The 144,179-nt window shown below is 38.6% G+C and overlaps 1 protein-coding gene across 2 annotated transcripts; it reads right to left on the reverse strand.

Moving 5' to 3' along the window:
- Nucleotides 1-7,155: 7,155 nt before the first annotated feature.
- On the reverse strand, nt 7,156-121,087 carry KCNK2 (potassium two pore domain channel subfamily K member 2). 2 transcript variants are annotated; one of them, XM_021547591.2, is made up of 9 exons: nt 120,776-121,087; nt 115,715-115,789; nt 114,870-115,051; nt 84,362-84,672; nt 70,884-71,001; nt 37,531-37,691; nt 34,935-35,121; nt 26,534-26,673; nt 7,156-12,419 (listed from the first exon to the last, which is right to left on the reverse strand). In XM_021547591.2, the coding sequence occupies exons 3-9, from the start codon at nt 114,901-114,903 to the stop codon at nt 12,102-12,104; spliced, it is 1,269 nt and encodes a 422-aa protein (XP_021403266.1). In that variant the 5' UTR covers nt 114,904-115,051; nt 115,715-115,789; nt 120,776-121,087; the 3' UTR covers nt 7,156-12,101. The 2 variants fall into 2 exon arrangements, with proteins under 2 accessions (XP_021403266.1, XP_021403268.1); XM_021547593.2 differs by lacking the exons at nt 114,870-115,051; nt 115,715-115,789; nt 120,776-121,087 and adding an exon at nt 86,387-86,937.
- Between the last annotated feature and the right edge of the window lie 23,092 nt (nt 121,088-144,179).

The following is a 144,179-nucleotide window of genomic DNA, read 5'->3' on the forward strand; positions in this document are numbered from 1 at the left end:
GAAATAAATCATCCACTCTAGCTGATGGAGTTCAATCTCCCAGAGAGCTCCAGGGTACGACCTATTGTGTAAAAGGACACAGTAGCAAAACCCACTTCAGCCTTCTTCGACTGCACAGTAAAAAGTCCTGGCAAATGCTCTGAGGGGGTAAAATCCTCAGTAATACATTAGTTCAAGGACTGTGAAGAAGCATGTCCTAGCATCCTCAGACGCACCTTGAAAATAAGGCTTCCTTCCTCTTCCTTGGTATTTCTGTTGTTTAAACCAGGTCTAGACATGGGGATTCAATGGGGAGCTAAAGGAGATGGCAATTTAGCAAACCCTGGTGCTTCTTATCAGACTTCAGGGGAGCTGAGCTGCTGCTTAGCCACCCCTCCCTGCCACATCCCCACATCATCAGTCGAGTCACGTTTAGCCTGGCTAATTGTGGCCAGGCTGAGGGCACCAAGATTAGCCCCCATCTGATGATCTGAGAAATTTCCTTGGCTGCTCTGTTGCTCTAGGGCCTCAATAATATGCACAAGGTTCTGGGTCCCTATCTGGGGACCAAATGATGGAAAATTAGGTTCTGTATTTACTATTTTTAGGTACATAAATTCTTTATTGGACCTAAACCTCAGAGCTATACTGAATGAAGGCATCAATTATTAAGTCTCGCTTCAGTAATTAGTCTTTCATGTTAGCTGAAAAGCTTAGCATTCCCTCATTTGATCAGAGGTCTCTGTCTCTGCCATTTCAGATTTATTTATGTCAAGCTTGATCTTTTAAACTTGAGGACTTATGAATTGGAAGGAAAATGTTCTTTAATATAATAAAAGTGAGGGTTAAAAGTTATTCTAATGTATGCTAATTAACTGTATATTTTATTCCAAACCCCAAACCAGTATTTGACAGGTGCTTTTATATACTGTAAGAATTCAGCTGCACAGAGGTCACTCAAAAATGGGGCAAGACTAAATAGATCAGTCCCACCACATGATATTCCAGCCTCATCTCTTGTGCTCGTCATCTCCATGTGACTTACAAAGCAAAATTTAGACATACTGTGTCCTTTCCTTTATGAGTCTTAGATACATAAAGATTGCCTTCGAAAGTGTTTTCTCAGGGTGGGTGTTTTATTTTTTTCTTTTAGTCAAGTGATACCAAGACCTTTTTTTCTCTCTAAGGCCTTGAAGTCTTTGACAAGATTTTCAGGTGGCATGAGGAAAGACATTGGAGAAAGATGAAGATAAAGCTGAGTTCCTCCCCTCCATCCACTTCCTTTTCCTAACTTAATTTATTTAAAAAAAAACCCAGAAAACCAAAACTCTCACCTGTCAGCCTATATATCCTCCTACATATGTAATAAACCAAGAGTGATAAAGATGGGACAGGCAATTCCTTGTGTGGAAAAAGCATCTTTAGTTGGTTTGGCTGCTCTGCAGAATGGAGAACCCCAAAAAGAACATTGAGGGAGCTGTTCCCTCACCTCCAGGCAGTTCAGGGCACTCACTGTCACTCATTCAGAAATTTGCCACTTGAACCAGCAAATCTCCCAGAAGCTCAGGTGATTGGAGGTGCCACAATAGGTGACTATTCTGCTCCCGGCCTGAATTCATGTTTGTCACTGTGATACACAGGGTGCATCTTTCCAGGACAGAGCCAGCAGAAGAGGTTGCACAGCTAAGGACAGTTCCAGTTCAGTGCCCCTCGTCACCACAGGCATCAGCTGCAAGATGCCCACGGCAGCTTTTGGACCTTCTGCCACTCAGCTACAGGGACAGTGAGCTGAGGTGGCTGCAGGTCTCCCACAGACCTGAAAGTGACTTGGGTTTGCAGATTTGATTGCCAAGCTGAATGAACATTTGAGCGGATTAGTGATGTCATTACACTTAATTGCACGGATATTAAGCTCCCACTCATTGCATAAATCGTGCTTTTGCAATTATTGAGCCTTGGTGTTGGTTTAGAGCAAAGCCTTTCGCGCAATGTCCTCACTCTCCCACTTTCTTCTGAAGACAATATCTCTCTGTGGGTTATTGGAGCAGAAGCAGTTGTGATATTTATATCCAAGGCTCGATTGCACAAACAAGTGAGAAGAAACTGCAAGAAAATACTTTTGTTGGTATTGCCCTTATTCAGAAACTACACAATAGCATAATTTCAAAAAGAGGATCAAAGAAAATAGTTAGAAAGACATTTTAACAGCACTTTTCATCCAAATTTTAGAACCCTGGAGAGGCACACAGCATTGAAATTCTCTCTACAATCATTGTGTTCCTATTTTTTTGCATAATCTTTCAGTTCCTTTGGGTAGTAACCACCCTGTTTTACCCCACTCCAGGAGGAGACTGGAGGACAGAATTAGTCAAGGAGGTATAGACATGAGAATGTGGCCTCATATTCTGCCCAGATGGAAAGACATCCATTTAAAGAACTACTTCCTGTGACAAGGCTCTCATGTTGCCTTTAGTGACAGCTTATTTGACATGAAAACAGGACTCTGCCTCCTGGGCTTTTGATTCTTGGAGGCAACACTTGAAGCAAGACTCTTATAGTTTCTCTTGTATATTTTTTATTTCATGTACCTGCCAATGGACTCAGATTCTTCACCCCTGAAGCACTCTACCAATCTGGCTACCTCATGTATCAAAGCAAATTGATGTCCAGCTTTTAACTGAAATTTTTCAGCATAGCTTTTAGTAAATTAATAATTGCTGTCATCTCCCATGAAAGGGAGTATGGAGGTAACCATTGCTCCAGCCTAAAGAATGGGTCCACAGTCTATTCCCCTTCATGCACTTTTCAAGAGTCTGTACTCAAAGGTTTGCCTATTCTGAAGAAAAATTAGGATATTTAACAAGTGCTGGTTTCCAGCCTAACACTAGGAAATTGCAGTGAGCCAGCAGTTCTACTCGGAGGAAAAATCCAAATCCCAAGTGCTGGTTTTAATTTTACATGCCTGTCAAAACGATGACTAGACAGATGTTTAGAGTGCTCTCAAATAAACCTTACAAACAAAATTTACATACTTATCTGTGGTTCCCATACTTCTCATCACTATTTATTTATTACAGAGGCACAAATCATTCCCAGTAAACTGCATTACTTAAGAATTATAGCATCATCCTAATTCCATGAACCAAAGCAGTTTTTAACATCCTCATTCAAAAAGATTTCTTCTATAAGCAATTTTCATTTTTTCAGAGTCACCCTGCACTTCACTAGATGTCCAAGGCAATAAACAAACCAAGGAATCAAGGGAATATGAGAAGTTCCTGGGAGTCTGCATGGTGGGGGTATTCAAGATGACTCACTTGCCTTGCCACAAGAGAGAAATGAGACACTTTGGTATCTAGGCCAGTGAAAAGATAACAGCAGTATGATCATGTCCTGAATCTGCATTTCTACAATATGAAAGAGCCATGAACAAAGAACCTCTTTGGGCAGGACAGAGAATAGAGCAGAGAGCAAATCTCCAAATCTCAGGACAAGAAAAGGATACAGAGGGATATGGAATATCTCAGAAAAATAGAAATAAAACAAAATGAGTGACCACAACAAATTTGCTCTGGGCAAGCCAGCAGCCATAAAGGACTCTGTCATTTTAGCACTGTAAAAGAGAATTTTTTTGAGACTGAAGAAAAGGGGATAAAATACTTGTAGAGAGTTTCTCTCAAGCATAAAGGGAAGAATGTGCTGGAACTCATACCCTGAGATCAGCTCACTAGACCATGCTGCTAATAACACACACAGTAGTGGGGTCAATCCCCAGATGGAACACCCACTTAGGAGATGGCCTTAGTGATACTTTGTGGGTCCCTTCCAATTCAGAATATTCTGTCATTCTGTATTCTGCAACAATAAAAAGAAAACAAAAAAGCAAATCCAGAATGCTTTCCATGTTAGGTTTTTTGCTTGGTTGGTTGTTTGTTTTTTTGGGTTTTTTTTTAAAGAGACATCCCAATGCAATTGTTACCTGTGCTAAAGAAGTTTATCTTTCTGCTCCCTGAGTAAGCCTCAAACTGGAATAGAGTACACAAACCAACTCTCAAACTCTTCTCTGACTGCTCAACAACACAAGAAATGTAAAATAAAATGGAAAAAAGAGAAAGATGGAAAAAGTCCATTATGGCTGGGGATATTGCTGAAAAATACTGAGTAAAGAATGAATTTGCCAAACTGTGTTTTGGTTTGAGGTTTTGTTGTTCAGGGATTTTTGTAAGAAATTTTCAGGCTGGCGATTTTTAATTCTGGTTTTTATCATTATCTGTAAGATGTCAAAGGAATATAAAGTCAGGTGTAAAGGACCTGACTTTAGAGTACTCTGACTTTTCATGCCAATTTTTAATAATCCCTTACCTCAGGTATAGCTCAAATACAGACAGACCATCAAAAGCCCCCAAGATAATAATGGTCTCAAAATAATTGCTCTTATTTCTTTGAAATCATTTTAGTTTCTTTATTTCTGAGTTAGTGGGGGCTTACAGACAGTTTCAAACCCAAGCTATATATCTGCAGAGATGAGACAGCACTTCAATTGTCAGGGTATGTCTCTCACACAGCTCCCAAATAGAACAGGTGGAGAAAAGGACACTTGAGAACTTGATATAATCACCACAGCTGTCCCCATTGTTCAGGTTAGTATCCCCTGTCTCCCTCTTCTTCTAACTGCTTCAAAGAAGGGTTTTTTTGCTGCTGAATTATCAAACTGACAGGCAGACAAGCTGCAAGAGGTAGGAAAGGAGTGTTATTCTTGCTGCACGCAATTCCAGCAGCTCCCTCGGGTACTGCGAGGCAGGGCAGCCCCGTGCTGATCTGCACATGATCGTGTCCTCCTCAAGCATCATGTCATGCCATGGTCTCCACAACAACATACCTTTTTTTCAAAATTGCTGCCATATTAACTGGGAAAACACTAGTCAGATGCTTGTTCCTTCTTAACCATTTCTCACGCATGTTTTTCACAAATAGACCTTTTTTACCTTCACTGGAGAGTGTTTTTTAACTTCTAATAGGACCAAAATGTGCAAACCAGAGGCAAACAGCACATAAATTTGCTTACATTTAATATGCAAGATGTCCCATTAAAATGTATGAAGTCTTTTAACTCTAGCCCACAGACATAAATAGAAACAACAAGAAAAAAGAATGAAAGGAAAATATCCTGACTTATCTTTATAGCTAGTGGTGCATTTCTGCTTTTTCTGTACAGAAAACTGTCTTTGGATTTTTCTTTGTAATTTGTAAAGGAAGAAAGGTTTATGGTGTGCTCTGTAGTAAAGAGCTTTATATGTTCTTCATTGTAATCCTTGGCTTTTGGAGCAGGCAGTTTTGTTCAAGGACAGTAAGTATGGAGCAATGTGCAAATACAGCCCCTCTGTACTGACAAAATAAGAGTTTCTTTTCTAAACCTGATTCTATGATCACCAACCAACAGCTTGAATCTGGAGGAATATTTTCGTTTCTAACTCTCAAGGAATGGTTTTCTTGTCATTTCTGCCTACACAAGCAGAAACCACTTCCAGTGCTAATGCTGTGCTAGTCTTGCTCATTTAGAGACAAACCAAGCTCAAAAGCAGCATGCAGCTGCAGTGATAAAACAAAACTGCAGTCTCTGCTCTGATCTTGTTGAGCAAATAGGAATCCATTTTTCCAAAAACATCTCTACATAAAACAGTTTTAAGGACTTCATATTAGCCAGAGTGAAATTGGTCCAGCATTCAGGTGTGTCCTGCCTCTTTCCAAAGGACAAGAAGTTATTCCTACAACAGCCCAAACCATCTCTTCTTACTCCACCTGTGCAAGAGAAAGTGAACCCTTGTGAAGTTACCACTGCCAGCCAAGTGGCACTCAGACAGGTACAGTGCCTCTACAGCTGGGGCACGTTCAGAGCTTGCAATAGAGCAAGAGCACAGTGATATAATGCAGGCTACACTCTTGACTCTTTCCTGACAGTCCCTGAGGACACTGAGAAATGAAAAGGTCTTTGTGTCTGTACCACCTCCACTTTATGAAGTAGAATGGTACATGACACGTTACTCCCACTTTCACTTCTCACAGCAGAGCCTAATTTTTTTCTCCTTTTTGCTACAAGCCACTGTGGTAGTCTCTATTAAAAAGACATTCAGACTTTGTGACTTATCAGTCTGCAGTTTAGAAGGGCCTAGCCTGCATCTCTTGGACTATTATTCTGTCCAAATGTGCAAATCTGTTAATTCTTTCTCTTCTTCAGAGCAAGCAAGGTGACAAATGGTTCTGAATGCCAATACATTACAGAGAAGGGCATGCTAACTACAGCTGGGATAGTTAAAGCAGAACCTCTCTATCACATTTCATACCAGATCTAGTGGGCTTTGCATGCTTGAGTGCATGAATACTGAATACTGTAATTTTGCAGAAAAAGCAAAATCCACATGAAGCAGACCTGTCACTGTATAAAAGCCAAAATCAGCAGTACAGTGATGTATCTTCTCATGTTCCCAGAAGAAAGTTTTCAACATATAAGTTCTAGCCACTCAGCAAGGTTAGTCTCAGTATCCCCTGAGCAAAACAAGACTAAAATACATCTTTCACAGCAAGTGTATTGCTCAGCAAAACTTCTCAGAACACCCTGTTTAATTTGAAGGATCAAATCAATAGTGAAAGGAAAAGAAATGGAGTTAACACTATACTGCTGTTTAAGGACTCATCTCAGGCTGTTGATTATTTTCTGAAGAATATTGTTATTTAGCTAAAGACAAATAGTACATTCCCATCAGGATCTCTATTGTATGTCTGTTATATGCCTTTCTCTGGAGGATGAAGATCTGGCTGCATATACTTAGTATTGAGAATTAGCTATTATTTACAATTGAATTAACACAGTGAATCCTTCTAAAGGAGTTTCTCACTAAGTACATTTGTTTGCCAAAGTCAAACTAGAGATGTCTGTATAAACACTCTTGTGACATTCCCAGAAAAATCAGGGCACCCAGAGAATTTAATGAATGTTACTACTGATAATTGGTAACAGTGCAGGCAGAACAGAATACTTTAGCTTTAACCACTAAGAATTCTAATACCAGCAGCCCAATCATAGTGTATTGATCACAAACCATGAAGATGAGTTGGTTTCTTCATCATTATCTGACTTCAGCAACTATGGTAGGAAAACAGCTAATATTCAGAAATAACTAAAACAGGCAATCAATAAGGTATTATTTATTACATCACCAGTGCTGATAAATTGTTATAATTCATAAAAAGTTGTGAAGTTTATTGATTTTCTAAGATACTGACTTAAAATTGAGCAATATTTTCAAATCACTGAGTTTACATGAAACTAGACTCATTATACCAAAGTGGGTTTTTTAGACAATTTAAGATACAACAACGTCAATACCTATTAAAGGCACAAATATATCTGGTCCAGAACATAAAGCTGCATGTGCTACTATATTAGTTGTTATGCATGAAGAGGACTTATTGTTCTACAGTAAGTAATGTACCTGTTTACAAGCCTATTCAATATATTCCTCTGAAACGTCATAAAAGCATGATAAACAATGGCCTAAAATTGAAAAACTCAGGTTTTCTAAGTGCAATAAAACTATACCTATTGATTCTCACAAAAGCTCTTTACAACTGTAGCAATAATTTGGCAAAGCAGAGAATACTTGCTCAAATGAAAACCCTGACATTTTAAATTTCCATGTAGCTCAACAGCTTGTTATTTCCAATAACAGCAAATTAGCATCTTGTCTACTTTTCCCAAAAGAAACACTTTATTCACTATAAAATTACGTTGTTCATTTAAATCTGCAGGGCAACAGAAAAAAAATACAAAAAAAAAACCAAACAAAAAAAATTAAGTGACGAAATAATTAACACCGGAAGTCATGCAAAATGCATATTTCTCCATACATATAAAATCCTTTCCTTTCAAACAGTACTGCAGGGTAGGAAAGAAAAGTTAATTATCACATAACTGTATGACAGGAATTTATTAGAAGCATTACTGCTGTATTTCAACACTGTAGGTAGTTTCCCTGACAGGAAAATCTCCTTCCCAGGAATTAGTTATAAATGTGCATCCACTTTTGATGTGCATGTAGCTTTGATTTTGAAAGTAGTGCAGCCTCCTTTCTTCTTCTGCAGGGTGTGTTGTGTTCCTCTTTAGAGGTCCTTGGTGTAGGAATAATGCTGGAGGAGCAAGAACTCCAAAGAGACGTACAGATCTCCCATCTGCCATCATGGTCTCACAGTGTGACCTAAGGAAGGTGTGTTTCAGGTCAAGAGTGAAAACTTTAGAGGTTTAGCTTTCCTGTGGATTTCTGTTAGCCTCAAGCTTTCCTTCTATGAATCAGGAAGAGGTGGAGAGGGAGAGACATGGCTGGGATGCTCATGAGATTCAGCAAGCTTCTGGGTTTGATCCTTCCATGCTTTTCACTGCACCTCAAAGCTCCCAAAATATTACACCAAAAGGGGAGAGGCAGCTTGGGGCTACAAAGCACATGGAGGGGATGCCAAAGTTCTTGTCTGGTACTCAAGCAAGAATGGGGTACGGTACAAATTCTCTGCAACTTGATCTCCCTGGCTCTCATACCAAAAATTGAAGGTTTCATCAACATAGATACTCTATCAGGTACAACACACCAAAGAATACAAAGGAAAAAAAAAAAGGCAAGAGTATCACAGCCAAGAGTAAACAATAGAGATCACCTCTAGCTACCCCTTTAAGATATTTCAAATTGTTTTTTTTAATGAAGTGCTTACTGTAGTACTGAGAAATAAATTGTTCTGTTAGGTGGCATATGTCTTTATAGATTCTTATATGCCACAATTTGTCTCTCATCCAGAAGGCATCTTTCCAATGCCTTTTTTTGTTGTTTTCAATGTAAAAGAAAACAGCCTCTTACCATTTTTCACAAGCTTGCTTAAGTACCAAGCATATTAGTAATCTGAAATGCATCCAGGTATGGGTGACAGAAAAGAAGGTACAAATGGATCCTAATTCATGCTTAGGTAGCTCCATATTTGGAAGGGAAAACAAGCTATGCAAAATTTCCTGAGGCAAGAAAGATAGGTTTTTAATACCAAAATAAATTCTTCTAGGAATAAAGAGAAAAATCTTTGAGTTCATCAGGTATTATAAATTGACTGAGAGATCCTCAGACTTTGTGGTCTATCACTGTATGTGGAGAGGGAAGAAAAAAATTTCTAGTAACTTTAATGACACTGGACATGTTTGGATCATAATAACTCTACATATTTATACCATCTGAACTGTGGCATCTTTTTTCCTTCAATTATTAAACCTTCAAATAAAGGATTTTTTTTATTATTTATACTTTGTTCCCTACAGGTAAATCTATTTTGATAAGGGGGTATAATATAAATCTGTCACAAAAGTGAAAAAATAAATATATATATCAATTGACAGAGATATTTTTTTTTCCCAGAGATCATATTCAAAAAAAGCAAACAAAAACTGAATGGGTTTAAGTATCCATACTTACATTTCAAACATTGCCACAGGATCTCTAAAAATATGCTCTTTTCAATAAGTCCTGAGACTCTTTAAAATGAAAGAAACCACAAAGCCCAGCACTTCTGTGGGTTGGTAACAGGAAACAAGGCTTTAACCTAAGATAGCTCAGGGAATCAAGGACAATAAATTTTGAACATTACCTGTCATTTTCTGAAAAATCAGATCCAAAAGAACTAAAACACACCCCACATACATAAGATTGAAACAATACAAAACCCGTAGTCTTCCTCACCACCAGGCTCCTGTGGGCTCTCATTCCCTTGGCCAAGACCTAATTAAAGAGGTTGCTGTAAAATATTCACCATAGAAAAAACTGCTGCAGTATGGAAGGTACTGTGCTTCGAGGTGCTTGTTCACACACTCTGCAGGCAGAAAGGCACCAGCAACCACAGGAGTACCAGCAGCACAGAGCCCCCTGCACCTCCCCCAGGCCAAGGATGGAGAAACTGCCTGAAGCTCTGTAGCCTACAATGGAAGAAACTGAATCCTGATGAGTTTTTGAAAAACAAAATGGCAAGAAACACAATTTAAGGTATGACAACTAAAGAGCATAGTTTTTACTATCAAGGAAAAAAAATAGTAATTTCTGTGCTGGGTAAATCAAGCCTTTATTGCTAAACCAGCTTAAATTAAAGCAGGTGGCAAACTGCTATACTCTGTAACCAATGAAAGCATAAAAATCAGTTTCACAAATTATTTCTTAGCATTCCAGTTGTAGCAAGCAGGAGATTCAGGGAAACTTATTTTAATTAAAAACTTTATTTTTCATTACAATTCACAGTTTATACATGGCAAGAACCCTTGCCATGTGGACATTCAGAACACTGTGCTGGGGAGACAAGGGTCTTTGTTATAAGAGCATTGCTCGGTGATGTGTCATGGAACTTTCTTAGTTTTAAAAGCGTACTCTCTGTAAATGTTAATTGACTGATATTTACACTGAATGTACATATTAACTTATATTTATTAGAAAACAAGCTAAGCATCCAAAAAACATGAACATTCATATCTTGCATGTTATCTAATGGTCAGAGATGCTGTAAGATTTGCCACTTGAATCATGCCCAATCAGCAAAGTCCCATTCTTTTTTTAATTTACAGAGCCTAAATTTTTCTTTTAAGGCCTGTTCTATTCATTTTATGTACAGCCAGGTTACAATAGACTAACATAAGGAAAAAATGCAAAATCATCCATTCCATCCTGCATTTCTTCTGAATCTCAAATATATACCTATAAGCAAAACAGAAGGTACAAAATTAATGTGTTTTCTTAAAACCAATAAAGAAAACCCAAAGTCTGGTTTAGATCTGCTTCTTGTCAGCCTATCCTGTCTGAACAATCATTGGTATTCAGATTGTGCTATTTATCAGCTTTTCTTCATGCCTGCATTGCTATTCAGAGCCATCTCTATTTGAAATGTAGAAATCACAGTGATACCAGTTTCAATTGCATTCCCACGTTAGCCACAGCTCTGACACAGGCAGCCCATGTGACATTCAGGAAAGCACTCCACCAGGATTCCTGGGTAAAATATCATGTAGCCTCTGGGGTGACTTGGCTTAAAAAGGAAATTAAGAATCCTTTTCATACCAAATATCTGGCAGAAGGTTTATGTTTATTAAAAATAGCTGTATTCATCTGCATTGTTTTTTTGGATGTGATTATTAGAACACAGCAATTTAAAGCCTCCCCCTGCCTCTCATCAAAACAGTAATTTTTACTTGCTCTTGTCATCTACCAAATAATTTAGTGATAGATAAGCTGCAGATTTTTTTGGTACATCTGATGCAGAGAAAAACAACTGCTGAACACTGCTTGGAAAAATAAGACCTGAAAAGGGTCTGCAAATCCTACAAGTCAGCATGAATAAGTATCAGCTGGACCTGAGTAAAACAAAATGTTTCTGGGGGACAGGTTTGCAACTTTTGAAACTGCAGTGCCTTTAAATTTGGAGCTAACAACATCAATTGATGATTGTTGAGTTTTGGCATTCATTCATGCTGGTTGGTATCTTCACAACAGACACCTTTGAAACACCACCATTTCAAGAACGAAAGGCTTAAATGAAATACACTTCTCATGCAAAAAACCCAAACAAACAGAAGTTGTACAGGAACTGTAGAGGTTCTGGTTCTTCAAAAGATAAGGCACTGACCAAAATTTCTTAGGTAAAAGGCTGCATAAGAATTTCTTGCCATTTACAAATGTGTTGTAGTCCAGAAATGGTCCATTCCTAGGCTCAGTAAGGTAGACCCTGAAATTTTAAGGACTGATCCCTCAAAGCTACATTGTTACCATAAACAAGTGAGATTCATTCGTGAGGCCATATGGCACATTAGAAGTGAAAAACAGTCTGGGCAGATAAAGGCAGAAAACATTGCTTGCTCCAGCATCTTTTGGAAACAGCAGTGCCATTCATCTATGTGTCTCTGAAGAGATGCGATGGTAACTCGGGACTGTAGGTTTTCTGTGGTACTCATGCACACATATAAAATGCTGCTAGCACTGGTCATCGACAGGGTGGAAAAAAAAAGGTGTATGGCTAGTCTAAGCCAAGAGCTTCCCAAGGACTGGGATCCAAAGTCATGGCTACTTAATGTTCTCGATCACAGCTATCTCTTCTGCTGCACAGTGCGGCGTCAAACCATTCATGTAAATGCTGTCCGTCTTTGTCAGAGCTGGCAAGAGGTCCTTCTCGCTGGTCAGGTGGTTCACTGACAGTGTTCTCTTGCAGGGGGTCAGGTCTTGGTTGTGGTTGACGGCGAGTTCTGCAGAGAGTTTCCTTTTGATGGAGGTGGCCCGCTGGAACTTGTCGTAGATCTCCACGCTCAGGCGCCTTCGCGTCTCCTTGAACTCGGCGGTGACGTTGGCTGTCCACTCTGCAGCGTGGGCTCTGAACTCCCCAACCTGCAGCAAAAATCAGGAATGAAAAGGAAGAATTATGGCACCAAGGATTACAGACATTGTTTATCTTCAGGAACACGGAGAGAGTGCAGGGCTGCCAAAGAGCTACCACTGCCACAGGCACAAATTTCTCATGCCAGACTCACTCTTTTATTGGCAGTAGCTAAAGAAGAAATGTTGCACTAGTAAGAGTTAACAACAATTCCAAAACCACAAAATTTTTTTCTGCTGATTTATTTTTTTATTGTTATCATAGGCAGTCAGCAATACATGGAAGCTGCAGAGGCTTGACAGCTGTGCAATACCCAGCTGGTCAGGGGATGTTGAAATCCCAACAATCCAGGCTGTGTTATGCATTGTTACTAGAGTGAGGGGTTATTTATGAGCACTTTCACTGTCTCTGGAAAGATCCTTGGGAGACTTGGCAAAGAATTCTGTAAATTCAGATGGAAAATCTTTTTCAAAGGAAACCATCAGCTGTTTGCATCCTCATTCCTGTGCTTGCTCAAACATAGCACCAACACAGCAACAGTTAAAAGTCACCTCAGTGGTATGTCTGCTTCCCAGCCTGAATCCCAAATCATCCTTACTTTTCCTCAGATATGGCATAAGGTAGACTGAGCAGATCTAGTCCGAGGTAAACTGTGGCCTGTCACTTATTTGCTATTGATATTTTTGCACTTGTATTTCAGTCAAATCACTGTTACAGTAAGTGAGTTATGTAGGTAACTAAAGGAGGTGCCTTTTGTTCATATCTCATTGTAACTCAAAAGGAAATAGATTGTTTCTCTTTAAATCTCTTCTCCCTCAATAGCTTAATACTGGGAAGATACAGCACAGGGAATATAGACTACTCATAAATATAACTCCAAAGTGAAGCATTCCAGGAGAATTTAACCCACATAAATTAGCCTAATTGGTACTGTTTGGTCCAGAATTTCAATCACTGGCAAACAAACGTTGACTTGGTAAGCACAGAAATTAAAAAAGAATTTACACAGAGAAATATTAGAGGCAAACCATCAAAGAAAAAGCCACAAGATTATTCATGCTTTGCAGTGCAGTGAAAAACAGGAATATAATGAAGGTAAAAATTCATCAGCTCATGCAGGAGTGACAGAGTTTCAGGAAAACTTTTCCCCCTCCAGAAACAAAACAAGAAGATGTCTTTACCCAAGGGTCATTTTATTACTTTTATCTCCACTTCAGTGAATTGGACAGATGACAAATGTGGACAAAGTTCTGTTTTCTAAAACAAGAGCATTTATCTGCAATAAACAGCAGACTCACCTAGCTGAATGATTGTTAGTATTTAGTTTGTGCAGCTAGGATCAGACACACTAAACTTCAGATCTGAAAATAATGAAATCTGCAATGCTGAAATATCTCAGCTGCTCCAATAATTTACTTGTAGCAAACAAGTAATAAAAATATGATAAATAGTATCAGTACACACCCTGGGGCAGTTTTTTTTCCCTTTTCCTAAGCCTTACTAAAGGCAAGTTGCCCAGATCCTGGAAAATGGTTCTGTCTAGGAGAGCAAAGAGCCAGTAAACAGGTTTCTATTTTACCCTATACATTTTATATATACCCCTCACCAGTTGTGTAAGCATTTAACAAACCAGGTCTTTTGCTCAGGCACACATCTCTGGCATTGCATATGGTCACATTCAAGAGATGCTATCAGGGTTGTCTCAGCAACTTACTGGAAGATACGACCACCTTGAACTGTCTTCCCACAATATTTCAATTTTTTTTTTTTTTTTTTTTTTTTTTTTTAAGTTCCCACGTGATTTCATGTTTGTTCAGGGGAGATAATGAACTGGCCCTCTAGGACAGGCTCAAAATGTTCCTGGTGGTGGACCTGTCTTGCACAGGGCAAGCTATTCTTGGGCATTCAAGTTTTTTAGGAGAATCTTAAAACTGTAGTTGTTGGGATATCTGATGTCTGAATTATAGTGAGATTTCTTTGGGGAAGCAAGTTTATGCAGCCAGCTGAAGAACATCAATAAATGTGCCTTTGACTCATTCTAATTAAGGTGGTGTGGAACACAATTCTACCTGCCCATACACCAAAGTTGTGTTGTTGGTTTATATTAAAATCACAGGAGAAAAATACAAATTGAAACATGCTGTTATTAATGCTATTGCTAAGTAGAATCAAGATGCATTAGTAGAAAAACAGAAGGAATTGGAACACATTAGGAACCAGGAGTTCAGTGCTGTTTGAACTATGAGTGCCCCAAATCACTGCTTTTGGCCCCTATTTTCACATGAACTGAAATGCATTCAAAAATGTTATCTCTTTGAAACAAAACTCTTAATTCCATAGCACTTACAGACTCAAGCAGGGTTGTAAGAAAATGGTTATAAGAAAAGAAAAGTGACATTTTAACTACCAGTGCACATCAGTATCTTCCTTATGTAATTTGCTCTCTCCTTGATCCATAGGGACATAGCTGTAATATGTTCAGGTTCTTTCTGTCCTTAGGTTATGACATTTCAATACACTGCATTACAGCTCCTCTTCATCTGAGCTCTGGCAACCAAAAAATGTCTCATGCAGAGCAACTGAAATGCCAGTTGCCTGTGCTGCTCAAAAGAAATTAAATTCTTGGCATACCTACCTACTGTAACAACAATTTACTTTTTTCCATGTCTCTTGCCTCATTACAGCACAGCTCTGTAGACTCTGCAGCTGTCATAGTTGGGGGCAGTGTGACATGAGGACAAGGCCTCTTAGTCACAGAAATTATTGACAACTACATACTTAACATAAGGCTGAATGTCACAGAATATTTCAGAAGCAATAGGAAAAACATGTCACAGTGATAGCACCTGACTCAGCCATACAAGAAACAGCACTAATTTGGTGATGTTTCTCACTTTAACCTTCAGGGAAGAGAAATGTTACTAGTAACTACATGGTCCCTATCCCAGCTCCTGAATTGACTTCTTTCACATCAAATCCAAATAAGGCTGCAAGGTGTTAGACATATTTCACAAGGAGTATCAACCTAGCTATGCTGAACATCAACAGCAAGTAACTGTATTATGTATTTAGGAAGCAGGAAGCAGCACCCTACTGCCTTATGATTTCAGGGAAGACAAGTCTCAATAACAAGTTCTCGAGAATTATGGTATATAGTAACACAACTAAGTATTCCACACAGCATACTTCACTGTAAAATAAAACAAAAATAAAAATAAAAAGACACCAAAAAACCAAAACAACCCCCAAAAACCAACACCCACAACTTTTCCAAACAAATGAACAGCATTGACCCAACTCTTTCCCAGCCTAGGTCACCTGACCTCCAGCTACCACTGCCAGGGCATCCCATGAGATTTGCACCATATCCAATAACCTTATGAGGATGTCTCAAATACCACAGGTCATCTCCAGTAACACCTCCAAATGTCTCTGCCAATTTATGTGTCTACCTGTGGTGGAAACGTCACATTTACTCTTTCAGGATATAATGAGAAACTGCCTCTGAACTATCTGTAGAGAGTGTTCTACTCATTCTTATTAAAGTCACTATTGGGTTTTTTGGGTGGTTTTTGCAGTGAAAAACAAACAGACATCAATAAAGTACTGCATGAACTTCCTGAATCACCAAACAGTTCCCAGGCTGCCCACATACACAATCACCAATATAACTTCAAGACAGATACACTGAATTTGACAGAACTAGGAAAAAAACATGGACATTAAACCACCATTCCTTCACCTACTCCTGCCAAAATCCATCTAAATGAATAATGTCCTAGAACTGGCTCTCAGTCAATATCTCTAGGAGGATCAAAATTTCCTATGCAGTTTCATTGCTCCTGTGCTTTAGCTTTCTGTCCAGCCAAGCTCCACACTTGGGTAAAGGCCAACAGCATAAAACAGAATGTACAAGGGGATGCTACTGTTGAAACTGAAAAAACATTTGAACATACTGAAGTACCTGCTTCACCCTTCAGTACATTTGCTCTAATTCCTTGTCAAGAGTTTGAGAAGCTTTCTGGACACTCGCAAAATTATCCAAATACTAATGCACACAAAACTTCCCACCATTCAGGAAGTCCACTCATCCTATTAAGTATCTGGAAAACACAAGCCATATAGCCACACACAAGTAATCTGTATTTCGAATTAAGTCACATCTGTGCTGTAGCAGGAAAACAAACAATCAAAAGCATAATTAAGGATATCCTTAAATATACCAAGACAAATGCACTTGCCTAACTTAACTTTGCCTTAGTTTTGCTCCTCTGTCACAGGGATATTCTTGAAAAACCCCAGCATCACAGTAAAATCAGTTAATCTACTTCTGCTTACAGAGAGGGAAGAAATATATCCTGCTTGGATGGAGCTCAGATATATGACATGAAAGCTATGATATACTCAGGAGGAAGTATACCACTGAGTAGAAAATAAGAAAAAAATAGCATTATATATATGTCATACAAGAAAATGAAAACATATATTTCTAAGTAATGTGTGCAGCTTTTTCTGTCATAGCTGAGCATTATGTTGTTTCCCCTTGGCATACAGGACTCATATATTTTATGATGAGCATGTTAGTGCAAGGCAAAAAAATTGAATTTAAAAAGCAAGTAGATGAGTTGGAGGTATCCATTTGACTTCATTTTAGGGTGAAAAAAGGGTGCCCTTCCTTACAGATATTCTTAACAGTAAGGATTTTGCCCTGTTTCTTGAATCTATCCCTAAGGCATTCTCTGAATGTTCATAGTTTCATTTTTCCTCTTCAGTGTACTTTATCCTACTACTTAAAAATAACACATCTAATTAACCTATGATATCCTACTCATACAAAACTGAAAGTGCATTACATGCAGGCAGCAGAATATAGAACATAACATTTTGTCTTAGCTCTCAGGAAATTCAGCCAGTGTTCACAGAAATTATTCACAAAGTTCCTTTAAAAAGAAGAAATGTAGGTATAGAGAGGGGTGATGGGTTTAACAACTCAGCTGATAGCTGGGTTTATCCCTGAGTGCATCAGAGGGGTTTCCTACCTGCCATCTCACTTTCCTGCAGTTCTGGGCAAGCATGTGCTGCTTTTCCCATGCAAGTTGCTGCTGGGCACAAATTTCTATTCACCACCTCAGTTTCTATAGGCTACAAAAGACCAGAGTGCATAAGAGGAAAAAGAGAAGCTTCACAAAAAATTTTAGTGAAACCTGTGTATTTGCTGCACATGAAGCAAATCTCAATTATAATCCACCTAAAATTCCCAACCCAATGATCTGGCTTTCAGTATTTCTGCTATTATAGTGTTACTAGGACATACCAAAAATACCTGTGGACAAGTATTTAGAAAAGAGTGTGCTCAGCTTGTCTTTAAATGGAAACAGCCACAAAATGCAAGGAACACTACAGGCATTAATGAGATACCTGTGCTGAGATTTCCCAGATCCACCTTGTTCTATGATGAACCACAACCTTCTATGCCTTCACCCTGTCAGAACCTCAGCTCTGTAGCAGGGAGCTCTCCTTCACCAGGTCTTTATGGTGCTAGACTTTGATTTCAAGATGAATGGCACACACAAAGTAAGTGTTGCCTTTTTTGGTTCCAATCACTGGTATACACATCCCTCTGTTTTTCAAATAAATATCAGATGGGAAAAGACCCTCTTTTGTGAAATTGTCATCTTCTGGGGTAAGGCTTCAATTACATAGACAATTGTATTTTTGTAGCCACGGCGGTCAGAATTTTTTGTGAACAATGGTCTCCTGATAGAAACTGGATTGTTGAGTCCTGTAATAAGCAATGATTGTGAGTTCATTCTGGTGAGCAATGATTGTTTGGTTTCACCCACATAACTTCCATGAACACATCTGATGCCTTGGATGAAATAAACCACATTCTCCAATGGCAATGCAGAGAGCCCATGAATTTTGATTATTTTTATTTGTGGAGGAACATTTATGGTGGCAGCTGTGGGAATATGTTTTCTGGAGATGTAACAGATGGCAGATGCAAGAAATGGCCTTTTCCTCTATCATGGCTTGATTCAAAAAAATAAAAACAGCCTAAAAAAATCATGCCTACAAAACAGAAGCACATATACTAAGAGTCAACATGGTTATTTTGTTTTACCTTTTGGTTTTTTCCATAAATATGAAGACTACTATGCTAGGTATTTCCTCAGAACTATTGAATATTGCCCATAAGATATGTCTTTTTATAGATCTGCATGTGTGTAGTCTCAGTAGTGTAGACAAGTTATGGGCCTGATTATCTCACTCTCTGTTGTTCCACTATATTTTTAACTTCCAATTATAAAGATTAAAAAAAATAGATACTGAAATTTTCCTTTAAAAATCAGTTCTGTTTAGTGGTTTCAGCTGCCTCAGAGAGCCATCCAGCTCCTCTTTCATCCTGGTGAGAGTGAATGCACCTGTATTAGCCACAAGAAACTACTTAGGTTTGCATAAAGCTCTACCAGCTGAGCCTAAGGTGATTCAGGGGAACAGTGTGTATCCTCTGCCTGTGCTGTACAGCCAACAGCTTGGCTGCAGCCAGGAATAGCAAACATTTTAAGAACTGTACTAGAAGCATAATGAAACCCAAGCCACAGGCAGTTGAAAGACTGCCTAAACTTTCTCCCGGAGGAAAGAGACAACAATTGTTTCCTAAACTCACTGGATGTTTTTTAGCTTATAAAGATATGCTAAAAAAGAACAAACATAAAAAAGGACTTTTAATTTTTACTTGGTAGTAAAGAATGATTATAGTATCTACTTGGTCAAGTCCCAGAAAGAACTGTTTATTCCTTAACTTTCTAGTGTCAATATCTGGAGTGATATTTGTGTGAAATATTAAAGCTCCACTTTGGCTGTTCAACACTGGTACTACAACTGCATGTATCCTTGTGAAAGGCAGTATTCTATAGCTTTTTTGGTCTCTTTTATCTGAAATTGCAAAGCATTTTCCTCCATGTCAACACACCTACTTGCAAGGGCATTCTGCTGAACTTGCTTTGTCTGGGGACTCATCCTCAAGACAGCTATCACATTCATACACTCAGCATTAGTAACATGTTCTGGAGTCTTTTTCCTAACAATATCCAAGCACTGAGATTATCCTAAAAAAAAAAAAAAAGTAAGGTTTTCAGGAATGTTAATCATGTCAGTGATATTTAGCCTGGAATATTTTCAGCCCACAATAAAGTAACCACAGATACATTTATTACTGTAGCAAAGGATCAATTACACCTCCAAAAATTAAGATTTCTCAATGTAGACCATCATAATATACATTCTGGGAATCTTCATGGGTAATTAACCTCAAGAAATGTCATTGCTATAACTAAACTCTTTTTAATCAATTTCTCTTATTATGAAGTATAAGTCTCTTGCTCTAGTTTTATTTTTGCAAATTCAATAGCCCCTGCCTTCAGAACCTTGCTGCATGCAGCCTTCACTGGAGTAATTCTTCCCTGAACGCTGTGGGAGAGCAGGGCCAGGCGCAGGGGCTGGCATGAGAGATCCTGACAGTGTCCCCATGCCCTGGGCTGTGCTGCTCCTCATGGAAGAGTCCTTGGCAGCACATCTCTTGTAATCAGCACCCCAGCAGGACCTGGTACTCAATATGCAGTAACAAAACAGCAGTTCCTAAATGCCTGGTATGCCCATCTAAGAGGCATGATACATATATAAATATAACCAGAGCAAAACTGTGGAGATGTTATCTGTGTGTGTGCTGAATCTAAAGTGAAGCAAGCATCACATGTCCAAAGTACACAAAACTACGAGGAAAGATCTCAAAAAAGTGTCAAAAGCCATCAGCTGTTTAGTTTTCCTGGAATTCTCAGAACAAGATGTTCTTTCCTATTCATTATTGCACACATCGCCACAGCAGACTTTTAAAAGACTGATCAATATAGAAACTCAGTACTACAGACTGCTGCTAGGGCAGGTTCAGGAATATCACCAGTATAACCTAAACTCATAGAAAGGAAGAGAACAAATTGCATTTAGAACCAGGTCAGTCATTTCAATCTCCTCTTTACACCAAAACCACTCTTTATACATCCCTGAGACTTTGGGCTGCTCTAGAGAGACTGTACTCCCACCTTTTATTTTGTGTTTGTTTTGGTTGAATTTTTTGTCCTGTTGCTAGTCAAATTTGACTGGAAAGATGCATTTGTTTTGACTGTAAAAATATTTTATAGTTCTCCCCATTTCATAGAAATTACTAAAAACAATCACCTTTTGAACATGGATGTTCCTTTCCAAATAGACTTCTCTGCACATCTTGGATGTACTGGAAAAAAATAAACTCTTAATGCAAGAGAGATTTCTCTTCCCTTGCCATTTCTGTAGCTCTCTGCATTCTTCCTGAAGTTTAGACCACAAATATAGGGGCTGTTTTTCAGTAATATACATTTTAACTACATCTGCAGCAGTAGCACCACTTTGCTACAGAAACTCAATGATTCCCTGCTTGCACATCTTAGAATTGTTACCCTTATTAATCACTGCCTTGCAAAGTTACTGTGCATGCCATGGCTTTGACACTATTTGTCTCCCACAAATATTTCCAATTCAGTGCTTTTTAGGAACAGAATTCCATCACATCTGCCTGACCAATTCAGTGAAGTTGTGGATATAAAAGTTGCAAAACTGATGCAGTTTGATTAGGTATTTTTGGGTTTTGGAGTTTTGTTTTGTTGGGATTTTTTGGGGGGTTTGTTTGTTTGTTTGTTTTGCCTGTTTTTCTTTTATGTTTTGAATTGTTTATCTGTTTTCTTTTGCCAGGTGGTGGGAGGGTTGGTGGGTTGGGGAAGGTAGATATAAGAAAATTCCAATCAGTTGTTTTCTTCAACAGAAGTTGACCCATCTCACTTGAAACAATGCAAATGGACCAGCAAGTGACTCTGATCACCAGGATAAAGAGTTATTCTCTACCATCTTAATCTCTAACTGAGCAGATTTTGTTTCTTGAAACAGGGAGAGGTCAGGAGTTCATTGAACAACTGAACTACTTCTTCCTCCTCTTTGGTCCTACACCCTCGCTACACAGTGTCTGAAGACAATCTGTTTCCCTGGAGGGTAAAAACCCTTCAAAACTCTTTCTCACTTAGTCCACTATTTTTTTTTGTTTGTTTGTTTGTTTTTTCATGCATACAAGCCTACATCTAGGGTCTCTCTTTTGGGGCTATGAGAAATGAGCTCAAGTTCTCTTTATGCTGGGTCCCTTATGCCGGGTGAGAACCTTCAGCCTGAAGCTAATAAAAAGGCAACAAATAATACAGAGAGTTCAATAATCTCCAAAGCATCATCATGACAAGTCTAATTCTGTTTTGACAGCCTTGAGTGACAGCTCTGTCACTGGTGCCAAGAAGATTAAACTGAATGATGATTCAGATGAGTCAAATTTGTTCAATTTGTTTATAAATATCGAATATAGCAGCTGCCTCTTGAATTTCCACAAGAAGTGAATGTTCTACTTCTCATGAAATTTTAGGCTTGGTCTTTAAAGCTGGGTGCATGTTTCTCAGTTCAGAAACAGACAGGAAGCATGAAAAAAGTCATTTGTCCAAACTGAGCCAATGTCTAACATAAGTCTGTCACCTGGACTCCTGATACACAGTGAAGAGAACAGGCTCCTCCAGGATCTATAGCCCAAATGCCTAAGATTGTTGGTTGGGTAGGCATTTTTGCTGAACATTCTGGAATTCAGAAGCTGCTGCATACAGAAATAAAAGGAAATATATGACACAGAAAAAAATCCTGCTGAAAATTTACCTTTCAAAGAGACTAAAATCAGAAGACTTTAAAAGTGCTCTGAGTAATCAGAGTATAGAGAATAATGAAGAGGAGGTAGTTTCAGGCAAGCTAGCATAGCTGAGGCTGAACTTCAGAGACAGATCGCCTACTTAAAGCAGATTACAGCATACAGCATGTTCCAGTGACTTTCTGACATTTCATCTATCTTACTGTATGAGCTGCTTCCAGATCTATCCTTCTAAAACTCCCACTTCTGTCTCTACTTGTCTTTCATTTCCCTCCCCATTTGATGCATTCAAAGTTCTCCAGAGTGTTTCAGGAGACAAAAAACACCTGAGCAACTGACTGACATACTGGTTATCTGGATTTTAATATCAAAATATAGCCGTTCTTTGCATTAGTTCATTTCTGATCCGATTTTTTTAAATCTCAGATCCACTTGCATATGCCAGACTTTCCTGGTAACATCCTGAAAAGAATATAGATGTTTTATTTTGTTGAAACAGTGAAATGCATTATTACCTCAAAGTCTTATGTCAACTGCTTCTAATAACAACACCACTACATTAATAGAACTACAGATTTTAGGTGGTACCCATTAACAGCATGGCTCCTCCCTGGAATAAGGACTTCCCTTCATGCCCTAAATATGCTGATATTTATTGATACTTTTTACTTTAGACTACAGGAAAAGGCAACAAAGAGATTACATCTGTCTACCAAAATATATATACCTCTGAGGTTACGTAGTTTTGGGAGGAAGTAAAGAACAACTCTTGCAACCTCTCTGTCTCACTCTGGACTCAGGTAACATTCTCTAGATTTTGTTGCTTAAGCTGCTGAAACCAGCACAACTGATCACTACTGAATGATCTGCTCCTGTATCTAAAACATGTTAGACTTCTGTTTTGTTCATGGAAAGTAGGATACAAGTCCTATACAAGACCTTGTTTATTTGTTGATACCCATAACAATCCCCATAATTTTCAGGAAGATTTTCAGCATCCTATTTCCCAGGATATACACCAAACTGTTTCCATTTTCAGAGTGCATTGATCACAGTTCTGTAGACTTCTTCATGACCTCCCTATCTCAGTAGGTTTTAATATATAACATTTTTTCCCACTTCAAAGGCTACTTTTTGGTATAAGGGGCTATTTCGCCAAGGACTGACAACGCTTCTCCAAGACAGTTTAAAAAATGCACTCCATACTTTGAACTAGGTTTTTTCATTGTACTTGTGGATATATTGGAACTCTAGAGAGGTTCCTCTACTATAATCTGCATCCATAGAAGCTGGAACAGTCCACTGTAAATTTAGATTTAACTGGAAAAAGGGACAAGAAATTCAGTCTCATCTGGCTTCTGCTGGCAGAAAAGACTTGATAACTATATTTCCACTAAACTCCTTCAGCATCTTCACTCAGATTTTCCCCAGATAGCAAGGCAGCAAGAATGAGCTAAGAGCAGCAATTTTCATAATAAAATGAAACCTTTATAAAAGTAAATATTTATAAAATGCTTATAGCTACTCTTATAACAAAATTCAATATATTTATATTACTTTCTTCCTACCAAGTTCCATCAGGATAGAAGACAGAGGGTTTTTTTTTGTATTTTCTAACTACCACACAAGGTATATCTCATAATTCAATTCTCAAACTGGTCTCTGCCATTCTTAAAACTATAGAATTTTAAACTGCTAAAGCATTTTATTCCTGCTATGAATTCTCACACATGCCTAAGGAATGGGTTAAGAAGTAGGGAGGGAGATTTTCTGACCATCAGAGATATGATTAATTGAACTAATGGCACCAATTATGTTATGTCTGTCTTTAATCTAACCTAAAACACATGAAACTTGTATACAGCAGAATTCCCAATACCTGCTTCAGCCAAGAGAACTCTGATATATCTGAAGAGTGAAGTTTTCCTTGCTGTAGACAAAATGAATATGCTTGTTTAGGCTATAAAGGTGAGAAAGAATGAAAAGATGGACTAGGTTACACATTCCCAGTGCCTGAGAAAAGAAAGCTCAGCACTGTGCTGCATAACCTGGCAAACAGTTTTCCCTGATAAAAATAGGAATGCTTTTGATGTGTTAGAGTTATTCTTGGGTTTCTTCAGTTTACGTGTCTTTAAATCCTTTCCAGAGTTAGTCTATATTGAAATAGCTTCACAAAGAGCTAGAAATTTCAAACATTCTTTATATATTATCATCATTATAAGATTAAAACCTCTGTGTGTTATATAGTCAACTACATAGTCAAGATGCTAAGATTTCTGGATAAGATGCTGCCTGGATAACAGAAAAGAATATGAGAAAACTGAGGTTAAAGATCAGATTAATTCTGGGAAGTAGTGTGAAGAACTGAAATGTGTCAACCATGTCTGAGAAAATACAGCAAAAACAAGCCTGGAGAATATTTATGCAGTCTGAAGTCATAGTGCCTCAGTCACATCATATTTTTTTCCAAAACATCCAGACACAAGTAACCCAGGGAAACTAAAGACAATTTAGGAAATGCCCCAAGTTGCAAAGAGACTGCCCACAGGAAACACCACTCTTAGAATCATAGAATATCCTGAGTCGGAAGGGACACACAAGGATAATTGAAATCGAACTCTTGGTCCTGCACAAAAATTCCAATGTGTGCCTGAGAGCATTGTCCAAATGCTTTGTGAACTCTGGCAAGCTTAGTGCTGTGACTTCTTCCCTGGAGAGCCTGTGCCAGTGTTCTACTTCTTCCTATTGCAGGAGGGAAAATGGGCAAGAACAACCTGATTCTGAAGTGCAAAATAACCAAATACAAATGCACGCAGGTCACTGGCTTTTGAGGTGATTTCCCTGCAGCCAGAGTAAGCCATGTCAGGCTGGTTATTAAAGGCACCCTCCAGTGCTTTCCTAGAAAACAGAACTGGGATCCTGCCAGCTCTTGAACCTGCAAATGGGAACACTCAGATGATACCTGCTGCTCCCTGTCTGTGGAGTTCATTGTGGAAGGGAAGTCATAAATACCTTTTCAAATTTACAGCATGTGGCAAAAGATGGGACTCTTGAACTGAAAGTGTTTGAATAAATATTTTCCTCTGCATCAGGGCTAAGTGGTTATGAATTGCCTGCTAAAAGTGCACTTAGAGCAGACCTGTCACAATGCTGTATCTAACCATGAGCACAGCAAGGGCAATGGGAAAGGGCTTTCCAATCCCACATTCCTTACAAAATCAGCTTAATCCTGCCCAAGATTCCAGCTCCCACCCTCCTGCCTGCTGCCAGCAGCATCCCTGCTCCTGCTCAGAGGGTGGCAGGCACCCTGAGGGGCTGCAGCCAGTGAAAGCATGTAGGGGTAAGCTACCCTTCAGAGCAAAGGCTTTGGGAGCTCCAGGATTGCCAGGAATACATCTAGGCATTGATGCCATGCCCTACAGCTAGGAAAACTATTCAAAACAATGTAAGTAGCAGGCCACAGCACAGTAGCCAACATATTCATTCCATCAAAAACAAATTAGAGTTTTTATGTTTGCGTAGCATAAATCAACTGAAGCGTGCAAGAGAACTCAAGCTAAATTAGAGGGAAATAATATGTTACTTCAAACAAAATACATTTCTCAGACTTCCAGTAAAACCTGAACTATGCACGCTACAATTGAAGGAAATTTTATTTACCCTCAAACATTTTCAAAACCGGGACATTTTCTTAAATGACAAAACGTAAAACTTTGTATCATTCGGATTATAAATACAAGTGAAAACAAGAGAAAGCAGGTGAAATTTGAAAGTGAAAACAAGAGAAAACAAGTGAAATTTACAAGTGAAAACATATTTCAGTTCGAAGCAATATATTTGACTACAAGTACTGAACAATTATGTAGAAGATATTACGGTAAAATGTGCCCAGGGATAGTTAAATAATTCATCCCAATACCTTGCATGATATGAAAAATTTATTTTCTTACCACTATAAAGTGTGGTATCGCAAATATAACCACTTAAGTACTTTCTTTACATACCTGTATCACTTATAGAACAAAACAGAATTGGTTTTGCCTTAAAAATTATGGCCTATATTCTACTACCTAGAACAGTCGATTAGGATTTTTTCCCCATAAATCAAGTGTAACTATTCATGTACACTTAATTTAATAATGCATTTAATTTAATTTTCTATGCAGATGTGTGAAAATAAAACACTAAGTTTGAATGGATTGCTACCAAGTTCCCTACAGTTTTTCCTGCAGATTTACAGTTCACACACAAACAGCTTTGACCTATGCACCCTAAGAGCAAAAGCAACTATAAGGTCTCCTGGCTTCTATTCAAAGTTTTTAAAAAGAAATATTTCTTCCCTTTTCAAAGTATTCTTACCTCTTCCTTTGTCTTTTTTGATATGACCCTTAGCCAGTCTCCAATCATGCTGAGGACAGCTGCAAAGTAAGCAAGCCCAACAAGGATCCAGAACCACACCACTGGCTTATAAAAATCTAGGTATTCAATATCTGATCCCCCTGAAAAACAATACAGTAAAAATTAATTCATACTTAATAGCTATAGGTGCAAAGACGTTTTTAAATTAACTTTCCTAGGAAAAAAAAATTAAGTTTCTTACACATTCTGTATTTTTACCCATGCACAATATTTTTTTTAATTTGAACAAATTATATAAATTAGTTCACTCTTAAAAGTAACGTCTGTAGTTTGCAAATTTTAGACAAAGATTGTTAAAAATTCATAATAATTATTGAATGAACACAAACTGATTCAACTTCTGATGCACTATTATTTAACATAGAGGTCACTGAAGACAGCTTGAATGAAATTACTTGCCACCTGCTCCAAAAAATGATTCTGTACCAGAGTTTTAGGTATTGTTCCAAAGAATGCAATGCGTTCATATCCCGAGAAATCTGTTTTTGCAAGAACTTTAAAACATCTCAATACTTATATAAAAGCTTTACCCTCAGTAAAGACAGAGCAGCACCTGCATTAACAAGTGTCCCTGGTGGGTAGGCAAACATTATCATCTCCATTCTGCAGAAGGAAACCAGAGTGCAGGGACTCGAGTTGGACTGATCATACCCTCGCCAAAAAAAAGGTGGATAAAAGAAGCCTGCTGAAGGCAATTTTTTTGAATCCCACTGTCATAAGCACTAGTCACTTCTTTTCAGTGTTAAAGTATAAAAAAGTATGCATTTCAGAGGTGCTTGTAATAGAGCTTTGAGGTATAATACAGCTATAAGGAACAGATGTCTTATTTCCACACAAAAATAAGTTATGTTCATCCAGAGCTCTTGACAGCACCAAATTGCTCACATTTCACATCTTGCCATGCAATAAAACAGAAGCCATAAACTTGTAATTCGGCTGTGTGCAACAAATAAAACCAGACTTCTAGTTTGGGCTGCTGCAAGAAGTTTGATGTGTGTATCTGCCCATGATTGAAGAGACTCTACAGCAAAACCTTCTCAGGCACATTAAAGTAGCTTGTGCAGGTACATAATACTTTGTTTTATGTATCTGCATCCTATACTGAAGTAAATCAAAGGAAAACTGGCCCCAAAATATCAAGCACCTTGTTAAGGTACTGAGATTGACCCTCATAGAGAATAATGATTTTATTTATTATCAGTAAGATTTACATACAAATAACAAAGAATTTTGCTGATGGCTAGCTTTGTATGGAACCCCTCCCAGACAGAAATTTTATTTTCATGTCAATTACACCTTTTCATTAAAAAAAAAAAAAACAACCACAAAATGAAAACATAAAACCACCATTGAGCTGCAATGGTTTGCTCAGCTATCCAAGAGATGAATCCACATTGTGAAAGTAGATATCCTTTGATGCCTTTGCATTCCCAAGCAGAGGTAGAAGTCAGGGCTCTGTTTGGAACAGAAGACATTCAGCCACCAAAGGGGCTGAGTTTGTCATACTACAAGACAAACAAAACACCAAATCATTTGTTAACAACATCCATCTCATGTCAATCTAGTAAAACAGTATTTTAGGTATGATTCACCCAAAATTTGTTGTAATTCAAAAAATGGCTGATGACCTCCATGTCTTTGCTATAGTGATGGGCCACTCTTGGTGGTTCATGCTCTTCTTCAGCTGTTCATACAATACACAAGGAAGTTTCATAGAAAGCATCCACATGGCTGGTTTTTAATTTTTGGCATATTTCATTTATTAACTGAAACTGGAACCTTACTCTGCCAGTCTGCAGAAAGCACTTCCTTCACAACTTATAATTGTTTTATTTACAGCAAAATTAATCACTAGGGCAGGAGTTGAACATATTCATGTTCAACCAAGTTTTTGGTGCTGTCTGGCCAGGAGATGGCTCCATCTAACCATGCCCAAGGAAGCTCAGCTCTCCTGAAGCTGAAGGGACAACAGGTATCCAAAGAAATACTCTAGGATAAGACTTCAAAGCTAGAACCTTTATTATCTCTTGAGCTTCTGAATTTCAAGGACTCTTTGGATGATTTTGCAATTTAATCAAATCTCAAGGGAGAGAGAGAGAGACATACCTGAGGGTGTTTGTCCTGACATAACTATCTCTTGTGATGCTCAAGCTGCCATAATGAAGTTACCTGGGAATGTCATTAAACAGGATTTCATAGAGAAATGTGATCACAACTCAACTGTACTGAATACAAACTACAAAAATTCACTAACAACTGAATTCACTGAAGCGGGAATGAATGCATTTGGGTGTGAGTACGCATACCTAAATGTATTTGAACTGAAATATATGAGATCATCTAATGATTTTATGGGCAGCACTGTAAAAAGCATATCAATGTGATACACTATCAAGTTTCTTTTGCAAAGCAAATTGGATCATGCAGCCCTCTAGGAAGCAAAATGCTAAGAAGGCAGAAGGTGAAGTTTGTTGCTTGTTTGGCAAATCCAGTTTTGTGGGCTGAGGGACAAAGCTTTTCCCAGCTTTCTTTAGTCTCTACCCAAAATAGGTTAAAACCACAATGAAGAAGAAATCTAGCTGTCTCACTGCTATAATCTGTTACCATGAGCAGACAGTTTATTCCCAAGATGTTTTCTGGTAAAGATTTGATCTAAAGTTGCTTGAAAACTCTGAGAAATCAAAAGTTTCTCACCCATCGTCATCACAGGGTATTGTATTGCTGCTGCCATCATTCTTACATCTGCCAAATAAATTTTATTTGAGCTTTTCAACACTTTGGAAAACATAAGTTGTTCTATGGCCCAAACATATTCCTTACTAAGGTCAAGAACTCTGTTTCAGTAAAGAAAGGCATTAGTGAATATCTGGGGCATGCTTTAGAATAGATTCTGCTTCTCAGGTAAGAGATCAGGGTTACAAATATATTTTTTTTTACTTAATTATTTATGTAAAACTGGCCCCTTTGAAAGTAAATAATTGTCTTCATTTTTACCACTCTTTTTTCTCATTTTTTCTAAAGTAACTGGCTCAAAATAGAAATATGTAATTATTTCTATAATGTTGGTTGGCTTTGCATTTTTACTTCAAAATTAGAAAGAGAGAATAGAAAGTGCTGTCAACATCGAGTATCTTAATTCCATACCAGCAAAAATTTCTGGGTTATTCAAAAGTTGGCACTGCAAACAAGGAAATGTCTATAATTTTTTATCAGCAGTAAAAATTACTCTGGATATAGAAAAATTATATAATCCAGTTTTAATTGCAGAATAACAAGCAGCTGTCCACCACCCCTGTTGTGACAAACCTAACATGTTTGATCTAGAAATTCAATTCATCCCACTCCAGAGAAATATGGAGGTTCAGCCCTGCAGCTTGAAAGCAATTACCTCCGGGGACTGCAAAAAAAGTGGGGGACAGAGTAGGAGTAGCTCGTGTGGCAATGTGGAAATGCAGAATGCTGGGGTCAAAATAGCATTGCCCTGTCAGAGATGGAATGTAAGTAGGCCAGAGAAGCTACCTGATGCCACTCAGTGGAAAATGGAGAGCTACTTCAGAAAACAAAGCACAGATCTAAAACAATCCTCACAGGCTGTCCTGCACAGACATCCAGCAAGTCAGTGCTCCATCTTCAGCTTAAAGCACAGCTCACAGCAGAGAGCCCCTATTACAGACACTGAGTCCTGAGGGGGCAAAGAGCTCTTCCAAATATCAAAAAAGGTCTCAGAGTCTGTGGCAGGGCACAGAGCTCTCCTCCAGGATGCTGGACACACCTCTGGCTCAGCACGACAGCGATTTTTCTCTGCTGGTGCGTGGTATCACACAGTGACAGCAGATCAACTGGGCTGCCGTGACCACCAGTCAAGTGCCCCAGTTGGGTGACATTAAATGAGACTAAAATATCTCATTTCTCTACAAACTGGGTCTCAGGCCAAGCAACAGAGTGCAGAGCTAGGTACGTGTATCACAGCAGTGATAACAGAATGAAATAGTGAAAAAGCATTAAGTTAAAAATCAGTGTTTGGACATGGAAAGTAAACCAACCCAAAAAAAAAAAAAACTCACACAAAAGTAACAAGAGTTAGAATGCATTTTTAAAGTAACACTTTCAGAATTCTGTGATCCAGCTTAGCAAACCAGTTGAGACAACCTTACATCATCATCATGTCCCACTGTGAAACAGACAACTGATATGTTATTTCTATTATTGCCTTCTTCTTAATTTAGTCAAGTTTTGGATGTGTCACCTTATTTAGGTTTGAAACCTGCTAGAGTAATGCCATTAGAAATATTTGAATATAGTTTCCAAACTGCAAGTTAAAGAATTTATCTGTACACGTGAACAATATATTTTCAATTAGACAGATACATTCATGTGCCTCAGTGCTCACCTTAGTACCCAGAAATATATTTCATTGTACTGAAATCATGATACATTCAACATGAGGAGATTTATTTTTCATAAGATATAAATAGTTTTGGTTGGGTTTTTGCCTGTCATGTTAAAGTCAATGTTTTCTCTTGAAAACAAGAAAAGGGATGTTTGACTATGTCCTGATATTCATAAGGCAGTGCAGGCTGTAGCACAGTTTTTCTTCTTTTTTTTTTACAAAAAGCTACAATAATCTTTCTTCAAATTAAAAAAAAAAATCTCTCTGTCCAAAAAAAAAAAAAAAAAGTTAAACCATTCCAAAAGTTGAAAAAATCAAGTAATTTCATAAGATGGAGAAGCAGTCAATTTTTTTGGAATACTGTTCATATATTTTATTGGACATGAATTACAAGGGCTTTTCATCTTTTCCTTCCTTGCATCCACCAGGAGTGGTCAGTCTATTATGTTTTCCTTAAGGCTTCTCTTGCTGATGGAAACCCTAGCTGAAATTTCCACAGGCTTCAAATAACACCTTAGTCTCTGACTAGCAAAGAGAACATTTTTTAATTCTGGTTGCTGCGAATAGAGTACATGGCCTGCAGGACAAAAGAGAAAGTTCTAAAAAAAATCCTGGAGAACTAAAAGAATTTCTAATATGACAGCCTGTACTATAGTCAATGATACCATTCCTGAATCCCATGTTCAGCTATTGGCTCCCTTTAGGTACAGTATTGAGTAACACTCTGTTCTTTACCTCCTGAAAGTTCTTCAGGGCTTCTTTACAGCTCTTACTTGCAGTGGCAGCAGCAAGCAGCAAGTTTCATGTTAGTGAAAAATTATGAGTATTTCAGAAACTTTTCCCACACACCAACACATATGTTAACACAACCATGGGATTATGTGGGGCTTGTAAAATTACGGGTTTTTTCTCTGAGATGGCAGTTGCCAGAAAAAAAGATCGTAAAGTTTTCAAAAATATCAGAACTTGAGGGTTTTGAGGGAACTTTATGGGTCAAAACTGACATACATATATGGATTATCATGTGGACCTCCGGAGTGCTAAAAGAATTATCAATTTGACTTTTATTGCAAGAAGTACACTCTGATGTAATTGCAAATCAGAGCATCATTGCCCACCATTATGCTTTAAGTTTGACTATAATGCTAAGTGGAAGAAGGCAATTTTCACTGTTAGTGCTATTTAAGGAAAGAAGCCAGAAAAAATTAGTAAATTAATGCCAGTGTGAGGAGTTTTTTGAAATGTGCTGCATCTAGGCACCAAACAGACTGAAGCATCATTTTGTCTGCTGTTTTTTGCCTCACCATGGCAAACCAGAACCAAGACTAGCATGCTCTAGAATCACCATATGACCACCTCTTTTACAGTCTTATACAGAATTACAGGTCTTAACTCTTCATGTTTCTCCCTTGTTTGTGACACCCAGCTTTCCTAAACTTCAAGGAGAGTTCTCCAGACAAAGCCTACCACAAAAATATCAGTGGTCCTCAGTGTCCACTCTGTAGTTATGACTTACCTAAAAGAGAAACAAGAAATCCAAAAAATCATGAAGAAAAGGTCCTAATTTGTTGGGGTGCAAAAAATTCTGCATACTTCTTCAAAAATAATAAGGAAGCCTGGGGCTCTTAGAACAAATTCTATCAGCTTCATTGAGACTTGCAATGTCAGTTTCCTTCAAATAATTTTGTACCTGCATACACACCACTGACTGAAAACTTCCACAATACAAAGCTCAATTAATACCTTACCTATTTTTCAAAATTTTTATTTAACCAGTCAATTATGTACTTCAAAGAAAACAACTGGACATTTTTTAAAAGTCCTTCAAGTCACAGGCCAAAACTAGAGTACTTTAGTTCACCCAAAGATGATATTATCAACTTCATCCCTGTCAGAATATAGTCCCATGGGAATGTTAACCTGCCAGTTATGATGGAGACAGACATTTAACCCTGTTCTCTTGAGCATTGTCTCTGCAAGTACAAATCCCACTGCCCCTTTAAGTCAATAACATATTGCAGTTCAAATAAAAGTCTTATGCATGTTGCTCAAAGAAACTAGAAAACATTTCTGATGCTTTGAAATAATGGGCTTACAGTAGGATTTAAAATTAAATAAGGAGCATCTTTCAAGTGAACCATAAAAGGCCATCAGCTATAGAACAATATAATTCAAGGACATTCTGTAGAAAGAGAAAATGTTTCCTGGTAGAATTAAAAAGCAGACAATGTAGGGAAAAAATCATGATATCAAATGGTCTACAAATAGCAAAGTCTATGGAAATTTATAATGGGAGTAATGATGAATGTACTCAGTGTTCTAGTTAGAGTCAAGTGGGTCATTTCACAAAATGCTTTACAGTAAATATAACCAGGCCTTTATACACTATCATTTTTATTCCCTGTCATACACGTACCCTTCAGGAATGAAAGTCTAAAGCACCCAGATTCTTGACTTAGAAACAGAATAATTTTTTTTTTTTTTTTTATGTTGGTTGTTATCTGACCAGAATCACAAATTCTGAAGACAAAATGAAAATAAGAAAAAGAATACAGGAAAGAAAATGGAAAGGCGGAAGTCAAGACACATACAAAGATATTTGGAAACATCACAAATAGCTATGTAAAAGTCAAAAGAAACTTGATTTGCTATTTTACAGCTCAGTTCTATAATTTACAGGAATCTTTGGCAAGTTTGCAAGCAGTCTAAAAATGAAGGCTGCCCGAGTAGCTTAGTATCTTCAACAACTAAATTAACCCCCATTTTACCCACATAATTGATGAATATGTCAAGCAGTTCTAACATTTGTGAGGTTCTTGTTGGACCTCGCCAACCTGAAAAACTTCTGCCAGTGACAAGACCCTTTACTGCCATCAAGGCAAAACTTTAGGCAAATCTACGAGAGTTACCCCAGCTTGACACACTTGGACTCACAGAACAGCCATGGGCACAGGCAAGGCACAGAAGGAGCCCAGAGCATGTGAGAGTCTACTAAAAGCAATTCCCTGCAGCAGAGCCTCTCACTGAGACCCAGCACCAAGGGTCTTGTCAGCCACCTCTGCCTTGCACAGAGTTCAGAGGTGGGAGAGGCATTTCCTCAGAGGGATGATGGTTCTGTATCAGCAGAAGCATCAGATCAGGCCAAGGAAAACAAGTCCCAGGTTTGGAGCACAAAGCTCTGAGTTCCTCATCCTCACCTCTATGCATCACTGATTCAGATCAATGTGCTTTCTCAGCACAGACAGCATATACTTCCTCAAATTAAGAAGTGAACACCCCTGACATCTTTTCAAGAAAAAAGTTGACACAGAGAACTGGCCCGGACTTTTTTTTTTAAGCTCAGTATATCAAAGTTATTTACAACTAATTCAGCCTAATGGAACCATAAAAATTGAACACGTTATCTACGGGTTGTGCTAAAACTTCTCCTGACATTGCAAAAAGCACATGGGCAAATGTCTACTGACAAAGAGTCACAGAATAAGATGCAGCAGATCCTACAGAATACAGACATTTCAATGGCAGAAAGAGAGCTCTCAGATATTTTGAAAGTAAGGGATGCACACAAAATTTATATCACTTCACAGGGTGAGGCTGAAAAGAGATATTCAGAATAAAATGATCTATTAGTGCTTACACTCTGTAACCTGTAAGAAAAATAAAACAAGACCCTTACCTAAATGATACTGTATTTTTAATAGGATAGGAAGAGAAAAAAAAACAGTAGGCAGAGAAATGCTCCATGAATTTCACTGTCCCACCTCCTGTCTCTACACTGTCACCTCAACCAAAACGAGGACAGCCCCATCACATAAATGATGAAGGATAAAACTGGGAGAGAGGCACCACACAAGAGAGATACATCTGTCCCAAAATTAAGAAGAAAAAAATGCAGAATAAATATCCCTGTGCAAAACATTATAAGACAAAGAGTTATGAAAAAGTGCTTACCTGCAACATAGTCACCAAATCCAATGGTAGTTAAAGTGATAACCACAAAGTAAATTGCATCTAATGTGTTCCAGCCTTCTATGTGCTTGAATATAACTGCAGGAAGAGCAACAAACAGCACGCAGCCAAACAGTATGAATATTATTGTTGAAATGATGCGAATCTTTGTCTGACTCACATTCCATTTCTGGAGAGGGAAGGGGAAAGAGAGGAAACCCATTGTTAATAAAACTGCACCAGTGCACATCAGCACCCATCACCCCACAGTGTGCACTACATAGCTCTAGAGGACACGGCATTACAATTCTCAAACAAACGGGAAAATTCAAGCAGGATTTTATTCTGAAAAGGGTTTCAAAGCAAGCATGATTATCCTAGGAAACATTTGCCAGTAGTAAATGCAGAGCAGAGCTGGACTCTTTATGGGTGAGCAGGATGTATAGCATTCAGTAATGCTAACAGCTGATGATGTAAAAGTTTTGAGGGCTGTCTAGATATTCGAGTGAGTTACAAGTAGTGCATGCACCTGCAATTTCTCTGATTTCATACATCCACAATTAAGCAACTAAATAAGGTGAATTTTAATTCTACAGTTCTCTGCAAACAAATAATCAGCTAAACCAAATCCTACAAAACAGAGCTGGAAGAGATGCAAGAGAGCCAAACCTGCCCAAGGACAAAACAAATGCACCTAAGCCACTGCAAATACATGACTGGCCAGGCAACATTTGTTCATGCTCTTGTCATCTGATAATTTTCCTAATGCTTCACCTACATCTCAACTCCTTCTGTTTAAGTGTACTGTTTATGGTCTTATCCAAGACAAATACTGAAACCGTTAATTTTCTCTTTTCAGCATATTTTCACATGTGCTCTCTTTCATGTTACATGTTCTTTAAACCAAATACATTTATTTCTTCTTCTTCCCCTTCCTATTTTTCTTGCAATCCCTTGGCACTAGCAAACTAGGCCATGTTTCAGTAATTGTTGTACTCAAAGGTAGATATGAAAAAATAGCACAAAATGGAATGGAATGAGTCTTTCTTATGCTTTGCCTATTTTCCATGGTGGCAGTATAACATTAATCCACATTAACAGGTTAACTTCTAGAGTCCACAGAATATTTCCATAGAATTGCACCTAGACAGCTCTTTCCTGACAATTAGCTACATATTTTATTATTCCTTCATATATTACTTTGAATTTGTCCTGCTTAAATTTAATCCTAGTCAGAATGCTTTTCAAAAATTTTAAGATCATTTTGATCCTACAAGTTTTAGTTGTCTCCCCAGTTTGAGACCATCTGCAGATTTAATGAACCATGTCATTTAGCTTTTGTGTATGCTATTAACATTTTTTCCTAAACAGCACTAAAACTAGAACAGACCCCTGCAAAATTCCATTTTGCATGCCCAGCCAATTTGACATTTGCCATCTATCTAATGCATGTCGGTTCAACCTAAAAGAGGGGATTGTACAAGAAACTTCCACATAAATCAACTAAATATGAAATCACGTTGTTCACAATGGAGGTTTTCTTGGTTTTAAGTTTCAGTGGGAACTGTGTTTACAGTCAGCATGACCAAGGTCATGTTTTTATAACCCAAATCATAGTAATAGCTTGTGTTATGGCAACATAAAAATACCTGCTCTGGCCATAAGCACCTCCCAGTTCTTTAGGCAAGCTAATAAAGAGAATTAGAGAGTGTTCCAGACTGCAACATCTAGATCAGTGTTTTCACTCAGATATTGTCAAAAGAGGGGATGATACTGCTTTTTATCTTGGGGCATTCTTCTTGTAGTGGTACATCCAATATGAAAAAAAAAAGGAAAATTATTTTCTCTACGAGCAAATGAGAGGCACAAATTGATCTCAGAACTTCTATACCTTTAAGAAAAAAAATCAGCTATGAAAACTGAGAAATTATAAAATGTTCTTATGGAATGTTCTTGCCTTTTTCAGGCAAATCTCAATGGAAATCTATCTTATTCACCAGTACATTGTCTGGACATGAACTGATGCTTCAAAGCCAAAAATGCATGCCTTTTCTTAAAAAGCTTTCAAGCTTGTGTTTGCCTATTGCTTAAGACTACTTAGCACAGGCCCAGTTTGCTTTGCATCAAAAACAAAGCCATGTCAGACCTTTTCTATAAAGAAAAGGTGTCCTGAATACAAGGGTAGGGCTTAATGTGTAAAACCAGTCCTAACCCTTGCAGTGCAGATGCAAAAAGCAACAAAGTTGGTTACTAAGCATTCATTGCTTCAAAAATCTCAGCAAATATATTTCTTATCACAACCTATATAGAAACCTGTTAGGATAAGCATCACAGCAAGCTTATGAATAACAAGGACAGAGCAAAACCAAAATTCTTTGGGTCTTATTCCTCTTCCCAACCATTACCATGGTAGGGAATGTGTCTTCACCCAGTTCTGAGAGGTGCTCATTAGCAAGTTCAGACTGTGCCAAGTCCTTCCTACCTTTCCTGTACATCTGATTGCAACAATGAGCTATAGCTGTTTTTCAGACTTTTCATTTCTCTTGTGAGATTCATAACAAGCAGCAAAAGAACCAAACGAGGCAGTCAGCATACTCACAACAAAGGTATCTTCTACTTTGGCAATTCCTTTTCCAAAGATTGTCCCTAGTTGATCTCCAACACCAGCCAACAGAAAACCAAACAGAGGAATTCCCAATAAGGCATAGATGATACAGAATATCTTTCCACCTTGTGTGCGTGGGGAGATGTTTCCAAAGCCTAAATTACAAACAACTTGAGATGTTTAATAGGTTACACATAATACATTATAAGTTTTAAAAGAACTGTGAGAGCAGAACAGTTAAAAACAGGCTAACCAGGTTAACTATACGACACAGCAAACATAGTGAGAAATTAAATGAAAATGTAGGTCATACAATTCCCTTTGAGCTACTCTCTTATCATCTACTACATGTAGTTAATAGCAATTGGTTGATCTATGCCTTAGCCTGCCAGTGTGTCACTGGGCATTTAACAGGCTGCAGCACCTGTAAACTACACAGGTGTAAACACAACACAGCACCTGTAAATTACACAATTTTCCTTTACATGGGCCAAATTTCAGTGTGAAGCACTGAAAAACCCAGCCATTTGGATGAGCAAAACAGGGATTTCTACCTTAAATGGGTCTGCCTAGATTCTTCATTATTAAAGGTTTTGATTGCTTCAAACAAAGCTTAGAGATACAGTTCATGGCTCTGTGCATTTGAAAGTGGAAATCATTTTGTCTTCACAGGCTTGTGTAAAAGAGCACCCCAAGTTTGTGTGATGGCTCAACTGCAGCTGGTCCACTCAGAGCAGAGGAAGTGAAATACAAAGAGCACAGGGCCAGCACCTGTGCAATGCCCTCAGTGCATCTCCCAGGACCAGTCATTAATGATTTGGACAAGGTCACAAATGCAGAACCCTACAGACAAGTTTAATGAGCTTAACTCCTGAGTTTGAATTAAAACATTTTTCTCCTCCAAAGGATCAGTCATGTTTTGAGGGAACAGTAGCAGTGACACCCCAGAATTTCTGACATTATTTCACTTTTTAGCAGAACAACATGCCCTGCAAAGGAGGCAAGAGGGAAAACTTGTCATAAAAAGGTCTATCTTTAGAAATTAGACAAAAGCTTCTTTTAACATTACCTTCTTGATAGAAAAATAACTTTCAAATAAAAAGCAAAATGGTTTGGCATATAGTTGAGAAGTTTGTCTTAGTGTTTTAAATTTTTCATAAGAAAAACATTGTATGCACACAAATCTCCCAAAGAAAATCTATTTTTTTGGAAACAATCTGACAAATTTTATTTTTAAGTATTTTAACTTTTTTTTCACAACCTGACAAAATTCCTACAATATAGAGCGCATTTAATGAATGTCTTAGCTATTTATCAGCATTTGTATTTAAACATTCTGAGCATGATGGTTTAACATGTAGATTTTCTTTATGAAACCAATTATCTGAATTTCTGGTTCTGCTCTCATGTAGGTAAGCTATACCAAAGCTCTGTGGCTAAAATTACTTTTTCCTTTCAGAACACACAAGACAAAGCTGTCCCTTACTTAACTTGGAATGGATTGCTCAGAGGAGCTGTGGATGCTCCATCCCTGGAAGTGTTCAAGGCCAGGTTGGATGGGCAATGTGACCTAGTGTAAGTTGTCCCTTCCCATGGCAGGGAAGTGAGAACTGGATGATCTTTAAGATCCCTTCCAATATAGGCCATTCTATTATTCATTAAAAGAAAAATAAATCACACTGGGAATATATTTTACTCCTAGATAATTCTCTCTGAAATCAGTTTTCAGAGTGGACTTCTGTAAACAATAAATGCAATATTGATAGAATTCAGTATGAGAAAAGAAAGTTGATATTTAAATTTTCCCTAAATCTTGACTTATAAGCATTGTCAAACAAACAAACAAACAAAAAAAAAAAAAGTAACAAAATCACAGGAAATATCAATTAATGTTCCCTGCACTAGTATATGAAAGAAAGCCTGACTCAGAAAACTGGGCAAGAGTCACAGCAACTTTACACCAACCTAAAATGCTTCCCTAAACCAGACTCAGAGCTAAAATTATAATTCAGGAAATTTCAGCTCTGCTGAGTTCACTCTGTCCCTTTGTGCACCAAGGAGTAAAGTTTTAAAATAAAATTAGCTCATCACCAATCAAAAAGGGACAAACAGATCCAAGCTACTCTGTTTTCATAAACATGCCTATTTATGCATCAACAGAAGCTTGAATTGTTCCAGGTTATAATTCCTGGGAGGTCTTAATGCAATTCAGAATCAGGGGCCTGGATACACCAGATTTAGAAAACTCATGCTAGGGGATTTGGCAGTCACTTTTTATTTAGTTCTCTACAAAAGAAATGTCTCACAATGGTGACAAAATACCAGCCCAGTGGAGCACATGCCAAGCAGGCAGTTTTGCTTGGATGGCCCCATAAAACAAACAGGCACTCTGTGAGCATCCCAGAGCTCCTACAGAGGCTGCTGCTCTGCAGTGTGCTTCTCATCTGCTGCTAATTGGTATGAGGACACCAAGTTCACACTCAGCTCTGGGTGTTCTCCGAAAATCAGACTTATGTCTTCCTTAAAGGAAGGACAGTAGTTCACTTTTACACTCAAATTCTTGTTTTTCACCCTAAAAACTGTCAAATGATTTCCTTCCATAAACACAGAAAAGCTATTGTGTGATAATTGTATGATTAAATCACACATTACTGGATAAAATAACACTCCACCAGGTAGCAGTTTATTTCTGTCCAAATGCCCACTGAGCATAACACAAACCATGGGTAGGGTATATACTTTAGTGACCTGATCTACCAAGGGGTTTCCATCACACATTAATCACATTTCCTACTGTGTCATGTTTTATAACAGTCTGCTGCTGAACACCACAGCCTACTTTGAGAGTTACACAAGGTGTCCTTAAATCCTACTCTCAGCTTCTCCAGTGAAAACCTAATCCATTATTTATACAACGGGAGAGAAAACGTATTTATATTTCATATGGTTGATGTAATTCCCAAGAGGTTTGTGTCAGAAAAGAATTCTTTCTTTCTTTAAATAATTATAATAAAGACAAAAAAGAAGAATTCTGTTGCTAGGTAAAAACCAAGGAAACCTTAATTCTGGGCACTGTGCTGGGAGAAGAGAACATGGTCATAGGAATTCCACAGCATATCCCTGTGTACCACAGAGCTCCTGCATGTGGAGGGCAGGAATATCTGTAATATGTGCAGGAATATACTGCCAGTGCAGTAGCTCCATGGCATATTTTCACTTCAGAGTTCCCTTTTCCACTCAAGAGGCAGCATGAAGTCTGGCTAGGACTGCCTTGCTCCCAGAGAAACCTGAAACAGGGGAATCAGCCACATGGCAGCACTGTCTGCTGCCTTTTCCCTGCCTCAGAGCCCCTTGCTTGGATGGGATGGGGACAGGAGGGGACAGGATGTGCACACTGCACCTGCACGGGCAGCCTCAGTGCCTTGCATATTCTTCACATTTTCAGTCCCATGCAGCTCATCCCTTCCCTTGTTTCCAAGGGGGAAATTCCTAAAACTGGTCCATTCCCCACTTCAACCCAATGTACTTGGGTTTGATTGTGGAAATTAACAAGTTACTTGATTTAAACTTCTAAACTCATTGGAAGTCTTCTCTCAAAGCTTTTAATCAATGCTATCCACCATGAACAGTACTGAGTACAAAATTTAGCTTGCCAAACGGGATCCATTTCATCCAGAATACTGTCAGCATCCTTTTCAGACTGTCCTTCCCTAATGCACCCTCCCCACTTCACTTTCATAATCAGGAGGATGATTTGCCTCCTAATTTCACCAAATCCCTTTCATGTTCTGCTAAATACTTAGTATGCTTTTAATGAACAAAGAACTTGTCTCTGACAAGCAGCTGTGGACAAGAAATGCATTTTACAAGGAGTTTCCAGTAACCCTTGAGTGAATTCTGATTCTTTGATTCTGTGTGAATTAAGAATAAAAGCCCATTGTAAGTAGGTTGTAACTAATTGCTCCACTCAAAAAAGTAACATATTCCAGGGTTTCAGCTCCAAACTCCTAGGAGTCTGAGATTCAAATCAGGTTCTAAGGGAATCTGTATCCCTTTGGTCAGCTATAGATGTGGAATCAGAGGTATGCAAAATAAGAAGGCTAAAAAAATCCTAAACAACAACAACAACAACAAAAAAATAGGATTCTTTACTTTCATACAGTTTTTTTGACATATTTCTGGGAGAACGAAAACTTCTGTAGCTTTCCCATGAGAAGCAGATTCACTGATAAGCAGATATAAACAACTTTAATAACTATATATTACTAGATTATATTGCAAATATCAAAATGTTGAAATGCCATAAATTCTCATAAAATTGACGCGACACTTTTGTTTAGATGGGAAGCATCCTTGTATTCAAACCTTCATAGAAAGGAAGACTGAACACTAATTTTTTTTTTCTCTTTTAACTAGAGAGAGATTCTTTTGCTTTCTAGTTAACCAGTATATTTAGAAAACTTGTGGATACACATTTTCAAAGTGAAGTTGGAAATACAGAGACTCTAAATGAGCATGTTTTATACATAAAATTCCTAGACAAAGCAGGGCATCTACTGAAACTATCTTGCTGCAATATTGTATTTCTCATGTGAGAGATTATAGGTGCTTTTGAGAATTCTAAGACTAGATTTTACTTGCTAAATTGGAAGAGAGTGCTACCACCTATGATACATTAACTTCAAGTACCTCAGATGGGATTAAATATTCTGGGGAAGTTCTGAAAAATTTTCTTTCTATACAAAGAAATGTAAATTCAAATACAAATAAATGTTTTCTCCATGTTTATGACAAATCTCAGATTAAACAAAGCATCACTCATGAGGTATCAAAAATAAATAAAGCTAGAATTATCCCAAGTTAATGCTGTATATTTGAGGTATGAGAAACTACTCTCAGCAGTAGGTTTGGCTACACAGTCCATTGATGGGACAGCTCAATACTGAGGGATAAATGATTCAGTGAACAGGCACACCCTTAATTACACAAAATTGGATTACAGTAAGTTGACACTGAGATTTCATAGAGTCAGAGAAAAGGCAGAGCTCCTGGCTGCTGATCCCAGGAGGCTGGAGTCACGGGAAGCAGCTGCCATGGCCTTGGCCTCAGCCACCCAACTCTGAGCACCACTGGCAGTGGTGTTTGCATGGAATCACATCCACCCTGACCACCCTGCTCACAGGGATTGCCCTTTTCAAAGGGCACACGTGGGTTTTGATACTGAATGGCAAATTGATTTTAAGAGATCAAAAGATGCTTTTTGCAGGTCCTGAGGAGCTACGTCATAAAATCTTTATAAAAGGTACCTCATTGAGTTTCTAGGAGATAAAGTGCTTTTTTCCCTTTGGATCAGCACTTGGACTCGGGAGATTAGTATTAAATACATCCCCTGCCCAACAGTGCCAAAGCAGAGATTACGTACTTAATCACAGATGAATAAGATATTCCTTTTAGCATAAAAAATGGTCTAGACATTATCATTAAACAAAACGGCAGTGTTTTTATCCATACTGACTATGGGGAAATCTCTGTGTACACTGTAGAAATAGCAAAACTTCCATGTTTGTGCTCATTGTGTGGAAAAAAAATCCACATTTTAACAATGATCCCTTTTCCTTTCCTTTTCTTGACTCCTTCCTGCACTTCCAGTTCAAAATGCTTGTGTATGCCTGTGTTATATATTTGCATATTTACAACCACATATTCCATGAGGTTTTATGGCTTTGGATAGTACAAGTATGAGGGCTTTTCCAGTTCTCCAGGTGGCTTCCCTCCCAGCATCGCTGTGTAGGTAGAAAATTCCTATGCCCCTTTATACAGGTAGGTTACTGAAGCACAGAAGGAAGGAAAGTCCAAAATTCTCTGTATCAATTAGGTCCATAACTCACACCAAACCAATGGCTGAGCACTGTGCATTACACTGACCCTAAATTAGTGAAAGTTTGTCATCTGAAGCCCTCAAAGACCCTCAGGCTTGCTCAAGATAGAGATACACAGATATAGGTGTTGCCAATATCTAAAAATTCTGGACTCCCCTCCTGTCGGGCCAACACATGTGCCTGCACATACATTCCTGAACATACAGCAAGAGAATCTGAAGGCTGAACAGGTACTAGGACAACTTTATAATCTGAACCCAAATTGAATTGAACATTTTTGCTTTGAAAGTACATTTCTGTGCTATATATGCACATGAATTCTTTCACCCATGCACATACTATGTGTTACAGCCCTCACAAGCTGCTGCCTGTGGATCCCATCAAGAGTATGCAGATGGTGCTCCTCCTCCAAGTTAATTCATCAATTGCATGTACAGAAAATAATTTAACTTTTAAATTTAAGAAATTCCTGCATGAATCCCCCTGATGGAAGAGCCCTGTGCAATAACAGAGATGAAGTTCTCTCTGTTTGAGACCATGGTCTGCTAAGAAACCCAAAATCTTTGCTTTACAGAAGTTTGGCATAATTTCTTCATAAAATTGTTTAGGGTAGGAAAGACCTTTAAAGGCTGAGTCCAACCATTAACCTAACACTGCCAAGCCCACCATTAAACCATGTCCCTAGGTGCCACTTCTACACATCATTTATATGCCTCCAGGGGTGGTGACTCAACCACTTCACTCACCCACTCCAGCTCCTAGAATCCAATTCTCACAGTTTTAGTCAGTGATTTGGGAGCCATGTCACAAATTGCTGCTGTTTATTGAATGTTTGGTATTCTCTGGATCCCAAACTACAAGATTCTGATTTTTAGTGCTAACCCATAATTCTGTGCCACAAAACTGTAAATAGATTATTTAGAGGGCTATGATGTTCTATCTCAAAAATAAAATACATTAAAATTACTGATTTTAATCTGTCTGAAAAAAAAAAAAGACATTACCAATACTTCTCTTATAACGAGGAATAACAACAGGAAAGCCTAGACTGACGTTAATAAAGTGTGCAATATTCAAGAACTGACAAGACAGAGGTTGATCTCCTTTCAGTGGTTTCTTTTCATCTGTGTTCTGTGGGAGCACTAATCAAATCAATAAAACTTCTTGTAAAAGAACAGGCTATAAATATTCATAGAAAGTAAGTTTCCTTCAAGTCGAAGTGCTGAACTGGAGAGGTGAAGGAGTGTTCCAAAAAAGGTCTCTGTATGGATATGGCAGTATTCAATAGCTCACATTGAGTTGCTAAGGCAATTTCTAAAGGAGCTGGGTAATGATTGTTAAAATAGTCTTAGAAGCTTAAACATCAACTCAGATGGCTCTGCCTCCCAGCACAGATTCTGCATTTCATTCAGCTTTCACTTTGCCCAGTAAATATCTACATTTCATTGGTAGTAGAACTTCTGTGTTTTTTCAATTATTCCCTTTTTGTTGTTGCTGCTGTTATTGCTTGCATTATTTTTACCTCTAATTCTGATTCTAACAAAATTGAATCAGCACCAAAAACCAGAAATTCCCACTTGCTTATTTCCTCTGAGATTGCTTCATGTGACCAAGATGCCAGGCTAACACAGCTAGCAAAAACATGACGCACTTTGAAGTGAAAAGTTTATATTTCATTTCATGAAACTTTTACTAGCCACATATTCTTATCAAATGTAAGCACATATCAAATATGACAAAGCAACATTCACTCTCCAAAAAACTTCATTAGTAATATACTGATGTGTAAGTAAAATGCATTGTTCCAGGTGATCCACAGAAAGATAAAAATGGTGAATTTTACATGCAGTGACAAAAACAACCTGATGCTACAACTTTAATAGAAATCTGAAGTAACTTTTTTCTAGAGTTGAATGGCTTTCTTACAATCCTTTTGTTCTGTAGAAGCAACTGAAGAAACAACTTTGCATTTTTGTTTACAAATAAATTCAATTCTCAGTGAGTGCTGGGTACAAGTCTCTTGCTGGCCTCTCCATGCTAGGGGCAAAGCAATCCATATGCTTTCCTGCAGAACAGAAAACTACCCTGACTGTACATGTTTGTCTTCCCTACAAAAAATAAAATGTGGTAAGAAGCACTCACAAATCAAGCTATGCCAGACTTAGAGCAACAAACTGTAAACACTCCTTGGTGTCAAAGAAGTCACAGATTTAAAACAAGAACTGCAAATCCCACAATCCTGGGACTTGGATCAGATCATGACAAGCTGATAAAAGTGGTCAAAATGACTGCAGGTACCCTGACCTGTTAGGTAAGCTACAATCCTCTTTCTGGTTTTAAACTTTTTTTTTCCACACACCCTGTTTCACTTCAAGAGGCCTTTCCCAAGGTCAGAGCTCAAAAATGCAATTATTTTACCTCATCAGTTTTTTCCTTCCTGTATCTATTCTTCCTTGTAAGCTACATCTATATAACTATGTATCCATTGAAAAATCCTGGCAAAAACAGCAATCCAGGGGAGATGGGCAGCAACAATAGAAATCCCTATACCAGGAATATCCTGGTACAGATATCTGTACCAGGATACAAAAATTCCTGATTTGCACATATTTAAATACAGACTTGCTTAATATTTTAAGACAAATAATAAGAAGAAAGAGAATATATGTCCTCAAGAGAAAATATATACACATACATTATTTTGTGCATAATGTCAAATAGCTGAATATTTTATTACTACCAGTAAAAGTGCTTTTCTGTGCAGTCCTACCAGCAAATCATAAAACAAAAAATATTAAGGTTAAAAAAGAAGGAATACTACCAAGTTTCTAAAATAAAAGGCTCTGAAGATTTTTATTCATATAATTATTCTCTTGAAAAAGAAAAATTAATATTTTGCCAGGGAGGTTCACCAGATGCATGAAGGTGTGAAGTAGTCTCTTATTTCTTGTTATTCTCTCCTTTCCCCTCCAGTAATTTTTGGAATTAAGACTAACACAGAATCTTACAAACAGAAAAAAAATAAGAACCATGCATAAATAACTTTGACTGAATTTCCCCTTTGACTCCCATCTACTTTTGTGTTACATGCCTGATTCAGCAAAGCAAATACATGTTTAACTTTAAAAATGTTTAACTTTATCTCTATTCAGGTAACATTTAAATAACTGAGCATGAGCATATTCTTTCTTTCAGCATATATGTCTGCAAAGATGAACAAACACATACTTTGTCAAAGGAAATTCTTAGCAAATTTTAATCTGATTTTTCAACACTGCCATGATAGAAATCACACTGTCACCAGCTCTTTAATTTCACAGAATTTCACACCATATAACAAAAGATTTTTGATAAAATGTCATTATCCAAGCAATTCAAGAAAGCGCAATTACAAGACTGCAGAAATATTCTGAGGAACAAGAATTAATTTCTGCTTCCACAGCTTTCAGTTTTTAGTGACTTTAAACTATGCAGGTGTGTGGGATTTTCCTCTGCAGTGAGAGAGTGCTTCAAAAGCCAGTGGAGGATGAGCCCTCTGTGCCTCACCAGCACCCTAGCAATGCCTTTTTCACTGAGAGAAGGGTCTTGCCATGCCTGCTCCATGCCTTCATCCAAGACACTTGGTGAGCTGCCACTCTAGACATTCTCACTGATTCTTTGGAAAAGAGAGCAGTCTAAAGATAGGGATCAATATAAAAGAAGTTTCTTATAAAACTTCATGATTCTAAAAAGAAGTCTGTAACAGAGAAACAATTGAATGTAAAATTATCTCTGTGCATGTTGTAAAGCTATTTAAATTATTATTGTCAGGTAGCACAAAATAAATACCAAATTTTTTTGCTTTTAGTACACGGAAGTATTTTGTTTCAATTCCCTGCTTGCTTTTGAAAAAAGCCAGTATGATTTACAGTAGATTTACAGAAATTTCAGCGCATAGCAACTTGTGATCAATTATTACCTTCACACCTTTTTTAAGTATATAGGCTATGATTTTTATTTCACAAAGCAAGTGGAATCTTTTAGAAGTCTCTAATCACCTCACTTGCAGATATGAAAGTAGTTCAAATGGGGATAGAATGCTTCATGAAACAGAGAAAAAGGCTTTCAGCTAAAGATCTTAAATTTATAAATTCTTGTATTCCAGCTCATGAGGGAAAGAAACACTAAAACAAAAATATATAAAAGTTGCCTCCGTGTAAAGATACTTCTCAAGCATTATTCCACTTCTTTTCCTACCCTCCAAAGCCCTGAGCTGGAATACAAATATCTGAGCTAGTGTGGACTGACATCTGCCCTTACAAACACAGCTTTGGGGCTTGTTTGGACTATGGGATAGGTATCCTCTAGACAGGTGTGGAATATGCTCTCACACCAACCTAGAGTAAAAAATAAAAAATATTAAGCAAAGGTAAAATCAAAAGGAAAACAACTTGAACATCTTACCTCGGATCACCAGCTGAGGTAATGTTTTTCATCCTCATGACTGTGAGGCACAAGGTACAACCTGTCTCTTCCCTGGTCTTCCCAAAGGATCCCCAGGTATTCCCTCCAACCCCAACTTTAGATCCCAGTGGATACTATCAGCCTTCTGTCCTATTTAAATCTGAAGTCCTCGAGGGCATTTCACACCGTGCAGAGTCTGACAGCACACCTGGAAACAAATGACCCAGGGAAGACACCAGAAGCTAACAAAGTCCTGGATTGCATTACCACTGCCAAACAGTGAAGTGAAGTGAAGGCAGAAAAGGAGAAGGAATGGCCTTTGAGAAGAACATCTTGATGTCGTTCAATATAAAAGTTTTAAGTTTAATGGATGAAGGTTTGATCTAGTTCCTACTTTGAATAAATACTTATGCCAATTTTAAATCACAAAAGCCTCCATTTACTCTTTTTTCCTGCCTTTCCTTAAGTGTTAGTACATGTTCTGAAAGCCATAGCTCCCTTTTCATCAAAAGCACAATATCTCTTTGAACTGAAAGACAAGCTAAACATTTTCCTGAACATAATATTGTTTCTCTTCTGCTAAAACATGAAAGTCCGTATGGAGATACAAAGTACATATATGGAGATATGGACAGCACAGCAATTATTCAAGCTAAGGACAATAAAGCCTAATGACTTTTAAATACAATTGTCCCTGCACTGAGAAGACGTATCAATTAAAGTATACCCTATTCTCTTTTTCAGCCTTTAAAGATGGATTTAAAAAGGGAGGTAAGAACAGTAAAAAAAAAAAAAAAATATATATATATATATATATATATATATATATATATTCTAATAAGAAGAGTATGAATATCAGATAGCATATATTGGTGCTAATTTTTCTATTGTTATTATCACACTCTGAAATGTGTTTCAGAAAATAATATCTGCCAATTAGACCCACAGAAGATCACTACTACTCTATTACTACCAGAATAAGCAAATAGTAGATCAGGCTCATCCTTAATTAGAGGGGAAGTTCCATCAACATTTTAGCTGCTGTGAATTCCATATTAGGTCAGTTTGGAAAAGAAAATGAATAGAATTTTAAATATCCCCAGGATATATTTCAGGGGAAAAAATCTACATAGAAAAAGAAATCTGCACTCATTTTCTTTAAATGCATTTGTATTTTCACACAGAAGCTCTCTGCCAGAAAAAAAAAAATACTAGAAGTCATCTTCTCCCTCCAAAGATTTCCATTTTTTTAAGGAACATGTGATCCTGAAAAATCACACCAACATAAGCAAGAATGTCTGTTCTAAAGGGTTTCTAAGAAGTCAAGTGCTGCAAATTAGTTTCTTCAATTTTTATTTTGGCAAAGGGCAGCAGCTGATTTTGCAAAAGCTTCCATAACAATTGCAAACAGAGAAAACAATGCAATATATACTTCCCCAATATTACTTGCTTTATACTCAGCTTGAAGAAGGAAGTTAGAGTTCTTAACTAGTGTCCAAATATGAAAACAAAATTGTCTCCTATTTTAAATACGACTCCTAAATGGAATTAGCATGGAAAGATATTACTCAAAACATTTTGTAACTCCAGCTGCTTTTGCTTACAGGATCTCATTTTCCTCAAGCAACCAGAACAGAACCTAACTGGTATAGCTGGGAAAAAAGTTACTGTTTTAAAAATATCCCACAAAACCTACATTAATTTGTTTATGCTGCAATTGTCTGATTCTATTGGAGACTATTCATCAAGAGAATAATCCTCAGATTATAAGAATTAATTTTCCAGCAAGGAATTAAGATATCAAACTGAAGCCTATCAATTTTAACTTGCTTTAACCAGGACTTTTTTGGGGGATCCAGAAATATTTCTAAGAGCATTTTGTGTCTGTTAGGTATATCTTGCAGCTTAATCTGTCAACACAAAAACAGGGTGGAAAAAAGGTTTGTTGCCATTTTGCTTTTACAGCATGGCGCTGTGACTCTTGGCAGGAAAAGAGCCATCGAATGAATTATTTATGTTTACACACCAACAGATGGGAGTTAAATGACCAAGGAAGATGTGCCAGCAGCTCAGAAAGTCAACAGTGTCCTGGGCTGCATCAAAAGAAGTGACCAGCATCAGAGTGACCCTCCCCCTGCTCTGGTGAGACCTCACCTGGAGTGCTGCACCCAGCTCTGGGGTCTCCAAAAGGGGATGTGGAAGTGCTGGTGAAGGTCTACAGGAGGCCACAGTCAGAGGGCTGGAGCACCTCTCCGATGTAAACAGGCTGAGAGAACTGGGATTGTTCAGCCTGGAGAAGAGATGCACTGAGGAGACTTTACAGCAACTTCTGGCACCTAAAGGGTGCTAAAAGAGAGCTGGGGAGGGACTTTTTACAAGGGCATGTAGGAGCAGGACAAGGGAGAACAGGTTTAAGCTAACAGAGGGCAGGTTTAGATTGTGTATTAGGAAGATGATTTGGCTGTGAGGGTGGCGAAGCTCTGGAACGGGTTGTCCCGAGAAGCTGTGGATGTCCCATCCTTGGAAGTGTTCAAGGCCAGGTTGGATGGGACTTTGAGCAACCCGGTCTAGTGGAAAGTGTCCCTGCCCATGGTGGTGGTATTAGAAAGAATCAGATGATCTTTAAGGTCCTTTCCAACCCAGGCCATTCTATGAATCTATAAATTATACGTCTATCCATATTCTCAAAGTAGGATTCAACAGTGTAAATCTTCTGATTCCTTTAAGTGATCATGTACAAGCCTTATGGTATTTATCATCTCACATTTTAAATTTTTCCACACCAAAACCAAAATATCTTGAGGCTCTCAACTAGCTACCAAGACATTAATCAAAACCCTACTGCATCTCAGGTATTGAAGTTAAAAGATTATAAGCAGAAAATTTTTCTCCTCAAAATAAGACCACAAAGTTACTGTCATGTGTTTCTGTGGTCCAACATATGCCACCCCAATCAAAAGGATAAATCCCTAGGACCTAAAGGTTTGCCATACTGTAGTTTCTAAAAATCAATCTGAAGTACTGTTTTTGTATTCAGAACATAATGAAAGAAAGAAAATAAGGGAACATCCCATACTGTAAGAATTACAGGTGCATGAATGGCTATAACAGTTCTTCCAGAAGGGACTGCTGGTAATTTGGGTTCCTTGGTACCTGAAGCCTAGAGTACTACAGACATTAAAATTATTAACAACTAGACTAGAAATATTTTTTCCCTAAACATTTCTACTTTAATTTAATTTATACATAGGTCTACAGTTTCGAAGGATCAATATAGATAAAAAGTTTTGAACCTAAATAAATTCTTAATGAAATACCTAAAGATGGAACCTATTCTCAAAAGAAATACTGTTCTCAAATTCATCCTTCAGTAGAATAAAATGGATAAGGATGCCTTCTAGAGAAAGGCACACAAGTAAAGCTGAATGATCCAAAGCTCCCTCTAATTGAAATTGCCATTATGAGAATAAGTAGACATAGGACTCACATACAACCACACTCAGGAAACAGAGAGGACATAAAAAGATTCTACATAATAGTAGAATCATAATCATATTCCTTTCATGTCTTCAATTATACTAATGTAGCATCCACACACAAAAATTAATTAGGTGCAACAGATGTGCCTCTCCTTCTTGTTACTTGTGTCAAGAAAATTGCTCCAGAAATTAGCTCAAGCTAAATAGAAGTGTTCCAGATATACAGTAACAGTAGCTCTTATGAATCCATATTGCTGCATTTATTGAAGCAAACAAGAAATGTCCTTCTAAACAGATAGTAACTTGAGCACTCCTGGCCGCAGTATTCACTTATACAGGTTAGAAATGCATGCACAAACCAAATCACGAGTGTCCATAAAAACAGTCAGTCCCCTATCTGTTGAAGTGAAAAAGAGGAATCAAATTTAAAAATCAGGATCCTCAATAGTACATAAAACCTCTCAAAAAATCACCAACATGTACTGGAAACAGTTCTGAAAGTGAAATTTCAGGTTGCGTGTGATGATGAGATGTCTCAGATCTTCAGATCATGATATGCTGATGATTAAACACAAACCACCTTCCTTATCTTGAGAAGACTTTTGCCAATTAAAATGTGAATGAACTACCAGGATAATATAACCATTTTCATCAAGTATCTCTAGAAAAATAATCTGCCTTTGAGGTTAAATGTATTTTCCGGTAAGTACTGACCAAAAAAAAAAGAATAATTTTAATTATATATTTATCTCTTTCTAAATAGGCAATGCTTCTTCCAATTCAAGTAAAGAACACAGTGACCTGAAAATAAGTGTATGCAATTCTAGAGAGGGAGTAACTGGCTCTATATACCAAAATTATTTCCCTGCACATCTTTAAAAAGGCTACTGGATATGACTAAGCCACTTGATGCTACCTCCTCTTTCCTGAACAATAGCCTCCAGATGCTCATTTTCATATATCAGTAGAACTGGAGGGAAAAAAGTATATATAGCATAACTGTGATGTCTGCAGTGGAGAAATACAGAGGCCAGATTCAAGCTTTCCATGCAGCCCTCTTCAGCTGAAAACCCCGTGGTGTGCCTCAGCTGCCCCACTCAGCCCTGTGCTCAGAAACTCTTGGTACACACCACAGAGTCCCAATAAACAGCCAGTCTTCCCTACTGCTTCCTACTGTTAAACATCATTTTGGTCAACTCAGAATCTACAAACTACCACACAATTTAGATTAGGAAATGCAGGTTTCCACATTAAAATATCCCCAAACCCAAAGTTTTCTCTAGTCAGTATCTAATCTTTGCGCGTGGCAGCATTTAGCCAACAAAAAATTTCTTACTTGGCATTGATATTCTTGGATGCAGACTTGCCTGTAACAATGGTGCAAGACTAGGAGAAACTTTGTTCTCAAACCAGCTTGAGACAGAAGGAATTTCAAATCAATTTTTTAGGATGGAACTACAAGCTACACACTTAAGTGGCTAATGTTTCCCTTTTACTATCACTCATTTTCAATCCTACCCCTCTCAAACTGATTTAAGAGCAAATATCATCCTGCAAAGTTAATTTCATGCATGTGAAAAATACAGACCTTGAAACCGAATGTATATTCTGGCCTTTGGACTGCCATGTAATAAAATTAAGAATACAAATTATAATGTAACTTCTTCCTGTAAGAGCTCCCTGAGGAAAAAAAACAGCTATTTAAAATTTCTCCACGTTCTTTGTGACAAAAAGTAAGCCAGACATGCTGCTAACTCAATTCCTCTTTTTCAAGGAAGCCACAAGTGGTGTCCTTCTGCCCCACTGCATCTCTAAGCTGGTACAAAGGCTACATCTGCTCACTCACCATCCTCAGATGTTATTACCCACTACTGTTTCTGGCATCAGCTACCAGCTACCCTGTGCTGCTTGTTATCTTCTATAAAATGGAGGAAGAATTACATCTTTTATAGAAGTGACATGAGATGTCCCAGCTGAAGAGCCTTGAAACCTCCAAACATGATGAGCAGAGGCAAAAAGGCAGAAAATTCTTTTTCACCTACAGTTACCAAGTTAATTTTCTTTTATTTTCTCCTACACTTCTTTCGTAACACCCCCTGCAGAGAAGTCTGACAAGCTCTTGAACTCGACAGAATTTATCTCCAATAAAACTTCTCTGACCAAAACCAAGACTAAGACCCGGGGCTCAGCCAGAGGCACTGACCACAGTAGGAGTTCTCAGCGAAGTTTCTAAGCCATTATCTTCTAGAAGAATATATTGAGGTTTTCTACCAGAGATTAGACTTGCATAAACTAGATCCTTGCTAGGCCTCCCAAGACTCCTGAAAAATTCCCTCAGAGACGTTGCATAACACTGCACTGTTCTCAAAGGGATCAATTACATGCATCCAAGATCACTGCTGCTATCACTCAAAACTACAAATCAGAAACTCAAGCTTACCTGTCAGCCAAGAGCTTCAGAAGGACAAAACTGCAGAGCATGAAGTGCTTCCACCCTCCCACCACTCAGGGAAGTATCAGGGCAAAGAGAAGACCAAAATGTCACCACATCAACACCACAAGTTACAGGTCAGCACTGGTGCAGCCATTTGGCTGTGAAAACATCTGTCACCCCAGTTCAGACTGGAACCTCAGGTACCAGAGGTTCCAAATCAGTGTCTATATACATATACACCAACCAAGGGGATAATTTTTCTCTTTGCATCCCAGAGACAAGTACATTCAATAATCTCTAAGAGCAACTACAAGGTGTATCAGGTGCATGTAAACTAACACATAAAACATCGTCCAGAACATGATCTTAGGCGCAAAATACATATAAGAGAAATCTGATTTTTCACAGCTGTTCAGCCTCCCTCCTTTTTGCAGGAAAGCAATCAAATTGAAGAGAAATTTCCGTAAGAACAGAAGCTGTTAACATACACTTATTTGTCTGGAGGTGGCAACAGTAAGTGACCATTAAAAGGTAAAGCCATATATTTCTTGTAGAGATGCCAATGCACACATATATTTAAAAGACCTTGATGCAAACACATATGTGTAAACATATGTTTGTACCTTTACATACACATTATTTGTGCTGTCAGGAAATAAAGAATTTTACTGCACACAGATTGTGTCATATTGTTCTTCCTATGGCATGGCTGAGCCATGTTATTGTAGCCGAATACCAAAAGTCTTCATATTCTTACCTACAAAAAGACATTTTTCTGAAGGTTTTCCACTGTTCTAGTTAAGTAATTTCTATTCCCCATTAGCTCTGAGGAAGCTATTGGTTGGACTTGAAAAATCCCTCAGAGACATTGCATTGGACTTGAAATCTTTCTATATGAAAGGACAGATTGTCAGAGAACACTTTAGCAGCATCAAAATAAAATCATGAAAATCAAAAGTATAAACAACAGAAAACAAGAATGGCATAGAGTTGAAGAAATTAAATATATATATATATAGCCAAGAAACCTAGAAGTAGTTTCAGTAAAAGTACATTTACTTTGGACCCTAGTGGTATTCTCTAGATTGAAGGAAAAAAATATATACTATTTTTCCAGCATATTTGAATTAATTTGTATTAGTATTACCAGAGTGCCTCACAGCAAGAACAAAATGTCATGACTACAGAAAGCCATGAGAAGCATATGTCTCTACCACAGATCAAAAGAGGAGAGTGAAAAACTCTGGGGTTAGGGATCAATGAACTCATAAATACTGAATCCAGGTACACTTCCATGCACACGTTGTATTCTAGCCTCAAAATCATCCCTTTTCCACAGGAGTCTTACAAGGCTGTGACTCACAAAGAAGTCCCTCCTACCTCTCAAACCAGACATTCACACAGATGTTTGTAGGCTCAGGACCCAGCATTTTAACTACACCACATGTCACACACGCATTATTTTTAAATTTCCATGGTTGGATATGATTCTATCTGACTCATGTATAGATTTACTAGCTGCATGTATCAATACTGTCTGATGTTAAATCTGCTTTTCTCTCTGGAATGTTGAGATTATAATTTCTCTAGAAATTTCTTCGTGATTTAGTATCTAGATATATTTAATGATAGTGCCATATGCAATACATTATGTGACAGATTTATTACTAGGCACTCATCACTGGACTAGCCCAAAAAGTAAGTGATAAAAGATAAAATGAAGCATCCCCAGATGGTGGCCCTGCTGTCTCCACATCCCTTCCTCATTCAGATGTACGCTGCAGCCTTCCCTGGTAAGGTGGTTCTGTTACTTCTGTGATTATTTCCCAGGTGAGTTTGGGTGCAGGGAGTGCAGATGGGAAAGGAGCAAAGGTGGGTGTAGATGAACTCACACAAAAGTGATGTTATCAAAAGATATCAAGAGATGGGGAGAGAAGGAAAGAGGCTGGAATAAGCAGCCAGCACAGGATGATGAACATCCACTTGGGCTTCCAGATAACTCAGAGGAACATCCCAGTTTTGTACATGTATCCTTCTTTAGAATTTTTCCAGAAGCTGTATGCCAGACAGGCATAGCATCCCCAGAGACAGAACTCACTTTGCACTACTCTGTGTCCAATGATTCCTTGTCAATGAAGCATCCACCATCCCAGCTGCTTTCTCAGCTTCCCCTGCTATGAATTTTTGGTGTTAGTTAATAAGCTGATCTCTGTGGGAACATTTTCATGGAGGGCTGCAGTTGAAGTTTCCATCATCTCTCTGTGTGACGATTTAGCAACATGCTGTTCTAGCAGGCATCTGACAATCTTTCACATCTTCCAACAGCTTTCAGTACTTCCTTCTCCTGGCCCATCATTAAACAAAATATTATCCCTTGGAAAACCTTGAACTCTCTGGATGAGGGTGAGAATGAAGCAGTTCAATCCTTGCTTCCAGTGAATGAAACATCTTAGAACCACAGAGTTCTGAGAGACAGGAGCAATGCCATGAAAACACAGCACAGCACGTGTCCTCAGCAAAGAGATGCTGCTCACTGCTGCAAGCACCTCTGCTGGCAGGGAACACGCCATGCCTGAGACTGCCAGGCCACTTCCAGGGTGGAGAACTCGAGATATTCATATCCATGCACATACATTCAGATGTCTGTCAAACGTAGGGTTTACAGAGCGCTGCAGTGTAAAGCCTCCCACTGCCACCAACTCATGAGGGGTTGGCTTCTGTAAAAGTCAGATCCAGAATTTCTCAATGCTAATGAGAGCTGAATATGGCTCTCGTCCTGCCATCAGCATCTAATTTCTAGTTCTAGGGGAATGTCCCTGCATTGCTTTGGTTCCCACCTCTATTGCTCTCTCAAGGCTGCAGAGCACAGGACAGGACTTGTTCAGCCAGATAGGGCCTGGAGAGGGGATATCACTAAATAAAACCAAAGTACTATAAAATATGTTCTTGATCGACAAGTAATTATGAATGCTTCATTACTGATCATATCTCCAAATTAATTTATTCCTAATCTGATCTCTTATTTTTAGCAAATTACAGAACTGATGATTGCTTTTAATTAGTCTCCATGAGTTACCACTCAGAGAAGTATTAGACAAATAATATATAAGATTGGGGTGCTCTAAATATCAAGAATAAAGCATGGTGGGAGAAAAAAATAAGGAGCACAGATGGGTCTTTACACTTCCACTGTCAGTTCTGTACTTGCTATTTTTATGATGATGCAGTAGCATGCCATTATGGAAATCTGATTTTAAAAAATTAAGTGAGAACAATGCATGTTTTAAAATGTTTTGTTGTGAGAGTGGAGGCACAAACTTCTCAATATCTGCAAGATTTTTCAAACAATTCACTGGGAGCCCTCTTATTATCAGGATGGCAGAAGAACATAAGTGGAGTAAAATGACAGGAAAGCAAAGTGTCTTTGAGTAGAACATTGGATACAATTAGAAAAAACAACAGTATTTTGTGTAAATTAGGCCATCCTCAGCCAAGCCCAAAAAGCTTATTTTTTCTTCCAGCTATTTTGAGTGGGTCTAGTAAAAGATAGTCCTTTTTTCCTACAAATCTTACCTCTTCTGACAAAATAATTACCTGTTAGTGAATTCAAGTCATATTACAGCCATTTTTCTCAATCATAATTTGCTATGGATTTTATCAGTATGTAGCAAGACTTGCTCGTAAAAGAACAAATCCCTAAAAAACACATTCTTCCAAACCCTTAATACATCACAGAGTAATAGTGATCTATCTTACCCTACTGCAACCTACTCCTGCATACAACCATTCCCATACTTATGAACTGCCCTCACTGGACTTGGCTGAGAAATCTTTTAAAGATAATTTTTAAATTAATTTTAAATTAATTTTAAATTAATTTTTTTAAATTAACAATTTCTTCCCTGTCTATCTCTCCTTTCCTATTGTTGTCATTGATCTCCAATGTTGTTTAAAACTCTGTAAATCTCTCTTCTGTACAGGATTGAATATTCTCCATAATAAATTATCATGCAGGTTCATCAAACTCACTACCAGTGGGGCAACTGCCCAGGCTGGTTAACCTGAAGGGTGGGAGAACACAAGATAAAATACAGAGCACAATCCTTGGTCTCTGATGATCTTTCATACAAAAAAAACCTTTCTGCACCAAGGTCCAGACAAACTGACAGTGTACATTGGACATAAAAGAAATCCAGCTTTCTCACCACAGCAGTGGGGTACTCTATGCAAACATTGCTCTCTCCTAAAATAAATCAAAGAAAGTGAAAAGAAAGAAGAAAAAGTTGGTATCTTATCCTGTACCCTAACCCCAAAATCAACAGGGATGCCAGCATGTTTTTCCTATTTATATGAGATCTACCAAAACCACTCTGCAGCTTCATTCAGAGTGAATTTATGTATTTAACAAGACACCTAGCAATGGAATCTTTAATTCTTGCATTTCAGTATCTTCCCTCCCATCTGACACTGTCATGATCTTAATATTCTACTTGCAGCAATTGCTCAGTTATAATGTGTATGCATTTCTGATAGCACTGACTCATTTCTTCTCTAATTACTGCTGCAGAACCACACTGGCTACTGCTCCTTTTACCCCAGTCATAGCTACAGCGCAGCTTGAAAATTGCAAGCTAAAACCACAGACCAAAGAGTACCAAACAACAACCTCTCCAAGTCTTCACTGACCTATAGTGGACAAAGGGTCTATGGGTTTAGTTGAACAATCAAATTTACCTTTCATATTTGGCTGTAGATGTGAAAATTCTGAACAATTTAATAGCAATGCCTAATTAGCAGTCAAAAGTTTAGACAAGAGCATGGAATGCTTGCAAGTACAGATTTGAAAGCTATTTACTAAGGTGAAAAATATATTCATCATAAGTCATTACAAATTTATAGAAGTCTCTTCACACAGATGATCTACAAAGCATCTCATAGCAAAACATTTTAGGCAAGTGCAAACCTAAATTACATTTTTATGTAGCCTAAGAAAACATCACTTCAGGGCTCAAATGAAGCTCAATAAATCCCATAATGAGACAAAAAAATTAAAAATTTCTCAGTCTGGATGGTCTATAATGGAGCAGCAAATCAGATAATGGACTCTTGTTCTGGTAAGAACATTTTCTCTGGCTAGTTTTCAACTAGACAGCAGACAGATATATGGTCAGAGAAGTTCTTTCTCAGGCTGTTGAATGTCACTTTCCAATTGTACTGTCCAAAGCACAGAGCAAAGTTTATAGCCCCTAATACATGTCCTCTCCTACCTACCATTCTTTCTTCCAACCAGGAAAAACCAGAGCAAGCCAGAGAGAGAAAGTCTGGACCTTCACAAGGCTCACTGCCACGACTCTTAGTGCCCTAACACACGCCAAATTCCAGGAAATGTATTTGCATGCACCCAATCCTCCAGGCAGCAGCCATGGTTGTTCAACAAGCTCAAATGCTGGATTTTCTGCAAGTAATCTGTGTTTTTCTGACCAGAGGGAATTTATCAACCTGTGGTGCAATAAATGCATGAATCGGTATCTGCAGGCCAGTCTGAAGAGAAGTTTAAGCCAGCAATGATGCTGGCAGATTTCTAAAATCATTTGATGATATCAGCATTTGATGATTTCAGCATATTCCAGTCAAGAACTGGAACAGGCTACCCAAGGGAATTACTGTCCCTGGAAGTGTTTAAAAAACATGTAAATGTGGCACTTGAGGACATGGTTTAGTTGGTTAACACTTGAACTACAATTTTTCCAACCTTAACTGTTCTACAATTGTATGAATCTGTATTTATGTCCAAATCTAAGACTACATTCAGACTGCCAACAGAACTTTAGAGTGGGTGCCAAAAATGTATAATCAAAGACTTTTTCAAGTAATTAAAATTAACAGAATTCTTGCCTGTAGAGGATGTTACGTACTTATAAATTGAAATTAGAAGCTTTAATAGCCCCTGACATTACTTTATCTTATTTAACTAAAAGATTATAGACTAAGAGTGAAAGATTTACCATTACAGTGAAAAAAAAAAAAGTTCTAGTCTTTAAGTTAGTTTGTTGTGGAATTTTTAAAATAGTATTCAAATATCACAAAAATAATTATGAAAATTAAAAGTAATACAGCTTCTTAATCTGAGAGAACTTTGATGCCAAAACATTTTTTTTTTTTTTTTTTTTTTTTTTTTTGCAGGGCTAGGAGATAAAAATTAGCAGTTTTAACTGTAAAATACAAGATACCTCTCTAACATGTCATCAGTAAAACTGAGTAGTACAGACACTTGGGATGCTTGGCTGTGTTGTCACCTTTATGACCCAAAAAAATTGTTTCCAAGAGTTTGTTTTCTGTCTTGTTTCTTTTGATAACAACAGCACAGAGACCACCACAGCAGATGGCAATCCCCATGCATCACACAGCAAGAAAGCCTCAAGGACCTGCAAGCCAAAGTCATTCATCCATCCACGTTTTCCCTAGTACCAATTTGGTGCCATGCTCTCCAAATAATTCAGCTAAACTGAGCAAGTCCCCACTACAACATGATCCAATAATATGATTTCAATATCAAAGTCTACAAAATTCACAGGTGAATGAATAATCCTCACTCTGCCTAATGATGGTGGTTGAGAAGTTAAAAAAGACAACCAAAATATTCTGAATTAGGAAAAGTAGAAAAGAGGAGAGAATTTCCTTCCTATGCAGCCTCTTCAGACAGAAGAAGTTTTCACATGTTGACAAAATGCCAACAAATACTAAAAGAAATGTGATCCTTCAAGTATCTATCTTTACCAAAAAGAAAAATCCTGCCTGAACTAAAACAAGCTGCACAACTAATGCCAGTGACAGAGAGTTTATTAGTTAGGCCCACAAGTAGCAAGTGTTGCCAATCTATTCTGGAGAAGTATTTAATTCAGATTATAAACCTGGAGAAAGGAAGTGAGATGAAAAATCTATACAGCAACACAGGATGACAGCAAGGAAGCAATTATTCAGAAGTCACAGTTGGAACCTGGCTATCAGAAACAAGGAAGAGCTTAGCCAACATATGTAGTTATTTCTTTTAGTTACAACCTGAGAAATCCTCATTACATTCTAGCAGGTACAAAATATCACCAGTGTTTTCAAATCAGATCATACTTAACCAGATAAAGGTTTAAAACTGAATACTAGAACTTAAACCTCACAATTTATAAAAACCAAGTTCTATGGAATAGAAACAGTGCTTACATTCAAAACATCAAAAGCCACCTCAGCATAGCTGGATTTTGTAAAGCATTTAAATTTTCAAGATTGCAGTTCTTTTTCCTGCTCACACTGATAAATACTTTCACTATTATCCCTCTAAATATTAGAGTGGTACTCCCATATCCACAGTATCTGAGCATATTGAAATACTGATTTCAGATAGACAACTGGTTTTGAGTAAGGATCCCTGCAGGTAAGGTAGAGTAACTGAAAACATGAACAAATTTCTGTCTGGGGAGACCTGAATTCACACAGTTTGTGTTGTTGCTGTGAAACAACCACAGCAAAGATGTCCAAATGAAGTAGTGTCTTGTCTTTAATTGCACATGGCTTTCTCCATGCTCTGGTTACTGGTTCAGCAAAACTCCTCAGAATCCCACACAAATGCAGGAAAGGGAGGAAATCACATCTCCAGTGAAGCCATGAAGGAGAAACAATCTGCAGATTTGTCCCCACAGAACCAAAAATCAAAATACTTCAGATACTAATTTCTTACAAACATCAAAGAGCATTTCTAACTGCTTTAAAAAACCCAACCAAACATAAACAAAACCCAACCAAACAAAACCAAATTATTTTAAAATTAGAAACTGTCTCATCTAGAAGAGGATGATTTTCACAAAGTAAATTATCTAGCAGTACAATGATGTTCTCCCCAGTCCTGCTAAATTTTAAGACTAAAGACTAAAATTTTAATCAGTAATATTCAATATAAGACACTTTGAGCAAGACAGTAACTCATCATATGTTTTACAGGCTAATGGATGTACTACCACACAATTTATTTGCTTTTAGATGGTATATAGTAGACAATTATCCTCCCTTTAGCTTACACTGCATTTTTTCACACCTGGAAAAACATTTATACATTGGTAAAATCCAGCATGACCAGAAGGTAGGCAAGCATATACAGGACTTTTCTACACCATCACCTAAATTATGCACCCCTCAAATCTTCCTTGCTACCTAGCTTACTTTTAATTTGCAATTAACATGTCTTCTGTAACCATCTGGTTCTGCCAAATGAAAAATTGGAGTCATTAGACTGTAATGTTGTACTAAAGAAATATATTTGCACTAGCAGTTCAAATCAGATAAATCAAAACTTATCAATTTTTATCCTCTTGCTCCTGTGATATATCTGCATATGCAATGCTTATTGCTTTAGAAATTAACTTTTAATCTTGAAAAAATATGGATTTTTAACACACACTGAGATGCAAACTACAACTTTGCTTGCAGTCATACCAACTCGTACAGCTCTTGCAAAAGGATGACACCAGAGAGTGAGATTCTCCAAAGCACCAGAGGATTCAATACAGACAAAAATCACTGAAAAAAGTTAATGGATTTTGTTAATTTCCCCTTTGCCTGTACTTCTACCCAGCTTCCTTTCTGGTTTTCAGGGGTTTTTTTAATGGAATCACACTGCTGGCAGTAATGAGAAATCTATAAAATATAGAAAGCTCTCATTGTATAAAAAGGAAACATTTTCCTGTAATGCTAATGGATACTCCCATTTGCTGTAGTGATACTTGAATGATATTTTACTCCATAATGCTGTTGGCTCAAGGCAGAAGATTTTATACTAGTGGCAGCTCACTTAAAGAAATCTTTAAGGTCTTTTACACTATCAGTACTCCATCCTTTCTATATTCTTGGGTGGGGGGGGAGGAAGTTATCTTTCTGAATCATTAAAATAGAATCATCTGGTAACCCTGACCAGATGTTGGGAACAGTACAGCCAAGTTTGCATGAAAATATTTGGGTGAATATGTGTTAAAGGGTCTATCTAGACCCTTCCTTAAGCAGATCTTAGCTCTCAGTTCTGGAATATCCAGGCCCAGCACTAGTGCCTACCCTGCTCTGACCAGCCAGAATGCCAAAAGACATTCCTAGCACTTGGGAATTGCACAGGTGATGTGTACATCAACCAAAGCCTCAATACAACACAAACAACCTTCTTCAGATCTTAATTAAAAAAAAAAATAAACCACCTCATCTTACACTCAGATTAACACAATAGACAAACAGAGTGTGATTTATATCAGGCAGGTGCTTACCAGGTATAAAAAGCACATAAATTCAGCCAGATCTCCAAAAACTGCTCAACATCCAGAACTCACACTAGAATTACCGAAAAAGTGTCTGCTTTCCATGGTGATCAGTAGGCAGAAACTCCAGCCTACAGTGAACTTTTCTTTCAAAAGAATTTACATATCCCCATGCTAGTCTTATATCATGAGTCCCTACCCCCCAAAAAAAAACAAACCAAAAAAAACCCCACCAAAAAACCCCAAAAAACCAACGAACAAATCTGTGATGGATTACAGCTGCCTTTCCCTCTTTAAAAGCTGCTTCTGCTTAGCAGCTCAATTAAACAAACTGGAAACAGCTGGGAATGAAGCAGCACATAAAGATAAACAGCTTAACATGGTCAAAATTTACCAACAGACCATCCTGAGAGGCTACACACTGTGAACAGGTGCTTTTATCTTGGCCTCTAAACCTTACCCACTCAGTGATCCCAATGTAGAAGCAAAGCCCAAAACATTTGCTTTTTTTCAGTGTTTTTCCAAAATCCTGTACCACTGTTTGCTTATAGGATTTGAAGTTCTCATGGTTGGTTGACCACTCCTTATCCAGTTACAAAAATAAACAAAAAGGGAGCAGGAAATAATCCCATTCATCCTAGCATTCTGCACACAGTGTAACCCTACTTGGCAATTCTGCCTCACATCCTTTCCTTTATTCATAGAAACAAGTTTTGTAACCTGGGAATGGAAATGGACATGATCAGGAGGCTCAGAAAGCCTTTTCTAATCAGCCAGTGATGAGAAATCTGAATAAAGAAAACAAAATTCAGTTTCATTAGCACACTGGAATTAACAGACCAAGCTGTGAAAACTTCACTGCTCATTTGCAGTGTAAATTGGGGACTGTCACAACTGACAAATTGACATTTTCACTCCACAACATGACTTGAAGTTCTAAGCAGAATTGCTTTAAGCATAGCCTGTTGTTTAAGAGATTACCAAAGGTAATAGAGTGATGAAAAGCTGCAAGCCTAGGAATTTGTTTTAACACAACTATTTTCAGGTTTTGAGGAAAAAAAAAGGAAGATAAAAGCTCAAAAAGTGCAAACTGCAAAAATGGTACATCTTCCTTCTTGTTTGGCAAGGTCCAGCAATAAATAGACACCACAGCAAAACAAAACTGTCAGTGCTGCCTAGCAGGAAGCTTATCAAAGATATTTAAAAAGCTTTTTGTATGAAAAACTAATTTTAATGAAGTCACATCAGTGTAGAAGGCCACTCCAGGTGGTCAGAAAAAATATTCCAGAAACTCAGTGTTACAAGCAAAGAAAGTAGTTAGCAGACCTCTGAATCTAAATTCCAAAATAATAAAAAGTGTGTAAAAAGAAAGATCAGGCCAAAAACTATATGAAATGTCACTGATGCCACCATCTTCCCTAAAGAGACAGCATCCCTTCATATCATCCAGTGCCAAATTTCTTGTCCAGAATTCAGAACTCACCAGATAAAAAACCTCCCTTGTACATTCACATAACTAAGAGGCTACATCACCTTAACCTAGTCTAATATAAGTGATAACTTAAAATAACAAGATCACCAGAAATATCAGACCATGAATATGGCCCACAGAATATGCAAATGTTTGCACATCAGATTCCTGTGTATCAAATCAAACCAGGTAGAAAAAAAAAAACCACTTCTCTGTATAATTAAAGCTGTGTATTATTCCATAAATTTGCACTTTTTCCATTTCAGAGCTACCCTTGGCAATATTGAGTATTTTCTTAGTCCCAGTCATTTTGGTCAATGAGGCTCAATTTGTTTTCTGTGATTTGCTCGTTCAATTTAATTCAATTTTTCTGATATACAAGCCCTCAATGTCTCTAACTGAGCTCTTCATCTAATATAATTTCCTTTCAGCTCTTCAACTTCATCCTTTCTCCACCACTGTCCCAGCTTCCCTAGCTCTCAGCAGTCTTATCCTAATTATTGCTCCTGTATCTTGTACAGTCCACGTATTATTTCTTTGGCATTCAAGTCAGATAAGGCCTCTTTACCACTGCCTGAGCAAATGCAGGAGAAAATTGAGGGCATAGTTGTATTAAACTTTCTAGTCACTCTTCCTGGGAGAAATAATTACAGAGGAAATTTTGTTTAGTCACTACTGCCCTGAGAGAGAGTATGCTCAGTTCAGATGAAATATTTGGAGGATTGCGTTGCCAAATCCTAACAGGTCTCTCCAGAGCACAACTGAAGCACTGTCAATAACTGGGTCAAATTCAGACACTTGTTCAAAAGTACAACAAAAGAAGCAAAGGAAATAAATTAGAATGGAGCAAAGAGAGACTAAAAACCTAATTTAGTTCCAACAACTATTAAGGACAGCAGCACAGGGACGGGAAGGTAAGCACTAACCTGGAGGAAAAAATGACTTCTGAAGAGATCTCAGGGGGATTTTTTTTAAACCTAAAAATTCTTTCTGTTGACATGTTATCAGGTGAGATATACATGTTTAACACACTTTGAGAGTCAACGTGCCTCTCAGGAGAGCAGCAGGAGTTCTCAGTGAAGTCCTCTGCAGAGTAAGAGATGGAAGGAGCATTTCCACTTCATTCCCCAATGACCTCTGTAGCATGTCTCTTACTACCACATTTTCACAGACCATAAATTTTAACCACTTTTTTTTCTGCATTGCTCTGCAGCTGATCTTATAAGCTGGTTATATTCAGCTTTGCCACACACAAACTCCTACAAGAAGCTCTGTGGAGTCTGGACCTGTGCAGCCAGGCTATCAGCAGAGATTGACATTCCTGATCTTGCTTTAATGAAGATTATTTCTAGTAGAGGAGCCCTGAAAATAAAGGTCCTTGGAAGCCCTATACTCCAGTGTCCACCAAGAGTTAAGTTCACTTAAGTGATGGACACAAGTGCAGATTTAATTACTGATATGATTAAGAAAAATCACATATAAGAATATTTTTCAGACGAATGTATTTTATATTTTTTTTAATTTCAGGAGTTTTTCTTCAGTCCCCTACCCAATCACCTCAGCATTTGCACTTCACTTTCTTTTGCTTGCTTCTTCTCTCTTCCCTTACAGATACATAAACAGAAATTGAAGTATTTACACTCTGAAGAGCTGCAATATTGTAAAATGAAGATTCTATGCTCATCCTCAAAATCCTTGTTTCTTCTTTGATGGCACAAAGAAATAAAAAAGTAATATGCTCTAAGATAAGCATGTGATGTTTCTTATTTTTCTGAACTAGAAGATATTTTTCAATGTCATTTACACATTTTTAGCTTTATGATTATCTGACATAATAGGTAACACATCTCATTATGAACAATATTTGTCTTTTTGTAACGTCAAAAGTGTTTTGTATATTTTAGTTGTCAGCACATTATTCTGTTACCTTGTGTTTCAAAAATGCAGTGGAATGGTGCCAGAAGGGACAGTTTTAGCAGCAGGATTTTATTATTGTTTCAAATCAACAAGCAGTGTAATAAGACTTTCTAAAATACCCTGCCTTCACAAGCAAACCTTTTGTCCAGCCAGTGGGAAAATGACAGAAGGAATGATTCCTTAAAGTGAAATTGCATTCGAAGCTACATAGCTAATTGCAGCTTTAAAAATGACGAATCAGGTTGAAATTTCTTGTTAAAACCATAAATCTATTTTTCAGTATCTAATCACAATTTCTACACTTTTGAACCCCAAAACACCAGATTCCCAAAACACCCCAGAACCCCAGATTCCCCATCTTCATGAACCTAAATCAAAGACATTAGATATGAATAAACTTCTCAAGAGGTTCAGTTTCCATTGAACACCAGGTGTTGGATTCGAAAATCAAGAGCTGGTGGCAACGAAAGTGGAAAAGGACAAGAAGAAATGATGTGTTCTCCCTTTTTGGATTTGTTGGACTCAGTTTTTAGCAGCTGTTGGATTTGGACATCAATGGGGCTGTGATGCATCCTCGAGTGCTAAGGCAGGAAAGGAGCTCTGTTTGAAAGGATGCACTCCAGCAAACCTCAGCTACCAGTGAGGCTGCTGGCACTGCCTCCATGCCCTCACCTACCATCCCAGACACTCCATCTTCCAGGAGGCTGAATAAACTCTCTTCCCACTTGTCTACCTTGCAGTGCTTGAAAAAATCATGACAGACTGTCTGGAATAAGAGTGGAAATTCTTTTAGATGAAGATCCATAGCAGGCTGGTAGAGGTTCTCGGGATGCAGTTTCTTGTATTACAGAGGACACTACATTTTTTATGTGCTGAGACACCAGACATCTGGGAAAACCACTTGCTGAGCTCAAGGCCTTGGAATATCTTTTTATTTTCATTTTACTAGACATGGGTCTCAAGCTTCAAAATGACTGTTTTTTTACCCTGCTGCCAATATAAAATTTCCCCACTCCAAAAACATAAATCTGGGGGAAATTGGGGTGTGTACAGGTTGTATCTCTATGCCCATTTCTGATTTCAGCTACCTATTGAAAGAAATGAACCAGAGGTTACAAACCATGAACAGTGCCAGCAGTGAACTCTCAGAATAAAACCAGAGGTTAAAAAAAAAGGCATAAAGGTTATTTTCCCTTCCTCCTCAGCACTATCTCCAGTTTTATGATTGTTACCATTTTTCTTGCTTTTCTCCTCAGCCTTCTTTTTTTTTTCTTTGGTCATATGGTCTTGGAGCAGGACTGACTGGATAATGACATTTTCAGGTAGACAAAAAGAGGTTCTTTTGTACTTTGCAGCATGCACGGTATCCCAGGGAACAATGCAACAACATTTTTCATAGATAATTTCATATTCCTCTTTCCCTCTGTTACCTTTTCCCTCTAAGAGACTGTCTGAAACCATTCCATATGCACAGACTAATAATCATGCAATTTCACATCTCTTTGTTGAGATGAGCTTTATTTTTTCTGGAAACATAATCACAAGCAAGAACACCTAACTAAGCCAGCCAAAGCTATAACCCTTCCTGAAACGAGTTCTGTGCTGCAGCACAGTAGTAAATGCAAAGCTAAAGCCAACAACCTGTTCTAAAGAAAACCTTGTGAAACTGTTTGATTATGAGTCTCAACTAAATCCACTTTTTAGAAAAGATCTAGTAGCAGTATCACATCATATTCTATTCAAACTGATTTTGCTAATTTTATATTAGGCGCTGTAACATTTACTGAGTCGCATGAAGGATTATAGCAGATTTCAAAGAATGTTACATAAATACTAAGCCACGTTTTCTGAAGTGTTGTCTCTGTTTCCATGAGCTGGCTTTGGAACTCTATAGACATAATGGCACCAGAAGAGTGCCTTTCAGAAACCTACAGGAGGTCCAGAAGATGCTTCTACTCTGCTCCAGCAGCCCCAAAACAGACCGCCAATATTTTTCATGTCAGTGTTCATTACTGGGCTACAAGAACAGTAACTGCAAAACAGTCATTTATTGCTTAGGCAGATGCTAAAGGCTTTATTTATTATCCTCTCCCCAGAAACCAAATATTTGTGGGATGCAAGTGCTACTGCCAGTAAGGAAAGGCTTTACTTTCATTAAAGGAAGGTTTGAGAAATTCTATTCATAGACTACTGGTTCCATTTGAATGTCTTAGATTCTTACATACCACCAGGAAGAGTGTGGGCTAAGTGATATGGTAAAATTATAGTAATAAGTGGTTTGGAAAGCTACAAAATCTGCAGCAACACTGGAAAGTTATCATTGTCTCTAAATGTTAATCCCTTTTCTCATCTGCAAGTACTTCTTAAGGTATACAGACTAAAGAATGTAATATTTACAAATTTTCTTCATATTCATCAAACCACATTTACAAATTATTTCTGTAAAGTTATTCCATGAATTTACACAGTCCTGTCTTTGTCCACAGAGAATATCTTTAGTGTTTCTCTGAAACCTATGGCAGCTCTCTGGAGATGCTCATAAACCACATTTTGACTCTCTTGAGAAATTGAGTTATTATTACTGTATGCCCTCTAGCTGGAAGGAACGCCTTCATTTTCAAAAAGTTACTCAATATACTCATAGGTACTGTTCTGAACAGAAAATCACTTGCTGGCACGTAATAACACAAAGATTAAGGGAAAGGACACCCAGTTCTTCTGCTCACCACCATTTTCCCAGGTAATTCACATTTCCAAGTGCTTTTCACCACAGCGGCACCTTCTGTCACACCACAAGCCCTGGGAGACATGGCCAAGGTGGTTCACAGCATTAAGGCAACACCAACCACACTACAGCTTCCATTTAATCTTGCTTCCCTTGGATCCTGAGAAAAGCTCAAAGGTGCAACTGGATGGGGGCTTCCCACCAGAAAGGGTCCATGATGAAAGAAACCCAGCTACTCCAAAGCCAAAATACTTTATGGAACATCTTTTCCCCCCATTTTTTTCTCAGGCTGCTAAGACAAACCTCTTAGTCTGACCTGCTTCTGACAACTCTGGTCTGCAGACACAACCTGAAATATTAATTTTCAAACTTATTTCCTATTGAGTTATCCTGCTTCTTGAGAACAGTGGATCAGAGCCTTGGATGCCTTTGCAGATCCCTGCTCTCTGCCAAGCTGGACTTACACTGGCTTGGTAGAATCAAGTCAGTAAATTAAATGAAAAAGCATTTTGATTTAGAAAAGTCTTAGTTCTACTTTGAAAAAAAGACGGTGAGACAAAATGTTCCACTGCTTTAAAATAACTTTTGAATTTTTAATTCCTTGAACATTTTTCATATGTTAACTTTTATCCTTATTACGAAGTGAAACAACTATTATGCATTTTCTGTAGGACCAGGGATGCTTACAACATAAAGTTTAGTGCTGCCCAAAGAGGATAAGACTGATCACAAACATGTACTTTCAAATTTCTTGCCTTTTTTGGTTATAACCTTTAATTTTAATTAGATTTTAATTAGATTTTTCAATACTTGAGGGTTTTTATCACCATGAGGAGGTGCTACTATAAAATCAGTAAGTTTTCTGCAAATCAAGGAGGTAAGAATTTCTGTCTTCACTAAACTCTAAATGTAGAAAAATATCACATAGGCACAATATTCATATTCTCATTATTCATAAATGTCAACATGTTTATACTTAAACACACAAAAAATATAGTACTTATGCACTTCTACACAAAGATAAAAGGTCCAGACAACACTTGAAAAGAACATCCCCTTCCACCACAATATGCATATAAATGTTATGTAGTGATAATTATTGCAAATATACTACATTCCCTTATATATTACTCTCAATTTTTTTCTCATGATTTCATCTTCAAATTTCCATCTATCTTTGTAAATGCCCTTTTGTGAGCTATGAGCTACATCAAATTTTTTAACTCCAGACCATGTGTACAATATTGTAGTCAAAGGGAAGAAATTAGAATACCAAACACTGTTTCTTTCTACACCTGCACAGAGGGACAGTGACTCTTTCAGAATTTAGATAAAATAACAATATTGGATGGGGGAACACAGGCTTTTAATTCCATATATCTCAGTCATGGTTTAATGCACATGTGCTTTAAATCATGCCCTAGTTAACACTTGTGACTGTACAGTTGACCACATTTTCCCCAGAAAATATTTCCACAACCTCTTCTAGTCACTTGAGAGAAATATACAGCAATATATTTTTTTTCCACAGAAAAATCACTCAGGTAGGGCCTCTTTTACAGACAGGTATTATTTCTGCCCCTGCAGCTAGAAAATAACTCTCTACTTAAAACAGAAGATTTGGAAGATTTACCATTAACAAATATATGCACACACTGGAAATCAAGAGTTTCAGCTCATTGACTATAAAAAGATAATAATCTGTGTCCTACCTATGGTGGTAATAACAGTGCCAGCAAAGAAGAAGGAACTTCCCAAGTCCCAGTGACTGATCTGAGCAGATGTGTTTCCTAAAGGTATGATTCCTGCATTTATTGCTGCCACTACTTGCTGCAAGTTTAAAAAGATTTTGTCAATATCCATGAAACAATTGTATTCTTATATATATATATTATACAGTAAATTGATTAATTCATTTATTTCATCCAAGCACTAAACCAGAAAATATCTGTGTTGCTTTGCTTGAACATTATCACTCCATCAAGCTACAATTTATTCTTCAGCAACCACTCCAGGCAATTCAGAAGAGCTGTAAAGTCCAGACCATTGGAGAGAATGCAAAATCTGTGATATTACTATCTTAGTTAGAAGGCAAACACAATTATTTTTACTGCTGCAACTATTTGGTGAAAAAAAAACATGCATTAGACAAAATTTATAATGAGAGTTTCCCACAATGTTCCTGTGTTTTGTTAGGCAAGCAAATGGACTTCTTAAAAACAGTCATTTTAAAACACCAAGAAAAAATGCCCATGCATTTTTCTGTAGCAAATTAATTCCAAAGAAAGAAAACACTTTTTTAAAACAGACAATTCGATAATTAAAGCAATTACGCATACAATTATAAAACTTTCACTATTGCAGAAAAAAATCAGTCAAACATGTCAAAACATTAAACATGTATCTCTATACAACTATATACTTCAGAAATGTTCTTGAAAAATTCAGTTCTAGTAAATGAAACAACAAGCTTGCCACTAGTGACGTCTTCATAGTATCAAGAAACAGGAAACTTTTCTTCTTTCAGCAGTATCAACTACTGTAAATTCTTATTACAAAATGTATTCCTGTTATGTTATATCACAATTGCAGATATATACTAGTATTTGAGTTCAAGAAAAAGTATTTTAAAACTTGTGACAAATATTTAAAAAAAAATATAATTTTTATTTAACTCTTAAACTTTAAAACAGGATTTATTTCTAATTATGATACTTGTGATAATTGATGTCTAACAAAAGAAAAACAGAGGAAGCCATACCACATGAAAATGATAATTTCAACTGACTAATAGGTCCTTCTTGGCAAGATGTACAACAATAATTAGGTACATAAATACATTCAGTGAAAGGACAGACCAGAACCATCTTGCCTTTGGGCAGTCTGTTGCAGAGGAACAGTGTTGTACAGTAGTAATCATTTTTTCAGTCCCAAAATACATTGATTATTTGGAAATTAAAACATTTCTGTCATTAAACTATCCCTGCATAAGTCACTTGATCTGGGCAGAGCTTATGAAGTAACAATGCAGGAGTAACTAGGACATCTATTTTTTTTTTTTTAATGGGACGTAAATCCAACATGAAATCCAGCTTAAATCCAACATTTCCAGTTTGCCATTTTCAAAGCTCAGATGCACAAAAGTTACCATTGTGAAATCCACTGCTGCACCTCTGCAGCCACACAGATCTTGCTGCCAAACCTAAACAATTTCCACCATCCAGGACTGTCAACAGAAAACCAGCTGGGGTATCTTTACACATTTTTTTTTTTTTTTAAATTTGTTTTTTTTTTTAAAAAAGCAGAAAGGCAGACATCAAAGAAGTGGAATTTTCAGTCCTACTGAGGAAGGAGAAAGGATGGGGAAAGTGAGGGGGAAGAGAGTTTAATTTTTCTTGGTTTTGGAAGGAAAAATCTTCTACATTAGTACAGGATGTACAGCTTGGCAGGAGCAAATACAGCAGCACTGATACCGACAGGTGTTTCCATCCATGTAGGAAGGGACACACCAGACTAAGAGGCTTGTGCAAACCATCCATTGAACTGGTTTTATAATTTAGACAATACAGCTATTCCTTTGATTTACAAGGCAGTGTAAATCAGTGTGCTGCATTACACAGGGCCCACTGAGTGCTGTTACATTTCAGGGGACTAAGAACTGCCATCACAAGTCCTGGTATCTGCACATGGGAGCACACTCTCCAGCGAGGACATTCTATGATACAGCACTGGATCAATGTAATTCTTTGAATCATTCTTGTTTCTTGCACTGGATGAAGGTGCTACCCAGAGCAATGCACCTGTTTAGACAGTCTAGCAAGACCAAGTTTTATACAAATCCAGATGCAGAATGGATTTGTAAAATCCAGGGCTTTTATCATCACTGCACATTTTTGAAGCCATATGTACCTCAAGGCCTTTTATATGAAAGGTGTTCCAATCTAAATCTGCTCAAGGATCCACTACAGCCATGCATTTCCTGACTTCATCTGCCACACCTACATTTTTCCTGGAAAAAAAAGGTACAGCTTAACCCAAAACTGCCCAAGGCACGACAGATGGCTACAAAAGACAATTAGCCACTATTATTATGTCTCTGATTTTATCCAACTGCTAAGCAGGAAAATAATCAGGGCTTCTTTCAGAGATGCTTCCTTTTTGTACAGCCTCCTAAGTTCTGACTACACACACTTTTAGAGACTTTCTGAGTAGGAGGCTGCATCTGCATCGTGGTGTTCAGATTGGCTTGGGTGAATTGCTTTGCCATTTATTTATCTAATTACTTTTGGAGCTCACTTGTATTTTGGGAGCCAAGTCGTTCTGTGGCAGTAAGATCTTCAAATTACTTGTGGATCATTTAAAGCATATTTCCCTTTTGAGAGTTTGTATGCACTTCAAAATAATTTTTTAAGTTCTTATGTTATGAGGAACACTTGAATAGCAATTTCTGATTTGTCTCCTTCAAGAAATTAATGATCTTACAGACCACTCAGCTTCCTCTTTCTTTCCAAACTGAGGACTTTTTCTTATTAAATAATATACTCACTTATTTAAACAAATCTGTTGTATATCACATATAAGTGTTTTTTAAATAAGTGTTTTTTTACTGCCAGTATTTCTCATTGATTTTCTTTGTACATTTACTGATTCACATTTGTAAATTTGTTGACTGTTTTAAGCAGTTTTAGTCATGAAGGGCCAGATGATGCCTTCATCATCACTGGGCTGTTGTTTCCAAACACACAATGTTATGCTTTCTTCTGGGCTGTGACCGTGTTTGGGAGAAGTTAGACTAGATAAAGCTGCCACATTTAATTCTTTCAGAGACATCTGTAAGAGTCTTCCTGGCTCACAAGGGTGACAGGTGGGTAAGGTTACTGGTTTACTGAGGTCAGCTGTCTCATCAAGTCTTTGAATGTTGCCTGCAGATTTTTCAGGAAGGATGACTGCATTTTCAACTTTTTGGGTCAGAGGATGACTTTTCTTCTTAGTCTGGTCAGCAATCATGAGAAGATCATCATCTAAGACTATTCCCAAGAAAAATTTAAGAAGAAAATAATATATTGCATAACTCCTTGTACATTTCAGGGCAATAATTTCAGGGTAGCATCTTCGTGACATGTTCACCACACAAACTTATTTGGAGGATTGGATATTAACACTTCTCTAGCCCTGAATAAAAACTCAGGCTCCACTAACTTCACTAAGGGCCAGGATCTCAGCCTTAGTCTTCAAATAACAGGCTTATTATTTGCTGTCAGAGCTGTCTGCCACCTTAATTCATGGTCTTTAAGCCTATTTTTTGACTGATGCCTTACTACTAACTATTACTGCAAACTTGATTTGTCATGAGTTTGATTTCCTTCCTTCCTTCCTTCCTTCCTTCCTTCCTTCCTTCCTTCCTTCCTTCCTTCCTTCCTTCCTTCCTTCATCTGTTCCTCCCTCCCTCAATTCTTGCTGTCACTTGAGACCTTTGATTTATCTTAACTCAAACAGTAGTGAAAGTAACTGTACATTTTGAATCTAAAAGCAGAATAATGAAAACTCTATAATCTGTACAGTCATCATATGCTGCAGCCTTTAAACACTGTGTAATTTTAACATGGGAACTTTCTGATTTATAAAAATTATTTTCCTTTATTAAAGTTAACTGACCTCTTCAGCGGCAATTTTTATAGTATTTTATTCCATATACAAAATAAATTGTTCTAAAAATCAGTTTTGTTTCAACACTACAGAATCGGTCAGCATTAGAACAGGGATGTGGACAGATTAAATTCTTAAAATATGCAGACTATTTCACTTGACTTGCCTTATTCCAGAGTCTTTGCCTAGTCCTTGTTTCAAATGAGTTGACTGAGCACAGGGTGGGTCACCCAGCACATGGCACCCAATAAAGGCCTCTATGCAGAATGATTTTAAAAATAATAGTATGTAAATTACACTTACAGTAATATGTTTTTCTTCTTTAATTATCTTTATAATGGTGGCAAAAACAGGCTTTTTTTTTTTTAATAGTGAAGTGAATTGAGAAAAAATTTTGACACATTAAAAATTTTAGAAAATTCCCATTTTTTGAGTTAGGTCAATTCTTAGGCTGCCTCTGCACTGTATCTTAGGATAGGCATGAAGTGTGTCTGAAATCAAGTCCTCACTTGCACTACACCTACACATCCCAACTAGTTGGCTTTGCAGCCACATTTGGGAACAAGCTTTAGTAGAGCATCAGAGAAAAGAGGCAGAGATGATTGAGCCCAGAATGGACAGGCCAGGCATGACCAGAGCTCCAAAAGCACATAAGTATTGCTTTCACACCACACATTCTTTGCTTGAGATCAGAACACTGGGAAAAGGAGCATGAGAACACAAACCCCATTTTAATTCAATGTCAGTATTTCATTTTCTATATAATTTAGAAACAGTTTCTGGTAAATACAGTGTGCAGTTTTGTGTTATTCCTGTGTTCATGCAGGCATTTCTCTGTAGAGGCCATGCTGAACTTTGCTTTGCAGATTAAGACATAGGATACTGTGACTTTTCTTCTGTCAAAGGAAGAAATAAAACAATCTTTTGAACAGCACAGTCATTTTCTGAAAATAGAAGACAATTCTAGATGAGGGATTTCATCTTCTGGTGCTCTGACCCTGCAAGGAGTCAATGGCATTGACTGACAAAAGGCAGCCTGCTGGCCAGGAGCTACATCCACTAAGTGGGTCTGCAGAGACACAGCAAAATAAGGAGAGTTTATAAAGTATGAAGGCTGGCCTCTGGTAGTCAGCTGTTGTCTCACATGGAAACCAGGCAGAAATAAGTATGTGTCACACCAGTCACTCCAATGCTCATCTCCTTGTTCCACACCAGGCTCTGAATACATGTTTTTCTACCATCTTCCAGTCACTTCACTTCTATGAAATGATGTAACACAACAGTTCATTACTCTCAGCTCTTCTACTGAAAGATTAAAATAGAAACACCTCAAATTATGCTTCTGATAAGACCCAGAGTGTGCTTTCTTTCGTTACCCAGCTTGTCAGGAGTTAGTTTGTGCTTCCTGGCAGTCACTTGGCAAGTGATGTCAAAAAGTCAGGTGTGCCTCAAAGTTTCTGAAAACCATTTCTCACCCTGGATTTTTTCCTTCCCTGCTATAGTTCTACTGCCATTTGACAAGGGCACCCTCCCTTTACAGTATAAAGATACATCTCATATGGCCCAGCTACTGCACAAGTCCTGTGTTTTTATTTCAGCTTTGGTTTACAAGGAATGGAAATCCTGGTTCTCAGTTCAAAGGCACACCAGGATGCTTTTAACACTTAACAAACAACTCTCCAGCCTCAAAACACATGGGTTTGGGCCTTGATGTTGAAAGAGATTGCAATAATATTTGTATTATAATTCTGTGACTCTTTGTTTTTCTTTTTTGTTTGTATAACATATGAGTGTGTTCTACACTGGAGACTAGTACATCCCATGCTGAAGAACTGAAGGATTCTTTTCACCCTCTTTCACAGCTACTTAAACTAAAAACATGCAGAAACATAACAACATTTCTATTTCTAAATATGTATTACAAACCCCATGGGTTTCTATGTGTGCATATTCTCTGTGTTTATACATACACATATATATGCATGTATATACACATGCACATTCAGGGAAGAAGGCTTTTCTTTGCTCCTTGAGATTACAGACTGGAAGAATTATGCAAACAGCTGTTCTGCAGAACTGACTTACTAATGAGTCATATCTGCCACCCTTTCTAAGACAAAAGCTGGCATTCAGATGCAATCAGGCTAAGCTAAGTTCTAGGTCCATAAAACTGTTCATCTGAAGGAAATGTAACCTTTACAGGTCTCAACATCGGAAGCAGCAATAAAAGTTTGAGACCAATCTCATTGAACAAAGAAGTGACAAGGGCAGTAAGAATTTATTTGTTATTCTCCTCCCAAATAATGCTCGTGAAGGATAAAAACTTCTTTTAAAAATCCTTTTGGTTTAAGCAGTGTGTAGAAAACTACTACAGAAAAGGGAGCTGTCCTGTCCCTGGAGGAAATGCTCCCAGGCAAGAGAAAGTTTGACAAAAAAAAAAATCCCTATTTCCAGGAGCTGAGTACAAAGCCAGAAGAGGGAGATGAGCAGGAGCCCAAGCAAGGAGTGCACACAGTCCAGGGGCTGCTGCAACCCATCCACACCCAGCCACAGCAGGTGGGTGCCTGTGAAGCACAGGTGTGGGTAAGGGTGTGGTCAAAGGTCTTTCACAGACATCTTTCATTTAATAAATATTTCTCTGATCTGGAGATTCAGGTAGAACTGGTGAGGGGGGGCAGGTTGTGAAAGGAGACAACTGCATTTGAACACTTATTTGTGACAGAGTGAAGCAGAAAGGAGACACAGACACAGCCAGAGGAAAAAGAAATATGAGATGTTACTGTACAAGTGAGGACTGCCAGGACACTTGGAGTTCATAAAGCCCAAGTGCTCTGATGGGCAGCATCTTGCCAAGGACAGACACATGCACAGGCCAAAAACTCAAACTACAGCTCCTGTGCTTTGTGTTTTAACTGCTTTGAAAGCCTCTCATTTCTTCTTTCATTGCTTTGAAAACATCAACAGGCAGATCTACTACTGATATTTGACTGATACTTGCAATTTTTCATAAGCTTCATAACTGAAATGCAGATGGCAGATTAAAACAACTGATGCAATCGTATTTTGGATCCTCAAATAAAATAGAGTGCAGCCTCAATTTCTTCTATGCTGGTCTATCAGTCTTTTCAAGGCTTTAAGTTTTACAAAGCATAAATACTGCTTTCAGGCTAGGATCCTGACATGACATAGTTTCTGATTTGGAGAGTCTTGAAGGAATTGCAAAAGGAGAGACTAAGAGTATTTAGGGTTTAAAATGGTACATTCAAACTAGCTCAAAAATTTCCTGCTTCAAGTACCTGTAAGCTACAGCTTACATGTCTACAAATGCTGTGATTCAAAGAATTAATAAAATTTGTTTCAATAGGTTTAGCTAATATATTTTAGTCTTGTCTAAAAAATAAATGTTGTATTGGTCTGAAAACAAGACCTTTGCATCTCTGTGTTTTCCTATCTTAAAAAATATAAAGCATACTCAAATATTTTGCAATCTCTTGGAGAGAAAGGATTTACACTTCTTTATTTTAGCATAATCAGGGCTCAAGGACCGTATCTGACTGAAATTAAATATATTCCTAAAAAACTGTTTTCAGGCAAAAATAATTTTCTTATTACTACAATGCAAATTGTAAAGAAGCCTGTGAATGAGACAAAAGCAGTTACTGATGGAGGTGCAACTTAATGAAGTTACCTCCCTTCAGCTATAAAAATGAAACCACAGCAAATGCATACTTTTAAGTACAATATTTTTACAAGAAATTAATCACAGCAGAAGCCATGACGACTTTCTGGTGATGCCAGTTTGAAGAATGAAACACTGCTCCCATGTCATTCATAATCATGTCAGGCTTCCCTCAAGAGAGAGATAGAGGGAAAAAAAGCATTTATCCTCAAGGGAGATTAAAAAAAAATATCCCCATTTTGGTCTCATTCATAATCCAAGAGATGAATGGAAAGAAAAGGGGCAGTGCAGCTGACACAAATGTGAGATGAAAACAGGAATGGCACACAGCTCTGGATCCCTGCACGGAGAGGTGTTCTCCCCACGTTAGCCAAAAACCTGCACAGAACCCAGGGAGATCAACTGGTGGGATCCACATCAGTTCAGCTAATCCTAGTGGCTCATTAATTCTTTTGGTTGGTTTGTTTACTTTAAATGCAAGCACAATTTTGTGGGCATTCAGTTTTCAGAAGAAGCCACATACCCTGAAAGGAGCTGGATTTGAAACTCTACAAAAGTATTACTGCTGAGACAGCTTGGTATAGCACCCTGCAAACTTGTTCAGATTTCAAAATGAAGGCTTTATAAGACAAGAATTACCATCCATAACACTTGGAACACATGAAAAGATTGTGCTTTTTAGTGTAAGACTATTTTTTTCCACTTGTTAGGGTTTCAGAATAAATATATTTGAAGGATCTTTCTAAAGGAACAGGAAATTAACTATGTTCTATTATTAACTTATGTTCCATTGTACATTTACTTGGAAACACTTTATTAATTTTCAGAATTAACTCACTAAAATAACTATAATAATTCACACCAGCTTGCTGGGAGATTTTAGATATTTAAAATAATATAACTAAAATTTTTCTTATTTCTCTTTTTTGTATGCAAAAATAATGCATTAAACAACTTGCTTGGATATTAAAAGGATTTTTTTTCCCATTTTGGTTTAAAAAGGTCAACATTAACAAATAACTACTTAGGTGGTATTTACATAAAAAGTTCTTCTCTTTTTTTTTTTTTTTCTAATCATCTTTTTCTTTGGCAGGGGGACAGGCTGTTACTTCTAATTGCCAAGACATCCCACAACACAAAATATTGGCCACATCCCTACGTCCTAGGAACAGCATGAGTTCTGGGCAAGGAGAAAGCAAATTCACTGTTTCTTCATGCACCTTATTTCCTCCATAGGATCTTTGGGATCCTCTAGAGCTAATGAGGTGTATAAAACGACAGTAATGACAATTTAATGACATTGCTGAATATCAAATTCAGCCAGGATCACCTGTTCCCAGAGACAACCCCAGGAGATGCCATGAAGGAAGACACAAGTATCTCGTGGCTGCACAGCACTCCATGAGGACATGAGTGGCACCTGAACATTAGCAGTGTAACCTAAGGTCTCTTTACATTTGCTACCATTCACAGGTGCATAAATATAGCAGGAAATTTTTCCAAGTTCTTGGCAATACATTTTGTGCATCTGAGTTTGGAGAATGTCTCTAACATTTTAAATGTTTAGTGGCAAGCTTGCTATAGGAAACAGTCAACAAACTAAAAAAAAAAATTAGAATTAGATTGAAATAATTAGATACAAGAGCTCCAGTTAGAGAATTATTTCATTCTTTAATGCTTATTGTTATTTGTGTGTATAGCTGGATTACTCCCAGGTTTCTATCAGCTTCTACCAACAAAAAGCTCAGTGGAGAGAGAAAAATTGTTGGACACAAGACATAAAAAATCCTTTGAGCAAATGAAGATCAGCTTTATACACTTTGTCACACATTCATTAAATCCACACAGTCTGAACTACATTTACTCTTTTATTCTGTCACCTGACAGTTACTTTGCATTGCATGGCAGGGCCAAGTTGTGAGCAGGCACAGACAGAGTTTATGATGAATTGTAGAGTGTTCTTCTCCAAAAGAAGGAATATTAGGAAAGAAACTGGCCACGTTCCTTTCTGCAGCTTTATAATGTATTAGATATCACAAATAGCCTTTACCTAATCAATGTTTTCTCATCTGTTACCAAATGAGACCCTTACAAGATCTTCCAACTGAAACTTTTTAAAAGTGAAGTTTAACATCAGACCATGCACAGCTTGCTGCTCTGTTGTATTCTTATTGTATATTGTATATTCTGTTCTATATATTCAGATAGTGTTTGTACTTTTACAAGCCTCCCTCCTGGGGTATTTCTCTAGTTTCAAATTTAGATAAACCACCACTGAGTGCTGTGCACCTCAGCATCACTGAGGACAGCATCCACTGATCCCCTTAATGCTGTTGTTAATGCTGGCTTCAGGCAACAGCAAAGGACTTGAAATTGCCTGGAAAAAAACTGGTCTCTTGGGTGTACAGATATGCTCTGCATGATTTGTGCACATTTTTAATATGGTACTAAATGGAAGTGCTCACAAAATATCAAATTATGTACCTGGATATACCTCTCAGGGTCATGCATTGCTGTTGTTCATCTCAGATATATTCTGTGACTGTGAGGCAACAAGTAACTGATGTGCTTTAGACTGAAAGATTTGCAATATTGGACCATGGGAGTCAGAGACAGAAGAAGTCATGAAGACCATGTCTTTTTTTTTTTTTTTTGTCAGCACAGGAACACTGCTGGACGGGGCTGAAAATTTATGAGGAAAACACAGGTCCTTTTTCTGAGGCAGCTGAATTTACCTCACTGCCATCCTCAAAGCACTCTGTTCCATTACCTTTGTACATTTTCTAGGCTGCATAGCAGCTCTCTGTTGCCCCATATTTTACATCTGTATAAAATATATGATGTCTGTAAAAGTATAATTCTCACCTAGTATACCCAGAGGAGCCACACAATCAATGTGACAATACAAAGTTTCAGTAATTCAAAACCCAGGGAATAAACCTGCGCCTGCTGAAGAGTTGGCAACAGTATATATTGTTGCACCAGGACAGGTTCTGAGGACTGGTGAGATAAAATAAGGACGGAGAAGACAGACAGGAAAAAATCCCTATCCTCTATGTATATATAGAAACACACAACACTGTTTTAAAAAGCTTTGTGACAAAGGAAGATTTCAGCCAAGGTGCTGGAAACTCCATGGCTCCTGGGTGCTGGAAACTGGACTGTCATTCCACTTGTGCTTTCTTTCTAGCTGAATTTGTTCTCTCCAGCTAGTCTCTCTGATGTGCTCACCTGAATAAACTACCACATCTGTACTGCCTGTGGACAGTCTTCGTTCAGCCAAGCCTGCTTCAGAGTAAGGATTAAACTGCAGAGCAGAAGTTTGTGAAGACTGAAAAAGCCTGGTATGGTAAGCACCTTGTGCAATGACTAGCATGAAAGAGCCAAAACAGTATCTGGATTCCCAGAACATAAAGTTCAAAAAGAAAAGTTGCAATGAATTTCATTACAGTTTGACTCAAGGTAAATACTTGATTAAAGAAGACATGACAGTCTGTAAGCTCTGTAATTTTCTTCACACAAACTCATCATTCCAGCTCCCTTCTACTCTAGTACATATTAATTTTTAGTTTTATAGCTTTCAGTGAATTCTTAAATAACATTTACTTTTTCCTTGCACGCACTGTTTATTTTTATTCATACAGACATCCAACAAAAGCTGAATAAATTCTGCATTTTATTGCAATAGCAGTCAGACATAATCCTTGGGAGACAAAATGTATTTCACTAATTTAGTTTTTGTGGCAAATTGGCAACTAGGGAAGAAATACGACCTCAGTGAGTAAGACAGTAGCCTAGACCTGGAAAAATGAATTTGAGACTCTCTTTTACCATTGCCTTTCCATTTTACTTTGGGAAAGCAAAATTTCCCAACCCTTAATGTCATTGGCTTGATGTCACTGACTAACACTTATTCTGCATAAAGCAAGGCACCCAAACAGGCTCCCTGTGCCCCAGCTCTGCTCCTGTGAAAGGATGTAACAGTACATTCCTACCTCCACATTGTGGTGCTCTTTACAGAGAAGCAGAAGGGATCGAGGGCAAATTCAGTTTTCCATTTACCCCAACAGCAACCAGGACAAACTCTTTCCACAATTCTCTCTCATTAATCTGCTGTGGGAGGTTGTGTCACCTCCCCATGCTTCACACGCCTGTGTTTTTCTGGCTGTGGCAAGATCATTAGTGGAGATGGAAGCTAATGCTGATATGGTTATCTGTTTTCTGATGGCTGTACTGAAACTCATTTATTTTACACAGAACATCAAATGGGCGTTGAATGATGATGAAGTGGTTTTTTATTATCAATCTGTGCTTCTGGGCAGAGAATCATAAATGCTAAAATATCTAAGTACTCCAAGCAAACTTCAACAGTTTTTGCCTTAAGGTCCATCTCACAGATGATGTAAGATAATATTGCTTCAAAATTTCTTTTTTTATCTCACAAGTACAGTATCTGACCTAAAAATTTCATAGGAGGATATTTATAGTAGCTACAAGAGTTATTTTTCATCAGAATGTGCTTGTATATTTCTCTGAAGGATTATCTCACATTCTGCTGGTCAAACCACTGGAACACAGTTATTACACAGCATCTAAATCACTATTGGCAGCATCTCCTCAGGCATGCGTGCCTGGACTCATGGAGAGAAGAGATGACAGGCATTTTAAGGGTAGCAGTTTTGGAATATGTTTCAGCAACAAGGCAGGGGAGAAATCACAAAATACAAGACATTTTCCCAGCTTACCTTTAAAATTCAGAAGTAGTGTACCATAAAAATAACTCAGCACATCAGAACTCTATATTTACTGAAAAAAGAAAACACATCCATGCTGATGCTCAAGGCAGATTGATCTAGAGAGGTAAAATCAGCTTCTAAACTCCCAGCCATATTTGCTGACAAAAAACACTTCCTGAAATTTTTTCTGCCCATGCATCTGGCATGTTCCAGAGTTCCTGCTCGCCATAGTCTGGGTGCCCAACATCCTCTCCTGCTCTCCCTGTCCCATCTTGGGCTCTGTAGACCCAGATAGCCACATGGCCACTGTTCAGAAAGCAGTCAATCCTTGCCAACTCTTGACTGTTCACTCGAGTCTCCCATTTCATTGTCCCATGTCCAGAACTGATGTGACTTGGCAGCCCTCTGTTATTCCCTCCAGTGCCACCAGATATTCATAAGGACATGGGATTTAAGTTGGAAGGGGATCTATAAGGCTCCGGACCTAGTTCTGTGCTACTGCAAATAAATATCTCCCATGGTACTGAGGCAGGTGACCTGCAAAGGTAAAGTCATGTTAGTAGGAACACACCAATGTACATAATTTGTGGATGTGCCTTTAAGAAGCAGAGAAAATTGAGATTTAAGATCAAAGTCGGAAGTCCACGGTGCTTTCCTGTACTTAAAACAAAATCAATATAAAGAAACATACAGCTGGAAGGAATGCTAGCTTGATAAAATCACAGTAAATTAGGAGTCCTTTAAGGCAATGGATGGTGTAGCTTCTTCCTCAGAATTAGGCACTTCAAATATTGACAGAACTTGTAAAGCACAATCAATATACCAATTCCTTTGTGAACTATTAATTATATATATTGCTGATGAATAATCATTTAATTAGCATAATGGGAGGCTTCAGTGAAAAGGCCCTCTACCAGGCATACTGGACCTAAAAATAGCAATAGCTTTTCAACCATGACGCTTTGCATGAAAATGCAAATGCTCAGCTTCTGTTCTTAACACTTGTTACATCGCTCGCTCGGCCAACACAAAGCTCTGCTTATAGAGGTTGTGCCCCTTATCACTGCAGTGCTGCCATGTATCATTGGTTCCTCTAAGGCAAGGTGATGAGGGGTTTGGTATGGATTACCTGGATCAGTTCATCAAGCTCTGTTGCATTCACACAGGAATGCTGAGATACAAACGTCTGCTTCTGAATCACAATGGTGGTTCTCTGGGAGGTCTCATGAGGCTGCTCCAGGGCTTTAAATACTGTTGCTCCAATTATTAAATACACGACTACCACCAGAAAAATTGTTGAGACTGTCTTCCATTTCATAACATTAATGGCCGAATCACTTTCCTCCCTTGAAGCAAGCACGGTAGGCTTGGTGGAAAATGATAATCTTGGTTTGGAGTTCTGAGTGGCCGATTTGGGATCCAGCAAGTCAGGTGCCGCCACTGGCAAAAATAGAAAAAGAAAGTTAATGTTTACAGTGCCACTCAGATTTTGCTAGCTAAACTTCTTGCCAAGAGATTACATTAATTCTCTTGCTTCTAAAGGGAATTCCTAAACTGCTTAATCTTTCTCTTAATCCCATGACACCTTACAACATATCTGTTGCTCTGAGTGGTAGTGTCCATGCATAAGCACATTTGCAACGTTTTCTATGTCTGTCCCCACGATATTGAATCATTTCCAAAAGCAGATTTCCCCTACATCCTTGCATTCCATTAAATTATTCTAAGGTAGTATTTTGCTGCAGAGATTCTTCATGTCCACTGTTCTCTCAAGCACTGCTAAGCAGCTTTCCAGCTGTGTTCTACCTCAGCATTACAGAAATATCTGGAAAATACAAAACCTCATCTCTTTCACCTATTTTGTCCCATGCTCCGACAAATGCTCTCGGAGAGCAGTTGTGTGATCATTTCTAAACTCCCCAGACACAACCGTAAAAATAAGACATTGCTCATCATACTGATCTTAACAGGCTAATTGTTTATTGATTACACCTTTCAGAAAACAGTGGTACAACACATGTGTGCTTACTGGAAGAGTCATGCATTTGTTAGAGCAGGTATTTCTATTTACAGCTACAAAAACTCCACCGGGCTAGGAAAAGAGTGGCTGGGTGTGTTAATCAAGTACTTGGATAACTCATGTGACTACCAGTAACTACATGGGCACTAAAAAAAATCCTCCACATCAAGCGCAGATAAAGGTCTCCTGTGGGAAGATGGTCATGGCAGTGACCACACAAGCTATATTTAAATTGTTTTGAATAACCAGTACATTTTAAATGGCCAAGACAGCTCTTCCAACCGCTGGTAGGAAAAGCTCAGGTCTAAATCTAGAGGAAAGTCTCCCACAGGACAGCAGAGATGGGATGCATCCCTGCAGGGAAGGCGGCGGTACTTGGCAGAGTCACCGCCTGGGAACCCGCCGGGCTCCGGCACACGCCGCTGCTCCGGGAGAAGGGCTCGGGGGGGAGAGTGGCAGCCCCAGCCCGGGCCCAGCGAGACCCGGGGCACCTCTTACAGCCCGCGGGGTGGGCGCCGGGCACTCCACGCGCAACGCGGTCACGCCTCCCACAGCTCCGGCCCCCGCCCCACGGACAGCGGCGGGTCGGGCACAGCCCCCCCGTCCCGCACCTTGGCGGGGGGAGCCCCTTTCCCGCTGCCTCCTTCTCTCCCGTGGCAGCCCCCGAGCCCTTCCGATCCCCCAGGGCCGGTGCCGGGGAGCGCTCCCAGCGCGGCCGGGGCCGCCGAGCCCGCCCGGAGCGGCGCCGACCCGCCGCGGCCGCCGGCGGCGAACAAAGGAGCGGGCACCGGGCACCGCCGCTCCGCCGCCGGCCCCGCCGCCCCCTCCCGCGGCGGTGCAATGAGCCGGGGGACGCCCGCCGCCCCCGCGAGGTGCAGCCCCGGTAGCCCCCGGGAAGCCGCCGCCGGCTGGGATGCTCCGCCGCGGGGAGCGGCGCGGGGGCGAGGCGGCCGGCGGCGGAGCCGGGGCGCGGCGAGCGGGGCCGGGAAGGGAGGGGAAAGGAGCCAGGCAGGGTACAAAGGAGCCCCGGGCCGCCGCGGCGAGCATCCCGGGGTCCGGTGCGGGGGAAGCAGGGGCGCATGCAGCATCCGCAGGGCTGGGAGCGGGGAGGCACGCCATTGTGCTCGTACTCACTTCTTATTTACCGACCCGGTGCCCTCTCCTCGCTCCACGGGCAGGCATTTTTTCTATGCTTGGATAGATACAGTTAGAGCAAATTTAAAAAAAAAAAAAATTAAATAAAAAATGGAAAAGGAAAGAAAGGCAGGAGCAGACGGAGAGGAAGAGGCTGATGGATGGGTCTGGAGGAGAGGGAGCGGCAGGGGCGGGCGGGCTGGCAGCGCGGATCCCGCCGGCTCTCCCCGGCCCCGCGGCGTGCGATGTGCCTCACGTCGCGCATCGCGCATCGCACATCGCGGCGCTCCCGTGTGTGCGAGTGCGTGCGAGTGAGTGCCCGTGTGCGAGTGAGAGCCCGTGCGTGTGTGTGTGTGCGAGTGAGAGCCCGTGTGTGTGTGTGTGTGTGTGTGTGAGAGAGCCCGTGTGTGCGCGAGTGACTGCCCGTGCGTGTGTGAGTGCCCTTGCGCGCTCCGGGCGTGCGGAGCAGCCCGAGCCCGGCGGTGCCTTTTGTGGGGCGGCGAGCAGCCGCACCGCTGCTCGCCCCCCCCGCCCTTCCGCGCCCCCTTCCGCGCCCCCCGCCGGCGGGGGGGCAGCCGCTCCGCGCCGCTCCCGGCCCGCCGGGGGTGCGCACCCTCCGCGCAGGCTGCCCGGCGGGGCGGCCGCAGATGCTGCAGGGGCGCCGGGGGAGGATGGAAGGGGAGCCGGGGGGAGGCAGAGCGGTACCTGCGGAGAGCAAGGTCTCGCCTGGAAACAAGCGGGGAGAGAGGAGGGAGAGAGGGAGGAGGAGAAGGCACCGGCCAACCCCGCCGGCGAGGCTGGACCTGCCGGCGGTCCCCGCTCCGGCCCCACACCCTGCCGCCTCGCCAGAGCCTCTCCGTGAACTTTTGAACTGTCCGAAATGTCACCGAATTAGCAGGAGACAGGGGACAAGAGGGGACACCTCGGCCCTCGCCGGAGAACGGCGCGGGGCTATAGGGCCAGGCTGTTCTGTCCTTCCCGGCTCGGCCTGATTTTAACCCGGTGCTCGGCAGCCCTGGTGTGTTGCTGCAAGGAGTTAACTAGGTGGGATCTGGGAGTCAGGGATGGTAGCTGCTCTCCTATCGCACGCGCCGCCTGCGCACCGCCTTCTTCCATTTCTGTCTGATAGATACATCAGAAATGCTGCTTCAACTGTGCTTTCTGCCACTAAAAAGCCTGAAATTATCCTTGCTATCTTTGCCGTGGGCTAACTCCCCTATTTCCCAGTCATCTGTCACCTGTGACACTATCCATGGGTCAGTTGTTCACACTGAGGTGAAAAGCATGAAGACAAATCCTAAAAGAGGATTTACCAAGAGAAACCAAAAACTGCTCCCACAGCCACTCTCTAAAAAGTCTAAAAAATTACTCACAGTAACAAATGGGTATAAGTCTCAAGCATTTAAAGCCAGAGGCTGTATCTGTAAAATGGCCAAAGACAGTCATACATCGGGTGTTTAATGGGCTATAATCCCGCTTAAATCAGCAGCACCATCAGCAAACACTTTAGAAGTCACTTATTTTAACGCTTCTCCGTATCAATGTGACATAATACAAATGAGTGTAATATTGAGTTCCTCAGGACTCCAATTTCAGCAACATCAATCACACCACTCTCACCCTGTGTGTCCACAAGTCTGCACAAGATGCAGCACAGGGCAGGAAGCTGCCCCTGCTATTTCAGGGTGAGCTGTAGCTTATTGCTGCCCATCCCTGGGAACCAGCAGAGCACTTGTCAAGTAATGAAAGCCTCTGGGCCCAATCCAACCACCCCTTGCAAGGTGATCTTCAGTCACAGGGTTGGCTTCATCAACACAATACTCAATACTCAAACACAAGAGAAATGCCTGCTTCTGACTACTGATACTCCGTCATTCAAGGAATTCTCAAAGATGTAAGATTCTCATACCTGAATATTTTTAATATAAAATACTCTCCCCAAAAAAATCATCATATTTTCTCCTTTCCTTCCAGCAGATTTCTTAATCATTAGCCTATGTAAACACTGGCTGTTCCTATCTCATGGAAAAGAATTTTGCAGGATTTCTTTGAACGTCCTATGGAAAAACAGGCGTGAACATTTTCCTCCATGCTGACCTGTGTCTCCATAAAATACTGTGGAAAATACTACATGCCTTTCTTTAGCAATCTAAATATTTGGAATGAGATTTTGTTTTTCTTTGAGTGAAGGAATTATTATTAAAAGCTTAAAAAGGCTCATATTTATTGCCTACAAATTGAAATCCATGGGAAGCCTTCCAATAGCTTCAGGAGGGTTTGGAGCAGGCCTTAAATTTAGGGATTCCACCCAATGGGAAGAAAACCTTTTGAGATCTGCTCCAGGAATTACTGCATTGGTGCCTTAACCTTAAGACCTGAAGAGCTATCTCTGGGAAAGCAGTTATTTCCATTAAATACTTAGTAAACATCTCCAATGTCTACTATCAGTTGACTGCTATTTTCCACCTATTGTGATCCCAGATGCAATCCTCAGCTGGATCCTCATCTTACCACTTACTCTGAGTGGACTTGAGCTGTGCATTCTCATTTCTAGCAGGGATAGAAACACTCCACATACAGCATTGATCTTCAAATTCGGCAAGAAAACCAGTAATCCTTTTTGTGTCTACAATAAAAACTATTGTGTACAGCAGCTCTTATTTTCTGGAGGCCTTTTACAGCACTAGCCTTTACTCTATGGAGTCATGCCCATCAGTATTTTTCTTTCTTGCAAGGTACACCACACATTGTTTGAATATTGTGTGTGACCATTTTGCCCTCAAATTTGGAACTGACATTCGACCAGCTTGACGCATCAGGCCTGAGCTTTGCTAAACAAACACACTAAATACAATGCTGACAAAACTTCCCACTAACCAATATAGACAAAATTAAGCAATAAAAGGGGCTAAAACACAGAGCTCCAGCCTTGCAAGCAAATGGATTTGCTGCTGAGCCAAGGAGATTTATCTGAACAAACTGTAAAAACCTTTTTCTAAGATTAAGTATAAGCAGGCTTGTGTATTTCATGCTAGCATGAGAAAAACTCACAAAGTACAGGACTGTCAAATGCTGTCTAAAAATGTATTGGCATGAGTTTGGGATGGCCACAATACTCACAGACGGTGGGTGCTGGAAGCTGCTCAACTCTTTGAAATGTTAAAAGTAAGCTCAGCCAAGAGAGACAGGCATGCAGCATGCAGAAGAAGTCAAAGCTGCATGATAAACACAGCAATCCCATATTCATGGAAATAACAGCTGCAGATGATTGAAAGCTTTGATAGGACAGGAGGTCACTTGCAGCGAGATAGTTATTCCAGAGAAGTATTACCCTATGAGGACCAATTTAAAATCTCAAGTAAAAAGTACTCTTACCTGGCATTAACACTTTATTTTCCTCTTCCTAATTCAGGAGCCATCCCCTCCCTGGGAGGTCATGAAGAACACTTGTTTTGTGCCCAGAACAAGAGGCTTCTGCTAGCCCCCACCTCTGTGAGCAATATATGCTCTTCTCCTTTAACCCGCTGTGTAATGGGAGGCACCACAGGTTCCAGCCTTCTTCAATCTTATTTAGCTGCTGAGAATTTCTACATTCCCAAGGGATTGCTATGACAAGGGTTCCAGTGAGGGCATTTGCCACCCTGACTTCAACAGCAGCTTATTCACATGGGGACCTGTTCAATTTACCACAGGAACCTGTGCCTCTTATCAAACAGCGTATTGCTATAGGCTTTAGGACCTCCTAAACACAGCAGCCCCTCTTCCTCATCACAAAATAACAGGAAACCTCTGCCTCTCTTCAGAATTTGGCCAAACTATACACCCAGTTAAAGTCAAGGATAAGCCTCTGCTACGGCTAGATTTTATTACCAGAAAGCTTTGCAGAAACACTTCCAGACTTACATAGCAAGTTAATTTTAAGGTTCATTTTACTTATACAGCAGGACTCACAAATTACTTGTCTCTTGACTTCTTTGGAGACATTAAAAGATCTCTGTCAGTTCTTTATGGATAATTATGACATTAAGGCCATGCCATGCCTCTGTATTTCACCATAAACCATTAGTTGTATCCTGCTATGGGAATTTAAACTAAATGAGGGACTAATGGCACACAGCCTACTTCTATTTGGAGCAAAGGGGAAGGCAGACCATGTTGCTCATAGGCAGCAAGGATGCCAGGCTGCTCCGAGTGACCGTGCTGAAAACACACCCTCCCAGCACTGGGGAGAAGGCAGTAGGCAGGAAACACTTGCAGCTGAGTGGTACTCAGCCTTCCTCTTCCTCTGAAATTGGTAAAACCCTAAAATAGACCCATTGCAAAATTTGTGATCTCATCTAATTCACATTTTGAAATTACTTAAGCATACATAGTGCAACTAGAATATGTACTGCAGAACCACAGAATCATAGAATGTTTAGGGTTGGCAGCGACCCTAAAGACCATCTGGTCCCAACCCACCTGCAGGGACACCTTCTACTAGACCAGATTGCTCAAAGCTGTGTCCAACCTGGCCTTACACAGCTCCAGGGCCTGGGCATCCATAACCTCTCCGGGCCACCTGTTCCAGTACCTCACCACCTCCACAGTAAAGGATTTCTTTCTAATATCTAAAGTAAAATTCCCCTCTTTCTGTTATACCCATTCCCTCTTGTCCTATCACAGCAGTTCCTGACAAAGAGACCTTCTCCTGCTTCCCTGTAGGGCCCCTTCAGATACTGGAAGGCTGCTATGAGTTCTTCATGCAGCCTTCTCTTCTCTGAGCTGAACTGCCCCAATTTTTTCAGCCTGCCTTTTTAGTGCAGGTTCTCCAGTCCTGTTATCAACTTCATTACCTCTCTGGACTTGCTCCAACAGTTCCCTGTCCTTCCTTATATTGGGGTCCCCAGATCTGGATGCAGCACTGCGGGTGAGAACCCACCAGAGCAGAGTAGAGGGGGAGAATCATCTCCTTTGACCTGCTGGCCTTGCTCCTTTGGATGCAGCCCAGGATTTGGTTTGCTTTCTGGGCTGTGAGTGCACATTGCCAGCTCATGTTGAGTGACACCTCCCAAGCATGTCAAGGACCCTCTGGATGGCATCCCTTCCCTCCAGCGTGTCGACACACGATATTGCGCACAGCGCAATATTAATGAGTTCTACCTCTCTAGCAAGTTATTACACCTACCAGGAGCATCTGTCCTACAGTGTGACAAATTATTTATTCAGCAGAAAAGCCATTGTTTCTCACCTCATCAATTACTAAAAAAAATATTTACATGTGCTCATCTATTTTTATACAGCTCAGTTGTCAGTCTTAATTATGTTCTAATTCTTTCCATTGCTAGTAAGCCTTATCTATTTATCCACTTGCAGCAAGAGGGAAGTTGTTTTAGAACCTGTAAAGCACTGACTGTTGTAATTAATATTGTGAATGTGTATTTTTCTTTACTGACTTGCAAATCTCCCAGTGGGTTTCTTCCCTGCCTGTGTCATACTATCAGACCTAATGGGATTTATTTATCACAGGTTCTGCCACTGTTTTTTTCATATTTGTTTCCACGAATCTATTATGCTTGGAGAGCTTCAGAAGCAATGATTATAACTAACTTTCAGTGCCATTCTCATCAATGATAAATGTGAATTGCTGTATGTCACCATTATTATGGATTATTTATGCACAGAAAAAACTTACGACTACTTTGAATTACTGATGTCCTTGATGGACAGCTAGTAGTGCTTTGGGATGATTACAAAATGCTTTTCTGTAATCACCAAAATGTTCTAGAAAATTGCTGGTTTGTAATTTGTTTTCCATTTTTGCCATTGTGGTCTCTTCAAAACAGGAGGCTGACAATGGGAATATCAAGATTTCGTATCTGTCTGTCCACACCCAATAGTACCAACCTTGCAACTGATTCTCATGGTGCTACTGGATCAGATGAGATGGAAACCTAATCTCCTTATTGTCTTTGCAGACTGGAAAAGAGCAGGGAATATTTGGGAAAAAAAAACCAAAAACATACATATGACTGCACACTTCAGGCCTGATGAGAATTGCCAGTTTACGCTGACTCTAAAGGGAGTTTTCCTTAAGGCATTAAGCTTACTTTTAAACCATGTCTTGAGGAGCTGAGGACTTTTTGTAATGTACTATATCCACATTTTAGGGAAATCTGGAATTAGTGACACAGACCTATGACACAGCAATCTGAAAATAAAATAAAATCAGACACAGAGGACACTGGAAATCACCTAAAATAGCATTAGTGCTTTTCTTTTTGAGTAATCCACAAATCCGACTTGGAAGAAACAAAATAAAACAAGACAAAACAGACAAAGAGAAAACAAGAGAAAATAGCCCTGGCACTACTAAACAAGTATCATGCGGGACTAATGAAAGAACTTGCTAGCAGAAATAAAGAATACAAATGAGGTGATGAAAAAGGAGAACATTAAGTATCATCTATGTTTTAAAAACACCAGACTCTACTCTACCTGGCTTTAGCCATAAAAATGTAATGAAATCTATGAATTATTTTCAAATATGCACAAGAGACTATTTTCTGGCAAACTCTATGTTCAGCTACATAGAGATTTGTCTGGAAAGGATGTTACAGATTTTTCTAAAGAAAGATAACATTTAGTAGTTTTTTGTGGGTTTTTTTAATTCAGTAGATTGTTCAAGTTCTTGTTCTTTCTGCTTTGACAAACATGCCACTAACACCATGCAGGCAGAAAGCTGGATGAGCAGAGCCCAGATTTCATAAGGTATTTGGGCACCAAGAAACATAAATTCCTGCCATTCAGATGCATCATGCATTAGCATTGCTCAGCACTTCCATCCTTGAAGGCACTTCCTTCTATTTTCTTTAAAGTGTGATCTTGAAATTCTGGGCTTGGTGGTTTAATCTTGACTGGCAGCTATGGACTGTGTTGGCAGGAGAACAGGCTACTCATACTCATCTCTGCAGCTTTGAAGTGGCTTTTAATCTATATACTGTTGCTGAAAGAAAGGTCTTTCAGTTGTGTCCTGCCACTGATGTTAAGCATGCAAGGAAAGTCAGCCATGGGCTTGTATAGTTTTATGTTTTATTTTCTCTTGGTAGAAGGAACATTAAAAGCTGCACTCTGTCTCCAAGGAAAATATAGGTAGAAAATACAGGGCAAGATTGGCCCATATTTTCCTCTTTGCACAGCAAATATAAATATACCCCAGATGTAATACCCCAGGCACCAAATAGAAACAGATGCACTTAGGGCTGTTACTGGTGAGAAAGTTATTTTGTATGATCCCTTCACATAAAATGGCTAAAATTAATACTATGAAATTTCCATTACATTTTAGAAGCCCGGGTATAAAAGCTGTTCTATTTCTAAAATTCTCAGCAGATTAATATTTTTGTGATCATTTTCTCAAAAAGATTAATTGCCCCATCACAAAAAAGGGTGAGTAAAATTATAGAAAAATATTATGTCAGTGTAAAAGGTGCTGCTCTTCAATAAAAAGAATTATTTTTCTAAATTATTTATATTGGCAACAAATATAGCATAAGTGACCCCCTATAACAATTTATGTAAACTTTCTGTGATTTTCTGTGTGTTGTGTGTTAAGAAGTGTAGTATACCAAATTAATGAGCATGATTGCCAGGAAAAAGTTAATAGAAAATCCATAAAGAAACCAATTTCTGAAATTATTGCTTTCTTAGCTTTTCATGTTCTCTCTCATAACAACTTCAGATATTAAGGGGGATTATGACTCGAAAAATTTACCTAAGGCTTTATCCAGTAAGAGTATCTCAATGAAAGTCATACAACAAAAGCAGCAAGTAAAAAAGCCTCAGGCTGAATATTTGCACCAGATTCTTGGGGACTTATTGGCAATTTCTTTATTTTAGAGAGAAGATCTGGTGATTTTACTAACTCATAAAAATTGCCTAGAATATTTTGAAAAGTCAGCTCTGATTACAATATTATAACTAGTAAAGTAGATTTATGGGGGAAAAAGCCCTATCCCTTATTTCTAATTTACAGGGTCACAGGTCCTTCATCCTGCTAGCAAATCCACATAAATACATGCAGCCCAGATGTGATGGATGTCAGATATCTTGGATATATCTGTTGTACATCACAGCAGAACCCCACACAAGGAGCTGTGTGGGAATTCAGAGGCAGCTGCTGCATGCAAACGATTGTGCAGCATAACAAAAAAGTATTTCCAGTTTCTGAAGGCAGGGCAGGTGTGATCTTCCCAGCAGTACACTCCAGCTGGGAACCCTGACCCCTCAGCATGGCAAACTTCCTTAATTATGGTACTTCCATAGCATGTAAATGTTGCCTCCAATTCTGGAGTTACCTTTTTGTCAGCTACTTTGGGAGGTTTTATATCATTTTGCAGGTGAAAGATGTAACAACTGATGTGGACAGAGGTGTCTAGAAGAAAAATAGTGATCCCCAAAGAAAGCAATCAATTTTAATTTCTGTGTGGCTGCATTTTCACCACTGGTGTTCTTGAACAAGCTTTCTGTTCCTGGACATAAACATGCTTCCCACCGTGCTGCTCAGCATTATGCCCAATTCTTATGCCCAATTGATCCAGAAAATAGCCCTTCACTTGGCTTGTTTGGAAGGCTAGCAGAACAAACTTCATGTAAACAGTAGATATGATTACTGCTTTCTTTGAAAAGATAAATAAAAGAAAAGCCTCCAGATTTTACATAATAGTGCAATGATTGCAAGACTTTCTCAGGATAAGCAAAAAGGACTCTAATTATTTCTTCTGCATAAAGGCATTTCTTCTGTATAAAGGCATTTAAATCCACATCTTTAACCTTCCTGGAAAGAGCCTATCACTCCAGTGTTCAAGTAAGCTCAGTTCAAGCAAGTCACACTCTGAGATTACTGATCCTAGCACTTTACTGGACTCCAGGACACTGCCCTGGGATTTTATCTGATCTCTAGGAAATATTACTGAGCTATATTTGTTGCTCTCACTTACATCTTTGTGCACAAGAGGTTTTACACCTGAGTTTTATAAATAGCAATATACTCACATGCGTGCTTAGCAATTTCACCCCCCTTGCCATTAGCATAAAGAATTCCACTGAAAACAGGTAAATTACCTGTTTACCCCCAGAGCAAGTACTGAGCTTGTCAGAATGTTTTGCCTTCCTCCTGCATAAAGGATTTCTTCAGAGTCAATTAGCTGCTGACTTCCAGCTGAGCTGCAGTGTCACAGAAGGGCACTCCAAAGGCATCTTTATAGCTCAGACACTAACCTGTATCAGGCAGGATGCAGGAGAACTGCATCCCAGCACCAAAGAGCTGTGGTAAGTATTTTGGAAATTATTTTGGCTCAAGCCCCTACTAGCTACATGGGAAAGACAAATCAGTTTGAAGCTTAGCTGGACTAAGATGTACCTACAACATGTTTTATTGTTTAATTTCTCATACCTCTTTCCAGAAATACTCACTGATAAATTTTTAAATAATGACACTTTAGCACAATAAATTAATTTTCTTTTTGACTGAAAGCAAGATAGAGCAAAGACATTTCAGGATAGCTCACAAACCTGAAGCAGCTGTGTCCTTGGTATGTGGCAAATCCTTCAGTGTATGTCAGTCTATTTGTAATTCCCAAGCACTCCAAATAGCTCCTCTAGCTCATAAGATTCAGTTTGGTAACCAGAAAAAAATGGATTCCAGGTAAGAGGTTAGTCCTGCACTATTAATGTTAATCTGAACCTTCCCAGCTGGCATCATGAATAAGGAGATGGCATAAAACTTGGGGGAACACCCTAGGTTTATGACAATCTCATAGTCCAGCAGGTGTTAAAGAACTCTAATGGAATCCCAGTTCTTCCTATAGAATTAAAGATTCATGAGGTATGAAATGGACAGAGGGAGAAAAAGAGAAAATATTCCTACCTCAGTGATTATGCATTTCCTTGGCAGAAGAATTCATGAGTTCCTGCCCCAAGGACTGTTTATGTATTTTAAACAATGACAGTCTCAGTAAAAAGTCAAAGTACAGAAACAAATTACATCTGATCATTTCTACAGATATTTATCACTGATAGTCATTATCAGTCTAAGTCAGCAAACACTAGATTGACATCATGTGCTTTCACATTCTTTACCAAGTTTTCTTGTTTGGCATGCAAGGAGGCAAACCATCAAGGATGCTGCAACACGCAGAAAATTCCTGCTAACTCAGTTCAAACAGAGTAATTAACAGAATTAATCAATTTCAATTGAATGAGATCAAAGAAATCTCCTATCAGTTGACTGTTTAGAATAACTCAGGGAAGATTAATTTCTATCCTAGTGTTCTCTTGATCCCAATAGGTTGTTGATGACAGGAGTGTAGGAAGCAAGCTTTTTATCATCAATCACTTTCGTTATTACTTGGCTACCTGCTGTGTACAAGGATCCACACATTCTTCTATTTTTAAACAAGAAAGCAACCCGTCAATAAGTGCTGAACCACTTGCCATTCAAAATGACCACTTAGGGAAGAACCTAACCATAGTGGCTGCTGTGTAGAATATTTAACAGGAAGCTATATATGGAAAACCACAACTTATACTTCAAGCATCCCAGCTAGCCATGTTTCACTCAAGGTAACATTGAAGTTGTATGTAACAATTACTGATTAATTAACTGCAATGCATGCTCAATATACCACTTGCACATACAAGACATCTGTTTTATCTACATATTTATCTACATATAATTGCACTTACACCCTAGATATAAGCTCTGATTATTACTTATACAGAATGTATAATGTCAGGCTGGAGGGTCACCAGCTTGTGAAAGGAATTACATGGTCTAGTTGCCTTCAATAAGGGAGGACAAGGGTAACTGACCCTGTCTTCCTTCCAGTCCAGACTCACATCTCATCAGTTACTGTGCATTGATGCAGTACATTTTATTTACATCACTAAAATAAAATCAGCCATCATTATCTCTTTCTTATGGTCATTAACTCTTGTGATTCCACTTCAGTTCTTCTGGGCTTTGGGCTGAATCAACACAGTAATTTAAGATTCACCATGCTCTGCACTGATGCGTTTAGTTTTAGTTAAACGCAGCAGATGCAGACTAAAGTTCCTGAGTTCCTGTGTTCCATGTGTGGGGAAAGTCAGTCACCCACGAGAGGAACTCACAGTGATCTTCCAGGAACTGCTAGCAGCAAGGCACTGAGCAACATCAAGGAAAGGAATTGCACTAAAGCCCATCAGGCTCCGGGATTTAAACCTCTCAAGGGAGGAAACTTCCACACTTCAGATTCCAGGTGCTGTTTTGGTGGGCTTTTTTCAAGTACTTAACAAGGACAGAGTAAAAAATGGAAATGAATGGAGGAAAAAGGGAGACAACAAAGTCACCACTTAGTGCAAGTCAGTGGCTGAAACATTCACCGAGGAGACAGGCGAGGAGATCTGCGCTCACATCTTCTATCTCCCTGTGAACGTTCTAACCAGCAAGCCGTTGGGTGGAGTATTCTTAAGCTCCAAATATTTAGCAAGATGCTTATGATTTCAGCAATGAAGCATTTTCTATTGACACCCATGTCCTAACAGGCCAAAACCGAACACTTCCATTCCATTTCCATGTGTACCTTACTCAGGCAAATTCCCATCGACTTCAAAGGAAGCCTGGAAACGCGGAGCAGTCGGTTCTCACATTCTGTGTGTCAGTCACTCCCCTGCGTGCCTCAGCACGCCCCAGGGTCCTGCTGCACTGATCCTGCTGCACGGATCCTGCTGCACTGATCCTGCTGCATGGATCCTGCTGCACTGATCCTGCTGCACGGATCCTGCTGCACTGATCCTGCTGCACGGATCCTGCTGCACTGATCCTGCTGCACGGATCCTGCTGCACGGATCCTGCAGACCAACGCCCGGCTGCAGCCTGATGTGCCTCATCTCCCACCTGGGCTTGGCCTTCCCTTGCCATGGCAGCTGGGTCTGCAGGATTCAGGGACAAAGGATTGCTGCACACCTGGGTCTTGCCCCAGCACAGCAGTGACAGCCAGGCTGCACCTTCTGAGCTCCAAGAAATGGGAAGCACTCACGCATACCATGGCACAGGAGTAGCCTGCCCACTTAAGGAGTTGCCATGGGTGTTCAGCAGAGCACAGGTCTTAGAAAATACTCACTGCAGGAAAGCACAAAAGGCAAACACTACTACAAACTGTGCCTGAAAAAAGTGTATGCATCTTGGGTTTGGATAAAGCAGAACTATGACAGAAACCACTTATCCTTCATATTTAAAATCAGTGTATGAATCAAGCCAAAACACAGTCACATATTAATTTAGAATGCCAGTTATTGAAATTGAGTTATTCATTTATTCTTTAACATAAATTTTCCCTCTAATACAGACTACCAAGTTTAGGTAGTAAGATGTCTGCACTGGCCTCATTACAATAGCTTATATATGCTAAACATTGTGAAGTGCTCTCAGTTTCAGGAATTTTTTGATGGGGAAAAGTACTGTTATATCCATTTTTATCAAGGGGATCTAGAAAATAGTGACTTGAGAACACAATATAAGGAATTTCCTTTGACAGGTTGGGGTTTATCTCTTTGTGTGGTAAATGCGCACTAAGAGAACTGGGCCGTTTTTTTCCTTTGTTACTGACATTTGTTTCTAAAATCTCCAAAACATATAAAGGATATCATGATCATAGATAAAAAGTTTCTTTTATCATGCAGATCTTTAAATATATGTGATTTCCATTCTACATTTTTCTCAGTGTTCTTTTGCAACCATAATGTTTAATTTCTTTTTTTTTTTTTTTTTTTTTTTTTTTGTGTGTGTATGGGAAGTTTCCCTCCTATTTTTTCCTTTGCTGCCTATATAGTAATTTAGTTAATTCTATCACCAGATTCCTCTAGCCTTCTAACTTACACATTCTCCCTAGGAGAAGAAGCACCACATGGATTTCCAGCTTCTATCTTTCTCAATAATAAGTAAAATTCTGTTTTCAAGGCCTTGAAATTACATTTACTTTGTATACAGCTGTTATTGAACTGACTTTGCCACTGTACAACCTGGGGTTTTTTCCTGGTATCTGAATTGATTTAAAGTTTCATATTGATCTGAGTATCAATATCCAGTTTGTAAGCAACAATACCACTCATGTTCAAGGGCACATTTCAGTCATCTCAAATAGGGCTCAATCTGAGCAATCACCATGGAAAAAGCTTCTTTGCTGTGCAGAATACTTGTTTTCCTTTTAGCTACGCTTTCCTATAGATAGCTTTGTTTGTTGCAAAATAGTAGCTCAATCAAAGACCAGGCATTGCTTTGTTCCCATTTGTTCTTACAAGTTGAAACTTTCACATTACTTCTTATAAATCTGATTCACATGTGAAGTTATTAATTGAAGGGGTTTTTAATTATTTTGTCAACCTTTTTTTTTCTAGGATTTGTTTGTCAGCCCAATCTTCTGTAGCATCACTTCTTTTCTCTCTAAACTTGCACTCTCATGCAAACGTGTTCTCCAGACTGGCACACTAACACAGCTGCTTCTAAATGTGAGTCAGAATCTCATTCCATATTTCTCTCTCAATTTTGATCTCTCTACTGCAATCTGATCTCAAAATTAAGTTCCCATAAACAGCAAAATTCAGGTTGTGTTTTTTTTTTTTGTTTTTTTTTACAATATTAAATAGATTTCTCTTTGGGGTATTTCATTTGCAATTAATCCTCTCAGAATATCATTCTTTCAAAGAGTGTGATTCTCTTGACATTTTTTTTATCACAAACTGGTAATTAGACTGCTCTTCTTTAATTGTAGGTTATTAAATTACATCCACTGCCTCTGGCCTGAGGTTAATGGAAAAAGAAGAGTAGCAACTTTTGCCCACCTCACTCTTTAGAAACTTTTCTTTTTGAAGGGAAATAAACACTTCTTTAATCCCTCTGTCTGATCAATTTCGTAAGAAGCCCAGATGCAATAGCTGTAGTCCTTACCTGCTATTCCAACTCCTTTATCCCTCACATCTTCTTTTGCTCTTCTGACACTAAATGTATGTTATTTTTCCTATTTCTTCTTCAGATACCATAGAATGCTCTTAATGCAGTGGTAATTATTGCAAGTGTCTGGGTTGGATCTTATAACCCTGATGGATCTTTCTAATGGCTAACAGGTAAACTAACAAATATTTAGCAGGGATATTTGACACTGGAGCTTGGAAGAAAGGGAAGCTGATGCTTATTTTCTTCCTCTTTGTGTTATCTGTTCTGATTCAAAGCAACACATCGCACATGAAATGTAACACTTCTGACTTAGACTATTCAGGGTCCAACTGGGCTTAAATCCTTGCTTCAGCCTGAGTCTAAGATAATCTTTGTGGCCACAGGTGACAGGAAAGAAATTTTTACAAGCAGTAAATAAGTGGATGGGTAGACAATACATTATGAATAGAACCCAAAGTGGCCAGCTCTTTGAGCAGAAAGCCACCAAACATCACACGTTTGTGGCACTGATCCTTTCAGATGACCTACAAATAGCACTACCCATGTGGGCCACTGTGTCTTGGTTCCTGATCCTCTTGCTGCCACTGTATAAAAATATGCCACATAATAATCTCAGCCCTTGTAGTCTGATTTAACCAAATTTATTAGAGGTTGTGTTAAATCCACCATTTTGCTCATACTGATTATTTTTGTTAGTATCAACAGTACATCAGAGGTGAGGTTTGGTGAGCAAATGCCATCAGAGTGCTGTGTGCCAACCCTAGTAAAGTGTCAGAGGGAAAAGTGCACTTAGTTCTAATCATCAGCAATCCACAAAAACTAATCCAAAGAGGAACAGTAAAGATTTCTAGATGAATCATGTCCAAAGAAAGTGGAAGAGCTCAGCTCACTTAGTCTGGTAAAATGAACGCTGAGAAGACTCTGATTGCTTTGCGTAGCTCAATCAAAGAGTCTTTTTTGAGCTAAGGAACCATGTTGGCAACAAAACCAGAATTTATTCTGTGAATAAATTTTGGCTGGGAATCACAAAAAAGCAAGAGAAGAGCCAAGTTTTGGAGCAATCTCTCAATAAGGAGGATTAGAATGAAAACTTAACATTGTAAAATAGAGGGTGGCCAATTTATAGAAAAAATATTTATCTGACATGCTGCCTGCAAAAACAGGAGTTTGGTCTCAGAGGAAAGATGGTCAACTTTCTTGAACCCATAAATCACATTCCCCAGTCATCACAGAGCCACACAGACGTCAGAGAGCTGTGGGGAGAGTAAGCAAGCCCCAGATCTTTTAGTGTTCCCTGGTGGGTGTGGGCTGGATGGCTCCTGTTCCCCAGCAGCCTCCAAACCAATGCAGCCCAGCGCTACACGAGGGCTGTAACCCCAGCGAGGGAGTTCATCTGGCACACTGCTCAAAAAAAGCCCCAAGTCCTTCATCCCAAACCCTGCCAGCCACACTTGGAGATGTAACATTCTTCCAACCCACAGCTCTCAGGTACCAGACTGTCTCTTCTCCAGGCTGAGAAGAAAAATCATCTGGAAGAATATTTTTCAGAGTAAGATTTTTTCATAAGTAATTTTTCTCTGATCTCCTGCAATTTTAGCAACAGTAGCATTAAGAACTACAGTGAAGACTGCACATTTTTATGCTAAATTATTATCATCAGGGTTAAATGCTGTACTGATAATTTAAGAAGATTTGAGATTTAAGATGCAATAACAGTGTCCTGAACTACATGTTCTACCAAAGCCGAAACATTCACAGCAAGTAAGTGTCAAAGCCAAGGGTATGTGCCATTTATTAATAGAAGATGAAGCTATTGCTGAGTTAAGAAGTAGCCTCAAGTTACTAGTATAATTAAAAACTGTGATTAAATATTAAGATGAATGAAATAATTTAAATTGTGAGCTGTCAAGGTGCCAAGTAAATAATTTAAAGACAGATTTAAAAAGCAGTGGGAACACCCTTTTTCTGCTTTTGCTACTTCTTCATATCACTAAACCTTTTTTACCCTTTCTAATCTAATCCTCACATTCCTCTCTGCTATTTGCATATGTTAGCAAGGTTACTTTCTGCTACAATATATTTCTGTTTATAGTATGTGCTTGTAAACTGCAGAAGAGATTGTGCATTGTCCTATGTGAAAATGAAAAAAAAAATATCATTGGGAATAGGAGGACAGACCTTTCTGGGGCAGTCATAAGGAAAAAAATAGATGCTTATGGATAGAGCAAGGAAAATGAATCAGGAAAGTGGGTATAGGCTGACTGTGTGTTGCTTGGTTATCTAAATATTTTCTTTTCAGGTCTTTTCCATCTCCATTTTTTCTGCTGTTAAGAGTTATTTTTCTCACTTTGGATAAATAATACCCTTCTCTTCTTTCATCAAAAGGCATCAGAGGCCAATGCTGATGAAGAGGTAAAAAAACAAAGGCAACTGCTGGCACTGAAGTAAGAAGGAAGTGTGTGCCCTGACTGCATGGGTAGCCTGGTGGTCAGAAGATGGATTACTGCAGGTCAGGGCCCTCACCTGGAATATTGAACAGTCAAGAGACAGTTTTACTCTGTTTGATCCAACACATAAGCTAGCCTGCCAGCATCAAGTTGCTGCCCTATTATCTCCATGGTGGAGCTGAAATGCAGGTTCCCATGGGAAGCTTCAATTAGGCCAGTGCTTTTCTGTGAGCAAAGTTTTTTTTCTTGAAGAACTGGCTTCTGTCATCAAAGATATTTTAATACACCTCAAAAGAATTTCTCACCATCTCCAACTCATGGCAGCAAAGTATAGAAACAGAGCCTTGTTCCCACTCTGCCAGATGTGCATTCCTGGTGCCTTACTCTGTCTGCCACCAGCCTGGATGAGGGCATTGGTCTTTCATGAGTGTTGTAAATCCCTAGGTGCTCTCTCAGCAGAGATGCAAATAGACACCCATAGCTAAAATACAGGGTATAATTACACCCATGCAGAAAAAAATGTGCATGTCTAAGGCACTCTGAAAGGTTGAATAAGCTCAGTAAAAGCAAAGCTCCCATCCTATCATTTTTCCCACAGATTATAGGAAATAGATTTCTGATGCCCATTTTAATGTTAGCTGAAAAGTTCATAATGCCCAACAGATAGTAAATACATTTTTGGGAAGCCAAAACAGAGGTTTCCAGATAACAGCCTACCTAGCTGTAGTATTTTGAAAGAATGCTTGAAAGTTGAGAAAACAATAGACTTTTCCCCAATTCTTAACCTGTGCAAGGAAGGTTAAGTTCTCTGCTGAAGAGCTGGTGAATTTTTGCCTAGAGATCTGTCAGGAGGCTGCTTTACAACACACTCTCCAGTCATACAGCTGGAGGCAACCACAGTTCTGCCTGCCTATACCTTTGAATACCCTTGAGTTTTTATGGAGAAGCTGTTCTGGGGAGTTTTTACCAGGAATCCCAAATACTTTAGCAAAGCTTGCTGATAAGAATCTTTCCCAGAAATAGAAGCATTTTTCTTTCCTGACATTAAATCTCTATTGAGATGGCTTTTACATCCACCTATTTTAAATATGATCTTTTAAGCCAACCTACTCTGTGCCTTTACACGTGTGAAGAGGATGTTCTCATCCTTGCACAAGGGCTCAAATTTCTGTGGAAGCACTAGCATCTGTGACTTGTACAAGACTTCTATGCAGGACTTCATTCCTCATCTGTAGGCCTTCTTTTTACCACACAATAGCAGTCTGGGTGAGCTTTTCATGGGGCTGTCCCCTTCTGCTGGATACTTACCTCAGTTGAATAGAAACCTGAAATAGATTCTTGAATACAAGTATCCCAGTCTCCTTACAGTCTGCATAAAGGACCAAAGATGCATATTTTGCAAGGTGGGTAACACATGGTTTCTTCTCACTGAGGATTTTACATAAGTAAAGTTTACATAAGTAAATCAGGTACTTCCATGGCATGTAAATGTTGCCTCCAATTCTGGAGTTACCTTTTTGTCAGCTACTTTGGGAGGTTTTATATCATTTTGCAGGTGAAAGATGTAACAACTGATGTGGACAGAGGTGTCTAGAAGAAAAATAGTGATCCCCAAAGAAAGCAATCAATTTTAATTTCTGTGTGGCTGCATTTTCACCACTGGTGTTCTTGAACAAGCTTTCTGTTCCTGGACTTATGCTTAAAGAGTTTTTTCTTCTCATTCATATAAAGAATAGGATTTTCAGATTTTTTTTAATATATTGCGTATTGTTGATGAACAGCAAAAATATACCAATTGCTACAAATTCCTTTTTCGTTAAATTAATCTTTTATTACCTTTGGCAGAAAGGCAGAGGTTATATATCACCTTCTTTTGGATTTTTAATATCAGGCTGGATTCAATCAGCAAAAGGACCAATGCTCTTGCAGCAGTTGTAAGCAAGATTTCCAGAACACTTGCTGTACAGGCAAATGGCATGACAATTCATGTGCAGGGCCCTGGACTGTCTTGTTAACATCTGCAGTGAAATACTGGTTTCGCTAAGCTGCAGCACTGATCTTAACTGAGTTTTACAATTAATTTTGCTTTTCTATCATATACTTTGGTAAAGGTAATAATTCTACCCCACCTTGAAAAGGATAAGTACTGTAACTTTCTCCTTTGGTTTTGGGACCTTTGTTTCACAGGCTGAGAGTGGCCCTTTCTCAGTAACTCAAGAACCACTGTAAAACCACAGCTGTCCCTTCAGGTAGCAAAATTCAGGTTTTGCTAACACAAAAGAGGTTAACACAAAACACAGCACAGGTTCAAAAAGGACTCTACTACAATCAGCACATACAAAGAGCAAGGGAAGCAGTAGCACATGTACAAATCTGAACAGTTTGCCCTTGTTTGCTGATGGTGTGAAGATACCTGATTGTGGCAAAAGTGAGAATACTTATCATTTTTCTTCACATTATTTCAATATGTATCTTTCTACTTCAGATTATATATGTAACTGTGGTTTTTTTACACTCTTCACGACAGATGATTTTCAAAACTCCTTAAAATTATTACAATGACTTTTGAAAGTAGTCAATGTCTTATCTGAAGCACCAGAGCATCCTACAAAAGGCCTCAGGAAAAGTTTAGTAGTAGTAGATATCACTTAATAGAATCATAGAATGGTTTGCTGGAAGGGTCCTTAAAGACCAGGTAGTTCCAACCCCACTGCCATGGGCAGGGACACTTTCCACTAGACCAGGCTGCTCAGAGCTCCATCCAGCCTGGCCTTGAACAATTCCAGGGATGGGGCATCCACAGCTTCTCTGGGCAACCTGTGCCAGTGCCTCACCACCCTCACAGTAAAGAATTTCTTTCTATCATCTCAACCTATTCTCTCTCAATTTGAAGCCATTCCTCCTTCTCCTGTCTCTACATGGCCCTGTAAAGAGACTCTGTCCATCTTTCTTGTGGGTTCTCTTCAGGTGCAAGTCACTCCAAAGCCTTTTCCAGGCTGAAAAATCCAAATTCTCTCAGACTTTCCTTGCAGGATAGGTGCCCCATCCCTCTTATCACCTTGGTGGCCTCCTCTGGACTTGCTCCAACAGGTCCATGTCCTTCCTGTGCTGGGGACCCCAGAGCTGGATGCAACACTCCAGGTGAGGTCTCAGCTGAGAGTAGCAGAGGGGCAGAATCCCCTCTAAATCTGCAAACTCTATTTTCTTCTTTGCAATAGCCAAGGTTACTCTGGAAGTACATCTTTACAAAAAGTTTGTAATAGAAGTTAACAATGATTTTCAAAATATTGCACTCAGCTCCAGCGTTTGATTTCTGCCTCCCTAGACTTCTTCAGAATCAAATATTTATTCTGGGAGAGATCAGACTGGGTACAGAAGGCTCAGCCAGTAACATGCATGTTGCAGATGGACCCTGCTGATCTGTCTGCCTTTCTTCTGGAGAGCTGGCCACAGGCAAATATAATAACCAAATATAATCTCATACAAATATGTAACCATATTTTTGTTAAGAGTGGGAACAAATAAAGGAGATATTAGATAGAGCAGAGGAAATCCAAGTAGACATCCTTAACTCGACCAATCAAGAATCCAGCACACATCTAAAGCCAAGTCATTGGGAATTTTGCCTTATTCATGAATGCTACAGTCCCAAGCACCCTTAATTATAACATTATTCATTTTATAAATCATACTACAACCCATATATTATCTCTGGTCATGCAATGTGCTTTCTATTTAAAATTAAGTTATTAATTTCACCAGTTTGCAAGAGATTTGACCTTTCTCTATTGCCTACCAACATACCTTTTAGACAGTGATACATTTCTGGTTTGGAACATGAAGAAAATTAAAAGAGAACAACACAACAGCAAGCATTTTTCAGTGACATAAAGGGTAATAAAACTGGAGATTCTGTGATTACTCTGCAACTCAATGAATTTTCAAATGAACAGTTCAGCTACCAAGACTCCATTATTCAAATAATGGTTAAGAAACATTTTTTTCTGGTATTAACAGACACTCATTTTATAATATGGTAAACCATGTATTAGTCCAAATATATGAGGGAGAGAATGAGACAAAATAATATTTCTCTTTAATAACCTACACATACCATTTTTTAGAACAAACATACAAAATTAATGTATGAGCTTCCCCAAGCTGTTTTCCAGCTGATCTATTTCTGTCCAATACATTGTCCCAGTACAACAACAACTACTAGAACTACCAATTCATTTTGTGGAAAAAATGTGTTTCTCTGGTCTTCTCACCACATACTGTCAGTAAAAAACATTATATTTTAATCTGAATTCTGACTCCAAAGTAAATAAAATAGTTTCCTAGTTTAGCCATCAAGCTTTTAAATAAGTGACTGTTTTAACTTGTGAAGCACCCAAGACTAAGACAAAGTCTTAATCAAGATGCAAAGAGATGTTAAGATATAATTGGGGCTTTTAAATTTCTTCATATCCATGCCCAAAATTAAAGGGAAATAATGGGGGATTTGTTACATGTAACCAGCAATAGGCATTCTTCATCTAACAGAGTCAGGTTAATGTTTAAACAAGTAGTAGGAGCTACTGATCTCCCAGAAAATCCCTTTACCAAAGACACTCCAAATGATGGTAATAGCCTTTAATTTAACCCCAAACCCAAACCAATAAGTTTTGATAACATTTTACTAATATATATCTAATTTCCAGGGATCAAAATTCTTTTGGGTATTGTTTCAAATAACAAATACCCTATAGCAATGAAACCAACCTTTGATTCTTTGTGACAAATTTTAACACATTTCAAAGGAGTTTCCATTCAGCAGGAAAGCGATGTTTGTGGGCCTATAAATGAATTACATAATTTGTTTAAAATCAAAACTTAAAATATCCTAATTTTTCCTGAAAACAGGCAAAGCATATGAACCAGATCTACATGGACACACTTTTGCTATTTACATTTTCTGGTGTTAGACATTTACCAGCCCTGTGGCCTCACATTTGAGCACAGCCCTATATAAAGGGCACACTTCTAGAGCACAGCCATACATAGACAACATATTTCCAGAGCACATTTCCTGTCTGCTGGAAGCAGACTGCAAAACAGACTTTTGCCATTGTCACTCGTTTGTAAATCCATTATTTCCTAAACCAGAATTGAAGCTGTGACTCCCCACTTAAAACAAGCTGCATAGAAGTGCAACTTTGTGGCCCCTGGCCACAAAATGTGAAGTTGTCTGTTACAAAGAGACTATTCTTTCAGGAAAATAAAGCAGCTCTGCAGTGTTATCATTAATTCAAGAAAAAAAAAAAAATAGGTACTCCTTGTACCTTGGAATTTATTATGTATGCTAGATAGGGGTAAAAACATCTTCCTTTTAAGTTTAACATTAGTTAAAGCATTTTTAGGAGTTGTGGAGCAAAAGAGTGATGTTCTTTTTCTTTTTAAAAACATATTTGGGATTTTTTTTCAACTCGTTTTAACTTGAAATTTGCAAAATTTGATCCTTCAAGCTCATTAGTTGGCAATTTAATGTTTTTTCTGCTTTGTGCATACAGAGTTTTCTTTTTAGTTGCATATTTTTCCTGAAGTAAATGTAGTCCTGAAAATGGATTTCTGCTTGAAATGTTATTGACTGATAAAGGAATTTTGCTTTTATGTCTAAGAACAACCTGTCTTTATTGTTCAGAGTCCAGATTCTAGCTGGATATGTGTTAAAGCATATTTTAGACTGCAATTATTAAAATCTCTTTCAGTGTTACATAACATAGAACACAAAAATGTGTTTTATTTTCTTCAAAAAAATAAAATAAAAACCATTGATTACTTAGATTGCACTGTCCCTGCAATGCAATGGATTTATTTTGAGAATTAAAATACAGTCTTCCTTTTGGAATGCTGTTTTAAAAAAACAGAAACCTTATTAAAGAAAAGGAAACCTTAATAAAGAAAATAATAAAAACCATAATAAAGAAAAAAGCTTACTGCTAATGATGCTCTGTAAATTATCAGCATTTCAGCACAAAAGATTAAAGGAAAAAGCCAGAAAAATATTAAAGTAAAAAATCCAGATATTTTCTGCCACAATTTTCTCTTATTTTACTGGAGTTGCTTTACCTTAAGCACAGAGAGTATACAGGAGTCAAAAGTTAGAGAGTTGTACAAAGGTCGATTTGGTGTAGTTTGACAGAGGCAGGAGTTTAAAAGCTCCCTGCAGAAAGCTCTGTCTCTTTTTGACAACCCAGATTAGTTTGCCTAGATAAGTACTTGGTTCTTCTCTCTTTTTCTCCAAACTATACAGGCTGAGCTCTAAATGTCACAGCCTTGTCACCACTGGTTCTGGGCCACTCACCTTGTGGAAAGAACCAGAAATAAGTGTATTTTGGGTCAAACCTTCTGACTGTTGTGTCAGGAAATATGTAATGGAAGGAGGGGGTCCCACAGAGGTGGTGCAACCCTGCCCTGAGACTGCTCATCCTGGGACCTTTGCTCAATCCACCCCCCTCAGCTCCCTTCCTGGAGGAGGGCTCGAAGGGCTGGCTTTGTACAGGTGAATAAAATGCATAAATTATCTAGGTTGCATACAAGGTGTGCAAAGGAAAGGGGATTGGGCCCCCCTCGCTCTCTTTCACTCCTGCCTCGCAACCCCAGCTCTGGACCATTGACACGGCAGGATCAATATTGGATCTAAGGACTGCTGACAGTCTTTGCTCTTTCTCCCTCTTCTGTCTTTATTTCTCTCCTCTTTTGCTTTGCCTGGGCCACACATGGCTGTCATCCTACCCCATGCTCCATACTGAAGTTGGTTGTGGGAGTGGGGAGACTGTGGCAGTGTTGTGGCTTGTGAGCCAGCACCTCTGAGAAGGTTGCTGTGGGACTTGAGAGCTTATTGAAGTGTACTGTACAAAATCCAAGGGCTTCTGGAAGTCTACTGTAGAAATTAAGAGCTAGTGAGGAAACACCTTTTGTGCTTAAACAGCAGGCTGGGGGCTGGAGTTATGGCAATTGCACAACAAAGTACAAGAGCTCCCAGACATACGTTCCAATGTCTTTGCTCAGCCTGATGAGAATTTATAAGGAACATCACAGCCACTGCTGGTGCATTGGGACACCTTGCTCCCACCACCAGAACCCCTTGCTTCGACACTATAATCCTCACACACCTGCAGCACTTTGTCTATCACAGTTACAGTCATTTACAGAGAACAGCACGTCCACTTATTCCACTCACTCCTGCTCATGCTATTCCAAACAATAAACAGTGACCAAATAAAGCCAAACTCCATCTCCTACTAAAGCACTGGACCTGAACCTGAGCACTGAAGGTAGGCTGGTGTCCTGCAGCTGTTACCACTGATTTTGGTTTAGGAGAATGCCAATGCAGCAATGCTTTTGAAGGCCAAAATTCAAAAGTCATAGGCAATTTTCACTCGGTACTTATTATGACAAATCACATTGGACAATTTTGCCCAAAGATTTTGGATTGTTTATATGAACACGAAACAAATCCTGCCCAAACTTTTTGGCTTTTATTAGTCAACATGAGCTGGCAGAACAGTTAACAAAAGAATTCTTAGCTCCTGGCCTAAATTCTTGAGGCTATGAAAGAGGAAGCAAAAAAAAAACCAAGCAAAATTATGCTGTGGAAACCTGGACTACAGATTATTACATTGCACTGTGAACATGCATTTTATCTTTACAGGAAATACAGCAGCAATAAAAATAACACTCTCCCATCTCACTCTGACCACCTTTCAGAAAGACAGGCTCTCTTTGAGCAAGTCAGAAAATTATAGATGGACAACTCTATGCATTTACTGCAATGCTTCATGTAGAAAGCATTGTCTCAAACTTGAAAGTGCTTAAAAGTGGTCATAACTACTTTAAATTATGTACTTCTTTTTCCTCTCCACCAGTGAAAAATAAAGAAGGATGCAATAAATAAAACAGTGGAAGGAAGCCAAAAAGGTATTTATCTTCATGTTATTTTGTGGCTTACCACATCATACTGAAGATTTCAGCATTATACAGTGTTGAATGTTATGTCAATATGCCTACCAGGAGAGAGTGGTTCCTTTCTCTTCCAAAAGTGGATGTAGGAAGTAAATCCACTCTTTTAATTGCAGATTAGTTTAGAAGGGAAGTGGTTATAAAAACAAGAAAGTTAAACTACCATCTATTTTATCTGTGTCAATCAATCATATTAAAATAAAAGTGTGAAAAGTCTGCTTAATCTCAACATGATGCCTCTCAAATCTGCAAACATGCTTTGTCTGTAGTACAGACCTTTATGATTTCATATTTGACAGGTATTGGGAATTGATTTCCTTCTGGTTTTTTGCTCAATCTTTTCCAAACCCTGACACATTAGCTTATTCCAGACATTTTTCAGCTTTCTCCTGTTCCCACACTTGATATACTTCCAAATTCAAGTTCTTGACCAAGTGGAATTCTCACCAAGGCCCAGGAGAAACATCAAACACACATACTAAGCATACATAAATTTAAATAATCTTTGAAAACTAAGTACAGCTGTAGGGGGCTGACAAATGCATGGCTTTATGTATTGATGCAGCTCTTTAATCTAGACAACTAGAAAAGTTGAAGACAATTGAAGCAGAGACTACAGGAACAAAACATCATTCATTTGGGTGGAGCATGATCTAGGATGGTCAAAAAAATATTTGCAAGGTGAACAATTAGAATGACTGCCAGTCCTGGGGCAGTCTTTTTCTCCTCCACTTTCCAAAAGAATACCTTTTTCTAGGGCATTTAGAAGTACAAGAAATATTTTTTCTTTGTTCTCCTAAAAGACTTTTATCTCAGCTTCTCCATCATCCTTAAAGATGTTGAGTTGCAGTTTGTGCTATTAGACTGTTTATGATTTTTCCTTATTTCTATTCTTGGTTCACATTTCTCATTTTAGAATATGTCTTTTCTGGAAACAACTGTCATGTAAACACTAAAATAGCATCAATAAGCCTAAGAATGTACATATTAAATGTTCATGACACACAACCTTCAAATCCCATCTGACCTTGTTGGCTTGTTTGCATTATGTTTTGTTTTTTGTATTTAAAAGGTTTTATGGTATTTACACCCACATTCCTATGGTGCAACTTTCTTTTGAGATATATTCCAATATTTTCCAATAGATTTATTGCCACAGATATGATACAGAATAGGCCTATGTTCTACAGAATGGGCCTATGTTCTAATCCAAATTCCTATATGACATTTCCATTTCAGAGAAGAGAGTTGCTACTGCCTTCCCTTTACTTTTGAAAAATACTTCTTGGTTTTGAACATTAAGTTGGTGCAATTTCTCCCAATAGGCAGCAAATAACTGAATTTATATTCATACAGTCTATAAAATGCAGATTGCATAATACAGCATGATGGCTCTATTCCATTATGCTTCATTACTAGGTTGGAAATTACTCACACAGTATGTTTTTCTCTTTAGTACTCTATCAACCTAAATTATGGCTGCACTGTAGATTACTCTATCTAGTAAATAAATACAATTCCTGCCCAGCACCCTACTAACAGTGAGCAACACTTTCCTTCCCAGGTGGCCTGAGGCCTTACTTCAATTCTAGCCATGTAATTACATTCAACCTGCCTAAGGTCTCCTTTAGACTTTGCAAATTCTTCATTTGTCATGATTTTATAGTGGTGCCTCAAGCAGCGGAACAGCTACACTTGGATGCTACAACAATCTTGGTAGCTCACTATAACTTACCTCAGCTGTTTTCCATACTTTCCAGAATCATGGGGAAAAAACTGATCACGGGGAAAAACCTGATAGAAAACAACATGGTGACGGCGTTTTCTTTCAGTATTTAAAAATGAATGACTGAGTGCATTATCTGCCTGAAGAAGTAAAACTGCTCCTTCTTCATCTTTAATGCTCATGATTGACAGGTTATCTAAAGCCTCCGGCATTGCTTGAGAAAGCAGCATTAAACTAAATCTAGAGACAAGTATGTAACCAATGATAACTTGAAGATAACAGAGCAGGAAAGGAAGTATAACAAGTGGATATCAACAGCAGGCTGGGACTTTTTAAATCAGTAACTCCAATCTGAACATCCACCTCTGTGGTACAAACATAAACCAGTAAAATTAGTCTAAGGTTACAGTTCTATTCTTTCAGGGAGAAGTGATCCTTCAATGAGGAGGGTTAAGTATTTTGGAAGGCATCACTTCAGCATGATTAAACATCTAAAAGAAAGACAAATTCTAGTTCACTTTCAGAAATGTTGAACAGCAGACCGTGATGCAAAAGAAGACACAAAACTCTGCAATCAACAGAACTGCATCAGAGAATAGAGTTCTGTTGCACAGCACTAAAAGTTCCACTGTGAAGGCAGTAAACTCTTTATGCCCAATCCAAGATTATTTATTACTCAAGATTGTGTTTACCCTTATGCTCTGTGAGGACCAAAGACAAAAAACAGGAGGAGAAAATTCCTGCGTACAAACAAAAACCACATACATAACACTGGAAGAAGCAGACATTTTCTAAACTTTGAGGGAGGAGAAAAGGCAAAAAAAATCCTCAGAAAAGTAAGGGAAATACTCTGAACCCACCTCCTCCTTCTAGTAGTTCATTACTCATCTCTAATTCAGAAACAACAGTACAAGTTACTGTCCCTTGTCTGATAGAAATCTGCAAACAGGTTTTCTGGTTTCATTTGTCTAAGCACAGAAGCATTTTTTCTTTCTAAGATTTTGACTGAGATTTCCTCAGTGTCTGAGAAAACTTTTCAGTCCAAACTTACATAATTGCTGATAATTCCCACATAAAAACACAAAGACTTGCAATATCTGCCTGTGATACTAACTATTCACATTAAGGTGTTTAAAGTGTCATTTTCTAGAAGAAGATCACTCTACTCATCAGTTTATGAATTTCCAAGCTCCAAATTTATCATCACACTGCTACACGTAACATATGCACAGTATAAAAGTTATATTTGTGATCAGGGCACAGTTACGGATCTCTCCAGCTTCCCAAATAAACATTCTCAAGAACAATATACTGGATAACTGGTCTAATTTTCCTATATACCATGCACATATAGAAAACATAAAATATATGCACAAAAGTTGTGAAGGAAAAGACATTCCTACAAAATTGACATTTCAAATGAAACCCACCAACAAAAATAGGATATGCATATTTAAAATGGGCAAGTACATCATTCAGCATTTCCTAAAATTTAATTCTTAATTATCTAATGCTGCTTTCTAGTTCACCATCTGAAGATGGTTCAACATCTACTCAATCACGAGATGAAATTGGATGTAGGCAAATAGCCAAAAACATTACAAAGTTCTTCCACTTGAAGCCCTTAAAATCAGGGAAGAAAAGCAAACAAAGAGACAGAGGGGAAACAGAAGAACTGAAATATTAAAAACCCAAACAGACATGATGTGAAAACAAGAAAAGCCAAAGGGATGACATGAAGGCCAAGAATATGTACCAAATCTTGACCAATTAATCTGCATTGAAATCTTGAAATTGGAGGACAGAGTTGAGCAAACACTCCAAAAAGGACATAGTGTCATTCAAAAAGGAAACGGAAAAATACAGAAAATTTGAAACAGAGTGGCTACAGCCAATGGTACAGGATGAAATGTGGTGCAGTTAGAAGGACCAACACTTGCCAAAATTAATCCAATTGAAATCCCTAAACTCTAGGAAGGAAGGGAAACAAAGACAGATGTGAAACAGAAGAATTTAAATTAAAAAAAAAAAAACACAAAAAACCAATAGGACAGTTAAACAGAAAAAGCCAATGGGATGACCTGAAGTGCAAGAATATGGACCAAAGCTTGCCCAATTGATCCTCATTTCCTCATTTAAATTGCTGGACTTCATTCCCTTTCTTGAAAGGAATGAAATCTTGAAATCAGAGGACAGAGTTGAACAAACACTCTAGAAAGAATATACAGACATTAAAATATTAAGGTGACGTATCCACAAAAATCTGTAATGGAGACTGATCAATACTGTTAAAACTTAACTAAAAATGCATTTGTTTTTAGTAGCAGTACTCACAGTAAAAGTTATGTCTTGCTTGTGGGTTCCTCATTTGGTGATGCAATATTCTGGAGTCACCATGCTTTTGTTCTAAGATAAAGCATTTTCTTTATTGCTGTGTTTAAGAAGTCTTCTAAACAAGTCATCTCTTCATAACATATTCTCTTTTGAAGCACTGTTATTTTCTCTCTGTGTATTTCCTGTCCAAAATAGTAAATGTACAAATAAAGGTAAGGTGGTAAGTTAGTAATTAGGACACATGGCATTTCTATAATGGTGTAAATTTTCATAGTACTTTACAGATTGTCACTAATACAACATGTTAAGAAGCACCTACAGACCTGAACCAAAATTATTTTGGTCTCAAACCATTGAATAATTGTACCTGAAATGTTCCAGAAATTTTAAAAGAATATACCTTCTTTAAATTAGCAAATCAAAACTAGCTTTCTAATAACTCTTCATTTCTTAAGCACCATTCACATGAAGCATATGCAGCACGCAGTCTAATTTTTGCTAAAGATCCCCAGGATGTCAGGTGTGCCTCTAAGTAGAAATTTGTTCCATTGCTTATAGAAGGAAGATAGGAATTACTACAATTCCTTTTCTTATTTATGATTTTCTTAAGGAACAGTCACGAAATAGGCTGTTAAGAATCTTTTCTCAATTCTATCAATACTTACTTATCAGGATGCTGATGAGGAGTTAGTGGTTTTAAGGAGGGAATAATAATCTTTAGAATTTGGTTTTCTCTCTTGTAAGTTTTTTAAAATTTGTCTTTCCCATCCCTTCCTATGTCCTGCAATATTATGCATATATCAGACACATTTTGAAAAAGGATCCTGATTCACTTAGGTCCTTACCTTCACTTGTCCACAGACTTGCCAAGTTCAGATGTCATTAATTTGAGGCATATTTCTTATATTTTCATTGAACTCCTTAAAAGAAAATAATGCATTGCAATCATTCCATACAAAATCATATCACAGAGCAATCTTACATAGAAACTCTAGTCTATCAGTCACAATATTTGTGAAAATATAATTGCCACTACAGTCACATAACAAAGTAGACAAAGAATAGCATTTTAAGTAATGTGGTAATATGGCAGTCATTGACTTATTCTTACACCTCTGACATATCATTTTAAATACTTGAAGATGTCATGAGGGATTAAGAGAATGATTGTAATCATCTTTCTCTCTCAAATAGTCTATATAATCCATTTGTAAATATATGCAGGCACAAGCAAACAAATACCATAATGAGCAAAAGAAAGTCTAGCTTGACCTCTGAGATTTTAAAATGCAGCCAAACAACTATGCATGCTTCATTTTCAAACCACTATTTAATATTCAAGTCTTTTTGACCAAGAGATGAACTCAAAATAATACAATCAGAAAAAAAACCAGCACCTATTTCTGAAGGCTATGTCATGGATAACTCATTCCCAGTTCTATTCAATGAAAAATGAACTTTTCTCATTAACTTCACAGGTTGCTAACCTGAACCCAGACTCCAGAAACAGAACAAAGTGACAGAATTCTTAGCAAGGAAAAGCACCATATGCGAGCCCTGTAATAGATACTTCAATAGTTTCATACACCTAAATTTCACAACTTTCTACCAGCAGCTCTAATATTTTGCTTAAGGCCCTGAAGTCAGAGAAACATTGTAGACCAGCAGGGTTTTGGTTTTTATCTTTGATGGTTAGTTGTGGGGCTTTTTTGCAGTTAAAAGCTGAAAGTATGAGTAAAGACCAAAAACAAAACAGGAACACAGTAGTATTTTTTACTGACTTTGCAACTTTCTTCTTACCAAGAGCCAGATAGCTATGGTGGGTGTGGACATGCAAAGTCAAGGAAAATCTGTCTTGCAGAAAAATTTACCTGTGTGTTATTACTAATCATTAGTGTAAGAAGTACTTTTAATTAGAGAATACTTTCTACTTTTGCACATTTATAGTACAGGGTCCCAACTATTCTGTAAGTAACTCAACTGTTCTGATAGACAATGCTCCTCTGCTCCCATTTAATTTGAAGTGATACAGATCTTTTGATCCCCCCTCCTAACTTGCTGAAATTAAACCTGTACATGCTACCACCTAAGAACCAACTGAAATCAATACCACAGAAAACCAAATCCCAGGGATTTTGGGTAAAAAAGAAATATGAAGTTCTTAGAAGTGCAAGAATGACCAAAGTTAGTCTAAGCAAGCCTGAAAACATAAATGATCATTACAGATTTTTCACATAGCATGTGTTTCTGCTCTAATTCTGTTTTGATTGCATGTCTTTTTTTTCAACAGGAAAACTCATTTGTGTGGTGTGCATGTTTATGAAAGCGATTTCAGATGATCAAGTCTCTTTACTATTTTAATCACTTGGTTCTTACAGAAGCACACAGATTGCCTGGTCTAATTTCTGTTAAACTGTGTAACCCAGTTTTGTGAGCAATTGCCACAACTCCCTGTAAATCTTGTGTGCCTGCACTTGGTTACTGACAATAATTAGGAAAGAATGAATTGTGTTCCCTTCATATGAGACAGTTAATGAAAATCTCCACATGCAAATACAGAGCAGGAGAAGAGTTAGACTCTATGAATAAGAGGCTAATTGACAAGTTTTCTTGGAATTCCTAAGGGACTGGGATCTCTGCTGAGTTTTCCACTGAGAATTAGGGCAGATCAAATTATCTTTTCTTTGATTAAATAATACAAATCTCATTCATAGTCTAAGACTATGCAGCCATAACTCTGATATCAAGTCTCTTCATGATCTTCAATTTTAATAAATTGCATTTTCTAGAAATTGAAAAAATATTACAGCTAGTAATAAATCCTATATTAATTTCAATCTTGTCCTTACTGTCTATTTCCTCCCTTTATTTTTCCTAGTCTTTTCTCTCCAATCCTGCCAACAAAAACCTTTTTTCAGGATCTCTTTAGTCCCATTTGCAGAATACACTTAGATAGTCCAGAAGATTTTCACCTCAGATAGAGAAAATTATGCTTAGAAAAAGCCCAAAAATTAGTTTCATAAATTTATCTACTTTATGAAAATGTCTTGGCTTTTTTTTCTCTTTAGTCTGTATTTTTGTCGATTTATCTATATTTTTTTCCTGTTCTGATTGCAATTTGCAGCTGTGAATATATCCCCCCAAAAGCCTAAATTATGCATTTCAGCAGAGTTCAAGAACATTATTCACCCCTCAAAATTGCTTTACCTGTCTCTTTTTCCATCAAAAACTGCATGAATGAATTCCACGGTCCTCTTGGCAGAATTTTAGCACATGCAAATACAGTCAATTTCGATGGGTGTGCCACAACCACACACAATGCACACACACAGCAATCCAGGATTTGGAGCCACAGCACTCAGCACAGCTGAGACAACCACCACACACAGCATAGCTTCATACAATTCCAGACAGCATCAACCCACACAGCATAATAACACACCAGAAGGCATCAAGCATCCACCCTCCTGGTTCTTCAGCCCAACCTTTTATACCCCTCATGTTCATGCAGTGCCCCTGTGTGCCCTCTGCTCCCTTTGGTGATGCTCAGTGCCCCTGGGCACTCCCTGGCTCATTCCCTTCAATGCTGCTCACCTGCTTCTCACAGCTGGAGCCCATCAGGAATGAAGTTCAGCCACAGCCCCACTCCCAATTACCACAAACTGAGAGCCTACACCCAACCTTGGAGTTAACCCCAGAACCATTTTCTCTAATGTACCAGAGAAATTTTTACTGTGCTCTATCAGCTAATAGAAGACAGAAAGCATTCAAAGTTTCTGCCTTCTACCATGAGGTATAAACCTGTTGACATATTGTAACAAATAAAACCAATTACTCAAATTGCCCTTCTCTGAAGAGGGTAATAAAAGACTTTACTGCTGACAAAGTTCAGCAAAGTTCAGATGCTTTCCTCACACCTAAAACATGGAAAAAAGAGAGAGGAAACACTTGAATGTCCCACAAGTACTGAAAGTACTACATTAAATACATCCACTTACTTCATCATCTGGGGGAACTGGCCTCCGTGCCTAGTATCTTAGAAAATGGGCCAATTCCAAACACAGCCCAGGTTCAAAGCCAGTGCACAGAGACACCTGACCACACGGGAAAGTTGCTCCCTCAAATTTCATCCCATGACTGCACTTAGTCCTTGTCAAGGGGATAAAAACCCAATAATCAGACCTGAAACATCTTCCTATACAACAGCGTCTTCCTCTCTCTCTTGTGCCTGAAGTTATGTCATTTTCCTCTTGACCAAAACCAGCTGAACTGCAGGTGTTGATTTTAACTAAACTCAGTTCGTGGGACTCGCATGCTGCCTTACAGTGAATCAGCTTTTAGTGAGTTGTTGTTTGCTGCCTCTTCTCTTCTATTACTTCTCACATCAGCCACAATGCCTGAAAATTGTCCCCACAGGCAGGCTGTAAACCTGCTAACCCTTGAAATGGGCAAGTTTAGCATTTCAGCAAGCAAGCCCTAAATGAGTGTGGGTAAACAAACCAGGAGTGCACTCTCCGATTGAATCTGTGACTGTCTTCGTTGAAATGACAAGTGCTTTCCTTATTTAAATAAAGGCATCAGCTATATTGCCCTGTGAAGTGCAATGCACTGCCTAAAAGTGTATTGTTTTTATCTATTCATACCAGATATGCCATTTATAGGGCTAAACTTCACCACTGAAAGAGTGACATTATTATGTCATGAATAAAATATTCAAAGGAAGTATTTTTCTTATCTAATCTTATCAGATGAATTTAATTCCTTTAGAAATCAATTACAAAGAGCACTTTGGAAAATTCACACATAAAACTCTTTAGAGTTAGAAATGTAAACTAATTTTCTAAATAAAAAATTGTCTTCTCTCAATGGCATATGGATCCTAAATAATCAATCATCTAATTCTCTAATAATGCTTCTGCAACCTCATTTTATTGAGGCAATATTGTAAAAATCCTTGGACAAAATAAGGTACCTTGACTGTGGCAGAACTGGAAGAATAAGGGTTAAAACTGCTCCAGCATAATTCTTCAGTCCCTCAATTGCACTGCAATTGCAGAAAAGTCATGCAATCCCTACAAAATTCTGATCTACTGAAGCTGTTGGAGGATAAGGGTTTGAACCTATGCACCACTGATTTCAGGTACAATTAAAGTATGTGCAATGATGAATTTTTTTTTTTATGTAAGGAAGAAGAAACACATCCACAGGAAACAAATTGTGAATTTTAGATGCAAAATCACATTTTTAAAGGCATAGATATCTATATGCACCTGTTGGCACAAGAAGTATTATTAAACAATAGGAATATTTTTTGTATTTTCATATTACATATTATACTGACACAAAACCACAGCTTCAGTGAAAGTAAAAGGTGATGAACCCAAAACTAAAGAGAAATTTATTTTCATTCAGTGTGACAATAATTTAAAAAATCCAAATGACTACAAGTATTTATGTGACTGACTATTTTTTATGAAGAGTAATATCCAGAATTACTTGTCATGAAAGGTGTAAAAGAAATTAATATCATCTTAATAAAATTTCTCTTTCTTAATTTAAATATTTATGAATATTTAAGATTATGAATCCTGCAAAAAATGTAAGAAAGACACAGGTCAAAGTATGGATATGGGAAAAAAGCACAAGAATGAATATGAGGGAATAGCACTAGAATAGAATAACAGAATCAGAAAGACTAAGAAGCAAAATTAGTTTTAAAAGCAATGATTGATAGGGGAAAAAAAGCAACCAAGGCGAGGTTCAATTAATACTTCAAAATTCAGTGAAAAACTAAGGAAAATACAGACTCATTACTTCACAAGGGAAAAAGGAAACAACAGATGACTCAGAAAGGTTGAAGTCTAACCAAATCAGGAAAACTGTGCAATTAACATCATCCTACTCACCTTACTAAGCTGGAGTTCCCCCCAAGAATAAGAGATCCCCATGTCTCCGTGGAAAAAAATCTATGTAACCGTGAGGTAAGTTAATGGCAGTTACCAGGTTGCTGTTAAATTAATATTTATGCTTTGGCCATTAAAGTCTGGGAAGGAAAAATGAACTGTTCCAGCCATTTTACATGAACAGTGTGGCATGAGAGTGTATTTGGCTTTTAGGGGAGGATAGGAGTATGACAACTTGTGTTTCTAAGAAAAGCACTCTCATCATGAATGATATTGCAGCAGCCTCAGATATGGCCTCTTAGCCAACAGTCAGGGGAAGGAACGAGTGCTCATGAAAAGGCTGACAATTTAGAGGAGAGAATGGAGTACAAAAAGAGAAATTTGGTAACCAAAAATCCAATTCTGTCCTGTTTTAATTTTGGCACAGCTTTCAACTATTTACTGCATTCTTTTTTTTTTTCTTGTAAGATCATCCTCCTCCAAAGAAGTGAGAAACAGCCCATCCCTAAGCAGATGATCTCTTCATGCATGCTCATAAACTCCCAGTTTCAGCACAGCCAAGGATGGATTTTGAAAGCTGGATTCTGTTCCTGCTGGATGAACAGAATCAGATGGATGCTGTCTGCAGCTAGATCTGCAGTAACTTGCTATGCCCAACAGATCTGTGGAGCCAGGATTAATTTGAAGACTGTGAGACTGTATCACTAGAAAGAGACAGCATAAATCCATATTCCCAGCATGAAAATGGAGTTATTTACTTTACTTTTCAGAAACTGACTAAAATTTTGTTTCAATTATACAAGAGTACATTTCAGTTACAGAAAAATTGGTGGTTTTGTATATTTGAGGCAGATGGATGGCTGCTCTATCTTAGAAAAGCAGAGCTGCATGTTAGAAAAAACAATACCCCATAAGATAATATTTAAATATTTATACATAAAATAGGTGATGCCAGACACTCAAACATTTCACACATGTCGTTTGCATTCAATTAAGCTGTTGTGTTGGATGATGGCAATGTGACATTAGGAAATTGTAATGAGCCTTTCTGATGAGTCTGACTGCCATCCAAGTAGCATCTCTGGAGCAAGACTGGCTTCCTTAGTTGTTCACATCCCCACCACCCACTCAGAATTTCTGGTATATGTCTCAAATCTACATTGCTGTAGTAGGGAGGTGAAAAATCTTACCCAAGAAGCATCAACACATAAATGGGTTGAACTAAGAGCCTGTCTAATAACTATATTTCTCTTTCAGTGCTGCTGGGCAGTGTATTCCAAGTGGTGGGGGTGCTGTGAAGACCCCTTCATCTGAAGGAAGGCAAAAGCTCCATGGTCCTTTGGAAAGGTCAGTATTAGTAATTCTCTCAGTAACAGCATTAAGAAAATCCAAGCCTGCAGGTTGCCTATTATTAAATACAATAATTATATTAATGGACATCCATTACAGATGTACCTCATCCTTTCTAATGATTTCATAACCACGAGGAACAAAATTATTTCTATTTCCCATGGAATACATATGTCAGATTTAATGGTCTGAAAGATTAATAAGTACTGAGCTGCTAAATCCAAACTAGCATCCGTGAAAATCAAAGTGTTCTTCATTGCACTGAAACAAAAGTCATTAGATATTTTCAGGTCATGAACTGAAACATAATCTTCTGGCCAGCAGACAAAAGGAGTAAACAGAAATATTCCCAGCCATTTCTATACAAAGTATAGAGAATTACTGCTAAAATGTGAATCAGTTTAAATCTGTACCCAAACTATTTCAAAGGACAAGGGACGTTGCTGCTCTCCATAATAAGAAACTGTATTGTTCTTCCATGGATTTATGGATATTTGGGTTCTATAAATAGCTAGTTGAAAGCATGCATTTCCTCCTACAGAAATGCAGGGAGATGCTGCTAACTGATGATCTTGAGGAAGGAAATTTACTCTTCACCAATTCACCAGGTGAGGGAAGAATCATACCAAAAATGGATCCTGTTCCTACTTCCTCCTGCAGGGTTAGTTCCACAGTCAAGAAAAAGTCTCACGGGGATACAGAGGTGTTCTCCCACTCCTGTGACAAATAAATTTACACTTCAAGGCCAGCAACAATCATACGAGATGGGGGGAAAAAATACAAGCTAGGATGAATACAGGAGAGGACTCCATCTCTACTGTGTGGACTGTAGCAACTTGGAAAAGCAAGTCAAAGTCAGGAACAGGAAAAATGCAGATGCTTTCAAACCTTTTGTTCCTCCCAAATCCTTTTTAAGCTAAGGGGGTTTCAACTGTCCCAGAGAACGCTGAGGAATAACAATCAACAAGGCAATGTGAGTAACAAAAGTCAACTTCCTTGCCACTACTTATGACAAGGAGCAGTTAACCCAATTCCAGTCTTAGCCTCAACCATTAACTTTTGCAACAGAAATAAATTTTCCTTCCCACATTGCTGGAAATCTTTGCAGCAGCTCTGTCATAACACAAGTAGCAAGATAAAAACTGTTTGACAACCTTGTTTAGCCTGTATCTTTCCCGTGATGAGGGAATTCTAGCTCTCTGACCTTTCTTCTCACCAACCTGTCATTTTACATTTTGTTTCTGCATTTAATCTGAATGTTGCTAGTTACCAGAAGAAAACAACAAATCATCACACATATCCCTAAATCCAGCTGAAGGCACTAAATGTAACAGTGTGATAAAATTATACCAATTACATTACATTAAAAATACAAGCACCTAAAAGCATGAAAATGAATAATTAAGAACATCAATCTGCTGCCCATGATATCACCACATTATGCCTATTTCAGCATAACACCATTAACTGTCACACCTTGATTCTTTTAAAAATGTATAATTTTGTTTTCTTGATGTCAGTAGCTAAAAGTGTTCCCTGAAAAGAGTGGGTTCTGGGTGGAATGTACATAGAAGCAGGAAAAAAAGGAAACATTACTTAGCTGTTAAAAATAAGTTGTGTTGAGTACTGCACCTTGGCTTCTACTAATGGGGAGTGAAAAACATGAAGTATGTCAACTCAAACAGATAATGCCTTGGAGGTCTAAAGAGCCAGAAGCCCAAAATACAAAGACAATCAGATGCAGGATGGTCATTTAGTCAGGCATAGGACTAATACAGAACAGCTTCCCCAGCAAAGACATCATAAATTTGAAAATTACTATCCCTACCCCTAAATCTCAGTATTTTCTGCCAAGTTTATATTGTATCTATGAAGTCAGGCCATGCTTTTGGATGGGGGAATGAATCATCTATTACTATTTCACACCAGGTCATTCAAAATAGAAAACTTAACCTGACCTCTTTAATATAATAATGTCATATTTCAATCATGCCAACCTGAATTTTTCTGCATAAAACTTACATAAAAGAGTTTGAATAAGCATTTGTACAAATTTTTACAATTTAACAATTGCAGTTATCTTTGTATTCTCTTTCTTTAAACCAACAAGAGATGTTCCATAGAGCTGAACATGGAAAACACATTTCAAAACTGTGTTCACAACTCTGAATTTCACATTTTCACTGGGACCTAATCTGAAACCAGTCTCTTTTACAAGTCCATGGGAACTGTGCCATTCACTTCACCCATGTTAGAATATCACCTATGTTCCCATTTAACTCAGAGACTAAAACACCAGGGCCGAATTTTGCAGGTTTGCTCTTGCACAACATTTTTTATTTGTTGCTGTTTAGCAGAACTCCTTGTAGCACTTGAGAGACTGCTCATGTTATTTGAACCATTTTCCTAATGGGAAACAAGAACAACTTTCAAAGGATTCAGGTAGTATCTGGAAAAATACATGAGAGATGAAACCTGAAGATGGATTTCACAAGCTGAAAGAGAATAGATCATACTGAATTATTCATCCAGCTCTAAACATTGATTAAATCCATAGCTGGTGGCTGAGGTCTCAAGCCAACACAAATTTACAACTGAACAAAATTTAGTACCAGAAATAGTTCCATCAGTAGTGTTGCAGAGCAAGCTGCAGTTTCTCCTTCTCTCATTTTTGAGATACACTCAGTTAAGATCTTATTATCATGCTTATATAAGAGAGGGGGAGAAGAGGACTTACATTTTTCTAACTTGGAGTTCAAAGACAATAGATGCATCTTTGCTTTGCTCTCGTGCATTCTCCTATAACATTATTTTGTTGTGATAACAGAAGTATATAAGTTCAGGCAGTATGTGGAGCTGGCTTTAAAACAATGTTAGCTATTGATTAAAGAATATGGATAATTAGTTTAAATTCTTGAAGCTGTGACAGGAGCAGACAGAAATTACTTTCTGTCTTTAAACTGGCAACATCTGAGTAGTTGCTATTTGCAAGTGTAAAGTATAGGTCATGGCCATGTAGAAAGCAGAATATCTGACCTGATCAGTCAATAGTCAAAAATTATTCAGAAAGTCATATGTCCCTACATTCTCTAAAAGTCATAGAAATACGAGTGTTGCACAAGGAGGCTTGATAAAATCAGACTATTGTCATGGTCTGCTACAAATGCAAAGGCAGACCACTGCTGGTGTAGCAAGCAGAAATTCAATCATTTCAGATGGTTCTCAAGATGTACAGCTTGCTGTTTGTGTTCTGCCTATGGAGAGTTCTGTTAAGGGAAGCCAAGTACTGATGAAATGCTATGGCTTTGCAGGCTCCCTTTTTCCTGATGACTATTTATTCTGAAGTTTAATCTGTCAAACTGGAGGAGTAGGAAGCAACAGAATGCCCTACAAAGTGTCATTATTTCTGTACCAGTAGAGTACATGCATGTGTAATTCATACTGAAATGACATTTGTCATCCACAGTTTCCTGTGTTGTTTAGGGCACAAAAGTAAACAAAGACGAGTAATTTTTGTTTTGATTTTTTTTCAAGAGAGTAATTAGAAAATGTCAGAGTTGACTTGTGCATAACATTTTCAAAGGATTCTCTAAGTCATTTCTCCTCCTACTTAATTTGGTTTTCTATTGGCAGAATTATATTTGCTTGAATGGAATCACTCTTGATCTAGTCAAGTGTGAGAACAAAACAATCTAATTCCTTTGTCTCTTCCAAATCAGCATTGTTGTAATACTCCCAGTTCTTTCAACACATCTATGATCTTCAAAAAATATCATGGTACAAAAGCTAGTCTTCTTTAATCTGCTCTATCTTGGTCAAATTCCAAGCTTCATGTCATTTTTGTTGCTAATATTACCTCATTTCAAAATAAGTCTTTGTACATTTTTTCAGCTCAAAACTTTCCTTAATATAATTGCTATAATTGTACTTTAACTACAGCACTTGAATGGTTGAGAAAAACATCTTATTAAATCTATAATAAAGTGGGGACTGAACAATTATATGCTGGAAGGGGGAAAAAAAAACCACCAGCAACCACGCATGACAAAGGTTGCAAAGTGCCTTGGTGATCTGACTGTGGCTCTCTGATTGATGAACAGCAGTAGATATGCATGAAAGAGTGTGGGTGCCTCGAGCATGTCTCTGCCTTCACAGGAACCAGGGAAAAGGAAAAACAAAGTGCTTTGCAGAAACCCACTCTCTTGCCTGGACTGATATGCATACAAAATAAAAGCTATGCATTAAACATGAGTGAGTGGAATGCAGGAAGTATATGTCCTCATATATACTCTGCTTCAGCATATTCATCCAAATTAATCTCCTGTGCTATTTCTGTGCAGCCATTTAACACAGAACAAATGTGGTTTGCTCTTGACTTGTGCTCTGACATGAAGCAAACCAGCGACAATAACTGTGAAAAACTAGGAGATGCAGTCCCTTAATCACCTGAGAAGTGGCAGTGTCAGGTGAAAGGGTATCCCGGCACTCTGCCAGAACTGAGCAGGAAGTTCACCACAAATAGAAAATGCACATTGCCAATGGCAGAAGACACCAACCACCTCTCTGCAACTCTGTGCCATTGCTGAGGCAAATACTCCACATTTTCCTAACTCCGTGGGACAGACAGACTTAATTCCACACAACTTCATCTGCCACAAACATGGAAAAAATTAATAAGAATTCAGCAGGAAAGGAGAGCTTTGAGAATCTGCAGAACATAAGAACCACAGTAAAACACTTCTTTCTCTTTGTAATATCTGTATACACCAGTGTCTACTCTGGAAAACATTTTTCAAAGAGCATTCCTCAGGAGCAACACTGGTATCTGCACTTTCTAAAAGAGAAGCCCAGTCTTTGCAGCTGGTGTTTTTTGTTTTTTTTTTAAGGGCTGCATGGCAAATATGAACACAAAATTTTGATCAGTATAAGAAGGGGATGTGAAAAACAATAGCACACAAATTTTTAAGTTTCAGGGAAATAAAATATTACAGAATTATGGAGGGGGTTGGGAGGGCATGGTTTTGTTTGTTTGTCTTGGTAACTAGTAAAATCAGATGATGGAGAATTTATATTTGAACTCTTTTATGCTAAAATTTTAAAGTATCCACTGACTTTTTACCTACATTCTGCTGTTTCATAGAAATCCCATCACAATGAAATTCTTCTGTAGGGGACTTCATTTTACCCTCTGTTATAGTGATAATTCTCCCATTTTTCTCTTCTGCAAAAATTCCTAGAAGGAATCATAATTTTCAGACACATAATTGTTTGCTACAATTACAACTATGGGTCATACAAATTACATGATGCATTAATGACAAAAGTCCACTGGCTGAAAAATAGAATTCACTGGACAAAAATCCACCTTTGTGTTGGTAAAAAACTACATCCAGTGTCTGTAGCTAAATCAATACTAACCCTTGCTACAATATTACACAGAAATGTCTACAAGTAATTCCTGTGTCTTAAAATGTAAACTTTATTGTGACTCAAGGAAATGTAGGATAAGTTTTCACAACTGTTATATGTCAGCAATTTTTGCCAATTTTTTGATCAATATCTTCCTATTACTGTGTCCTTCTGAAATTACAGATAAATCCCTGTGAAAAAAACCCACATTGAATATTTGTTCTTCAGGATTTCCCCATTTGCAAAGCTGTATAGCAGATGCCTTTCCCTTTTAGCCCAGGCTAAAAGGTGTTTTATTTTTATCTGACCCAAATATCCCAAAACCTAAAAGTAGCTGTTTTTATCAATGCACAGTCATCAAGAAGCATCACACAGAAATAAACAACACACTTTCTGTTGCATCCTACCTGAAAACTCAAGAGACAAAGCAACTTTTAGACCATCACAATTTGACAGACAGCTCTTGTTCTCGTGCGTTCTGCAGTCCTTACTTCTTTCAGTATGACCTGGAGGATGTTCCCACAGGAAGTTATCCTAGAGCAAGTCAATTGCCATCTAAGGACTTACACCTGGTACGTGACTTTTGTTCATGGACACAGCTCAAGGAGGAGATCAGCACACTGTAGTGCAGCCCTGTCATCCAAGAAGATCTTCTTCCAGCAGGGAGATCTAAGGTATCTTGACTTGGGCATTTAGAAATCTAGAAACTGATTAAAATTCTGGAATATTCTGACAACAGCTGCTTTAAGCAGAAGTTACCAGATGGTAATATTTGTGTGGGTACCACGTCATCTGGCAAGGAACAAGCTAATGATGCACAAAATGCTTTGATGCACAGCCTTCAAGCAGTAAACTTAAAGTGATATGAGGCCACACAAGGACTCCTCTACATTTCTCTGCAATTCTGCATGATACAGTTTTTTACCAATACAAGTGCACAGGTAAGGAGTAACTAAGTTATTTGGCACATATTGGTTGTTGGTATTAAAAAGAGCATCATTCCTCAAAATGACTATTTGTGAACATCTATGGGTATTTGCAGGAAGATATAGAACATCTTTGAGATATATGCAGTTAGGATGGTGGGTGTTTGGAACATAAAAATCCAGCAGTCACATGGAGATTAAAGTACAGGCCTCTTTCAGTCACATTTTGGAAATGGGGCAAAATGACAGCCTAAAACCCTAAAACCAACTGAGCCTGTCAAGTTTAGGGAAAACCACTGGAAAACTCAAGAAATACTACTTATATTGGAATATCTTCAACACAGACAAGACTAGAGCTATTCCCTGCAAAGAACAACTTTAAATTTCAAGGCAGCTGGTTTCAGAGCTCCATGTATATGTATAAGAGGTTCTGATTCAACTCTTTTGATATGAATTACATGATTGATAACAGAAAAATGACAGAAAGAATAAGTGGATTTCTTGCACTGGTCTTGCAAGGATGTGTAAAGACTCCGAAGGTTCAAAGCATCAATTTCCTGGGGTTCTTTACTTATTGAAGAAATCCACAGAGCATTGTTCATGCAGAAGTAAAAGTATCAATATCTATTTAACCATGTGCTATTTCAAGCAATACGTGGTTGTGGTCTGCATTTCAATTCTCACTCCAGAGTTCACACATCCTATTTGTAACCAACTCAGCTATGGAAATGCAAAACTAAAAATAGGCCTTCACACACACCTTGATTTCACTCTTTCATTCAATCCTTGAGTACTTGCACTTACAAAAATGAGAACCTTTTTAAAGTATATACTTTTACAGATCAGGGCTCAGCTGGAATCTCTCTGAAAATCATGTTGAACAGGTAGCCCGCTGATTTAAATTGCAGTGTTGAAACCTTTATAAAAGAACACAAAATAATACTGAGTGATTAGTTCAACATTCTTGTGTGCTTGAAAGCTCTGAATCTGGGAATTTTGTTTGTTTCACTGAAAATATGTAGCTGGCTTGCTCTGAAATAAATTATTTATTTCTCAGAAAATACATTTTTCATAAAAGATGAGAAGTCTTCTAACAGATAAACTTCACCAAGGTCAGATAAATTATATTCATTAATATATACTTTTATAAAGCACAAATATGTTATTCATTACTATTTTTACTTCTCCTAGTAAGACTCCCTTAGGTGTGCACATGCTGCACAACCAGCTGTTTAAACGAAACTACAGTGAAATTCACTATAGATGGTCTAAGTCTGTTACTGGTCTGTGATTCTGGTGGTTATCCTTTGTTCCTCCATCTTGCTGTTTAGGACTTCTGAGAAAGTAATTAGAGTGATAATTTTTGTCCTTAGAAATTTAAGACAGAATAATCACATCAAATCATATAAAATTGTTTGTGTATCTTCTTATTTGTTCTGTTGGATGATTTCTCCAGGACAACTATTACATTCAATATCCTCAGTATATTAGCATCCTGCAGTAATGTATTTAGGTTGGGCATGTTTATTATATTTATTAACCAAAGGACAAAAATAACAGATTGAGATTTAATAGAGCACATACATCTTCTGTGCAGTTAGCAAGCAATGTATTTAATTGTTACTCATTCATAATTGTTGATTTAACTGGAAGTCAACAACAGATTCGAAATTCAATACAATTTACTCGGTACAGACCAAATTCTGTCCCAGAGGTTTGAGCAACCCTGAATTTTTAAGTACTGCTGTAGCCCTATGAGTTTCTGTGGCAACGGTGAGGAATTCCCACTAAAATGTATCTGGATGTCTGCACTGGGGAGGGAGCTATATCCTGCATAGCCCTGTGTCCATCAGCAAGGCTAGGTCACATAAAGTCCTGCCTACCTGTGTGTGGGGCTCCAGCATGTTAGGAAACCTGGACCATGTTCTCTCTTCATTCTCCCAAGAGCTGAGGTTTGAGAGAAGCCCTTGTGTGAGAGTGCAAAGCCAGAATCCAGCTGTTTGGAGTGAGCTGGGGATAGACAAGAGTGAGCAAGAGCTACAAACCACCCAAAATGCCAATGGGGCTCAGAACCAGGCTACAGGCACCACTGCTGTAGCACCACAGAGGCCACTCCTGCTTTTCCCCACTCCTGAAGTGAATCCATCAGGTCAGGGATATGGAAGAGTGGTATGCAGCATTGCCTATTCGCATATGCAGAGAACTGGTGCAACTTCCAGTAACCTCCACATCCACCCAGAATAATGAGACAGGCAGCTCAGCACCTGAGCACCTGTCTGAGAATTGACACAAGTGTGCACACAGAACAGATTACTGGAACAGCATAAACAAAAATCATCTCACTTGGCAGACCCTCACAGATTTATTGCACCATTTATCTCACAGACTTATATGTCATCATTTTATCATGACTTACTTCATCAAAATTTCTACTTTCCCCAGATCTGGGTCTTAACCAAAAATTTCACATGCAGCTCTAAATTCCCTTAAATTTTCAGATTAAGAGTTATGCTAGAAATTTTAAGTTTATTTTCCCATAACCAGGAAATTATTCTTATAAAACAATAGTTCTCTCCAGTCCAAATAGAGTAAGTGGGTGCACGTTTGATTATTCTGCCTGCAATTGTACAATTATGCTTTTCTTATGCTGTTTATTTGTCATGATTTCACTTTGATCACATTTATATACTAAAGTACTCAGCTGATGGAACCACTGGCTTTCTTTTTGAATAGTGGATAATGAGCGATGAAAGTAGAGAAAATCTGACATAATGCTGGAATTTGGATACAGGATAAAATATCTCAAATGCTAAAACATCTTATGGCTTAAGTAGCTGTTTTGTCTCCTGAATCATCACAGGACTAAAAGTGTTACATGGAGCTGGAGTTGGAGACAACACAAAGAGTCATTTAGAACAGGCATTGCAGTCTTCAAATAAAATGTGGGTGAAAATTGTAGAAACTCTGGAGGTCATTCTACTTTCATTAAAACAAATTACAAAATTGTTGCAAGGCAGAGGGAGCAGGGGCCAGCTATCTGATAGGTTACTAAATACTGAGCCCTATTTAAAAGTATGTAATTTCTTCAATACTCAGTCTTCAATAATTGTTTAACCTTCATAATATAAGAATTGTTTCAACATTTTGAAAATACAGTAACTACGGGGGAATTAGTGATGCTCCAGGAAAAGTAGAGTAACTGTGCCTCGGGAGCTACCTCATCCTTTCTAGCTATGAGTAAGCGTCAGTATCAGGATTTAAAAACAGAATTTCTTGGCTTTTTTTCTCAGGACAATATCCAAAACGCTGTGTCACTTTCTATGCTGCATGAAAACAGACTTAAAATAACACCAGCATTTTCCACCTTGTACTATGTATATCCCTCAATTTTAAGAACATTTCATGTAACTCTATCCAAGCTCAACAAAAAGAACCCATGATCTGAATCTGAACACACCAAGTATAGAACTCCCCAAGGTCACACCCTCACTAGCTTTTTTACACCTGCACTACACTGCCTGCAAAAATAGTTACCCTATAAGCTATCTTCAGGAGAAATTCCTATTTTTGCAGATGCATTGTTGTTAAGATACAATAATATCAGAGCCATATAAGGCTTGCCAACTGTTTGATCATCATTTTACACTCCGTGGGCAGAAAACAAGCACAATTAATGCAGCTCAATCCCTTAAGTCAAAAGTGCAGACATCCAAGAATTTTATATTTTTCTAATAGTGCTTCTGTCTTTAACCCACAGCACTGCAACATGAATTGAATATAGAGTAGACATAATGCCCTAGTAAATATTCTAGATTAACATTTCAATTACTTTTACTACCTTTGTAACAAAGGCAAAATTAATAAAATCATTGCAGGATTAAGTAGTTACTGTCGAATGTTTCCAGTCTTATTATGATTTGTTCAAACCCATTACATGTACTTACATATGGCAGTTCTCAGAGAAGGCAAGTGAAATCTATCTTTTGTCAACACTAACATATTGTAACAGGGAGCAGTCCTAGTGATGCACAGGTCCTAACAAAACCAGCAACTGAATAGAACAGAGGCAGTTTTGTCCTAAAAGACATTTAACAAAAAGAGATTTTCATGTCAATCTGGGCCTGCCCAGGTTTTTTTGACATGTGTGTCATCAGGAGAACATAACCATGTCAATCATATTTCTTCTAGCATACTAAAATAAAAACATGATCCTCATTGAGTCTATAAAGATATTCACAGGGTTTTTTTTATTTTACTTATCTCTGTTATCAAGTACAAATTCAACTTCAGCATGAAGCTGCTATGACCAATTTAGACAATTTATACAATTATAAGTCTACTTTACATTACTTTTTTTATGCTCTCTTTACACCAGTAAGTAGTGTTAAAACATATTTTTCAAATTGGTATATTTCATGTAATGTTTAAAGGTTCTGATTCTAATAATTTTGTTCACTTCAAGATCTTTTTATAGCTTCCTGTATAGGTAGGTAGGATTTAGCACAAAGGAGAGTCCAACTCCAAATATAGGTGGTTGTGTTTAGCACAGTGTTTGTTACCACATTAATTTCCTGCATTTCTGTTCTAACACGAATGTAATTTCCCAGTGTAGAGAAACCTCAGTTGTAGACAGCTTACAGAGATCAGCCTCAGGCCACGAGTACTCTGGAAGAGAAAATTATTCATTCCTTGGAGACGCGTGCCATTTCTGGAATGAAGGCTGATTTGTCAGCACAGAAACAAGGATGTCAAGCATACTTCTTGGAGCAGGCATACCTGAAATTTTCCTAGGGACAGCAAAGATTACACTTTCCCTGATACCAGTACTGGAATTATATCTTTTCAGAAGCAAGGGAATGAGGATTTGCAAAATGATCAATTCTCCTTCCTACTGTCACCAAACATTTTCAGAGCCTTTCCCCTGCTCTTGCCAGGCTGATCACTCTCTTTATCCCCCTATTTAAACTCATGAGCAAGGAATGAATGTTTTACTACTGTCATGAAGGAGTGGTTACACAGGGAGTAGAGAAGTGAACACAAATGCAGGAAAGAAGGTATGTAGGTAGGTTTGGGCTTGGCTCCCTATCTACACAATAGTCCATAAAGATTAATGGCACTGCAGCATTTTGTAGCATATATTGCCTTGTGTATAGTTAAAACATTTTTTTAATTTGGAAAGTTAAAATTCAGCAAGAATGCTGCCTGGCAGTACACAGCAGCTCCTCCATCCAAGGAAGAATTCACATCTCCAAGAAGAACATACTCCTTCTGCTGTCAGTGAGCCATTTTCTACTTTGTGCCAAAGTGTCTGCAGAAGTCTGTCAGTCAAGACAAAACACATAGACTCAGAAACTTGGCCATGCCCTTCCTCACAGTCTGCTACAGACCCAAGAGCAAGCCAGACAGCATCTGGGGGGGGATACAGGAGGAAAGGTGACCTCCAGTTCACCAGCGGGTGTGAACAGACAGGAGAGATGTATTGATTCTGCTGTTCTGGGTACGTCTCACCCCAACACCCACGTTCACACACATCCATATGAAACATTGCTGAAACCCCCAACACAATGTGGTGCATTCCATCCGCTGCACATTCATTCAGGACACTCTGAGAATGATGCCTATCCATCCTGCTTGCACAGCATCCTACATGGGACAGTCCCTCTCTCACACTGCCATTTCTACAGCTCCAGCCTTTCCTCAGCCCTCCTGCTTTTCTCAGCCCCTGTGCAGATATCTCTGTATCATTGCAATTGCCCCAAGGCAGCATTCTTACCTTCACATCTTGCACCAGGGTCCTCACCAGCAGCAGCTGACATAGATCCTGTGACTCATGGTCACAAGCCTATGTATATCCTATGTGGTGCTGGTTAGGTTGGGAAGAAGCTTTGGTTGGAAACAGAAGAGCGAAGAGACAAAGATGGATGTACCATTCATCTCTCAAATATGACTGGAGGTACATGTTGCTGCAACAGATTTACAAGTAGACCAACACTTTTTTTCAATTTGTTTTCAGTGCTCAGAGTTATTTTTGGCCAAGAATGCTATTCTTTGAGTGAGCTCCTCTGGAGGCTTCTTCTTCCTGTGAACCGTGGACTGGTTCACTGAGCAGCCTCCAAGTCCTGTGTGGTAAGCTATCAGTTCCAAGAAGAATGAGTCAAGTGTTTGCCCACATGAAATTCATTCCCTGTTATTTTAGGAAGAAGCAGAGAGGCTCATAACTCATTCTCATCATTGCTGGGAAGCAGTCACCAGGTCTCTTGCACAATGCATTGAACTGTGCTTTCATAGTGATTTAGGCAATATGATGTTACAGCCGAGGTAACACATGACATGGCAATGCCATGGAATGTGCCCTTGTAACAAATATTAAATATTTTAGCAGATATCCTTGCATGTCAACAAGGATCATCCATCTACATCCAGATTGAGATCTGATGAAAATATTATAAAACAGATTCATCTAATTATTTTTAACTTCTTAATGAAATAATTGCATTACTAAGATTGCATTACAAACTACTAATGACAGTAATAATTTGAATTCTTACTATTACCATGAATTAAATCTCACACATGTCCATCAACATTTATATTGTTTGTTTTTCCTTTGAATGTAAATGGCTTGGAATCACTGGATCATTAGTTTTATTTTGGAAAAATTAGGCTCAGTCTGCAAACCATTATTTGATCTTGCTTTTTTAAAAAACAGACTGAATCTGTGTTCATCCTGTATCTTCTGCAGTAAACACAGAAAAGCCATACTCAGCAGAGTCTCAGGTGAAGATGTTAGTTCCTCCACTCCAAGCCTGGCTTGACACATGGCCTCAAGATACTCTCCTTTATCAGACTGAACATTTCTATCTTGAGTGTCACTCCAGACACAGAATTCCTGCAGTGCTCCATATGGCTCATAGATGGGTTCATCCAGGGTGAGGAGCTTCATCACTGTAATGCCTAATTAGGTCCATGACTTCAGGACCTGTAGAATACACCAGCCCTGCCTACAAAGTCCATATCAAGATCTGAGGGTACTGATGGTGTACCCTCAAACAGGCTGACAGAACAGACTTCTTGCACCATTCCCAAATCCTGCCTTCTCTTATGGTGCTGAATTCAGCTGTGTAGTTTCCTATGAAGGCTCAAGGCACAGTATCTGCTCTACAGATGTTTGATGAGCCAGTAAAAAGCACAGAATAAAGTGCCATGCAAAACCAGAGTGGCAAGTGGTCATTGGAGCTGAGACTGAGGTTAAATTTACTTCTAATTCTTCTCTGTCAACAAGTTATTTAAGGCTTGCCTTTATATTTTTATCCTTCCTGCTGGTTTGAGTTTCTGGATCATTACAGCAGATTAATGATAAATATACTAGTAAGATAGACTTCCTCCCAGTGGTTGGAAACATGTATTTTAGAAACTTTTTCCTCTACCAGTTTATTTCAGTGAGAATTAAAGTTTGCAAGAAACAAATCAGTCTATTTATATATTAGATGAGAAATGGTAAGGATAGATTTTACTTTTTAAATTTCAGCAAAACCAAGAGTAATTTATAACTGTGCCCTTAAGATGTAGTCTGGAGAAAAATGAGCAGATGTGAGTACATTTCTAAGTACCCATCAGTTTAGCTTGATGATGAGTGAGAATGCAGGTTTTTTTACATTCCATATAAAAAAAAAAAAAAAAAAGATGCTGGAATAATCTCAGCAGCATCTTAATTCTGCAGTCTTTATGGCATGCTTGGAATTGCAATATTCACAATCTCCACTGATGTTCACAGGGTAATATAAGTACTGACAGTTGGTAATTTCTCTAAAGAAGTAAGACCTGTGCTTTAGGGAGCCCCTTAAGAGAATTATCTCCTCCCTGAGTGATGATTGTATATAGCAACTACAATCAATAAATACCTTTTCAGGTCTACTAATTTGAATCTCACATTGACTCAAATGTGACCCTTTGCTAATGTGACCACTTCACAATATGAGAGGTATGTTGGTTAAACTCATGTGACTGCAGCTTCCTGGAATAATAAAGCCACAGACAACTGCAGAGAAAACTCCAAACACATCACACTACACCCAGCTTTTAACAGCATCCATGGAAAGAAACACAGAGAGAAAGAAAGCAGAGAACCAAAGGATATTCATTAATTCATATGAAAATACCAGATGGAATAAGATTGCTGAAGGTTGGGATTATACAGTTATATAGTTATGGTTGTGAAAATTAGGTTCTAAAGCCTCTAAGGAGTTTTTGCAGCACCACTGCATTTGAAGTCCTAGACTTGATGGCTTTTTTCACTCCAGGATTTTTCTCCTTGTTTGGATTAGCCCTATACACCTAGATGGTGACTAACCAATGTAGCAAGACAGATAGAAAAGCTCTTTAGACCTCTTTTGGGGATTTAGCAAAATGAAGACAGACACAGATTGGTTAACAATTTAAAATGGAATGATATCACACTTTTGCTTTCCTTACCAATGCTTTTCAATATACCACCTGCAAGTAGGGGAGAACTCTGTGGTGTAGATCTGCTTGTGCTTTTAAGATAGAGGATGGGGGGAGAGGGAAGCAGATAGGAGGGAAGGACAGAGGGAGAAAGGGCAAGCTGGTTAATGTTTTTCTTTCAGCTTGTTTTCTATGAGTCACACCACTAAGTATTTGCATTAGCAGGTCTCCTGCTGCTGCTACATCATTCAGCTGTTTGTTTAGTTCCTGTGCCTCTTGAAAAGTCCAGCAACACTGAATTTTTATACATGCTTCTCGTACTTTGTTAATGAATTAAATCTTTAAGAATTAAAGTGTTCCCATCACTGTTCTTCTACCTGTAGAAGCAGCAGTCCCTCCAGTTTCAGTGCTCTTTCTCATTCAAATAGAAGGTTACAGAAGCAGACCAATATTTATATTTACTTCATTTTATGTTGTCTTCTGACCAAATTGAATCAGAAAAACTGAAAATTACAAAACAACTGGCATGTCCCAACAATCAAGTTTAAAGTTCAAAGTTTCATATTCCCACTTGTGAATTAAAAAAAAAAAAGTTGTTTAGCCTTAAATGTTTGCAAACCCAAACACTGAGTATAACTTGACCAAATCACTTTGAAAGAGTTGTATTTCTTTCTTTAGGTATGAGACAAACATTGTCCAGAAACAGATCAAATCAGAAGTTATACAAAGTAAGACTGAGATTGCCTTATTCCTGCAAAATTGGTTCTTCAAAAAAATCTTGTTACTGAGTTTAACAAAAGTAAGGCTGTGAGCAAAACTCAGTCATGAAGAAAAGCTGCTAAGTCTAAATAAAAAAAAGGAAAAACTGCAGACAGCTTATTTTCTCTTTATGAGGATAAACAGCAATTTGCTGTTTGATGACCTTTCTCTCCTGCTTATTCCCTAGCATTTGGAATTTCTTTAATAGTTTGCTTTCAACTAAGCTTTTTTTTTATTTTCAAGAGTGCCAGCAAAGGTTTGCTAATCAAATACAAGCCACAGACCTGTCCTACATGAAAAGGCAATAAAAACACACAAACCTACCTGTTCACAGAGAAAAGTAGCCCAGACTAGAGATCCACTCTATGAGAGAGACAGGGTCTCAAGAGGAGTGCTGGTAAAGGAAGCTCTTCAAAACAGCTCTGTATCTTCTACATAAGATGCTTGTTTTGGTATTCCTTCTCTTTAATCAAAACAATGACTGGTGGGAGAAAAGCAGGTGTTTTAAGCCTTGTCTTGGTTGTAAAAGAAACAGCACATTAAGAGAAACTTTTCCTCATTGCAGGCATATGATCTACGCCACTTTCTCTTGGTTCAACCCCAAACAGCGAGTGTGGATAAATGGTATCTTCTTACTTATGACATCTGTTCCCTGTGTGAATTCAGACATGCGTGTCCTGACTTCAATAACAAAATGCTTTTTTCCTAGCTACTTGTTATTCTTGCTACACCAACATAACTGAGAGAGTATGAGCTATAGCTCTTGTCTATCTTCAACAGAACTATGGGATAATTAAAGGACTACTCAGTTCTTTCTATGCAAATTAACTGCCTAAGCGAAATTTAAAACATAGCTTGCTCTTCAGAACGTTTGTAACTTGTACTGATCTGCTAGAAGATAAGACATTAGCATACAAAAATGTTTAGTTGCTTTATTTAATTAATCTGGAGACTTCTAGGTAGAGAGTCTGTCTTCCCCTTGCCACCTGGGCATATTTTTTGAGGTGATTGAAAACATTGAAGAATTCTTTTAAGCTGGAAGTTTTCTGTATAATTACTGTTCAATTACTGCTCTATAATTACTGCTTCATTCTAGATCCATTCTTGCCCTATATGCCACTTGGGCTGGGGATGGCTTTCAAAGAGGGGACTTCTAGGATGACTCTGGAACAGCAGGTCACTATATAAAAAATGGCAAGGCACTGCAACAACTTATGTACTACAACTTTTTTCTGGAGCATGGTATTGATGTTTAAACCTGTTTAGGCATACACAAGGAGCATCAGTGATCAGTATGTTCTATGCAGGCTGCCCTTCCTCATCTCTTATTCTACAGTGGGTGAAACCCATTGGCTGAAACAAAGCTGCTCCTCTGCAGTGGCTCAGGCACAATAAATAAGAGTGCACTTACTATAACTGCCTGTTAATTAAAATACTCTCTTTACTTGAAGTACTACAATACTATCTGGGCTCTGAAAATGCTTGATTTTATCCTTGCTAACAACCCCATGAAGAATTTGCTTCAAATTTAAATGAGCCTATGTTTTCCTTTGGTATGAAGTTTTTGCCTGATCATATGACCTGTATTCATCCACTGAGGTTTCTTCAGTTCCAGCTCTGCAGTGCCACACATCTTCTCAACAGCTTCTTGAGGAGCTGCATGATCTGCCAGGGAGTGGATGCAGAGTTCTGAATAAACACAGTTTTTAAAAACTGCAGGAAATATCAGGGCAGTGCTCACATGAGGTCTAATTTATCCTCTGGTCACTTAATGCCAATAATGGAGGCCGGTGATAGAGAGAGCCTGCCCTGGGCTATATGCTGGCTCATTACACACACGTGGCTCCCTTTAAGTTTAATGTGAATTTAACGTACCAAGGAAAGAGAGGGCATACCCTTCAGGGTGACTGCACACTCTCAAAACAGCTAATGAACTCCCACAATAATGCCTGTTTCTAAGATAGCTCCAAAGACTGAATATTGATAACTAAGCACTTTTATGACTGATGCTTCAAGTGTTCATCTCAATCAGTAGCTCTTTACATCATTATCACTCTGAACATCAGTTGTGGGGAGCATTCCTACTCTCAATCCTAGTTTTTTTTGTGCCACCTTCAAAGGGATGCCCAATTCAGAAAGGCACTAAGGCACAGCCCTTACGGGGCACCAATATTGTACTTCTGGTCACTTTGGCTTCTCTCACACCTCAGGCTTTGGTGCAGGTGCCCCTCTGGGCTCCACAGAGGCTGAATGTTTAATGTGCCAAGCGGAGCCCCCCGTGCGGCTCTGCCGGCCGCCCGAGTGCGAGCGCGGCGGGGCCGCTCCCGGCCGCGCACGCTTCGCCAGCCTCGCCTGCCGAGCCAGACCCGCGCTCGCCTCTAAAAATAGCTCGGCTGAGCTATAAATAGCAGCGCCTGGAGCGGCTGCGGAGAGCCCCCGCCAACGCTGCTGCCGCTGCTGCTGCTGCGGGAGGAGAGCGCCCTCGGGAAGGGCCCCGAGGGGAGGGAGGATGGATGGATGGATGGATGGATGGATGGATGGATGGATGGATGGATGGATGGATGGATGGATGGATGGATGGATGGATGGATGGATGGATGGATGGATGGATGGCCGCGGGGCAGCGAGCCGGGGGCGGGCACAGCCAGGGCAGGGCACGGTGCTCCTCCCCGGGCGGCCGCGGGCACAGGCGGATCTGCGGGTGTTGATGCGCGGGGCCAGGACCGCGGCACCTCGGCCAGGGACTCCTTCCCTCCTTCACTCCTTCCGTCCTTCCTTCCTTCCCTTCTCCCCTGCCTCTCTCGCCCTGCGAGGTTCCGCAGCAGAGCCAGGAGCAGGGCCCTTCCAAGGGCAGCCCAGTGACATCAGGGCAGCACGGGGACACAGCGGGCACTCCCTGAATGCACACCGGGAATCCCTGCCCCCGTGAGGCTGACAGGCTGCCTGGGGAGCTGTCCGTCCTCCTAGGAGACATTCAAAAGCCACCCGGACACGGCTCTGGGCATCCAGCTCTGAGTGGCCCTGCTTGGGCAGGGAGCTGGACCAAATAACCTCCAGAGGTCCCCTGCCACCTCCAGTGCCCTGTGATCCTGTGAAATCCTGTAGAGCCTCGCTTGGAAAAGGCAGAACTGAGGATTCTCCTTCATGTAAGGCTTCCAAGATTGTGCTAAAATTTCGTAAGAGCTTTCTAGTCTGCCGTGTTGCTGGTGCTTATGGCTTTGTGGTGAAGGTCTCTTAGGGCAAACTTTGATTGCAGCTAGCAGGCCTCCAGTGGAGAGCTGCCGGTGCCTTAAGAGAGCGAGCAGCAGGGAATTGCACTTAATGCCTCCTCCTTTCACTTCTGACGTTCTTTCTGCAAGGAACAGCAGGGCTCCCCTACTATGCTGTATGATCTTGCTCTGTTAACTAATTTCACCTTGTAACAGGAATGCTCTTGCTTGCACAGTGAAAATAAAAATAAAAAGAAATAAAATTCCCGTGTCAGTAAAGCATGTTGGCTTATAGTGCTGTAGTTTTAAACAACGTTCTCTCCTACTGAATGCTCTGCTTGCTTTCTGATCTAACCTGTGCCTTGCACCATTTGAAAGGATAAGAGAGCACATAAGAATCAGAAGAATTTTCCCACACAACTGGAGGTCGTTTACTGAGAAGAAGAGCTGAGTCTCCATGAGGAAGCCAGCCAGTGTTTTGCTGTAGTAGTTAGTCAGTACCACCTTGCAAATGTTCATGCATCTGAAGATACTCAGACCTTCTTCATAGGGATTTATTGTAATCAGAGACTTTTTTTTCCTCCATCAACTGCTAGAAGAAAGTGCCTTTTTTCAGAAAATAAATTTAGTTGCAAAGGTCCAGTACAGCCACACAGTTTGAAGAGTTCATTTTGTTAAGTCTTTAGCAGTCAACAAAGCCCCTACAGCCAAGCCCTCACATTATTTGAAGAAACTACTTGAGTACACAGTTTTGGAATACAAGATAGAGGTGTCACCTCTCTGTTACTTTCACAAACATGCACATACCTGCCCATATTTCTTCATACCTTCTGCTTGGAAACACTAGTGAGCTTCTAGAGGATCAAATTGTGACTTTATTGAGGCCAATGTCAACACCATTGTGGACTTTAATGGGAGTTGCAGTAGGAACCAAATTTACAATTGTGATTAAAAATCACAAGTAAAATGCACTTGCCCATTTACAATCATTACATATATTTTTAAGTGCTTTAGTGGGCCAGTTGTAAAGGATAAAAATGGGAAACAGGTTTTATGGGGTGTTTTTTTCTCTACTTTTTTTTTTTTAATTAATTACAAAGAAATAAAAATATGCAAAAAGGTGTCCTGGTACTTCTGGACTAGCATAGAATGAAAATATTAAGAAATTGCAACAATATAAAGAAGTTCCAATCTAAATAAATTAAATTATTATGAAGTTATAGAAACAAGCTCATTCATACACAGACAGCTCTAGTTGCCCAAAAATGTAGAGTTCAAAAATCTTTTTTAAGACATCCCAAGGAATATATAGGTACAGCTAGGTAAATAGAGACTGCAAGATCTGGCTGGTTCTGGCAGCCTGCTCCATTAGGATAATGAGAAAGTCTTAACTCTTTTAATTATTTACAATTGTTTGGCCCCATTCTGCATGGAAAGTGAATACTTACTGAAAACTTTTATATTTGTCACTCAGGAAAGACACATAAAAATATCATCCTTTTCATCCTGCAATAGCTGATTAAGTCAAGATCTCATAAACATATGATGATAACTTTACCACCTATAATTCTCCCAACTCTCCCAAAATTTTGCTGGTCTCAGCCTTTGCTGTGTTTTCATTAATATCTGATAACAAATTTTCCCCTGTCCTCCAATCTGCATTAACTTTGTGACAGTGCATCTTTAGATAATTTGTTTGTAAATCACAGGTTTAATTTTATCTCAGCACATTTAGACATCATTGGCTGTCTTTAGTTCTTTAATTTAAAACTTTAAAGTTGTTAATTTGGTCTCATTAGTTGAAGTGTCACAGTATACAGTTCACAGGAGTATTTGGGAAATTTTAAAATGCTGAGTTAATACTACTTGCCACTTCAGAGGAATTTAAACTCTTTCAAGGCAGCTGTTGAAGTGTTTGCTAGTACAAATACGTATAGATAAATACTGAGATCTTGTTTCTCATCCTTTTAATTGTGTTTAAAGATGACACAAACTGATATATCAACTACTCCATAGCAAATTCTAATAGACTTACCGGGAAGAATAATTAATCTCTTCCTTTATTCAGCAGGTAACTTCTGGGTGTTAGAAGATGTAGTATGAGGACAGCAACGGATTGGGTTATGCATTCACTTGCTAAAGGGTTTTTTCAGGTACTTCAAAGGCAGTATCCTGGTAATAGGATGCTGAATGGATGGACTGCAGTTCTGATACAAAGGAACATTATTTTAATGACATATGCCACAGAAAGCTCAACCTCTTGAACAGACAGTGCTCATACCTCAGTGCCTTGCACTGGCTCTGCAGTTATCCCCTGAATCGTGCTTCATACACCCTCATATGGGGTTTTCTCCTTGGCATTTAGGAAAAGATACATCACAGTTCCTGCTGTCCTTGTGCTAGAGGCTTTATGACTAGATGGAGCAGAGCTGTTTTATTGGCTTTTGGCCACCAGGAGCTTTTTTGCATATTCTGAAGAAGTTTCCAGTTTGCTGGGATTTCCAGTGCTTCACCCTCCCATGTCATTGCTGTGGCCACCCTTGTGGCTGATGGTGACTTTGCTTTGTGACACCTGACACTGCCTATGCCTCACCAGTGCCAAAGGTGCTGGACTGAGCTTCCTGGCCACCCTGCCAAGTGCACAGCAGGCCCCTAACATGACATAAAGAAAAGAAGAAGTTCTCAGCTCTTTCTTTTTCCTCTTCAGCTATCAGTCTGTTATTTCTATCTGGTGCAGCTGCTGCAGGAAGAGGCCGTATTACCTCTGTGAACTGTGGAAACTTGTAGCTTACTGCTGTGAGCCAGCAGGTTTCAAATGGGAACTGCAGTTCCTTGTGAAGATCTTATGTTCAAGATGGTCACCTTTGACCTAGCACATGGCACATCAGTGGTGGTTTACAGTTCTGGAGGTTGAAAAATGGAAAATAGAAATAATATAATACTAAACAGTATGACAATTTAAATGGATGAAATTATTTTCTTGTTGAAATCCCAACAAAATAAATTATAGACTTATTCATATATTTCATTCATGCAATATTGTAGTTTCAGCAATTGTTCTTAACACTGGTTTTATCTTACAGTGCTTTATACCTGACAAAATGAGGGAAAATTCAGCAATTTGTCACGGTATAGAACAGAAGTTGGCTTCAAAATTTCTTGCTTTGTCAGGCAGTAACATTCCAATGTCATGTCATGTAGAAAAAGTCAAAGCATGTGCATGAGCAGAGGAAATCCAGTCAAGTAATGGAAAAAAATCTAAAACTCAAGGGAGAAGAGACAGCAATTACCAGCTGCTCTAGTTAAATACTT

The sequence above is a fragment of the Lonchura striata genome, chromosome 3 (assembly GCF_046129695.1).
Source record: "Lonchura striata isolate bLonStr1 chromosome 3, bLonStr1.mat, whole genome shotgun sequence".
Classification (NCBI taxonomy): domain Eukaryota; kingdom Metazoa; phylum Chordata; class Aves; order Passeriformes; family Estrildidae; genus Lonchura; species Lonchura striata.

Coding starts and splice junctions, on each gene's coding strand:
- KCNK2 (XM_021547591.2), bottom strand. CDS start 114,903: ATGAGGAACCCACAAGCAAGACATAACTTTTACT. Junction 84,673..114,869: donor AGCAAGACATAACTTTTACT/GTGAGTACTGCT, acceptor TATTTTTGCCAG/TGGCGGCACCTGACTTGCTG. Junction 71,002..84,361: donor AGCTTGATGAACTGATCCAG/GTAATCCATACC, acceptor TTAAACTTGCAG/CAAGTAGTGGCAGCAATAAA.